The sequence below is a fragment of the Nuphar pumila genome, chromosome 9 (assembly GCF_984573655.1).
Source record: "Nuphar pumila chromosome 9, dmNupPumi1.hap1.1, whole genome shotgun sequence".
In the NCBI taxonomy this organism is placed as follows: Eukaryota; Viridiplantae; Streptophyta; class Magnoliopsida; order Nymphaeales; family Nymphaeaceae; genus Nuphar; species Nuphar pumila.
Genome location: NC_143257.1, coordinates 1,243,408 through 1,387,586, shown reverse-complemented (window position 1 = coordinate 1,387,586; position 144,179 = coordinate 1,243,408). Strand labels below are relative to the sequence as shown.

The following is a 144,179-nucleotide window of genomic DNA, read 5'->3' as shown; positions in this document are numbered from 1 at the left end:
TTCGGCAGTAGGTTATTTAATGTATGCTATGGTTTATATTCGATCAGATATTTCTCATGTTGTTGGAGTTGTTAGTCGATTTCTGTCAAATCCAGAGAAAGAGCACTGGGCAGCAGTAAAATGGATTCTAAGGTATCTTCAGAGCACTTCGAAGATGAGTCTGTATTTTGAAAATAGTGAACATATTCTCGATGGGTTCACAAATTCTGATGTGGCTGGTGATATCGATAGTAGAAAATCTACTTCTGGGTATTTGATTACTTTTGCAGGGGAAGCAGTTGCATGACAGTCAAAATTACAGAAATGTGTAGCTCTCTCTACCACATAAGCTGAGTTCATTGTCATTACAGAAGCATGTAAGGAATTATTGTGGTTGAAGAAATTCTTGCAAGAGTTGAGCTTAAAGCAAGAAAGGTATGTTATTCATTGTGATAGCCAGAGTGTAATTCATTTGAGCAAGAATTTCACATTTCATTCAAGATCAAAACATATTGATGTTCGATACCATTGGATTTGAGATGTCTTGAATGACAAATTGTTGCAACTTGAGAAAGTTCACATTGATGATAATACATCAGATGTGTTGACTAAGGCATTGCCCAAGGAAAAGTTTGAGAAGTGTCAGTCTCTAGCAGGGATGATCGAAGCCTCCACATAAGTTAGGAAGGGGGAGAATTGTTGGGTTTTCCTCCTTATGGGACCCATCTATCTTAAAAATGGATCGTCTAATAACTGATCATTTATGATATAATCATTAGATCGATACACATTCATTATCGCGGCAGAATTCCCAAGCACGATGCTTGATCTTCTCAAGGATGACTTCAGTACTCGCTGAATAGTGATTTGTAGAAGTCCTCTCAGCTGAATGACGATTCAGTTGTTCAGAGTTTTGAGGATCGGCGATTTGTGGCTTTGCTGGATAGCGTTTTGTAGCTTCGCTGAATAGCAATTTGTGATAAGGCGTTTTGGCGCACTGTGACTTGTGGATGACATTTAGTCTTCCGCATTAAATGTGGGTCTCGTTCTCTATTTATAGGGGATATAAGAGAGAGAAGATGTGCGAGCGAGAATATAGCAGGAGAGAGTGTGAGATACAATTTTAGGGCACCGAAAGAGTGTATTGTGAACAAAGGTAAGAAATTATGTTATACTTCTTTCAGGACAACTTCGTGAGGCTGGTTCTTTAGAGCATTTGTTTTTTGTTCTTCAGTGAGGTATATCCTCTTTGTTTATTTCGTTACACCTTCGTGTGTTTGTAAGGGCTTATGTTCTTTGACCACTTTGTAAACTCTTTTTGAAAATAGTAGAAGAAGGTGTTGACCTATTGGTCATCGTGGGCGTACCTCAGTTTGAGAGGGAACCACATAAATCTTTGTGTGCTTCTTTTGTTTTCGTTGTTGATAAATTTTCTCCCATTGTCATCGATATATTGTTTTCATTTGTTCATACTTGTGGGAAAGCCAGTTTTTTTCCAACAGGTTTAGCAGCTAAGGCCCCACCCCACTATGCCATACCCCAATTTGGGCTTGGCATTGTAATATTTAAAATGTACTTTTAGTGAAATGTTATTAAAATTATTAAAATAATACCCGTACATGTGAATGTTCATGTCATTTTGTCCAACTGTGTCTAGCCGTGTCACCATGGGCATGCAACCAAAATGGTTGTCCTTGTAATGGAAATGCAATAGAGGATCAAAAGTAGCATAAGAGGGTGTTTGATTCATGGCCAGGCCTGGACAAGGACACCAGTTTCTCTTCTAGACGGTTTGTCAAGGTTCAAATCCCATGGATGTCACCCCTCTGCATAAGCCAGTGTGTAGCATGTGCCCTGGAGCAGGAGTCCTTGCCTTGAAATTTTACACAGTCAGCACGATGACATAAATTAAGAAAACTTGAACCAGGTATGGCAGGCTGAGGCAGCACAACCAGGTCTTCACGCAGGTGCTGTTTCTTTGGGTTATAAATTAAGAAAAAAAACATAAAAAGCATTTAAAGATTCCAACTCTGCGTTTCAAGTTCATGCACACATGACAACTCAATTTCTTTTCTCACCATTTTCCTTTATATATATATATATATATATATATATATATATATATATATATACAGGACACAGACATGTGTATAAGCGCGCACGCACGCACACACATGCACACATTGCATCTAACGTGCATTTGTAATGAAGCACTGGCCAACTAGAAATGAAAAAGAAAGGAGCTTGCATGAATTGATAGGGTTTCACAATCACTTTTGCAGACAAATAATTTTGAAAGCATAATTGGGTTTGGCAATTAAGCCTAACATAAATAATAGATGTTCAGGTCATCTCAACTTGTACGAGCTTTTTAAGTATTAATGTGTTAGATATATGTTACATCACATAATATAGTGCAGAACAAATTATTGAAATAATTCATTTGCTGGCAATAGATGTACAGATATATCTGAGAACTGAACATATTAAGTCTCATTTCTCATTCTGCCCATAGTTTTGAAGTGTTTTATATGGTAGATATGAACAGTTAAATGTGTTTAGCATGCTCGATGTAGTGGGAAACCACCCTTGGATCATGTTTCTTGACGAAAAACATGTCTTTAAAAGCCAACAAAAACTAATACCTTCATAGCCATTGATTTTGGATCACTTGAAAAACCTGTATACGTAAGATTCTGATGATCCAAAAGCTGCTTCTCACTATATAAAACCTATAGATCACATCTAAGGTGTTAGATGTGAGAAAAAATGTCAAAAACCATGATTTTTGAGGGGGGCAGAACGAGAAGATGGGCCGAAAGATCACATCTAAGGTGTTGGACATGTATATAGGTTTTTCCAATGATCCAAAATCAATGGCTATGAGGGTAACAATTTTTTCAGCTCATAAAAATATGTTTTTTCATCAAAAACACATTATCCGAGAGTCTATTCCTACTAATTGGACCCTGCTAAATACATCTAACGGTTCAGATCTATTACAAAACATTTCAAAATATGGGGCCTAATGGGCCAGAACAAGACAATGGGGCCTAATATGTTAAGCTCTCTCTCTCTCTCTCTCTCTCTCTCTCTCTCTCTCTCTCTCTCTCTCTCTCTCTCTCTCTCTCTCTCTCTCTCGTCATGTAGCAAGAAATATATTTTAGATATACTTCACATGTATTTTTTTTGTAATCCTATTTCTTTCAGCTTTAAAACAATGCATTTTTTTCTATAAAGAAGCCAACTCAAACTTGGCTGTTTTAACTCAACCTGATTATGAGTTCGAACTCGACTTGTCTCTCCACAAGAAAGAGCCAAGCTTGAACACTTCTTGTTCAGCTCATTAACCAGCCCTAGCTCGTTGTCGACTCAGCTTGCAGGAAGGAGCAGTCAAGCTTTAACACATCAAGCTCATTCTGTTTGGCTCGTTTGCCAGCCCTAGTTAAATGTCACTTGCTTTTTTGTTTCTTGGTATCCAAATCTTGCTCTCTAGGACTCTAATTTTGGGGTCCCATTTGGACCAACACATACTGTTGTTGATATCCAAATGGATTTGATGCTTAAAGCACAATGGGTCTAATGCATGTTATGACCAAGAACTTGAACCAAGATGCATATTGTCCTTGTTATCCAAATGGATTCTAATGCTTTCGGGCATGTTTGGAAGCAAGAAGAACTTTTATAGGAAAAAACAATTGCCTATGAGAAGTTTTGATATGATCATTTTTCTAAATAAAAAAAAAATCAGTTGTTTGGGTAGCATGTGAAAAATAAAAAATAGAAAATCTTAAAAAAAATGAGAAAGAAGAGAGTGGTGGTGGAGCTTTTCCGGTGCGATTTTCTGGGAGGTGGGTGACGGTGAGATTATTGGTGGTGGTGGTGGAGCTTCTCCAACATGGTTTTTGAGAGGTGAGTGATGATGGGTGGTAGTGGTGGTGGTGAGATGGATTGTGAAAAATCATGGTGGTGAAGGTTTTTTTTTTAGAGGTGAATGATGGTAGTGGTGGTGATGACAGTGGTTGTGAAGCGTCTCCTGCACCATTTTTTGAGAGGTGTGTGATGGTGAGTAGTGGTGGTGGTGAGATGAATGGTGAAAAATCATCATAGAGAGGGTGGTTTACCGAGAGGTGGGTGGAAGTGGTGAGATGGATGGTGGTGGGTGGTGATAGTAGTGAAATGGAGAAAGAGCCCATAAAATTTGTTTTAAAACATTCTTGTAACCTTCGTGGAAGAATGTTTCCAATAAAAAACTGTACCTTTTAGAAAAACTTTGTTAGAGAGAAAATTTCTTTTATTTGGAAGGGTCAGAAAAACCATACAAATTTTTTATTTTGTATCATTTTTCCTACGTCTTTCTCACTTTCAAACGTGTCCTTAAAATGGGCAAGGGTTGCTAGGTCATCGTCCGGAAGCGACACGTCACACTGGCGCCCGAGTGTGGTGTCAAATAGGCAAGGGTTCCCTCACTTTGTTGGACGGGTGGGGGTAAAGAAGTTAGTCCAAGACCATAAAATTAGGTTAGCCTCTTGGAACATAGGGTCTTTAATTGGTAAGTTGGTAGAGTTAGTAGATGTTATGTATAGGAGAAAGATTGATATTTTATAAGAGACCAAATGGGTAGGTGAGAAAGCAAAAGTGATAGAACCTTGGGGATATAAGATTTGGTATACAGGAATAAATAAGAATAGGAATGAAGTAGGGATTGTTATGAGTCGTGAGTTTATAGATAATGTAGTTGAGGTCCGTAGGAAGGGTGATAGGATTTTACTTATTAAATTAGTATTAGGTACGTATATTATTAATATTATTAGTGTTTATGTACCTCAAGTAGGTTTAGATGATTCCATTAAGCATCAATTTTGGGAAGATTTAGATGGGGTAGAACAAGGGATATCTTATGAAGAAAAGCTTTTCATCGGTGGTGACCTTAATGAACATGTAGGCATTAGTAGAGATGGATTTGAGAGTACCCATGGAGGCTATGGTATAGGAGAAAGAAATGAAAGTGGAGAAAGGATTTTAGACTTTGGTTTGTCCTATGATATGATCTTAGCAAACACTTGCTTTAGGAAAAGGGAGTCTCACCTAGTAACATTTAAAAGTGGGGTTAATACGAGTCAGATAGATTTTTTTCTACTTAGAAAGAGAGATAGGGGTTGTTGCATCGATTGTAAGGTTATACCGGGAGAAAGTGTAGCTACACAACATAGAGTCTTAATTTTAGATCTTAGAATTAGACAATGCCACAAAAGGGATAGACATAGGATAGATCCTAGAATTAAGTGGTGGGCACTGAAAGGAGCTAAACTAGGAATGCTTGTAGACCATGTAGTTAAGGAAGTTGATTGGTGTCTCGAGGAGGATTCAGAATCAATGTGAAATAAGATAGCGGGTGGCATGAGAAAGGTGGCTAAGGAGGTATTGAGTGAGTCTAAAGGCGGTGCACTGCTAGGTAAGGATACATCATGGTGGAACAAGGATGTCAAATTAGCTATTAAGGTTAAAAGAGAGTGTTATAGAAATCTAAGTAAGAGTCATGATAATGAGAATTTGGAGAAGTATATAATAGCAAAAAAGGAAGCTAAAAAAGTAGTTCGAAACGCGAGGGCTAAGGTATATAAGGAAATTTATGACAAGTTGGATACCAAAGAGGGCGAGGAGGATATTTATAGGCTTGCAAAGATGAGAGATAGGAAATCGAGGGATTTGGGTATGGTTAGATGTATCAAAGATGAAACACAAAGGGTTTTAGTCAAAGATGAGGAGATTAAGGACAGATGGAAAGATTATTTTGATAAGCTATTTAGTGAAAGTCATGCTCAAGATCTTGGAGACTTCTCTATTCCTTTTCATGAGATGAATTGTGACTTCATGCACAAGATTTAAAAGAAAGAAATTGCAGAGGCTTTGAAGAAAATGAAATCAAGAAGGACAGTTGGCCCAGATGGTATACCTATCGAGGCTTGGAAATGCTTGGAAGAGAAAGGTTTAGAATGGTTGACAAATCTTTTTAACAAGATTTGGCGGACAAATAAGATGCCTAATGAGTAGAGGAAGAGTACTTTGGTGCCTCTATATAAAAATAAGGGTGATATACAAGATTGCACAAACTATCGTGGTATAAAACTCATGAGTCATACTATGAAACTTTGAGAGAGGGTGATTGAGTCTAGGTTGAGGAAGGCTGTCATGATATCGGAGAATCAATTTGGTTTTATGCCTAGAAGATCAACTATGGAAGCTATACATCTACTTAGACAACTTATCGAGAGAAATAGAGAGAGGAATAAAGATTTGCATATGGTTTTTATTGATTTGGAGAAGGCATACGATAGAGTACCTAGGGACGTTCTCTGGTGGACAATGATGAAGAAAGGTGTTTCTCTCAAGTACATATAGAATAATTAAAGATATGTTTGAAGGAGTAGTAACCAATGTTCGCACTTGTAAAGGGGTGACAACCAATTTTCCTATAACGGTTGGGTTACATCAAGGATCTGCTTTAAGTCATTTCCTATTTGCTATAGTGATGGATGAGCTTACGAGATCAATTCAGGAAAATGTGTCGTGGTGTATGTTGTTTGCTGATGATATTGTTTTGATTGATGAGTCTAGAGTTGGGGTTAATGATAAGTTAGAATTATGGAGACAGACATTGGAAGCAAGAGGTTTTAAGTTGAGTAAGAGTAAGACAGAATACATGGAATGTCAGTTTAGTAAGCAACAAAGTAGTGATGGGAGTGTAGTGAAGCTTGGTGAGCAAGAAATACTGGTGGATGATTGTTTCAAATATTTGGGATCTATCATTCAAAAGTATGGAGAAATTGATAGAGATGTAAATCATAGGATAAAGGTTGGGTGGATGAAATAGAAAAGTGCAACTGGAGTGTTGTGCGATCGTAGAATGCCATTGCGGTTGAAGGGAAAGTTTTATAGAACGACTATTAGGCTTGCTTTACTATATGGTATGAAATGTTGGGCTGCCAAGAGACATCATATTCAAAAAATGAGTGTAGCTGAGATGGATGTGTGGAAATACAATAAAAGATAAGATTCAAAACGAGGAGATATGTAAGAAGGTAGGCGTTGCACCCATTGAAAATAAGATGAGAGACAATCGTTTATGGTGGTTTGGACATATTCGGCGAAGGCCTAATGATGCTCCAGTTAGAAGGATGGAAAAATGGGGAAATATATTAGTTAGAAGAGGTTGAGGTAGGCCTAGGAAGACATGGATGGAGGTGATAGGAAATGATATGAATGCTTTAAACCTCACCGAGGACATGGCATTGGATAGAAATGATTGGAGTAGAAGGATTCATGTGGAAGACCCATAGTGATTTTCTTTTTTGGTTCATATTGTCGACCCCAATTGTTTTGGGATGAAGGCGTAGTTGTTGTTGTATCACTTTTCCTACGTCTTTCTCACTTTCAAACGTGTCCATAAACATGAGGGTCTAGTGCGTGTAGCTTCACCAAAAATTAAAGGGGTGTTTGAACTTTCTTGACACCTAAAAAACTTTTGGGTTTCCAACTAACATGTATATTGGCATCGACACTTTAGAGTTACCACGATGATTCATTGAAAATGAGATGGTTTGTTCACACTTTAAGGCTCTCGGATGTGAACTTGAAGTATCCTCGCATACAAAGAGTGAGATACATCACCAAGGACCCTTTTCATATAAGGTTGATTTTCGAATGATGAGAAATTGAACCTTTTTATAAATCCCTACAAAAAATTCAAGCATATTTTAAAGCATTTTTTGGCAAAAACTCTGTTTTAATTGTATTTGGTTTTCAAAACTATATTCTCCAAGTATTTTCAATAAAATTTGAGCTTTCAAACTTTCCAACTAAACAAAAGTTACTTTGATCCAACATTGGAATAAAAAGTTTTAAATGAAACAAGTTTTAGTATCGAGAAAATGGTTTTAGAAAGTAGGGCTCACTTCAAATCAATTTTTGACCAGAAAAATGATTGATTTTGACTAAACCAAAATAATTTCTAAATAAGAGGATGTCAACTTTTCAACGCACTAAACCATGTGTCAATACAACACATTTTCAGAGATATGATCAAAACATAATACTCGTGCAAAAAAGGGCACAACCGGCCAAGGTTGGCGACAATACACAATATTGCAGTTAGCACCTAACTAACAACAATACATTGTATTGCGGGCAAGGGCTGGCAATAATGCCCTCTAAGGGCATGATTTTATGCTTAGAAGGGATAAATACCCCTCATTCCTTTTTCACTTTTCATCTTCAATTCAAGCAAGGCTTCTAAGAGCACTCTTGAGCATTCAATTGCCTTCAAAATTGTCTTGTCATAATTATGGGTTTTTGAGATCTTGGGTGAGAAAAATTTTGTCGGTTCTCAGATCCTTCTCTCTTTTTCTTCGAAGTCCAGGGATCAACCTATGCATCTTTTGACATTTGAGGAGGGGGATCTTGAGGTAAAATATAAACTTTCTTTTGAAATTCAATTCTTATTGCATTTTTCTTGCTCTTTTGAGTTTTTTCTATCAAGATTTTGGTTTTCTTGGGTTTCTTTTCCCAAAAAATCTCTATTTTCTTGGAATTTCTCTTTTAAGAACCATTTTTTCACATGAAAAAACTCTTTTTTCCACTAGGCCATCACCATAAAGAGCTCAAGACAACTTTACCATGTCGAATCATCACGAAAAAAGGGCTAGGGTTTTCAAAAAACTCAAGTTTTTATCTCCCTCTCTTGTACTTTATTTTTCTTTTGTTTTGCATTTTTGTGGGAAATTTTAGTGTTTGTACACATCTTAATTAAAAAACACACTTGCTTGGACTAGGTTTTGCTTGAGTGAGTCTACCATCCAACTTTATCTCATATGTGCACTTAAGAAGATTCAAGAAAAGTTCAAAAAAGGATTTTCCAAGGTAAAGATTTCAACCTTGTTTGAATTATCACTTGTCATTTGAGAATGAACATATCAACCTCATACCAAACGAAGAATCCCATCACCACTTGAAAATAGATAAAAAATAAAATTTTAATCTTTCTAAAACATTTAAAAAGCCTTATTGGTAAAATTTCTCATCAATAATCTTTTGGCGACCATGATGGGACTCACTTACCTCCATTGTTGAGATCTTTGATAAGAAAGTCTTTTCTTGAGATTCTTGAATTCTATGCACCTTTTTCACGCATTCATATTGTTAGGGATCTATCTGACACGTAGATCTTAGGAATTAAAATTCTCACCCCTAGCACTCTCACAAATTGTGTGTAAAACAATGTTTGCTTCGATGTGTTGTCTCTCTTTTTATCCCCTCTCTCTCTCTAGGGCATAAAGCCCTTCTTGTTTTTGGTGTACAAAGATTTTTGAACTCCCTTGTATCTTTTTTAGATTTCAAGATCCCCCTATCACATACCAGGCTCCGTCTGCTTGCTCCGTTTGCTTGGTTATATCGGTAGGTGTCACAAATTTTCAGTATTCTTGATTGCACATACCAGAAGCCTTTTGCTTGGGTATATTACGAAATGCCTAGAAAAGAACGTTTTGAACCTTAGAACAATAAAAAGACCTATTGGAATAACCCATGACTAGTTAGCCCAAGTTTTTTTTAAATTGCTTGCAAAGTGGTATTGTGGTGATACATTAAAGTTTGGATCTACTTTGATATGTAGTCGGATAACAAATAATGGCTTATTAATATGCAGTTGTTGTGATTTACTCCTCGTATTCATTCTACTTTTCTTGATATTTACATGAAGAATCTGCTCCGAGGAACAAAGACCTAGTTGTGTTGACTCTGCCTGTCATACTTACGGTTGTTGTCCTCGTAAAACTCTGTAAGCTTACCCTTGCCCCCAGGGAGGTTTTCATTCTACTTTCTTGGAGGCTTTCCCTTATGCTACTTGAATGTTTTGTTTCACGTTTCACATGTTGCTTCTCACACCTATTTTTTTTAGCTGCGCTTGCTCAGCCTGCTATACGAAGGCTTACCCCTCAACCCTAGGGAATCACCAAACTTTGGCGTATGAAGGAAGGTGACACCCGTGAGATTTGAACCTAGACTTCCCATCAAACAGTCTAGGCCCCCTCCCACTATGCTAAACTCCTTGTGACTTCTCGCACCCATTTCTTATCCGTGCAAAATCTGGAAAGTTTTTTAAGGCAAAAATAGGTAGTACGAGACCCAATACTTAATGTGCACCTCCTGAACAACTAAATACATGGAGAGGTTGGGTCTGGAATGGCAAAAAATTGCAACACCTTCATCCTAGATCCGACCCATTTGCATTCCTATGTGTGTCTCAATCAAACTCAGCTGGCCCATTTTCCTTTTGATCCGACATGCTCAAACAGTCCAGAGAATCTAGCATGAGTCTGTCTGCCTAAGAATCAAAGTGATAGCATGTTTCTATTTGTTTTTTCCAGCCACAAACACAAAGAAAACATATTTTCTCAGCCACAAACATAAAGGGTGCATTTGAATTCCTCAAATCTCATATCTGTGTATCACATCTAGAGGTTCATTTCGAGAATGAAGGTAAACGAACACTAAATTTCAAATCTCAGAAATAGAGGATCTACTTTGATTATTTCAGCTAAATTTCCTGTATCTCTGGCTCGAAAATGAAAGAATAAAGCCAAGAATGCTATTAGGCCAAACATACATGTATCTTTGTATCTTTGTGTCTTTGTATCTTTGATCTGACATACGAATGTGAATCCCCAAGCAATCAAACACACCCAAACACATATCAAATGTCCATAGGACTCCAGTCATCTGGTAATAGTGTCTCATGAATCCATGAGAAGCCAAATGAAATCTCCTCGTGGTCGGGTCATCTAGTAAGGCAGAGCATTCACATGAGGTTTTCCTCGCTTCGATGAGGGTTCCTTGTCTTAAAAAAAAAGAATATCACCAAGTTGACAAAATGTCACAAGCTCATAACCCTTCCTTGTCAAACATCTCCAAGATGACAGGATGCTCGAAACCCATGTGTGTACCCCCTATCTCAAGGGTAAAGTCTGGTATACAATTTGTGAACAAGATGAACTTAAAGTTTTACTCCAATGAACTTGGTCCTAGTCTCGACCCAGATGTGGGTATGTTTTTGTTCATATAGGTCAAGCAAAAACACCTTCATCACTGACCACACATTGGTTGGCTATCGGTTGGTAAGAACATAGCAGATCTCCCTGCCCATCTGAGTACTCTCTGCTTCAACCTTACCGCAAGGATGCCACAGGTGGGTGTTTCCAACCTATGATGTCCTGTCAACTTGAGTATCCTTTTGGTCAATGAGATGCCCCAACGAACTCTATAAAGGAAACTATATATCTATACTATAATATAAGAACTAGAAATATGGGTATTTTCAATATTTTTTTTACAAATTCAAAATGGATGTGGCATGATGAATTTGTTAGAAATGAAATATTAGATTGTCTTTTTTTAATCTATTCAAAGAAAATATATGATTTTTTAATACTTAAACATTTATGAAAATTATGAGCCCTTGATTTTAAAACCTTAAAAAAATCTTGTTTATACATTATTCAAAAGGATTCCATATGATCGGATCAAAGAGAAAAAAAAAATTATGAAAATGCAATTCACATTAGTTCTCTCTCTTCATCTCTAAAACCCAAGTTTTTTCTTGATAATTAAAATGAATATTGGTGCATTCATGACTATAATTATGAATTCTTGATTTTTTTATATTCTTGATTTTTTGATTTTTTTTTATTTTTTTTATTTTTTTATTTTTTTATTTTTTTTATTTTCTTGATTTTAATTAATTATAAATTTTGTCTTAAGTTACGAAGAATATTTCAAGAATAATTGAAAAGGCTAAAATATTTGGACTAAAAAAAGAAAGTAAATTATTTATATATTTTTATATTATAAATTTTGGATTTGGATTTAATCTTATTGGAGTGGATCCATAGCGTCAGACGCTCTGAACAATATCATTATTGTTTCAATAAAATTTTGTGGTTGATCTGTAGTTCATCTATTAAATCAAAGTTGAACTTGATGTTCCTCATTTTGAGGGCATCAAAATTGACTATTTACAAGCCCAAATTGGTATTGATTTTAGCATTTTATTTGTAACGAAAGTTCATGCCTAATTATAAGTTTAAAATTAATATTTTTCAATATCGACTACATTTTCTTACCAATTCGTATGTGTATGATTAAATCTAAGATGGCCATGATGATTTATGTTTTGAGGGCTATCAAATCGACTATTTAAACGTTCAATTTTGATGAGTCTTTGGGTTTGTAGGCCTTCTGAAAGGTTACCTTGTCACTAGAGTCCAAGACAAGGTAAAAAGGTTCTACTTTTCTTTTATAACTTAAGTAATTTCAAAATTTATTTGAATTAAGTCTTATAATTTATTATCTTATTTTATTAATAAAATAAATTAATAAATATTAACTTCTTATATTAGAGATGAAACTCTTGTCTAAACTCATCTATAAATAGAGGCCCTCATGAGAATGATTAATAAGGTTAGTTTTCTCTTCTTTATTCCTCTCTTTCTCATACCCTTTAGGGCTTTTCTTCTTTTTTCTTGGGTTCAAAAAAAGCCTTCACGTGATTCCAAAGGGTGTCTAAGGACCTTCTATAGCTAGTATAAGGTGTGGATCGGTCAGATCATGCAAAAAAATGTTTTTGCGATAAAAGGTAGGTGATTTATGTTTTTCTTGCAAGAACAGAGTTCTTGGCATGAATTTTAATGACTTTTCATGAGTTTAGACCATGATCAGACCCTCCTAACCATGGGTTTAACTCATATCTAAAGATTCATAGAAAAAGAATGTTTTTCTCAAAAGAAAACCCTCTTCGAAATCAGGTTTTTCATAAAAAACTCATTCCTCATAAAAGAAAATGGTAAAATTTATAAATACTTGAATTATGCTATGATTTTCTTACAAGTATCAATTTTTATTAGTGGAATATGTTGTTGTAAATATTCTGTAAAATTTTTGTGAATTTTTATGGTCTAAATCTTGAGATATTGTGATTTTGGCAATATTGGGTTTTTAAGAAAAAAATTGATAAATTTAGAAAGAATGTGGATTTCGTGGTTAGATTCATGCAATATTTGGTATTTTTTTGATAGATTACAATTAGGTAGATATTTTGTGATTTTTGTAGATTTTTTTGAATTTCTATTTCATGTATATTACATGTTTTAGTTAATTTTATATGTATTTTGCTGAAATTATTCTTGAGAAAATAAAGCATATGCGAGATGGGCATATTTTTCTGCCCAAAAGGCTGAGGAAAAATATAATTTATCTTAGATAAAATATGTTAGATCGACTTGTATATTTTATTATGGTTTTTATTTTAAAATTATGCAAGAAAAATCACGGGTGTACGGATTTGGGTGGCTTGGTTTGATCGGACCCAAATGCATAGACCCAGAATTTCAGTTTTCTGACCTATAAAACGTCAATACCTCTCTCATATAGAGGAGTTTTGATGAACAGTTTGTTGCGTTAGAAAGCTAGCAAAATTTCTCATCTATTATGAAATTTTGGGCTATGTTCATTGGCTGAGCACGACCCTGTGACAGTCGGAACAAAATATAACATATTTGTAGTAAAATGTTCATAACTCTCTCATGCAAAAGAATTTTTACTAACGGTTTATGATTACGAAAAGCTGACAAAATTTTATACATATTGTAAAAATATCAACTTTATTCACCAAACATAAATTTTTTTATGAACTCTGTAACAGTCCAACATAGTTAAAGATTTTGCTAATTAAGACCGGTCTTTGGACCGAGGGTCGACATATGCATTGTTCGCATATTTTTTATGCAAATTTCTTTGTTTCGAGCATCCTTTGTTATGTGGATATGTATGCAGGTCTAAAGTTTCAAATATTTGGGATCTATCATTCAAAAAAATGGAGAAATTGATGGAGATGTAAATCATAGGATAAAGGTTGGGTGTATGAAATGGAAAAGTGCAACTGGAGTGTTGTGCGATCGTAGAATGCCATTGCGATTGAAGGAAAAGTTTTATAGGATGAGTATTAGGCTCGCTTTACTATATGGTATGGAATGTTGGGCTGCCAAGAGACATCATATTCAAAAAATGAGTGTAGCTAAGATGCGTATGCTGAGATGGATGTCTAGAAATAGAATAGAAGATAAGATTCAGAATGAGAAGATACGTAAGAAGGTAGGTGTTTCATCCATTGAAAATAAGATGAGAGAGAATCATTTACGATGGTTTGGACATATTCAACGAAGGCCTAATGATGCGCCAGTTAGAAGGATGGAGAAATGGGAAAATATATTAGTTAAAAGAGGTCGGGGTAGGCCTAGGAAGACATGGATGGAGGTGATAGGAAAGGATATGAATGCTTTGAACCTCACTGAGGACATGGCATTGAATAGAAATGATTGGAGGAGAAGGATTCATGTGGAAGACCCAGAATGGTTTTCTTTTTTGGTTCATATCGCCGACCCCATATGTTTTGGGATGAAGACGTAGTAGTAGTTGTTGTTGTTGTTGTATGCAGGTCTGATGTCATGCAGAAGTATGCCTAAGACAAGAATTGCTAATAAATGGTTAGGCATGATGCCTAATAAAGCCTACATATTAAGATTAAGGATCAAAGGGTCTAATGAATGCAAGTTTATTTTTACATTTCGAATATTGTGTTGGTTGCATGTATGCTCATGTTATGATGATGATGATGATGATGATGATATGGCTGTTTCAATGATGTGGATGCTTAAATTGAGGTTCTTTATTGCATTATCCATGTACATGCATATGTGCTAATTGAAACATGAAAATGAATAAGATTTTCATTTATGTATATGCTCAAGTTTATGTTATAAGTATGATTAAGTGAATATTTCAATGCTTTATAAGAATGCATCTATTGCCCCTAAAGTGACTCAAGTTTTGATATTACATGAAAATTATGTATGTAATCAAGTAATCATGTGACATTAAAACTCAAGATACTATAGTGGGGTAGGTGGTACAAAATTTTATGGGGCAAATATGTTTCGAGCACAGAAGGTTGCTCCTCTCATCCCATAATTTTATTAAAAAAAAACCTCTGCATTAGACTACAGTGTAGAGGGCAAGGTACTCATACGAAAAACTGGTGCATCAGGTTGGAAGGTATTATGAATATTTCTCATGTTAACGTCTCTCATCCTGTCACTATAAACGGGTCTAGCCAGGCTAAAGCCACTTCTCTACGTAAAATACTACCTGAGTCATGGTGTTGATCTGACAATCTAGGTCTGTATCGTATCAGCAGGGCTAAGTAGCGATAACTTAAGATATATATGCATTAGTCAAGCATCACATGCATCATTTAAGAAAAAAAATTAATTAAACATAAGAATTTATGCATGCATTGAAGGCTTTTAGCATATGATAAGTCATACATATTAACTGCTCATGTATTTTGACTTCTTGGAATATATGAATTGATACTCTCTTGTTTAAATTGGTTGATTGAATAAGTAAGACTAGTTGCGTAATTGTTTCAGTTAATTCTAAATGTTAAACTATAAAATTTTTACTGAATTTTTTGCTTTGTATTTCTGTCTTACAAGTTTAGCATATCTCACTTTACTGAGACATGTGTTGTCTGACCCTATTTGTTTTAATATTTTTCAGGTAATGAGAAATAACTTACGTGTGAAGGCGGAAGCTTGTGACGAGGATTGAGCCTACCTTTCTTTTGCATTTACAAGATTTATAAACTCTGACTTACTATTTGATTATTATGTCAATGGATAAAAGTAATTAATAATTTTAATGATCGTGACCCTTGATTCATTTTATGCATGACGAGATCTATTTCTTTTAAGTTCTCACAATCGTATAGCTATGCAGAAATACGAAAAGTAGTACACCAAATTTTAGACCCGATGAGTTTTTTCGCTGTTATATATTAAAATATTTAAAGGTATATAAAAAAATAATAAAATTTTATAATTTTCAGGTTATAAAATTAGAGTGTTACTCTCTCTCTCTCTCTCTCTCTCTCTCTCTCTCTCTCTCTCTCTATATATATATATATATATATATATATATATATATATATATATATATATATATATATATAGATAGATATAGATTTCCATTGCGAAGGCCAAGGAGCGTCGATTATTTTTGTTCTGCTTAGAATTTGGGGTATCAGAAAAAAGATACCATAATGGTTAGTATAAATGTTGTTAAAATCAGTTCAATAGGTGAATCAGTTTCTCAATATATTTTTTGATCCAAACCAACTCCCCAATGTATTTTCTGATCCAAAATTTGAATCCTTGCAATCCTAATTCTTAATTCCACTCTTATCCACTCAAACTGGAAAAAAAAATGGTTTATGCAGTGGAGAGAGAGAGAGGAAGTAGAGAGAAGAAAATTTTTCATTGTAAAGGTCAATAAAGAAGCGTCGGTTATTTTTGGTTTTTGAGATATTGGAAGAAAAACTTCGCCTGTGTATAACTGTTTAGTTATACATTGCCGGTCCCAAGCCCGAAAAAAGGAGGAGGGTTGCAGTAGGCCTGTGACAGCCAACATAAAAACTTAGTCATACCCTATGAAAATGAACCAATATGAGAATTTCGTTGGGGCGTTCCCTACTGAGCGTTGTACTCTCTAGGCCAGAAGGCAGTGATAAATGGGCAAGGGTTGCTAGGTCGTTGCCCAGAAGCGACGCGTCACACCGGCGCCCGGGTGTGGTGTCAAATAGGCAAGGGTTCCCTCACTTTGTTGGACGGGTGGGGGTAAAGAAGTTAGTCCAAGACCATAAAATTAGGTTAGCCACTTGGAACATAGGGTCTTTAACTGGTAAGTTGGTAGAGTTAGTAGATGTTATGTGTAGGAGAAAGATTGATATTTTATGTCTACAAGAGATCAAATGGGTAGGTGAGAAAGCAAAAGTGATAGAACCTTGGGGATATAAGATTTGGTATACAACAATAAATAGGAATAGGAACGGAGTAGGGATTGTTATGAGTCGTCAGTTTATAGATCATGTAGTTGAGGTCCGTAAGAAGGGTGATAGAATTTTACTTATTAAATTAGTATTAGGTACGGATATTATTAATATTATTAGTGTTTATGCACCTCAAGTAGGTTTAGATGATTCCATTAAGCATCAATTTTGGGAAGATTTAGATGGAGTAGTACAAGGGATATCTTATGGAGAAAAGCTTTTCATCGGCGGTGACCTTAATGGACATGTAGGCATTAGTAGAGATGGATTTGAGAGTATCCATGGAGGCTATGGTATAGGAGAAAGAAATGAAAGTGGAGAAAGGATTTTAGATTTTTGTTTGTCCTATGATATGATCTTAGCAAACACTTGGTTTAGGAAGAGGGAGTCTCACCTAGTAACATTTAAAAGTGGGGTTAATACGAGTCAGATAGATTTTTTCCTACTTAGAAAGAGAGATAGGGGTTGTTGCATCGATTGTAAGGTTATACTGGGAGAAAGTGTAGCTACACAACATAGAGTCTTAATTTTAGATCTTAGAATTAGACAATGCCACAAAAGGGATAGACATAGGATAGATCCTAGAATTAAGTGGTGGGCACTGAAAGGAGTTAAACGAGGAATGTTTATAGAGCAGGTAGTTAAGGAAGTTGATTGGTGTCTCGAGGAGGATTCAGAATCAATGTGGAATAAGATAGCGGGTGGCATGAGAAAAGTGGCTAAGGAGGTATTGGGTGAGTCTAAAGGCGGTGCACCACTAGCTAAGGATACATCATGGTGGAACGAGGATGTCAAATTAGCTATTAAGGTTAAAAGAGAGTGTTATAGAAATCTAAGTAAGAGTCGTGATAATGAGAATTTGGAGAAGTATATGAGAGCAAAGAAGGAAACTAAAAAAGTAGTTCGAAACGTGAGGGCTAAGGTATATAAGGAGGTTTATGACAAGTTGGATACCAAAGAAGGCGAGAAGGATATTTATAGGCTTGCAAAGATGAGAGATAGGAAATCGAGGGATTTGGGTATGGTTAGATGTATCAAAGATGAAACGCAAAGGGTTTTAGTCAAAGATGAGGAGATTAAGGAGAGATGGAAAGATTATTTTGATAAGCTATTTAGTGAAAGTCATGCTCAAGATCTTGGAGACTTCTCTATTCCTTTTCATGAGATGAATTGTGACTTCATGCGCAAGATTCAAAAGAAAGAAATTGCAGAGGCTTTGAAGAAAATGAAATCAAGAAGGGCAGTTGGCCCAGATGGTATACTTATCGAGGCTTGGAAATGCTTGGGAGAGAAAGGTTTAGAATGGTTGACAAATCTTTTTAACAAGATTTGGCGGACAAATAAGATGCCTAATGAGTAGAGGAAGAGTACTTTGGTGCCTCTATATAAAAATAAGGGTGATATACAAGATTGCACAAACTATCGTGGTATAAAACTCATGAGTCATACTATGAAACTTTGGGAGAGGGTGATTGAGTCTAGGTTGAGAAAGGTTGTCATGATATCGGAGAATCAATTTGGTTTTATGCCTGAAAGATCAACTATGGAAGCTATACATCTTCTTAGACAACTTATTGAAAGATATAGAGAGAGGAACAAAGATTTGCATATGGTTTTTTATGATTTAGAGAAGGCATACGATAGAGTACCTAGGGATGTTCTCTGGTGAACAATGATGAAGAAAGGTATTTCTCTTAAGTACATTAGTATAATTAAAGATATGTATGAAAGAGTAGTAACCAATGTCCGCACTTATGGAGGGGTGACAACCAATTTTCCGATAACGGTTGGGTTACATCAAGGATCTGCTTTAAGCCCTTTCCTATTTGCGATAGTGATGGATGAGCTTACGAGATCAATTCAAGAAAATGTACCGTGGTGTATGTTGTTTGCTGATGATATTGTTTTGATTGATGAGTCTAAAGCTGAGGTTAATGCTAAGTTAGAATTATGGAGACAGACATTGGAAGGTAGAGGTTTTAAGTTGAGTAAGAGTAAGACTGAATATATAGAATGTCGGTTTAGTAAGCAACGAAGTAGTGATGGGAGTGTAGTGAAGCTTGGTGAGCAAGAAATACCGGTGAATGATTATTTCAAATATTTGGGATCCATCATTCAAAAGTATGGAGAAATTGATGGAGATGTAAATCATAGGATAAAGGTTGGTTGGATGAAATGGAAAAGTGCAACTGGAGTGTTATGCGATCGTAGAATGCCATTGCGGTTGAAGGGAAAGTTTTATAGGACGACTATTAGACCCACATTACTATATGGTACGGAATGTTGGGCTGCCAAGAGACATCATATTCAAAAAATGAGTGTAGCTGAGATGCGGATGCTTAGATGGATGTGTGGAAATACAATAAAAGATAAGATTCGGAACGAGGAGATACGTAAAAAGGTAGGTGTTGCACCCATTGAAAATAAGATGCGAGAGAATCGTTTACGGTGGTTTGGACATATTCGGCGAAGGCATAATGATGCTCCAGTTAGAAAGTTGGAGAAATGGGAAAATATATTAGTTAAAAGAGGTCGGGGTAGGCCTAGGAAGACTTGGATGGAGATGATAGGAAAGGATATTAATGCTTTGAACCTCACTGAGGACATGGCATTGGATAGAAATGATTGGAGGAAAAGGATTCATGTGGAAGGCCCAAAATGAATTTCTTTTTTGGTTCATATCGCTGACCCCAATTGTTTTGGGATGAAGGCGTAGTTGTTGTTGTTGTTGAGATATTGGAAGAAAACCCGAAAGGGTTAGAACAAATGTTAAAATTAGTTCAGTAGGTGAATCAGACTTCTCAATGCATTTTTTGAACCAAACCAACTCCCCATTGTATCTTTTGATAAAAAGTTTGAACCTTTCATGTCCTAATCCTTTAATTCCACTCTTATCCATTTCTCTCAAATTCTCTTCAAGTTATCGGCATTAGTTCCTCTCAGGTATTAAAAAGAAAACTTTTTTCAAGCCCAAGGAGTTTGGTGTAGTGGGATGGGCCCAGTCTATGTTCAAATCCCATAGGTGTCACCTTCCTACTTAAGTCGAAGCTTGGCTACTCCCTAGGGTTTTTCGCTGACATGGACAGAGATTGTGGTAGGTTGAGCCTGCGTGGCTAGGGCTCTAAGCCTAGAGCAATTTCTCTGAGTAAAAAAAACAAAACTTTTTTTTATCTATTTAAGGAATAAGAGAAGGTTCCTTTGGTGTCTATGGTCCTGTTGTAAGATGAAAGGGGCCTTAATCCCCCTAAATCTATTATGAAAAAAATGAAAATTGGGGTCTCATGATCATTGTTTATATAATACTATTTTTTTTAATTCAATATTTTGGTGTTGCTAGCATGAAGAATCAGGCAACAAATAAAAATACCACAAGGGTAGGTTCCAATTTTTTTATATTTACACCAAGAAATTGACCCTTGATGAGAGACCTGACCGCACTGACTTTACCCACCATACTTACTATCGTTATCCTGACAACATAAAACTCAGCGGTCTTAAGCCTTTCCAAGGGAAGATTTTTGTTTGAGAAGACTCATCTTTAATATCTTGAATCATCACATAACTCGATCTCCACTCACCTTTTCAAAGTATATGACATGCGATGGTGTTTTTTTGTAATTTTTAAATAAAAAACTATTTCTTAAATATTCAAATATTATAAATACATATTTTTACTAAAATATTTTAAAATGTTAAAAACTATTAAAAATACTAAAATAATCTCTATACGCGTCAGAGTCATGTAAGCATGTCATAGTTTACTTGACTCGTGTCATCCATCACACACACTAAATGGTGTTCGTGTTATTAATTTCTTTGAGTTTTACAAATTATAGTATGCAATTTTTTGCAAGTTGGAATCGGCTCAAATTGTTAAATGCTCCTCCTGATCTTCATTCTTTTTTTTTAAAGGCAAGCTGAGGTTAAGCAGACCCCTACCAGTTATACAACTATACCATTGGATTTTGAACATGTAACTTCCCAACACAAGGTGACATGCATTTAGCTGCTCCTACCAGACAAGCAGAGCCCCCGTTGGTACCTGATCTTCAGTCTTCTATTTAATATCTTAAAGCCTATTTTAGACATGGGATCAAGTCATAGTGGGCTATGATGGTAGTACCATTGTAGCTCCTTTTGATGTCGCTAATCTCAAGATGACCAGCATTCAAACCTGAATGAGATGCTGATACATGAGCGAAGTGATAGAATTTTGGGTCCACAAGATTTATTTGGATCTCTTTTAGATTTTGGATATTTTTCTTTTACTTAAATCGCTTGTAATGAAAATGAGATCGAAATACTTTATCTATATTTTCAACTTAGTAGTTTATTAAAATTAACAAGTTTTTTAATTGATGTTTATCAAAATTAGTATGTTAGATCTACTTAGATTATGATTCTTTTCATATAAATAAGAAAGATTTATTATTATCAGAGACTTGAGTTGGTTTTCAGAAAGTGTTATTATCATTTTATTTCAGTTATTCATGTTTGAGTTAAATTTCTATATTTTTCTACCATTTTTTTTTTATTTCTTGCTGTTTTTATATTTGTTTTCTATTTTTTTAGATAATTCATAGTTGATTAGAAATTTCTCATAAATCGAGCTCCCGATTTATATCAAATGCCCTTCACTTGGATGAGACCTACTTTTTTCCCAATGTTGTTTGTGTTTTAGATTAATGACATATAGACGGTTTAAAATGAATTGCATATAATGAGCCTTATTCACTGTTTGATGTGTGTCTCGGACCGATCTTTCAGAATGGCGCATGTGCAGTGTAGAGCTCTATTGAGTAAAAAATGCATCGAGTATAGAAACATGTGGTATGCGTTCGCTTGATCGATGACGTGCAGTGGTAGCACGACATGCGCTAAGCATAGTTATTGTTGTTAGTGCATTGATGTATGGCGGCACATACGTGAAGCATTGTTTGGTTAAGCAGTGCCAGCGGATCAAAGAATGTTGCCTTTGGAGATTTGGTTAAGGACCTCTCGGTTTGCAAGAGTTTTCCATGCGTAGCGGTTGGACCCACAAAGGTACATGTAGGTTAAGGCGAATTCCCCCAAGAATCACCGTAGGTGATTTCAATCGAGTATGGTAACTCGGGGCTACGTGAGTGAATGCTTAGGCTCTGGTGAATGAGTCTGGGTGGTGCTCTTCACTGTGGTGTTCAATCATCAACTGGTCATTGGATTGTGGGTCACAAGGTCTTATTTCTTCAATGGCGAGGTTTTGCTATGTCATGCACATAAAGTCGCAATACACTTCATGACACGCAAAGCTAAGGCAAAGTTTGTGCCTCTTTCGGAAGTAATAGCTGGTATGAGATGGCTATGCACTAAGTGACATGGATTATATGGAATGCACATTTGGAAATGTGCTTGATCAACTTCTGCTAAGGGTTGTACGCAAGGCCAATGAAAATTATTCAGTACATAGAAATGTGTTGGTACGCGACCTTTTGTCGTTAGGTTGACCAGCTTGGTCTGCTTGGCATGTTGCGGGTTTGCGAAACATTCTATGCATGTGACAGAGCGATAGAAAGGCTTGTGACGGTAAGGAGGGATCATCGCGCCACACTGACTTATTTAAAAAAGTAAGCCCGTGACAATGTGTGTCAATCATTTTTAAGGATGAACGACATCCAATGCGTCTCCAAGGGTGTCACCACCATTTGTGCCCTTGATACCCTCTTCCTTTTTTATGTGGAGGCCGGATCATGTCATTGGCACCTCTGATGATGCACTTTGGATATCGTTAGTCTTAAAAATAAAATGGGCTCGTAAAGTGCTTGTTGAAACTCATAAAATAGGCTCGACAAGCTAAATATGAATAATAGCTACTCGGCTATGCTCTGCTCATATAAGCTCCTTAGATAGTAAGATATATATTTTAGATACAATTTACAAGTATTTTTTTGTAATCCTATTTCTTTCAGCTCTAAAACATGTATTTTTTCTATAAACAAGCCTGCTCAAACTTACCTTGTTGTAGTGGGACTCATTATGAGCTCAAACTCAGCTTGGCTTGCTACAAGAATGAGTCAAGCTTGAATTCAAGCTCAGCTCATTCAGCTTGTTTGCCAGCACTAATCAGAAAAAAAAGTAGACTATCCAAGCTTGATCATCACTTGTAGTGATTTGGATGCTATTCATTTTGAGACCAAGGGCATCCAAGGGAGTTCTGATGGTATTTACTGTCAGAGTTTGCTGTGAACCTGATCCTATCTCTTTTACATGATTTCTTCCATGGATTCAAGTGGCTGTTAGACGGGCAGTTGAGGTTAGATTTTCTTAGGCATTATTCTCTTTGCATAAGCTGAAGCCAGTGGCTCCTTGGGTTCGGTGGGTGCGCCTGGGTTTACACCCCTTCGGGTGAGTTTTCCGGATAAAAAAAAAAAAAAACAACTGGCATCAGCCTCTCACTTTCTATCAATTTATTTTGAATCCTGCAATGAGCAATGATTTTTTGACACATTAATTAATATATAAATTCATTACTGACTATAATGATGGGATCACAATATGGCGTTACCATACAATAAAGGGGAGTGATCAATTCATATTGAGTACAGCGATTGGTTATATTCAATTGTTATTGCACAACCTGCTTGGTCGACATGCACGTGGGCCCCACTTTCGTGTGCCTAACTTCGAAGGCAGTGAACAAGGACGTCTACGGGTACGGGTCAGAAGTTATACAACATCCGACCCATATCCAACATTTGACAAACACCAATTAGCCAGATTTTACGGAGACCCAATCCAATTACGGATTCTAATTTGGTTTAAGATTTCTTAATTGAAGCTGATATATATCCAATTCTGATGGATATCCAAATCTAGTTACATATGTATTTAATTGAATTTGTTATTACGTTTTCTCCATTGGAACCACAGTTTAAAGCCAATTCCAATCATAGTGACAAAAGTTTAAAAAAGGCAAAATATCGACAGTAAAAAACTTGGGAGATTTTGAAAATTTTCATAAATCTCGCATTTTTTGGCAAAATCTCAGCAATAAAAAATAAATTAAAAATATAAAAAATTTATTTTTATAAGAAAATATAAATAAAATACATTTAAAAATAAAAAATTCAGGGGTTTTCATGATAAATATCTGCTAAAAACATAAATATCGTGATATTTGTCATGGTTTAAAAATCTCACGAGAAATTGCCGTTTTTAACTTTCAAGCAATTTCTCGCGATATTATCACAAGATTTTTATAAATCTCACGATATTTGTCACAGAGATTTCAATTAAGCAATGTTTGATTAGTTGTATTTGGTATTGGCCACATCTGACCTGAATCCGAACCACTTATAAAGACAATGACTTAAAGGTTTTGGGGAAAAAATTTAGCGAAGCTTCTATCGGACTGGAGCTCTATGAACCAAGGTCCAACAAAGTAATCCTAGTGGGCTAAGAGAGTTAATTTAGACCGAGTTTGGTTGGGCTAGATGATTCAACAAAGTGGGGTTGACTTAAGCTAAGATAAAGCTCACAATACAATAAGATTTCCTTATTTCCGTTCTAGATGACTGAAATAGGAAGAGAGACTCTTGTTTATAGAGTTCCTAATGAATTTTAAACCTAAAAAAAATAGGATTTTGGATTAAGATATCCAGATTTAGCTGTTATGCATCAAGTTATTTATGATTTGATGAAAAAGTGAGGTGCCGGGCCATGATTGGTCGGGATTGTATAGCTTATCCTAAGGAGTTTGCTTAGGAAAGAAGAAAAATGGTTCTGATAGGATAATTTAGCTTATCCCAAGGTTTTAGAAGCCTAAACTAAAAAATTTATTATTTAAATAAATTGGTTTGACCCAAAACACATTTTTCTAGGCAAAAGAGAACTTAAATGGTAGGTTTAAAACAACTTTCACAAATTTCATCATATCTTCCAAAATATAGCTGATATTAATGTGATTTTTTTATTTGACAAAAAATATGTTTATCTACAAACTTTTGTTTTAATCTTAAGGCCTAAAAACATAATTTGATAGATAAATGCATTCTAAATGTGAGTCAATTGAAAATCAAGATTTGTCTTCGATAAAATTTACTGTTCTGGTTATAAATCCCACCTAGAGCATTCATTTTGACCAGAATTTATTTTATTTGGAAAATAAGACACTCAACGATATTTACATTTTTTGACCAAAAGGTCAAACATGTAATCTTATGAGTCAAAATCATGTTGCAAGTCAATTATGCTTTGTTTTGGATATAAAACAACCCAATTGAGAAATTCAATTCAAGATCCAATTTAGCCAAGATCGAAATGGGTCAGAGGTGTCTACAATGGCTCACTGGCTGTCTTATTCCTCCTCTTGATGCACGAAATGAGCACCGAAAAATCTAGGTTCAAGAGATCAATTTGGATCCAGTTTTATTTAGATTTAATAGACCTATATTAGATCCAATTTGTGATTTTTTTTTTCTAATGTTATGCTCATTATAGTGATTTTGGTTGGAGATGATGTGATTCTTCATAGACCCTTTTCTTTTTTTTCCACATTTCCTAATATTTTCTTGCTACTACTGTTATTTTCCTTTCATTAATTGAATTTCCAGTTTTATAGCATAATCAAAACGTAGTTTTGCAAATCCAGTGATGGATTTGCATCAAACTCTCTGGAACTGTTTTGCCATCCACCTCTTCCAGTCTTGAACAAAGGAGGTTCCCAACTAGGCAGAGATGCAATCGGGTTGGATCCAGAACAGCTAAACCCATCGGGGAGTCAGATCTGGTCCGATTCAAAAACTGCCAAAACCTCCATCCTAGATCCGACCCATTTGCATCCCTACTGCTAAGCCCAATCAAAGATCTGCCTATAATGCCTCATGCTCATTATTCTGGTCCTGCTTCATCAATGGAGTGCTCTTATATATTTGGCACGTTTGCAAGCCCAGTTAAATGGGAAAAGATCAGGTGGAATATGATTGCACAAAAATTTGTGCATTAAGCACCTGATCACCCCCATCATGGGCCTAGGGCCTAAAAGGTATGAGGTAAACGAGCCGAATGAACCAAACAAGCCTTGTTTGGGCTCGGTTCGCCAAACATCTTAGTGAGCTCAAACTTAGCTCATGTTGGTCACGAGTCCAGCTTGGCTCGCCTAATGTCGAACAGTGTCAGTTCAAACTCGCATCTTGAACAAGTCCTAACTGATAACTCTCCCTTGGTCCCTTTTATGCCAACCACTGTTCTAGTGTAAGGCCATGTGAAGTGTAGAATTACAAAAAGTGTCAATCATACAAAATTTTGAAATTCTAATTTTGCCACCAACCCAAATTGAAATATCACTGATAAGTTTTTCGTTCCCTCATAAACTTTTGTTTGTTTCAAAATTTCACATTTTTACATTACAAAAGCATAATATAAAGATTGCTCCTTGACACCATGCTGAACACATCTGTGTGGTTAGATTGAGTCGATATAACTTGCACATATGATTTCTAACTCATTAGTTTCGGGCATTGAGTAAATATTGAGTACTAATGAATGTACAAAACTAATGAGCTAGAAATCATAGGTGCTAGAAATCATAGGTGCAAGTTGTATCGACTCAATCTAACCACACAAATGTGTTCAACATGGTTTGCTTGCTAAGGTTCAAGCCTTGTATCATGTTTTTTTATTGTAAAAAATATGATCTCTTGAGAATAAAATTTTGATATATATAGGAAAATAGAAACCTACAAAATGAACATAATGCTAAATGAAACATGCTATTGGATTTTCATTTTTTTTTTGAAGTTTTAACCCCATAGATGTGCTCAACATGATTGATTTACTAAAAAATAATACTTGAATCATCCATTTTGGATGGAAAAAATGGTATTTAGGTCCTTAAAATTTTATAAAAATTATAGGCCGTTGTTTTTTGGAACCTTATCAAACCCATCCATGCACTGGAATCAAATGTTTTCAAGAAGTGGTTCCTATAAAAACAAACATATAAATTAGATCTATGCGGTCAAAATTTCAAAATAAAAAAGAAGAAAATCCAATAACATGTTCATTTTGCACCTTGCTCATTATATATATAGGCTACTAATGAAGTTACAAGCTAGAAATCATAGGTGCAGTTGTATCGGCTCAATCTAACCACAAAGATGTGTTCAATATGGTTTGTTTGCTAAGAGTCAAGTCTTGTATCATGTTTTTTTAATGTAAAAATGTTATCTTTTAAGAATAAAATTTTGATATATATATATATATATATATATATATATATATATATATATATATATATATATATATATGAAAATAGAAACATACAAAATGGGTACAATGCTAAATGAAATGTTATTAGATTTTCATTTTTTTCAAAATTCCAACCCCATAGATGGGTTCAACATGATTAATTTCCTAAAAAATAATACTTGAATCATCCATTTTGTATGAAAAAAATGGTATTTAAGGCCTCAAAATTTTATGAAAATTGTTGGTTGTTGATTTTTTGAAACCTTATAAAACCTATCCATGCATTGGAATCAAATGCTCCAAGAAATGGTTCCTATAAAAACAAACATATAAATTACATCTATGCAGTCAAAATTTTAAAAAAAATAATTTGAAAACCCATTAACATGTTTCATTTAGCACCTTGCCCATTTTTTTAGGTTTATATATATATATATATATATATATATATATATATATATATATATATATATATATATATATATATATATATATATTGGCTACTAATGAAGTTACAAGTTAGAAATCATAGGTGCAAGTTGTATCAGCTCAATCTAACCACACAGATGTATTCAACATGGTTTGTTTGCCAAAGATCAAACCTTGTATCATGTTTTTTTAATGTAAAAATATGATCTTTTGAGAATAAAATTTTGATATATATATAGGAAAATAGAAACATACAAAATGGGTACGGTGCTAAATAAAATATGTTATTAGATTTTCATTTTTTTCAAAATTCCAACCCCATAAATGGGTTCAACATGATTAATTTCCTAGAAAATAATACTTGAATCATCCATTTTGTATGAAAAAAATGGTATTTAAGGCCTCAAAATTTTATGAAAATTGTTGGTTGTTGATTTTTTGAAACCTTATAAAACCTATCCATGCATTGGAATCAAATGCTCCAAGAAGTGGTTCCTATAAAAACAAACATATAAATTACATCTATGCAGTCAAAATTTAAAAAAAAAATAATTTGAAAACCCATTAACATGTTTCATTTAGCACCTTGCCCATTTGTTTAGGTTTATATATATATATATATATATATTGGCTACTAATGAAGTTACAAGTCAGAAATCATAGGTGCAAGTTGTATCAGCTCAATCTAACCACACAGATGTATTCAACATGGTTTGTTTGCCAAAGATCAAGCCTTATATCATGTTTTTTTAATGTAAAAATATGATCTTTTGAGAATAAAAATTTGATATATATATATAGGAAAATAGAAACATACAAAATGGGTATGGTGCTAAATAAAATATGCTATTAGATTTTCATTTTTTTCAAAATTCCAACCCCATAGATGGGTTCAACATGATTAATTTCCTAGAAAATAATACTTGAATCATCCATTTTGTATGAAAAAAATGGTATTTAGGGCCTCAAAATTTTATGAAAATTGTTGGTTGTTGATTTTTTGAAACCTTATAAAACCTATCCATGCATTGGAATCAAATGCTCCAAGAAGTGGTTCCTATAAAAACAAGCATATAAATTACATCTATGCAGTCAAAATTTCAAAAGAAAATAATTTGAAAACCCATTAACATGTTTCATTTAGCACCTTGCCCATTTTTGTAGGTTTATATATATATATATATATATATATATATATATATATATATATATATATATATATATATATATATATATATATATATATATATATATATATATATATATATATATATTGACTACTAATGAAGTTACAAGTTAGAAATCATAGGTGCAAGTTGTATCAGCTCAATCTAACCACACAGATGTGTTCAACATGGTTTGTTTGCCAAAAATCAAGCCTTATATCATGTTTTTTTAATGTAAAAATATGATCTTTTGAGAATAAAATTTTGATATGTATAGAAAAATAGAAACCTACAAAATGAACATAATGCTAAATGAAACATGTTAATGTTATTAGATTTTCATTTTTTTTTTCGAAATTCTAACCCCATAGATGTGTTTAACATGATTGATTTACTGAAAATTGATACTTGAATTGTGAAATTTGGATGAAAAAATGATATTCAAAGCTTAAAAAATTTATGAAAATTGTAAGCCGTTGAGTTTTCAAACTTTATAAAACATATCCATGCCTTAATCAAATGCTCTAATAGGTCATTCCTGTAAAAAGAAACATATAAATCACATCTATGCAGTCATAATTTTAAAATAAAAAATAAAATCCAATAGCATGTTTCATTTACCACCCTGCCCATTTTGTAGGTATGTATATATTATTTGGTACTATTGAAGGCACAAAACTATTGAGCATAAATTGTCCTTCTATTTTTTAATTTTATTGTAAATTGAACCTTATGGATAGGTTCTAAAAGTTTTTTTTAGTAAAAAGGGGTTTTAAATCATGTGATTGTGATGTGTAAGCATTTTTTTAAGAGCTTAAAAAACCAACAAGTCCATAATGCACTAAAATTTCATGTCTTAAAAAATCAAAAATTTGAATGAAAATTGGATGGTCTGAGGTTCGATCCCTAGCAAACAAACCATGTTGAACACATTGTTATTTTTTTTTATTAAAAAAACCTATAAATTTTCAGAAAATGAATGAAAATGTTGTGAATATACAATGACTTGCAACCAGAGCTAACCTGATCCGAAGTAGGCCCATGAGCCAAACGTGTGGGTCATGGGTTTTGTATTAGACCTGATCCCGACCTGGTTAGTCAATGGGTCAGGCTTGATCAAGCCCGGTCAAATGCGTCCACTAAATGGGCTGGGCCAACCGGCCTCTCCCATTGTCCGCCCTAGTTAGGAGAAGATTCTTTTTACATATGGAAGATAGCTTCTTAGAAGTGTGAAACTCCTAACTTTCTTATAAATAAGAGAAGCTATGTGAAATCCACTTCCCAAATATGAAAAACTTTCTTTTAGTGGGAGCCTACTTCCCCCTCGCTTCTCAGATCGATTCCCCCTTGCTTTGTATATCGCTTTCCACTCGCTCTTTTCTCACTTAGTATGTTTTTCATATTAAAATTTGTTTTTTAATAAGCTTGCATGTTGATTCTATATCGTTTTTACTAGTTTTCATGTTTTTTTTATTTTGCTTTCTATTGCCTTTACTTTTTCATTTATCATGCGCTTCCTTGTTCGCTTCACAACCGTATCACGTTTCTCGGTTACTATAACACTCGGATCCTCGTTTCTGCTTCGCGTACATGGTTTCCACCTTTCCAAATGCATAAACTACCTCCCACTCCCAGATCCCAAACACAGAAGCGATGTTCTCATACACGCACTTTAGGCGAGTATCTAATCACCGTTCATCTTGAAGATGGACGGTGTCTAGATCCCAAATTTCACTTCTTGCATCTGATATAGTTTGTTTTGGGATTCATATTTGGATTCATTGCACAATATGAATGTTTGGGTTTCTATCCACATGATTTGGCCCATATCCGACCATTTGCACCCCTAACTGAATCACACTCCATGTAATAACCGCAAATTTTTCTATTAAATTTTTTAAAGTTTTATGCGTAATATAGGCTGATTTGGGCACAGATCCAAGTTTCGGATCCAGAACCCATACTTAAGTAATACCCTTATACATATAAACCTATTAAATATCCATATATACGTAAATAAGAAAATAAATAATATATATATATATATATCATTAGGTGAGGTTTGGACCCAACTATGGGTCCACATCTTTAAATAAGACCCGGATCCAACACATTGTTGGATCCCGAGTGCGGGTCGCGGTTCGGACCCGGCCCCGGCCCACACCCTGTAAAATGAAAACAGAAGGGGGTTAAAAAGAAGGCAACCCGATATGGGTTGCCTGATAGGCAAAAGAAAGGGGAAAACCCCTCCCCCGATATATCGGGTTGAACCCTAACACGTAAGGAGATGGTGAGGTGGGGGAGCACACCGCAGCCGCCGGGAAGGTAGGGTTCCCTTCCTTTTCGGGTGGCCACCCTCCTACAAAGGGGGACCCCCGAACCCCTCTTTCTCCCTCTCTCGCTATCCCACTCTCTCTCTCACTCTCTTCTATCTCTCTAACCTTCGAATCGCCCTCCAATCTCCGGCCTGCAGCTCGGAGCCTTGTCGGGAGAAGCCGACCTCTCTAGTGGTGGTGTTGTCCAGGCCAACCGACCTCCTCTCATGGTTGCCGCAACATCTTCGCCGGAAAATGGTAGGATGCTGTGATTTCTTTTTGTTGGCTATGGAATGTGATTGGGTATGCGCGTGGGAAACAAAAGAAAAAGAAAACGGGGTTATGATTTTCCATTAGAAGGTTCGGTATGTTTGTTTCAAAGGAGGGGGGGTCCTGATTTCTGCTAAGGGGATTTTCGAACCTTTGTTAAAAAGGCTTATATTACTAAAAACCCCAAATTCCTGATTTGGGGGTTTTAAGAATTTCGGATACGGGCAGATGCCTTGCGTTCGTAAAAAACCGAGAAGTCTCTGTTTTAATTCCCTGAGTCGTTGTCATCTATGCCCAACTAAATACTTGTTTCAAAAATCTCCATTTTTGGCTTGATTCTTTTCCTTTCAGTATATTACCTATGAGAATGGTACATTAGGTTGCGGTTTCATCTAATTGAATTCATGTTGTCATATGTGGAACCAACCCAACTCTGGGTGGCTGGATCCGATAAGTGAAAATCTATATTCATTTCTTTGAAAAAAAGAAGAAAAAAAAGAAACGAAAATAGAAATAAATAGGGTAGCCACGCCCTTAGCATGATAAGTTTGAATGTCCATTTTATTCTGTTAAATCGTTGCAAAGTTTTCGGTTATTTCTCTGCCTTATGTATCCTTAAATTTAGTTCAGCTAGCTACACCATATTGTCTTCTGCATCTATTGGTCTGTATTGTCGATTGTACATATTGCCTCTTTAGCCCTTTTTACTGATCTTAGTGATGAGCAACGCCATTGTCACTATAATCAGAAATAGTTGTAATGCATATCAATAATGTAAAAGAAATTACAGAGAAATGTTAATATTCCTGATGTCGGTTTCTGTGTTTATGTAACTGTTTCCTTGAAAGAGATTGACACGTAATTTTTTTGGTGTCAGACTTCACTGATCTACTCCATCGAACTTCTTTGTACTGGCTTCGCTGATTTATTCCTTTAAACTTCTTTTTCTTCAGTTTCTATTTGTCTCTAATATGGTTTAGTGTGTACACGACATCATATTTGTCCTTTATCTATTGCCAATCTATACTAGAATAAATAAGACTTATTGTTCACCATGTTCTCATAAGGATCAAGTATGATAAGTTGAATTAGTATGGACATGCTATCTTGACCCAGGGGGGGGCTCAAGTTCAGATCCCACCAAGTCTCTTCCCCTACCTTGCCCATCTTTCATTAAAAGAAAAAGTTTTCATGGACTTGTTCCACATCTGTTGGTGCATTTAATAGTTAGATGTTATCTCTCTCTCTCTCTCTCTCTCTCTATATATATATATATATATATATATATATATATATATATATATATATATATATATATATATATAGTGGGCCACTTGTGAATGTCACTAAGTTGATAGGACGTTACAAGTTTTAAACCCACAGGTGACGTACCACCCTTGTGTTGGGATGTCACAAGTCAAAACCTAATGTTACGTTGTGGCAACTTGCTATTGAAGAATAAATATATAATAATAATAATTGATGAATGATGATCTGATAACTGAACCTAAGGGTCGGGTTGTTGAGGACATATGAATGTCAAGCCAATGTGTTGAGGGTCATGCATAGACCATTGAAGTTATGAGGTGAATCCACATGAATGTGAAAATATAATAATTCGTGCTTGACTGATTTAAAAGCACCGGAGCACGTTGAGTGGGTTTGTGCAATATATACAAAAAAAATGGATGTATCTGTACCTTGGCAAAATGATTAATGTTGAAAATTTACTACTAGGATAGTAAGAGATAGTTTTGGGGAAATGCCCCTGTACTTTGAAAAAAATTAATTAAATGAAAAGTTTAACCCACTCAGTTCTTGCACTACAAGAAAATATGTTGTTACCGACGGACGTTAGCGACGGAATCTTTCCGTCGCTAGTTAGCGACGGATTGGCGAGCGACAAATATTCGTCGCTATTATTACTGAATCTTATGAAAGTAGCGACGGAAGATAGTCCGTCGCTAATTAGCGACGGATGTTGCGACAGACTGTTTCGTCGGTACGATCACACCATTTACCGACGACGTTAACGACGGAACCTAGTACGTCGCTAAATAGCGACGGATGTGGCGACAGAATATAATCCGTCGCTAGTTTCGCGAATTTGATTTTACGTTGGCTTAGCGACGGAATGAATCTGTCGCTAACTTTCGAATAACCCTAATCCCAGGCAGCTTTTCCTTTTCTTCTTTCGCTGCTCCTACCGTTCGCCGCTCTCGCCGTTCGCCGGTCTTGCTCCCGTCGTTCGCCGGTCCCACCGTTCGCCGCCCGGAGAAAGGTAACGCCCTCCCCCTCCCGTTTCCGGCAGGGGGTTAACCCCCTCCCGGTTCACGCAGGGGGTTAACCCCCTCCCATTTCCGGCAAAGGGTTAACCCCCTCCCGTTTCCGGCAGGGGGTTAACCCCCATTTTCACACAGAGGGTTAACCCCCTGCCGTTTCCGGCAGGGGGTTAACCCCCTGTCGTTTCCAGCAGGGGGTTACCCCCCTGTCGTTTCCAGCAGGGGGTTAACCCCCTCCGGGTTCATGCAGGGGGTTAACCCCCTGCCGAAAAACGCAAGGGATTAACACCCTGCGTCCCCTGCCGTTTCCGGCAGGGGGTTAACCCCCTTCTGTTTCCTGCAGGGGGTTAACCCCCTTCTGGAAAACGGAGGGGGTTAACCCCCGCGTTTTCCGGCAGAGGGTTAACCCCCGCGTTTTTCGGAAGGGGGTTAACCCCCTGCGTTTCTTGCAGAGGGCTAACCCCTTGCGTTTTTCGGCAGGGGACCCTTGCCCCCTGCCTTTCCGGTAGGGGGTCGACCCGGGCAGGGGGTCGACCCGGGCAGGGGGTCGACCCGGGCAGGGGGTCGACCCCGGCAGGGGGTCGACCCGGGCAGGGGGTCGACCCCGGCAGGGGGTCGACCCCTGCAGGGGGTTAACCACCTGCCATAACAGAAGGTCAGTTAACTCCCTACGTTCCGTAAGGGGGTTAACCCCCTATGTTCCGTAAGGGGGTCGACCCCTTGCCAGAACAGTTTTTTTTTTCGTGGTGACTTCATTTTAAAACAATGTTTTTTTGTGCAGATTTTTCAACGGAACTCGCTTGTGCCCCGCCACCCGTGGTAAGTAAGTGACAAAAACAATGCAAATCGGGTAAATACCCGTGGTGAGTAAGTGATGCAAGCGCATCACATGTTATTTTATTTATTGAATGTAACACTTTATTGTTCACACACTCACTTAGTTGTTGATATCTAGGACTGCTTTGTTGGAGTTCGAAGATCATGCTGAGCATGATTTTAATGTATATATATGGAAGTGTTCTTATTTTTGGAGTACGGAGTCCATGCTAGGCATGGTAGTAGTTAGTGGGATATTGGAGTGTGTTTGCTGCAGATACATGTTTGAGATTTGTTTGATATGAATTATTTCAATGTATTGCAATGTTTGATGTGATTGTATCCATGCTTACATGTAGTTACTTTCAATTTGATTATGTCTACCATGTGAATTTGTATACTGAAAGCATGCTTCAAATGAATGTATCGTGTCATAAATAGTTTGCACATGAAAATATTAAGTTATCAATGCATGCATCAAAATTCTTGTTATTGTTTGACATAGTATATTGCATGATAAATTTGATATTTTCTTCATCGTCGCATTCTGATTGTTTTTTTCTTAATTCGTTAGGATACTATTCGTAACATCATACGACAAAATGAATGCAAACCGTGAATGGATGTACCGTAGGATAGTGGACAATGAGTTATCGCATGAATATATGGATGGTGTTGACAATTTTATTGAATTTGCAACTGCAAGTGTCAGTACAGTAGATCCCACAGGTCAGATTAGGTGTCCCTGCAAGATTTGTAAGAATAATTGATTTTTAGAACCTCATGGCGTTAGACATCACCTATACAGGAAGGGTTTTGTGAGTGATTATCAGAACTGGATGTTTCATGGAGAAGAATTTAGAAACGATTTTGATGCACGGGTGAATGTGGTGCACGATAATCCATATGCGAATTTGATATTTGAGGCCGCAGGAATAGAACTGGGTTCTGCTATGAGTTCTAGTGATGTAAGAACTGCCATAGATGAAGAATCGCCAAACGATGCAGCTAGTAGATTTTATGATTTACTTAAAGATGCTGATGAGCCACTTTGGAACGGTTGTGAGAGTCACACTATCTTGTCTGCAGTTCTTCAACTAATGAATTTGAAGTCCGAGTATAATTTGAGTCAATCATGTTTTGACCGTTTGTGCATGATTGTGAAGAGTATGTTGCCTAAAGATGAGAAATTGCCACAAAATTTCTATCGTGCGAAAGTTATGGTCAACGCTCTAGGTATGGGTTACAAAAAGATTGATGTTTGTCCAAATCACTGCATGTTGTATTTCAAGGAGCAAGAAAATGACATATCATGCCCGTCATGTGGGCATCCTCGGTTCAAGCCAAAGACAAGAGGCAATGGTAGCACGAGATCAAAGGAAGTTTCATACAAGTCGCTCCGCTACTTTCCTATCACTCCTAGATTGCAGCGATTGTATATGTCTTCAAGGACAGCTAAACACATGAAATGACATGCAAATAAAGTTTGACACGATGAAAACAAGATCACGCATCCTGTTGACGCTGAAGCTTGGAAGCACTTTGATCGTACTCATCAGAACTTCGCAATGGAAGTGCGAAATGTTAGACTCGGTCTATGTACAGATGGATTTAATCCATTTGGGGGTAGATCAACTCCATACTCATGCTGGCCAGTATTTGTTACTCCATACAACCTTCCACCAAGCTTGTGTATGAAACGTCCAAATCTTTTCTTGTCTCTGTTGATCCCTGGTCCGACCTCACCTGGCCAAAATCTTGATGTATATCTAAGGCCATTGATTGATGAATTAAAAGTATTGTGGGATGACGGTGTTACCACGTATGATGCCCACAAAAAACAAAATTTCAACATGAAGGCTGTTGTTCTATGGACAATCAGTGACTTCCCTGCATATGGTATGTTATCGGGTTGGAGCACACATGGGAGGTTGGCTTGTCCGTACTGCATGGAGGATTCCAAAGCTTTTAGATTGAGGCATGAAAGGAAGCTTTGCTGGTTTGAGTGCCATCGTCGATTCCTACCCAGCGATCATCCGTTCCGACGTCAAAAGAATGCATTTAAAGCAGGCACAACTGAAACGGAAGGTCCATCCTCAAGATTGTCCGGCATAGAGATTCTAAGAAGATTGCGATACTTTCCAGATGTATTAACAGATGCCCGCAGTCCTACACCCTTCCGTGGATTTGGGAAGGATCATAATTGAACGAAAAAATCTATTTTTTGGGAACTACCGTATTGGCCGACCCTATTGATACGACATAATTTGGATGTGATGCATGTAGAGAAAAATGTGTTTGATAATGTGTTCAATACGGCAATGAATATTAAAGGAAAAACGAAGGATAATCCGAAGGCCCGTATGGATTTAAAATTAATATGTAAAAGACCAGAATTGGAACTCAAAGAGTATAATGGCAAAGTACTGAAACCACAGGCGAAGTACGTGCTCGGACCTGATCAAATAAAACATGTATGTCAATGGTTGAGACAACTGAGATTTCCAGATGGATATGTCTCTAACATTGCTTGGGCTGTGAAGATTGACGATGGACAGTTATATGGGTTGAAGAGCCATGATTGTCATATCTTTATGCAACGATTGATACCCCTAGCATTCCATGATATGTTAGACAAACCTATATGGGGGGTATTGTCTGAGTTGAGCGGATTTTTCAGAACATTGTGTGCATCGAAGGTCGTTGTATCAGATGTAAAGAATCTCGAGGACTCTGTCATCACCACTGTTTGTCTATTAGAAAAGATATTTCCGCCAACATTTTTCAATGTTATGGAACATTTGATCATACATCGGCCATATGAACTAATGGTTGGTGGCCCTGTGCAATATCGATGGATGTACCCATTTGAAAGGTATATGTTTTTTTATAGCACATCTCTTTAATGACAGATATTTAAAATTTGAAATGTATATTCTTGTCAGATGCATGTTCGACCTAAAAAAAAAGGTTCGTAATAAAGCAAGAGTAGAAGGCTCTATTTGTGAGGCGTACACTTTAGAAGATATTTCAAATTTCTCATCTATGTACTTCGAACCTCATATTCCAACACGTTACACATGCCCACCCCGTAACGATGATGGAGAACAAGTAACTGTAGCTGACAAACTGTCGATATTTCAACCACTTGGGCATGCATTTGGTAGTTGCCGATCAAGGCTATTGACAGATCGAGAGCAAGATGCAGCACACATCTATATTCTTTTTAATTGCTCAGCGATCGACCCATACATCGAGTAAGTATATGTATATGCAACTCAATTATAAATCATTTTATGTTCTATATGTGGATACATGGCTCGGTAATATAAGTATTTGTGGTTTGCAGACGATTTGATCTGGAGTTGCAAAGCGAAGTTTCACATCTCACTGATGCAGAAGTACAAAAAGAACGTGAAACTAAGTTTGTGAAGTGGTTGAAGCAGTTGGTAAATAAGCTAACATAAATTTTGTACTTATAAACAACACTAAGTTACTTAATTGATCGTGATCACAATAATTGTTTATGTCTGTGCGTAGGTTCGCCATGGTGATGTTAAAGATCAAGGAATATGTGATTTAGAAAATGGTCCGACCAAAGTTGTGCAATGCTACAACGGGTATATCGTAAATGGTTATCGATTCCATACAAAAGACTACGGTACAAACAAATCAACGATAAATAGTGACGTGTGTGTCAAGGGTAGCAGCTACGGTGAAAATGAACATGATTACTACGGTGTTATAGAGGAAATAATGGAGTTGACTTACTTAGGCATGAATAACAGGGTTACGATATTCAAGTGTCATTGGTTTGATCCAACTGCAACAAGACTCAACAAAGCTTCAGGCATTGTGGAGGTGAATCATAAATCCAGGTTTGGAACATATGAACCATTCAAATTAGCCTCGCAAGCTCAACAAGTTTATTATACTTCATATCCGAGTATAAAAAAGTCAGATAGAAATGAATGGTGGGCAGTTTGCAAGGTGAAATCCAAACTATACCCCGAGTATCATCAGTTACAGGAAGATGAGTTAGCTGAAGACAATGATTACTATCAATCAGATGATGTTTATGACTTCGCTTATGGTCACGATGTTGCGCATGATATGCATGTCATATCTCCATTGGTCGATGAAACATTCATAGAGGAATGTGATCCAAATGATGTACCAAGTGGATGGGCAAACAATGAAGAAGAAGAAGAAGAAAGTCAAACTAGTGACGAGGAAGAATTCTCAAGCTAGTGAGCAAAATCTTATACTACAAACCTCTATTTAAATGCATTGTAATACTTGATGTGAGTTGTATTGCAATACTTGGTGTGATATATTAAAAATTTTATTTGAATGTATATTAATACTTGATACGAATGATTCGAATGCATTGTAATACTTGATGTGAATGATTTCAATTATCTGAATGTATTATAATTTATGCAATTAACGAATGATTTGAATTAGTGCAATACTTGATGTGAATGATTTGAATTATTTGAATGCATTGCAATGCTTGATGTGAATGACTTGAATGCATTGTAATACTTGATGTGAATTATTTGAATGTATTGTATGACATATGTTATTTGTTAGAATATGGTTCGTGGAGGTTATAGTGGTCGTTCATCCAGTAGTAGTCAGGCTCAGCCTTCATCTTCACGGGCTCCTATGATAGGTATATCATATAACTAATTGGATGTTTGATTAGTTCAAATGCGCATTCTGAGAATTTCTAATGTATTTTTTTACAGATGATGTTGCGCCTGTACACGACCCACCTACACCAGTTGATCGCACAAGTCAACAGCCAACACAGGAAACATGGTCTTCTCAGGCTGGCACAAGAAGACTCATTCGAATAGTGTATATCGATAATCGACCGTAAGTATTTTGTTTTCAATTATTGCATATCTTTTAAATATTTTATATTGATATTTATTGTGTAACAATTCATGTGCAGCACGAGGTTTGAGCCACAAGAAGTAGTACGAGAGATTAGGAATTCACTTCTTCAACATCTACCAGGACCAGTTGCTCAATGAAAAAAGTACCCAAAGGAGGTGTTAGACAGATTGTGGTCCTCATTCATGGTATACATTTGTTCCTCATAGTTAATGTGTTTCATATTTAATTTATTTAAGCAATGTCTACTAACTTTCTGAAAATATTTGTAGGCTTCGAATCGCTTCGCAACTACGGTGGAAGAAAATTATGCAAGGAAGGTGTGGCAGAAGGTGACTGTCAATCGATTTGCAGACATGCTGCACACTATGAAGACTGCAGCAAAAAAAGCATCTGACGTAGTAGATGATCCATTACTGTGGAAGGGCCATGGTCCTATTACTATCAGGAGAGATTACTGGGATGAAATGTGCGATAAGTGGGCGGGAGATGCATTTAGAAATCGCTCTGCGAAGGCTGCACAAAATCGATCGAAGATGCCCGAAGCCCATCTACACACAGGTGGATCTAAGACATTTGGGAGCCACCTAAAGAAAATGGTAACTCATCAATATATAATATTAATTTTATAAGTATTGTTGCAAACTTGTGTACTAAATCTTTTGTCATTTAACTTCGCAGGAAGCAGAAAAAGGAGATAGTGTACCATATAAGAATGTGTTTGTAGAAACACATAAACGGAAGACCACGGGAGTCTTCGTATCAGAGAAGGCGAGAACGACAACGGTATGTATTAATTCTATTAATAATCATTGTAACATATATGCAAGTTATCATAATGTTATCATTAATTATTAATGAATACTTTAAACATTATTTTGTATGAGGCATATGAGCAACAGATGGTAGAGCGATATGGCGAAGACGCTACTCAGCATCCATCATTTGATCCTACAGCATGGGTGACTGCAGCAGGTGAACCCAAAAAAGGTCGCGTGTTCGGGTTTGGGAGTAATATGAACACTTCACCAGTTATTGGTTCTTCCAGTCACGGCTCACCGACTTCTTGCGCCGACATAAGCTCCAAGCAGCCGACTATTCTTTCCGGTGATGATGTACGCGAGATCATTAATGAATCACTGAATAACTACTTTCAATACACCGTCTCCCCCTTTCTCCGAAATGAGATCAAGGCCGCTGTTCAGGATAGGGGATCTTCGATTCCAGGTCCCTCTCAGGTATAATCACATATATAGTTTTTTTGACTGCCTTAAAACACATCTGAGCATGGTAGAATCACATATAGAGTTTTTCTAGATGCCTTAGAACACATATGAACATGCTATAATCACATATTCAATTTTTTTATTGGCTTAGCACACATATGACCATGATAGAATCACATATATATATATATATATATATATATATATAACTTTTTGTCTGCCTTAGAGCACATATGAGCATGATAGAATCACATATAAAGTTTTTTTGACTGCATTAAAACACATATGAGCATGCTCGAATCACATATTCAGTTTTTTGCCTGCCTAAGAACACATATGAGCATGTTATAATCACATATTCAGTTTTTTGACTGCCTTAGAGCACATATGAGCATACTATAATAACATATAGAGTTTTTTTATTGCATTAGAGCACATATGAGCATGCTATAATCACATATAAAGTTTTTTTGCCTGCCTAAGAACACATATGAGCATGATAGAATCACATATAAAGTTTTTTTTACTGCATTAGAACACATATGAGCATGCTATAATCACATATTCAGTTTTTTGACTGCCTAAGAACACATATGAGCATATTATAATCACATATTCAGTTTTTTGACTGCCTTAGCACACATATGAGCATGCTATAATAACATATAGAGTTTTTTTACTGTCTTAGAACACATATGAACATGCTATATATCATTTATGATAGAATCACATATAAAATTTTTTGCTTTGCCTGCCTTAGAGCACATATGAGCATGCTATATTCACATATTCAATTTTTTTACTGTCTTAGCACACATACGAGCATGATCGAATCACATATATAGTTTTTTGTCTGCCTTAAAGCACATCTGAGCATGGTAGAATCACATATAGAGTTTTTCTAGATGCCTTAGAACACATATGAACATGCTATAATCACATATTTAATTTTTTTACTGCCTTAGCACACATATGAGCATGATAGAATCACACACACACACACATATATATATATATATATATATATATATATATATATATATATATTTTTTTGTCTGCCTTAGAGCACATATGAGCATGATAGAATCACATATAAAGTTTTTTTGACTGCATTAAAACACATATGAGCATGCTCGAATCACATATTCAGTTTTTTGCCTGCCTAAGAACACATATGAGCATGTTATAATCACATATTCAGTTTTTTGACTGCCTTAGAGCACATATGAGCATACTATAATAACATATAGAGTTTTTTTATTGCATTAGAGCACATATGAGCATGCTATAATCACATATAAAGTTTTTTTGCCTGCCTAAGAATACATATGAGCATGATAGAATCACATATAAAGTTTTTTTACTGCATTAGAACACATATGAGCATGCTATAATCACATATTCAGTTTTTTGACTGCCTAAGAACACATATGAGCATATTATAATCACATATTCAGTTTTTTGACTGCCTTAGCACACATATGAGCATGCTATAATAACATATAGAGTTTTTTTACTGCCTTAGAACACATATGAACATGTTATATATCATTTATGATAGAATCACATATAAAAAATTTTGCTTTGCCTGTCTTAGAGCACATATGAGCATGCTATATTCACATATTCAATTTTTTTACTGCCTTAGCACACATACGAGCATGATTGAATCACATATATAGTTTTTTGCCTGCCTTAAAGCACATCTGAGCATGGTAGAATCACATATAGAGTTTTTCTAGATGCCTTAGAACACATATGAACATGCTATAATCACATATTCAATTTTTTGACTGCCTTAGAACACATATGAGCATGATAGAATCACACACACACACACACACATATATATATATATATATATATATATATATATATATATATATATATATATATATACTTTTTGTCTGCCTTAGAGCACATATGAGCATGATAGAATCACATATAGAGTTTTTTTATTGCCTTAGATCACATATAGTGTGTAATTTATTTCATTATATTTTGTTTATCAATACTGACTGTTCTTTTCTTGTGTAGGCTGCTAGCGATAATCAGCGTAGTGGAGCTGAAGGGACAGATAAAGACAATGAACAAGAAGACGCACAAAATCTTGCGATGATTAGAGGACTGTGTTGAAGAAGTTCTATTTTTTTTATTTTTCCTAATTGTAATTGTTGAATTGTAAATAATTAAACTTCTTAATTTTAAGGTGGAATGATTAATTGTTGTAGATTCTTGTTATATGAATTTTTTTGTGTGGTGTGTTTTTTATTTACAGGAAATATAAATTGTACAGGAAATAGAAATTGTACAGTTCTCGATATTTAATTTTCAAATAAATTTTTTTATTTTTTTTTTCGTGTTTGCGACGGAACCATCTGTCGCTATTCATATTAATCTAGCGACGGCAGTAAATCCGTCGCCAAGCCATGGTCGTCGTTTAGTACCGGCGGATTGGCGACAGAATATAGCGCTCGTTATTCCGTCGTAATTAGCGACGGACCTGGCGACAGAATTATTTCGTCGCCAGTTAGCGTCGAAATATTCGCGACATAAGCATAATGTCGCCTCGTTGTCGCTAATCCGTCGCTAACCATGTTAGCGACGGATTAGCGACGGAATGTGGTCGTCGCTAATCCACTGCTTTGTTGTAGTGTTGGGCTTACCTTGGAGAGGGTAGGTGGTACAAAACTCTGGGGTCATGTGTTTTGGTTTCGAGCGTAAAGCGACTCGTTGGTCCCAATACTCAGAGTTTGGGGACCCAGACTACCAATATGTCCTATGTGGTAGCTCCTTGTTCTTCTGCAGAAGTTAGGGATGCATCATGTTTTGGTTTTGGCCTTTGAGAGTTTCTCTCAGTCACTGACCGCTCCCTTGAGATTTCAGTCTCATTTAGAATGTTCGGGTTAATAAAATATCCTTGAATAATATACCCCCGAACGTTTTCTTCTGAGATGGTTGCCTTGGCCCGCTTGTACCCGTGTGATAAGAAAAGATAAACATCAATTAGAACAGTTAGGTATCACTGTGATAGAGTCATTAAAGTGACATTTGCATATTCTTTCAGCATGTTTATATTCGGTGTTTGTGATGAAACAACATCCTAAAATGTGCAGATATGAGATAATTGAATTCATATTGTGGGTGTTACATAGATGTTATGCATGTTACTATTAGTGTGGCTGCAGAATATGCTTTAATGGCTTAATACCTTACATGCTCAATTGTTGTGGTTGCATAAAATGCTTTACTTGCTTAACTATAATTGTTGCATAATCTACTTCCTTACTTAGATATGTGTTTTTTTTTCTGCTATTACATCGACTTCGTTATGTGCTTATGTATAGGCTGAAAATCACACACGACACCCACATCACATACTTGACACATGATCTACTTGCAAGAAAAATTACAGTTTTCCTACTTAGACGTGATAGTCTAATTTCTATAATTTTTATCATTTTCAGGCACAGATTAGTTCTATGAGCGAAGCGGGATGAGACACTGACCAAGACTTGATCTACTTGTTCACTGGCGGTCTTACTTTCTTTCGGATTGAAATTTTTATTTTGAGACTCATAATGTGAAAATCTGATGTTGAATTCTATTATTATTGAAAAAAATAAAATAAATGGTGTGGTTTGCTTTTACCTTCCTGTATTGTTCTGAAATGCTTAATCCTGGAAATATTAGTTGTTTCCGCTATATATATATATAATCCTAAAAAATCTGGGTTAAAATTTCGGGGCGTTACACTACAACTCTTATCCTTCAGCTCAACTAAGGCTCTTGGTACTATTATAAGAGCGTCAATTGTGTGGATATGGATCAGAGAGACCCGTGTCCAACCAGTACATGCCCTTGTCTATGATCCAGTGGCGGGGTCCAGGTCAGATATCTGACTGAATCCGAATTTGACTAAGTGGTAGAATTCAGATCCGATCAATAACCAGATCTGCGTAGAGTATCACACCTGAATCCAAATTTAAATCTCAGATAGATCCGAACCTAAATATGTGTAAATGTTGAACCCGAGTATTTAAGTTGGTTGGTTCCAGATCCAGATCCAGATACAGTTTTAGATTTTTCCATTCCAATCCAAACCCAACTAGGAATCAGATTATACAAAAAAATTGGCAAATCTTGGCAGCCAAAAAGCTCACGAAAAATAATTTTTTTGTAAATTTCTCATTTTGGCAATAAGAAATAAATTAAAACTATAAATTAAAATTATAAATTAAAATTATAAATAAAAACAATTAAAAATAAAAATTATGTTTTTTTTACGATAAATAGCCATTAAAAACATAAATATCACGTTTAGAATGCGATATTCATGTTTCTGACGAAAAAATGACAAGGAATTACCGTTTTTAACTTTCAGGTAATTTTTCGTGATGTTTTCACCATATTTTTATAAATCTCGCGAGATAATATGTAAAACATTTAAAAATATTTAATTGGACTGTACGTGTCCTCCCGTGGCAGAGGACACGACAATAAAATGGCTCGTCCCTGCGACACATTACTCTCTTGTATTTTAACCTTCCTTTTCCCGATCGGTCTCATTGGTCCGTCTACCGACGTCCCGAATCGGAACCCTAATGAGGTTCGCCGGACGGCTTCTTCTTTGCTGGCTGCTTCTGGTCGGTTCGTCGATCTTGATCGCCAGATCTTCGCCGGATGGCTTGTCGAAGAACAAATTTCGGGAGCGAGAGGCTTCCGACGACACGCGCAGCTACCCTAACATGTAATTCTCCGATCACTTTGTTCTTGTTCAATCCATTTGCGGATTGAGTTCAGGCCGACGTATCATTCTCGCATAATCCATTGGTTTAGGAAGGGGAAATTAGGTTTCTTTTCTCCCCCTCTGTGGCTCATTTACATATCATGCGCACAAAATATACGAAGGCGAATAGGCGCACTCGATTAAAGCTCTATTTTGCATCACATTGATGGCGAATCGGAAGTTCGAATCGGATTGATGCTGTTCTTGAGCATCCACTTGCAAAAATCCGTCAACTTGTTTTTGAGAACTATTGGTCGAGGTGAATATGATGTAATCATGTTTGGACATAGAGAGTTGACTGTTTATACTGTTGATTTCCTCTTGTGTGAAGTTCACCATCGGGCGAGTCTCATTGTTGATCAGTTTGGAGTTTCGAATTGCCTACTGGTATTCAATGTTATCGGTTGAATCACGACTGAGATGCCTCTTCACAATTCGGTTTTGAAGGGACGGATTGTGGATCAATGTGTGTGCGTGTGCTTATTTTGAGGAGCTTATAAGAAAATTGATATTCTTGTCTTTGTTGTTGTTGTTGTTTCTGTAAAGATGGGAATTCTAGTTTGCAACATAGGAATTGACTGCATCATTTTCTGTTACAGCGATGAGGATTCTTTATTGAGCTCTCAGTGTCCCAGCCATGTCGAATTAAGGTGGCAGACGGAGGTTAGCTCTAGCATATATGCCACCCCTTTGATCGCCGATATCAATAAGTAATCTCTCTCTCGATTAACTCTTCTCTACTTGAAGTAATTGGCTTCCGTGGTGCTACTAGATGGTATTGTCTATTAGTCGATAGGATCTGAAATTTGCACGAGTATATTCAAGTTTAGCAATGGTAAGTCTTTATAAAATTCTCTGAGTATCTGTTTTTTTCATGTTCCTTTGGCAATTTGTAATGCATTGTGCTATTTTATTGATGTACCTTGAAGCAGCATCAAATTTGGTTCCTATCTGTAGCTTATTGACATTGAGTCGGTCACAGTCGATGGGAAGGATATATACGAGAAACTGTGGAGTTACTCTTCCCTTTTAATATGCATTAGATTCTTCATGAAGATTTTTTCGTTGTTGTGCTATGCTTTTAGTGTCCTAATCCATCTTCTTGGTTGATGCTACCTGTTCCTGATTCTCAATAGCGTAATCTATGTAGTCAAAATCAGCGACTAGGTGCTGACTAGGCACCTCATTGCCCTAGGCATCAGGTCAGCACCTAGTTTAGGGAACTTAGGTTCCCTGGACTTCAAAGGTCTCGATTAGTCTGACTAGTCACCGCTCTTAGGCGTTGATTGGTCCTCGCTTAAGCTACCTAGGCACCGACTAGTCCCGACCAATGCCAAACTTCTCTTTTTTGTTACCATATATATATATATATATATATATATATATATATATATATATATATAAGGTTAATATTTGGTGCCTTTAAAGGCACTAAATCATATGGAAATATTGAGCTGAAAATCATACGTTTTAGTTTTTTCTTGTAAATTAAATCTTATGGATGTGATCTACAGTGTTTGTTTAGTGGGAAATGAGTTTTGAATTATATGATTGTGACACATAAGCAGGTTTTTTAAGGACTTAAAAAATGAAGACTCAAAGAATCATATTTTTGAATTGAAATAGCACGATCCAAGGCTTGATCCTTAACAAATGAACCTTCCTGAACACATCTATGTGGTTAGATTAAGTTGATAAAGCTTGAAACCTAAGATTTTTAGCTCAATAGTTTCATATAATTTGGTGCCTTCATAGACACCGAATATATCTATATATCTATATATATGTATTTTTTAGATGTATGTATATTTTCTCTTTTTTTTTTTTCAGATATATGTATATATGTATGTGTGTGTGCTTGTATATATTCTATTAAGTCTTATATGAACATATTTTATTATAAATTCAGCATTTTCTTAATCTTCTTTTTTGGGGTCTCCAACTAGGCTGACTAGTGCCCCAAAGGAGTTTGGCATAGTGGGATGGGCGTAGGCCACTAGAGGCGGTCTAGGTTCAAATCTCATGGGCATCACCCATTGTGCAAGCTGAAGCATGCACCTCTTACATGAAAGTGTGGTTTTATGTATTATGCAATTTTTGTGGATGATTTTACGAGACATACTTGAATTTATTTTCTCAAACACAAGTCTGAAGTTTTGTCACATTTTCAAATATTTCACAAATTGGTCAAGAACCAATTTAAGAATGATATTTTCATCTTTCACACTATATTAGGAGAAGAGTTTTTATTAAAAGAATTTAAAGACTACCTAGATTTATATGGTATTACGCACCAAAAATCTTGTCCTTATACCCCTCAACAAAATGGTTTGGCTGAAAAGAAGCATAAGCATATTATCGAGACAACAAGAACCTTGCTTATCACAAATCCAGTTCCTAAAGGTTTTTGGGTTGAAGCTACATTAACGATCTTTTTTCTTATTAACCAAATACCATCTTCTTATTTGAAAAACGTATCTCTTATTGAAAAACCTTTTTAAAAAAATCCAGATTACTCTAGATTAAGAATCTTTGGATGCAAATGTTTTGTTTTCACCAATAAAAATGACAAACTCTCTTCCCGTGCTATTCCTTGTATCTTTTTAAGATGTACAAATAATAAAAAAAGATATAGATGCTTTGATTTTAAAAATAAAGGACTATATGCTTCAAGGAATGTATCCTATTTGAAAAAAAAGTTTTTTTTTTTGAAATTGAGAAAACTAAGGAAATAAATGTATATTCTTTTCTGTTGGATTTAATTCCCAAAATTAATTATTGTGATATTGAGCAAGAATAGGATGTAAGAGAAGAACATTCTCATGACATAAGAACAATCTCATAGAGATTGTATCTGATATTCCAGAGGTAATTTTGAACATCCATGTGCTCTTGAAAAGTATATCAATGGTGAAAACTATGTCGAAACATAAACTAGGTCATCTAGAGTATCTAAACCCTCTAGGAAATTTGTGTTGCATAAGTCTTTTTCACCTAAGTACATTCCTATATAGAACCCTCAAATTATGCCGAAGCAAAAACACATTTTGAATGGGTAAAAGCCATGAGGGTAGAATTGGGTGCCTTAGAAAAGGCAAATACTTGGACTGTTCAAGATATTCCCCTAGGAAATAAACCCATAGGTTATCGACTATGTCACATAGGTGCACGGTTGCTCCATGAAAACTTCTTCTTTCAGATTTCCATGTAAGAAGGCATTTTTTAAATCTAACTAGCTCAATTGCCATCCATAATCTACAACTAAAGATATAACAATCCGTATTGTTCTCATCATCCATCAGGTTTATACTTAATCTTATAAACCCATTTGCACCCAACAACATTTTTCTTCTCAGGTCTAAGAACAATTTTTTAGGTTTGACATTCATGAAGAGCTTCCATCTCCTCATTCATAACTTCTATTCATTTATGCGATTTAATGGCTTGATAAAAGTTGACGGGTTCATCATGCTTCTCTACTTGTGACATGAACAACTGAAAATCCATGGGAAAGTTATCATAGCTGACCCATCTTTGAATAGGATGACGTATCATTTCCGATCTTCTTAATGGAGGCTGGCTCATATTATGCTCGTCATTGTCCCTGACCTGATCTCTTGCTCTTCTAACATAAACTTGACCAAAAAATCTCTGAAATTCTCTAGGCATTTCGTTTTCTGAGGAACGTGAAGGTTCAGGATTTTGTCTATTTGAGTTCAATTCTTCACAAAATGGCTGACAAAACCTCTTTTCACTTTCAAACAATTCTACACTCATCCAGGGATCATAAACTTCAATATTTCGAGATGAGTTCTACTCTTGAGATGATGACGTGCTCTCAAAATTTTGTTAATCAAAAACAACATTTCTAAAAATCTTGATACGCTTGGTTACTGAATCATAACATTTGTATTCCTTATAATCATTCGCATATCCAACAAATCTGCACTTTACTACTTTATTCTGAAATTTATTCTTTGGTGACTTATCAATATGAACATATCAAAGACTACCAAAAGTGTGCAAGTCATTATATTCAGGTTGTTTTTCAAGAAGAGTAAAATATGGAGACTTGTCTTCTAAAATTTCCATGGGCAGGCAGTTAATCACATGTACTGCAGTATGAAAATCTTTTGTCCAGAGATTAATAGAAATATTACTATCATGAAGCATGCTCAATAGCACTCTCAATGATATAACGGTGTTTTTGTTCAGTCACTCCATTTTGCCGAGTAGTATGTGGACAAAACCCCGCCTACTTATTCCATTATTTTGAAGAAAATCATTTGAAGAGTATTCACCTCCACCATCACATTGGAAATGCACAACATTAGAAGAGAAGCGATTTTTAACAAGAGCACAAAAATCTTGAAATAATTTAAAAATTTCAGACTTGTGTTTCATGAAGTATATCTAGGCGAAACGAGAATAACTGTCTATGAATAAAACATAATATTGACTTCCAGATGAAGAACATACATGAGCTGGTCCCCATACATCAGAGTACACAATTTTAAAAACTTTTGAGGCTCTTTCGTTAACAAGATTAAAAAGAAGAACATGACTCTTACATAACTGACAACTTGAACATTTTTTAGCATATAAAACAGGATGTAGATAGGACTCTGGAATCAAATGGAAAGTGAGTGAGAAGTGTTAGAGAAAACACATAAAAAACATGAAATGATGCATGAGAGAACATAAAATATGGACGAAGTGTATGAAAAGTGTAATAAGCGTGGAAGAATCGAAAATTCCCATCAAGTTTTGGAAGCAAGGAGAATGATGCTTCCAAAGCAAGTTTTCGGGAAGCGAGCTTCTCACTTATATAAGAAGGTTCCAGTAACTGTAAGCTGAATTGGTTTCGAACTAAGGTCAAGTGAAGGTGTTGGTGGTGGCAAAAATACAATAGGACTCTGGTGATCCAACTCACTAAGGGTTTTTAGAGACTCTTGAGTTCACATTCTCGTCAAACACAACATGGTGTGAGGTATATATTTTGCCTGACTTTTCATGCAAACAATATTAACCACAATGTTGAACATACCCCAAAAATATGCATCTATCAATATGATATTCCAGCTTATGTTTCTGGTAAGCTCAAGGCATGGAAAGCCAGCACAACCGAACACTTTTAAAAACTCATAATCAAGATCAATCTTGAATAGCACTTGCAACGGAGACTAATTTTTTGAGAACTTTGCTAGGGAGCCAATTTATCAAATAAATAGCTGTAGAAAAGGCAAAACTCCAATATTGAAAAGGAACACTAGCTTGAGCCATTAATGACTAGCCTGTTTCAACAATATGCCTATGATGACACTCAACCACACCATTTTGCTCGTGTGTGAGGACATCTGATACGATGACCAATACCACACTCAGTCAGAAATTTTGCAACAAGCTGATATTCTCCTCCCTAATCTGAATGAAAATACTTAATTTTTCTACCAGCAATGTTCTCAACAAGCACCTTAATTTGTTTTAAAAACTTGCAACGCATCAGACTTTTGTCTAATCATATAAATCCAAATATATATAAAATAAGCATCCACAAAAACAGTATAATGTCTGAAACCATTGACACTTGTGACAGGAGCGGGACCCCCTACATCAGAATAAATGACCTCAAGAGGGGCAGAAACAAGATGACTAGACTTACTGAAAGGCGAATTATGACTTTTTCCTTGTTGAAACACAATGCAGACACTACGACTATAAAAAACTTTTTCTTAACTTAACCCAAACTTATTTAAAATAAACTGCATGGTTTTCAAGGGTGGATGCTCAAACCGTCTATGTCACCGATCAACTGGAACTTTTTCACTCAAATTATCTTCTTTGGACACCGATCCTAGCTGGACCTTGCATAAGCTGTTCTCACTTATTCCTTATAGTAGTATCTTCCCTGTGATTCGATCCTTTACCAAACAATATATGGTTGAAACTCAAAAACCACATCATTATCCTTTGAAAACCTCAGAATAGATAATAAGTTACGAGTAATCTTAGACATGCAGGATATGATTCATAGGCAAATTATTAGAAAAATTAGAGGACCCACTGTGCTTAATATCCAAACCTGACCCATCATCAATTTTCACCGAGGCGGGACCTTGGTGATCTGAATGGATAGCAAGGTTGTTGAGATCACTGGTAACATGATGTGTGGCTTCTGCATCAGGATACCAGTTGTCGTCCCCATACGAGCTTGCAGCTGAACCAGAAGTTGCATGATATGCTTGTGGTGAGTTTGAGCGGGCAGACAAGAGATTCGTGTACTGATAACATGTGTGTTGAATGACCAACCTCACAAATCTAGCAAACAACCTTGGGAGTTAACTTATCTTGCTGCTGAAAACGATTCCCTTGGTTGTTTGACCATCCTCCATGATTCCTGTACCGAGGCTAATATGAGCCTCTATTTCCTCTACTACCATTGTTATTAGGACGACCTTGATAATTCGCTTGCTGCTTGCTAGCAATACTAGCCGACAGAGCAAACTTTTCATTCATCTGATCATTATCTTCTTTCAGAAACCGAGCTTCCTGAATGAGCAACAGGCCGTGAAGCTCACTCAAAGAGGTCGGATCAGACCGAGACTTTGAAAGGTAAGTACTCATTAGGAAGACCTTTGAGTAGCTGCATCACAATGTCTTCCTCAAGAACATGTTTTCCTGTTATGGCGAGCTGATTGGCGGTATTCTTTGCTTGCTGAATATACTCATCAATTGGTCTGGGACCTTTCTTAAGATCTTGGAACTGAGACTTCAGCTACATCACTCTATAACGAGAGTAAGCAGCACAAGGCAACTTTAAAGTCTTCCAAACATCAAAAGAAGATGTTAAACCAACAATCTGGGTATGAATTAGTTTTGTGAGTGAGAATAAAATCCAACTTAGCAGGAATTGATCACGCCTTAGCCAGTCAACATAATTTGGATCAAGTTCAGCTGAATCTCCCTTGAACTTAGGAGGAGTGGGCTTGGTACCATTGACAAACCCGACCAAATCATGCAGGATCAGGATAGGAGTGAATTGAGACTCCCACATGTAATTTTCAGCAGTCAATTTAATTGACAAGAAGTGCTGAAGACTGTTTAGATTTTGAAGTAATGCCAATGAGGAAGCCATACTCGAGGATGTTGCTGAGCTCGTTGATGAAGACGTCTGTGAAGATCCACTCATGATAACAACAAGCTGTAGGCTCTGATACCATGTAAAATCAAGCAATCAAGAGAAAAACACCAAGATTTTAACGTGGTTCGGTATGATATGTATCTATGTCCACGACCTCAACCCCACTCAAGCTATATTTTTATTGATGATAAAACCAGAGGTGTGTGTGTGTGTGTGTATATATATATATATATAAGATCTCAGGTTACACGTGGACGTGAGACTTTGCACCTCTTATTGGCCTTATCTTTGTAAACTCATTCTTCAAGTGTGACTCTATCTTTTGTGATTAATCTTCTAGAATTCTTCTCTCTTTGAACTCCTTCTGTCGCCTTCACCTTGTTAGTCTTGGAGTCTTCTTCTAATGCTCTAGACTCATCACAAGACTGGACATCTCTTGATGTTCCAAGTTTCCAACACACCCAACCTTATCTCAACCCACATATGTTTATAATCGACATACAAGAAGACAAGATAACAAATCTCACTCTCTTATGAGAATGCTCAATAGATGGTTTTAAAAGGTTCCCTTATTGAATTATAGTGAAAGCCAATTATATGTGCCATAAACCTTTCCATAAAGCTCTATTGGGAGAGCATTGAAGCAACCTATGGAAAACCCTGTGAAAGTTTAGCTTTTCCAAGTATTTATGCATATGAATTTTTTTCCTTAAGAAAGAAGATTAAGATGGCACTTTTAGCTTGGCGTATTGAGGATTTCTGGTAAAACAGTCTTTCTTTTGTCCAAGTTCCTTTCTTGCATCCATCATCTAATGGCTTCAGAACCTTCATCCATGACTTTTGACCCCACTCAAATCCTTCATTGTGGCTTCCACACACGCTTGATCAACCTTAGCTTCGGTATGATGCATCCAATTGCATCTTCCTCATCAATGTGATACTCTTTGTGTATATCCTCTGCTTTGGGTGCTTTAGCCTAATATATTTGGTCTTAAATTTTGCTGCCATCGCAATGTGGCTGCTCTTACAAAATGAACAGTTGGAGAAAGCGAGAGAGAGAGAGACCTCTTCTATTAGAATCCTGTATACAATGGGTTTTTGAGTTGTTTTACAATAATAATATCTCTGTCAGATATCGGCAATATTTTCAAAATATCGTGATATTATCGCTATATTTTCAGCAAACGATATTATAGGTAAAATATCACAATATTTTAGAAGTATCGCCAATTTGATTATATTGCGATATTATCATGATATTCTCGTGATGTGATGATATCACAATATTATCAATTATTGTTACTGTTTTTATTTATTTTCGGCATTATCTTGTATTATTTTAAGCTCCGTGATTTTCCCGAGATTTATCACCAAACCTATAATATCACAAGAAATAGCCTCGCCTAGATATAGCCGACATTGATATTTGTGACTATGAATGATATACATTTTACCAAATTATACTGAAGTAAAATTTATACAACTGCCACTAACAACAAGAATGATATCAACCATATTATCAGCTGCATGAGGCATATGAGATACCTGAGCTGAATGTGCAAAATGCCCCTTCTGCTTATGTTCATAACTGTTGTCTCACCCTAGAATGACTATCCTTACCAGTAAAAACTTAGGTTTTCTTTCTCAATCTACACATGTAGAAACTACTTTACAAATGCCAAGAGTTTGCAATTGATAACCAGTATATTTAGGTTTTCTTGGCGAGTTATGATGAGTTGTTTCAGATGACTTCTGTTAAAATATGTAATCTCATATAATATTTCATATGTAATCTCATAGACATGTAATGTTTTATCTCCTTTCTAGTTAGGATTTTTCGTTTAATTAATTCTAGTTAAAATACAACTAGAATTAGCCAAACCAGTCCATCATTGGACTGATTTGGCCTTTACCTTTTTGACTAGTCAAAAAGGTACCTTTTTGACCAAGTCAAAAAGGTAAATCCAAAAAGAGCTGTTGGACTCCCCAACAGCTCTATTAGAGCCGTTGGAGAGTCCAACAACTCTCTTAAGGCTTCTCTCTACCTCTCTATAAATATGGGGCTATTCCCCTTGTAAATACTCTTGTTTTGGGTTTTTATCCCAAATCAATAAAATTGTTTATTTTTCATTTTTTATACCCGTTTCGGGTAGTGTGTATTCTTAAGTTCTCTTTGTGAACCTTTGTGGTTCTTATGGTGTATTTGTGAGAACTTGTTGAGAGACATTTGTTGTAGTGTAATTTTCACTTTCTTACATGGTATCAGAGCAAGGTTGGTGGACGTGTACTGGGAAGCGTGCCATGCAACTACTCTTCAAGAAAGTGAAGTCCCTTTGAAGGAGTGCTCGTGTGTAGTCTTGAAGGGCGTGAAAGGCTACTTATTTTTGATCTTTGTGGTTAAAATATTCCTCTTCCCACTTGCTTTTCTTCCCCTCTCATTCCCAAGCTTGTAAAATGGATGACAATGATAATGTCACCATTAAGTCCATAAAACTCAACGATTCAAACTATGTAATATGGGCTTCAATCATGAAGCATCATATTTGGGGAAAGGGTCTATGGGGCTTAGTTGATGGAATCGATAAGGAACCTAAACTAACACTCACTAAAGAAGAAGGTGGAAGAGAAGTACCTCTTTCGGAGGTGAAAAAAACTAAAGCCATCTCCACATATGAAAATGAATGGAAAGAATGGAGAATGGGTCACGCCAAGATCATGTCTTGGCTAATTTCTAGTATAGACATAAAGAAGTGTTCAAGTCTCGCAAAATTTGAACTTGCTAATGATGCATGGAAATATCTTAAGAGAATGTATTCTCTTAAAGATATTGCTCATATATGTAACTTACAAGAAAATGTTCGGAATATGGTTTAAGGGGAGAGAAGTATTAGAGAATACTACAATAGCTTATCCGAACTATGGGAAGAGTTGGCTCTTTTTGAACCATAGTGGCATTGTCCACAAGACATTGAGCTTTGCCAAAATCAAGTAAATGCGGAGCATTTTTTTCAATTTATAAATGGGTTGAGACCCGAATTTGAATCAACCAAGTCCGCTCTTCTACATCGGGGAAATGTTCACTCTATTGAAGATACTATTGAAGAGCTAAGTATGAAAGAAAATAGACTCAAGAAACGAGTCGACAAAAGTGATGATGATACAGTATTAGCTGTATCTAGACCAGGTAATCACATTCGCACATACAAACCTCCACATATTGGGAGAATAAACAATGAAAGGCAAGGAGGCGATTTTGAAAGGAGAAAAGTTATTTGTTATTACTGTCATGAACCCGAACATGTTAAAACTTACTGTCCAAAGTTGAAAAAATCATATGAGAAGAAGGTAGCTGTTGTTGAATCAAAAGAATCAAATGAGACATCCATTGAAAACATGTCCCTGTCTCAGCTGGTGGAGGCTCTACAACCTCTTCTTAAAGGAACTTCTCCCTCACCTGGAGCTGCGATCTCTTCTGTTGGCACCTCCGATCCAGGTAAACCCCTATGGCTTCTTGACTTTGGTACTTTTCACATGACACCAAATTTAAAATTATTGTTGCATTGTTATGACTCAAGTGGATCGAGTGTTTTTACTGCGGATGAAACATCCCTTGAAATAAAAGGAATAGGAAATTTCGAAAATAACTCTCAAAACTCAAAAGGATTTTGTGTTCCAAAAATTAGATATATCCCCAAACTTAATCTAAATCTCTTATCTGTTTCTCAATTAACTGATCATGGGTGTAATGTTTCCTTCTCTTCTCATGATTGTCAAGTACAGGATCACCAGTTAGGGAAGCTGATTGCGGAAGGCCATAGAAAATGAGGCTTATATTACATGGACTTTTTGGAATTACCCAAGAAAACATTATGCTGCAATGTTCAAAAAGTAGGCTTGGATCTTTTACACCAAAGATTTGGTCACCCTTGTATATCCAAGCTTCAGTACTTTCCAAACATGGAAAAATTTTGTAATTTTGAAACTTTCACTTGTGAAAAATGTATTCTTGGAAAAATGAAACGACTAGCATTTCAAGAAAGAACTTTTGTCTCCACTCGACCACTTGAATTAATTCACTCTGATGTTTGGGGTCCTGCACCAGTTACGTCAAAAGGTGGGTTTTTGTACCATGTAATTTTCGTGGATGACTTTACACGATATACCTGGATTTACTTTCTCAAACACAAATTTGAAGTGTTCTCTTTTTTTTCAAATATTTCATAATATGGTCAAAAATCAATTTAAGAATGATATTTCAATATTTCACACTGATTCAGGGGGAGAATTTTTATCAACTGAATTTAAAGAATATTTGAACTCACATGGATTTTCACACAGAAAATCTTGTCCCTATACCCCTCAACAAAATGGGTTAGCTGAGAGAAAACACAGACACATTATAGAAACAACTAGAACACTATTTATCACACATCAAGTTCCTAAAGTTTTTTGGGCCGAAGCTATTTTGACTGTTGTGTATCTTATTAATAGGATGCCCTCATCCTCAATAAACAATATTTCTCCTACTGAAAAGCTTTATAAACAAAAACCTGATTATTCTAGACTGAGGGTGTTTGGGTGCAAGTGCTTTGTTTTTACAGATAAGAATGATAAATTCTCTCCCCGTGCTATACCCTGTACTTTTTTAGGATATGCAAATAATAAAAAAGGATACAAATGTTTTGACCCTAAAAACAACAAGTTATACGTTTCAAGGAATGTATCCTTTCTAGAAAATGAAAGTTTTTTTGAAAACAAAAAATTCTACTGAAATAGATGAGTATTCCTTCTTGTTGGATCTAGTTCCAAAGGATAGTGAAAGAGAAATTGATCTAGATGATCAGATGGATGTGATTGATTCTGATCCTCATAGAAATAGTCAAGATTGTATTCAATATTCTAGACGAGGAAATTTAGAAAGACAGTGTGCCCTAGATAAATACTTAAGGGAACATGAATCTGCCTCTTCATCTAGAAAATCCACTAGGATCTCGAGGGTTCCTGCAAAGTTTGTGTCATATCAGTCTTTTTCACCAAAACAACAAGCCTTTATTGCTCTAATTCATTCCTATGAAGAACCTCCCAGTTATGATATAGCCAAGGATCAACCAGAATGGGTCAAGGCTATGAAAGTCGAATTAGAAGCCTTAAAAAAAGCAAATACTTGAACCATTCAAGACCATCCTCCAAACAACAAGAAACCTATTGGTTGTCGCTGGGTGTACAAGGTGAAAACCAAGAGTGATGACACTCTTGAAAGATTCAAGGCCCGGTTGGTGGCAAAAGGCTATTCCTAAGAATATGGAATAGACTATGAAGAAACCTTTGCCCCAATAGCTAGAATAACCACTGTTAGAATCCTAATAGCTCTTGCATCAATAAAGGGATGGCATATCTTTCAAATGGATGTTAAAAATGCTTTTCTAAATGGAACTTTAGCTGAAGAAGTATGCATGGACCCACCACCAGGAATAAATATACCTAAAAGAAAAACTCTTCGCCTAAACAAGGCTTTATATGGTCTCAAGCAAGCTTCAAAAGCTTGGTATGATAAGTTTAATAAGGTTATGCTTGATTTTGGTTTTCGATTTTGTCTTACTGACACAACTTTGTTTGTTAAGAATTCTGATGCAGGTATTATCATCCTTCTACTCTATGTTGACGACATGATCATCACTGGAAGTGATAAACATGGAGTTTATGATATTAAAAAATTTCTTAAAACACATTTTGAAATGAGTGATTAGGGTTTTTTGAAATATTTTTTTGCTATAGAAGTTGCCTACTCACCTAGAGGTTACTTGCTAACTCAATCTAAGTTTGCATTAGATATTGTTGCCAGGTCAGGTATTTCAGATGAAAGATATGTTGATACTCCTGAGATTGTGAATGTCAAAATGAAGATTGATGATGGAGAGTCACTCGAGAATCCGACTCCGTATAGGCAACTTGTTGGGGCTCTATCGTATCTATCTATCACAAGGCCTGACATTACACATGCGGTCCATACAGCCAGTCAATTTCAACATGCTCCAACTTCTGTTCATATGGGAGCAGTTTTGCGTATTATTAGATATATCAAAAATTCTATTTCTCAAGGATTGTTTTTATCTGCTTCCTTTAACTTAGAATTGCTTGCTTATACTGATGCAGATTGGGGTGGTGATCCAAATGACCGCCACTCAACTACAGGTTTTTGTGTCTTCTTGGGAGAATCCTTGGTGTCTTGGCGATGTAAGAAGCAACAAAAGGTCTCTCTCTCATCAACTGAAGTTGAATATAGGGCAATGGCTGCAACTACTATGGAATTAGTCTGGCTTCGACGTCTACTTTCCGATATGGGAGTTGAAAGTCCAAAAGCATCAAATCTGTGTTGTGACAACAAGAGCTCTATCTATATTGCAAGCAATCGGACATTTCATGAACGCACCAAACATATAGAAATTGATTGCCATTATGTTCGAGAGGAATTTTTGCGTGGCACCATCAATCTTCCCTATGTTGCTTTAGAATATCAGCTGGCCGATTTCTTCACCAAGCCTCTCGCTGCTCCTAGGTTTCACTTTCTCTTAGTCAAACTTTCGGTTATCCAACCGTAAGTTTGAGGGGGAGTGTTAAAATATGTAATCTCATATAATATTTCATATGTAATCTCATAGACATGTAATGTTTTATCTCCTTTCTGGTTAGGATTTTTCGTTTAATTAATTCTAGTTAAAATACAACTAGAATTAGCCAAACCAGTCCATCATTGGACTGATTTGGCCTTTACCTTTTTGACTAGTCAAAAAGGTACCTTTTTGACTAGTCAAAAAGGTACCTTTTTGACCAAGTCAAAAAGGTAAATCCAAAAAGAGCTGTTGGACTCCCCGTTGGAGAGTCCAACAGCTCTCTTAAGGCTTCTCTCTACCTCTCTATAAATATGGGGCTATTCCCCTTGTAAATACTCACTCTTGTTTTGGGTTTTTATCCCAAATCAATAAAATTGTTTATTTTTCATTTTTTATACCCGTTTCGGGTAGTGTGTATTCTTAAGTTCTCTTTGTGAACCTTTGTGGTTGTTATGGTGTATTTGTGAGAACTTGTTGAGAGACATTTGTTGTAGTGTATTTTTCACTTTCTTACAGACTTCATGCTTATTGACTTATGGCTTTACTGTTTTGATATCAATTCTGACTGTTGTAATATTCTTATGTCCATTTTTTGACATTCAGAATGACATATTAGGAAGGTAATACTTGTGGCTTTGGACTAATATATATTTGTTTCCTATGCATTTCAGTGATGGTAAACTAGAAGTTGTGGTGTCTTCTTTTGTCCACTACCTGGAGGTGCTGGAAGGCTCAGATGGAGATAAAGTTTCAGGTTGAATTTAGAAATTTTCACTTACTTTCTATCTGCTGCAGAAGTTGGACACACACACACACACACTGTGCATGCTTGAGTGCCTGTGTGTATGTGTGCACACGCATGCATATGTGCTCTCATTCCTATATGCTTAAAAGTTTAAACTTTAAACTTATTTGTTATTTAAATAATCCTGTAAAATGATGTATAAAAAACTGGTGGATAACAGTAAAGATGGAGAGGGCCAGAGGGGGCGAGATCTGATGTGGCTTGGTTTGGTTTAAAACCTGATGTGTAGGGCTGAAAATGTTTTGGGCTTGGTCAGGTCTCCAATCTGAATCTGAGCACATTTCTAGTGATTTTGAGCAACAATAATGCATAATGCAATTGAAAAAAAAAACTTAATTGTCTTTATCCATAGTCCCTTGAAATATCATTTCCAACATTTTATATCTTAGAAACTAGAGCTCCTTACTCTGTTTCACTTTATTGCTTGTGATTTTTCAGTAACAAGATTCCTTCTTTTTTTCTTTTCAATTTCTCCCTCAGGGTTTCCTGCCTTCCACCAATCATATGTCCATTCCAGTCCTCTTCTGTTTGATATTGACAAGGATGGTGTGAGAGAGATAGCATTAGCTACATACAATGGTGAAGTGCTTTTCTTCAGGTAGCTGTCCTCATTCAAAATTGTAAGTTTGAACGGTCTTAGTGATGAAACCTGAAGAGTTAATGATCTAAATGTATTCATCTTGTTTTGTAGGGTCTCAGGTTACCTTATGAGTGAGAAATTGGTCATACCACGAAGAAAAGTGCACAAAGATTGGTATGTGGGTTTAGATGCGGAACTAATTGATCGTTCTCATCCAGATGTTCATGATGACTCTTTTGTGAAAGAAGCTACTGATATGAAATTATTGGCTTGTAAGTAATTGTTCAAATGGACCAGAACCTTTTCTTGTGTGAGGTGGTTTTGCATTCTTTATTATGGCAGAGAATGTGTTGCCATATTCTGATTAATGGACAAACATGTAGTTGCTAGCAAAAAATGATGTTGCATTTTGTTCTGTAGTATAGATACTTGAGAGTGTGAAATAGTGGACAACGTTGGTTGAGCTGCAAAAACCTTTGAAGGAAAACCTGTTACGAGTCCAAAAATAGTTTCTTGCATGTATTTATTCTCTCCCTTTCTTTTCCAATTGTGTTGCGTTATTTTGTTATTATGCTATTACCTTGATGGTAATCTTAAGAAAACTTTAGTAGGCTGTTTGAGTAAGAGTTGAACTGAAGCAACATGTACGTCATTATTTTTATGAAGCCTTGTGTATGAAATTAGAGACTCCTGGGAAGCTTGTGATTGGATATGAATGATGAATCTATTACTGAAGGAACATGTATATGATATGTTCTTATGAAGTCTTTCATGTGAAATTAGAGACTGCTGTGAAGCTTGTAATTGTATGTGAAAGATGGATCTATTCCACTGTTAAATTGCTTTCAGTAGTGATTTTCAAAAGGCAAGTGCTTGTGCAAACAACTGCATTTGCTTTAATTTTCTGCAAATTTAATGCCATGTTAAGGTGCTTGCAAGTGTGCGTCTGCTTTTTTGGTTCTTCTAGCATAAACGTTCATAAACTTTCTGGTATTTTATTCACTTAAAACTTCCTTGCAGCAAATAAAAGCTCACCTGGATCAAATACATCTTTTTCTACACCAACAGAAGGACGACACACCCTGATCAATGAAGGCAAGGAGAATGGCACTCAACCTGAAAACCTTGAGTTGCCAAAAATTGATAATAATAGTACAAATGCTGGTTCTCAAAATAGTAGTAAGGCAGATGGTGAAACACGATCTCTGAGGCATCTTCTTGAAGATGCTGATTCAAAGGGATCTGAGGTTCATGGCACTAACTCCAGTGTTAATGATGATGATATTGGAACAAAAAAATTCAACGTAGAAAACAATGAAAATCTGGAAGAAGATGCTGATTCCTCTTTTGATTTATTCCGGGAAGGTGATGGGGAGCTGCCTGATGAGTATAATTATGATTATGATGATTATGCTGATGATTCAATGTGGGGTACAGAGGAGTGGACGGAGGAGAAACATGAAAAGCTTGAAAACTTTGTGGAGATTGATTCTCACATCTTGTGCACTCCGGTTAGTGTGCCCAAGTCATTTGGATAGAGAAGCCTCTTCTTTTAGTGCATTTGTGGAGGTTGATTATATTTTATCTGTAGGTTAATTCTGTTTCTCTTTCAGGTAATAGCTGACATTGATGGTGATGGTGTATCTGAAATGGTTATTGCCGTGTCATACTTCTTTGATCATGAGTAAGTTCCTTTCTTGCTCGACTAATTAGGAAAAATTACAAATTCATTCATTTTCTGTACACTGATTTTTGCAGAATTGCAGTACTGCAGTTGATATTGTTATGTAGACAAATAAGCCAATATTGTTGATTTTGTTTGCTTTAAACCACCAATTTCATAGCTTACATTATGGGGAGAAAAATTCAACAAACTCCTGCATTTACATGAAAATTTAAAATGTTTCTTGCACTCTTATAGTTAGCATATATTTGCTTCTTATGTCATGGTATCTACCCAACACTCTTATAAGCTCCATACTTTTCTCATTGAAATGTTTTATCTGGCAAGTTGGCAGGTACTACAGCAGCCAGGAACATTTGTCAGATTTAGGCAACCTAGATATTGGCAAATATATAGCGTCTTCGGTTGTTGTTTTCAATCTTGATACCAAGGAAGTAAAGTGGACTGCAGAACTGGATTTAAGTACAGATACTGGGAACTACCGTGCCTATATATATTCTTCTCCTTCTGTTGTTGACTTGGATGGTGACGGAAACATGGACATTCTTGTTGGAACCTCATTTGGTTACTTTTATGTGCTTGACCATAAGGGTAAATTTCAGAGCTTGTGTGCTTTTGCTTTTTCATTTCACTGGTGTTTTTCCATTTTAGTCAAGTTAGGGCTGCCCTAATTGTATTTCAACCCGAGATCCCTTGGTTTAAGATGGTGTGACTCTAACTCATCTATGATTGAATTGTGCTTAAGTTAAAGACCTACTTTTTGCTCTAGCTTGTTAATTTTAATTTGAAGACTCTTACTGCTTTGTTAACATTTCGGGCATCAGGACATGCTTTTGCCAGATGTGGGTGATCTAGTGTTCTCATTTTTGTCTATGTTGTTTTTTCATTTTTCCCTAATTGATGAAGCAATAGTTAGCAAATCCTGTTTACAGTTGATACAAATCATAAGAACCATAATTGCTTGCCTCCTGTGAGTGTTTCTGGTGAAACATTTTTGTTATCGATTCTTGTCTCTTTCTCTCTTTCCTGGTTTTCCTCATTTAGTTAGTGCTAGCTTGATCTACCATGTTGACTTTGGTGGACTTTCCAGAATAGGTAAGATAATTCTGTTACCTTGGGCCGATGCAAGAGGGAGGAAATGGTGCCTCTTACTAACCTCGTGATTTGTCTGGTTGAAGACACTGAATTTTTTCAAGGAATCATGACAGCGGATCCTTTTAATGTAATGATGAATGTAATCTTTTACAACTGGCCAAAAGCAGATATTAATTGTATTGGTCCAGCAAGAATCCGGTATCCATTGGGCTAATGTGGCACTAATCTAATCTCTTATTGCTTTCTCCTTTTAGGCAGGTGACACCTACTGACCTAGACAAGTAAAAACAGTGGACATGTTCATTGTGATTTGAACATAATGCAGCAATTTTTTCACCAGATATGAACATTTAGTGACAGGCATAATCTGCAAATTGTAGCTATATAGCTTGTGCGTTGAAAAGTGTAACAAAATTACATAGTGTCTCGTTTTGAAAAATTTTCCTTTTTGGCTTTTGATTGGAAGCTTCTCTGGGACATTAATTAGATTTTGAACTTAAGTGTTCAATATTGCTTTGGAAATCATGTTGGTTTAAATGAAATGGGTTCAGAAGCATTTGCTGGTTTATTCTATGTATCCTGAAGTGTGGTTGACCCATTGGGTTCACAAGGATGGTGTTGTTGGTACATGAAGAATTGCTTTCTTGTTACTTATTGGTTTTGTCAACTATGTACTGTTCTTTAGTTAAATCATATTCATATGAGAACTCAAGAACATGTTTTTCAGGTAATGTCAGAGAGAAGTTTCCTCTTCAGATGGCTGAGATTCAAGGAGCAGTGATAGCAGCTGATATAAATGAGGACGGTAAACCTGAACTTGTAACAACTGATAGTCATGGAAATGTTGCTGCTTGGTCAGCAAAAGGTGATGAAATATGGGAAGTTCATTTGAAAAGTCTCATTCCACAAGTAAGAACTCTTGCTTTCTCATTATGTTTTTTTAGAAATTTGTATCCTTTAGGAAGAAAATACCATCAGGTTCTACTTGCAGTCCTCAATAGTAATAAGGCTGCATAATTTTGATGATTAGATGTATATTTCTTTTGAAAGCAACTTTTCCCAAGTTGTGAGATAAGTATTAATAGGTCACTGAGACATAGCACACAATTAAAACAACTAGCTGCTTTTCTTCTAAAATAAATTAGAACAACTTACTGGATATGTTTATCAAAATATGCAATTTTAAGTTGTGAGGGAAAGGATGTTTCATGACAAAAATTGAGCTTACCTTCTCTTTTCATTGTTCACATTTGTCTACATTGGTGTATCTGCAATTACTTGCATTAGTGACAGCCAAGATTTTTGAGGCAGTTGTGCTTCCTTTGAAGTTGCATTCATGTAAATTCATACCAAACTTTTGACTCTGGCATTCTTAATCCCACTTGGGTCTATTGGGTTTAGGTTTGTCAGGTTTTAAAATTTAAACCTTGTGGAGCTAAAAATGATCAATAGTAATGTATTCTTAACAACTTGTGGTTATATTTAAATTGGATCCTTGAGTCTTCTAGGTCCAACCTGATTCTTCGATAGACTTGAGAAGACAAAGCTATGGTGTATTAGAATGCCTTGCAAATTTAAACTGGTCTTGAATATTCTTAGATTTCATAAACAAAGGGTGCATTAGGGTTTAAAGCAGGGTTATTGGAAGCTTCATAGATGGGTGGGAAGCACACTTCCTAGAACCTCTCTTCAGAAGCACGATACTCCTCGCTTCCAAAACTTGATGGGAATCTCAGTTCTCTCACGCTTTTCCTATTCTTCTCACGCGTTTCTTTCTTGCTTCTCTATATGCTTTCTATGTGCTTCTCTCACACTTCTTTTTATATTTTTCATGTGCTTCCTTTTACGCTTCTCACTCACTTCCCATGTACTTTCTCTAAATTGGTAGCCATCATTTTTAGATTTTGAGAAGAATTTAATTCTTACACTACAAAATCCAGTGTGATCAGTATTGTATGATATGATATATCGTATTATCGGGACGGAATCTAATACGACATAAGAGTCATATCGTATCAGTATGATAATTATACCATACAGGGTGTATTGTACTGTATCTTACAACACACCCCATATTATATGAGTCCACCCCCCTCTTTTTTTTTTAACTTTTTTGGCTCTAGAAAAGTCATGATCGAGACTTTATGGCGGTCACTTTTTAGCCCCCAAGGGCTATTTTGACCCCATTTTTTCATGTTCTCCCTCTACAACCCCCTTTTTCTAAGCCTACCCACTGTATTTTGAGATAAAATCTATCCTAAAAATTGGGGTTTTTGCTAGATCCGGACTCAAAGTGTGGTTTGCCTAAAATCCCACCCAATACTTTTTTGGCTTCTAACCCTCAAAACCAAGTCATAGTGGTATAATTTACCCTAAATCCGCCCATTTTTATCATACATGCATTTTTTTGCCCCCTAACCCTCAAATACCAATCCTAGAGGCTTTGATTCAACGCATTTAAAGCATGGCTGCATCAAGAGACCTGGCATGGGATCATTACACACTGGTTTATGAAAGAAATAGTATGTTGAACCCGTGCAACTATTGTAAGAGGCAGATTCATGGAGGCATTTCTAGAAGGAAGTATCATTTAGCTAGTACAAGGCATAATACGACGTGCACTTGTAAGAGAATCTGCCATATGTGAAATGGCAGATGCATGAGCTATTGAAGGAATCTTAGATGAAAAGGCAGAAAAAATAATAGGAGATGACAAAAATTGGGGGTTACAATGTCCCTGCTCTGAGAAGAACTAGAAGTGCCACCTGAGGCGTATCAGGAAGCGACTAACAATGTGACTGGTCCCACTGAGGAAGAGTTGAAGATTTTAAGGCGGCACCAAAAGGGCAAGGAGCTGGAGGTGGGAACATGCAAGAGTGGTACTGGATGTGAACCAACACGTAGTGGCCTTGACAGTAGTAGTAGTAGGGGAAGAAGGGAAGGAGATAGAGGATTTATGAGTCTTGGATGTGAGATTGATATTTATTTCTCACCTAAGATGACCCCTGGAGCCTAATCAGTTATATGTTAGCAGAATCCTCAAGATTGTGTTGTGACAACAAATGTGCAGTTTACATCGCTGACAATCATATTTTTCATGAGAGAACCAAACACATCAAAATAGATTGTCATTACGTCAGAAAAGAATTCTTGAAGAAGAACATTAATTTGACATATGTATCATCTGAGTATCAATTGGCATACTTTTTCATCAAAGCACTTATGTCACTCAGGTTTCATTTCCTCCTTGGCAAACTCTCGGTTGTGGCACCGTGTGTTGGAGGGGGGAGTGTTAAGATATATATATTGTAATAGGCAAATACCCATTAGGGGTATTTTTGTCTTTTCACAGTCATGTAATAGGTTGTGCCCATTAGGAGCACAACAGCCTTTTTTTTATCATTATTTTTAGAATAGGTTTTTATTATTTTGTTTGAGGGTATAAAGGATATTCAGCCCATCGAGTCGTTGGGGCCTACCCAATGACTCTATTTGTAGCTTTTGGAGAGTATCCCAATGGCCTTATGGGCCTCAATATGTGTATAAATAGGGGAGCTCTCCCCCCTGTAAATGCAATGCTTTTTCAAGCATTTTGTAATACAATTTCCTATATTTTTATGTGTTCTCTTGGCCCTTGTGTGGGTGATGTGCATGTACTTATGTGATTAACCCATAAGCGGTCTTTTGTGATTTGATTGTGGTCTTGTAAGCCCATAAGAGGCACTCCATTGTTCTTGTTCTTATTTTATTACAATTACGACATTGAAAAAATCATGAAATTTAAGAATAAGCATTTTTATTTTAGTTCCATTCTATTAGTATTTGTTTTCCATTTGATCCCATATCACTTCATTTTTTGTTCCTATTTCGCTTGTAAATTGGTTCCTCGCTTCCCGCTTATGAATTTTAAAATACCTTGCTTCCCGCTTCCGCTTCCTAGTCTGGTAACATTAATTGAGAATACATAACAATCCTCGTTAATGAGGTTTTCTAGAAATTTGGGGTGCTAAAAGTTCTGTAGCAATTAAAGGAACCAGAATCCCTACTAAGGCCGAATCCTCATTATCATGCAATATACATAAAATTAGAAGCACAGGTAGTCTTGACAAAAGAATATTATGCTAAAAATGTTTTTCTCTCTCTCAAAATCCATGATATTACAAAGGACATGTGAATATTTTTAAAATTTGGTTTGCCATTACTGTTATTAAAAAAACAAATTGATACTCATACACCGCTATTTGGCTAGTGCTTCAATTACCTTTCATTGTCATTAACTTTAGATAAAATATTTGATATTGTCGAAAACATGCACCTCCACAATTTTCTCTGCTGCTTTTTTTGCCAAAGTTTGTTACCCTTCCCAAATGGTATGAGTTTTACATATTCTCACTCTTTTTAACCATGGTAACTTTAATTAAAATTGACTTTCCCTTTCTCTCTCTTTTCTCTTTCTGCATCTCTCACTCAATTCATGGGTAAAAAATGAACACTTTGATCCTTTATGTTAATTTTTTTTACAGTTTTTTCTTCAAATTTAATTGGTATAGAAAGGTATTAATTTGCTTTATTAATCTTTCGGTAGTTTTTTTTAACTGTAGAGTGAATACATCTGTATTATAATTTCAGATATTTATCTGTCCATTCTTTACTAGATTCTGGACATGGATGGGCAGATGTAAAATGATAACTAGGATTCTTCCAAAGGCTAAAACTGTCCATGTTTTGGATATTTGATGGAACCCTTCCAGATCATGCAAATCATGTGGATCTGGTGCTTTCATTGGCAATACCAAACACCTTGAGAAAGGATTCTGATATCATGAACAAATACTTCATAGAATATCTGACTTCATGATAAAACTTGCCAACTACAAGGCTCTTAAATTACACATTTGGTATATGCCTGTGAGAGACATTATATAGAAGTATTATAGCAAACGTTTACTAAAAAAACTGTAGGTGTATTAAAATGAAACAATTGTAGGTGATGAATTTCAGTATTCTTAGAATTTTATCAAAATTTTTGACACCCTACCTCCTAATTTTTCAGGGATAAAATGTTTGCAAGTGACAATTTTGAACTCCATCCATTTAAGGGGGGGAGATAGTCAAAATGGTGTTAGGTTAGATGCCTTCATAAGTAACCAACCACTTTCTACTTATTTATTTGGTTGGGTTATCAAAATTGTGATTGTGAGGATCTCTAATCAATATGCTGTCAAAAGGTGAAAACTGTTCATTGTCTGGCATAGGTGTCTTTGCAACATTTTGTATGCTGTTTGGAAGGAGAGTAATTGACAAATATTCATGGTCAGTTTCTAGGATTACCTTTTCATTCATGTTTTCTTGAGCATAAGTCTTCAGATTTGGCTTCCATCAAATGTCTGATGTGGGTTTCTTTTGGATCAGCTCTTGTTTAGTGGGTATGGAACCCTCCATTTTTTTTTCAATGTTGATGTTTGCTCATGGAGCTAGCTGTCCTTCCATTCTATCACAAATTTCTTCTTTCTCACATTCTATGGGTGAGACCTTGTTTTCTCCTTCTATTTCTTTATATTAAAAAGTTCTCTTTCTCTCCCCAAAAGAAAAGAAAACAACAAAAAAAGAAGAAAATATGGCATTTTGTAATTGACACAGGGACATCTGCTTTATAGTGGATAATTCCATTTGCTTCTTACCATATTCTTTCTGTTTATGCTCATGATTGGTGAAGCTCACTTTGTTGGGATGAAAAATTAAAAGAAATGAATTCCAGGCAGTTGACTTATGTATCATGATTACACAAATTCTGCACCATCATGATAACATTTGACCTAAATGTGGTAAATTTTTCTTAATGAAATTTGCTGCTGCATTTGTTGAGAACATGACCATTGAGTGGACCTGGCCAAATGGTACCCATTCTGTAGTGGGTTTTAACTGTAAGCCTGCAATATATTATCTATTTCTTTCGGGAATAATGTGAGTTACTGCAGGGACCAACAGTTGGCGATGTTGATGGAGATGGGAGAACAGAGATTGTGGTTCCAACAGTATCAGGAAATATCTATGTTCTTAATGGAAAAGATGGATCTCAAGTCCGTCCATTTCCGTATCGTACTCATGGGAGAGTTATGAGTAAAGTTCTTTTACTTGATCTCAGTAAGCATGGAGAAAAGCAAAAGGGGCTGACTCTTGTAACAACTTCATTTGATGGCTATCTGTACCTTATTGATGGCTCTACTGCATGTGCAGATGTTGTTGACATTGGCGAGACATCGTATGTAGTGCCATTTTGATTTTATAGTAGAGATTAAGGGTTTGGTTGCTTAATTGAAAATAGCTGTGTTTATGTAATTAATTTCAGCTAATGGTTCTTGTATCCATGACAGATACACCATGGTTCTGGCGGAGAATGTTGATGGTGGAGATGACCTTGACCTTGTTGTTACAACAATGAATGGCAATGTTTTCTGCTTTTCAACTCCATCACCCCACCATCCGTTGAAGGTATAACATAAAAATAAAACTTGTGATACTAAGGGTTGCTTGTTGTGTGTCATTTTTTTGTGCTTCTAACCACAGGGTGGTGGTTATGGATATATTAGCTGTGATATTTTTTCTCCTCCCAATAACATTCCAAATTCAGCAATTTTCCAAATGATCTCTGGTGAACACTTGCAGTGCGTGCAAATGTGCTTGCTTAATTAGCCCAACTATATTACTATTGTTGAATTAGATCATTTTATTCTGATTAAGCCACCCAAAACTTTGAAATGTTTTGGTTGTTGCAACTGGATAAATTGGATTAGCTACTGGATTTTTGGACCTCCCAATTCTACTGTGCTTTCACTGAAGTAGGTGAAAATACAAATATTAAGCATAGAACACTTATAAGTCCAACAATGGACAAGAAACAAAGAAAGTAAATAAGCATTTTAAGTGCATACACGTAAATCCACAAAGGGATAATGCCAAAAGGCAAAAAACATGAATATTATTGAGAGAGAACCCTAAGAAAATAGGCACATACAAATACCAAGTGATAACACTCGAAAGTCCACTAATGGACAAGAAATCATGAGTACATAAAGTGCAAATACACAAACCCACTAAGGGAAAATTACAAGCATATAAAGTGCAAATACATAAACCCACAATGGAGTAATGCCAAAAGGCAAAAGAAATAACTTTATTAAGAGAATGTGTAAGAAAAACTACTAAGAATGAGGGGGAAGACCCCTTTATATACAAAATGAAAAGGCATGAGAGAGGGGGCCATTGGGGCTCTCACTAATAGACGCTGGGGAGCCCCAACGTCTATCTAAGTGGGGCCCCCAATGGTTCCAAAAGAAAACAAATAAAAAAGAAAAAATAAGAAAATAGAAAAACCTAAATAAGTTGCATGCAACTTATATTATACTGTGAAAAGACCAAAATACCCCTATTGGGTATTTTGGAGTGTGTGTGTATATATATACTCTGCTTACCATTTAATCAATCACATCTCAAAAAATAGAGGACGGATTGCATCTTATGACATCATATGTCCATCCTAGCCATCCAACTGAATGCATCTGGATGGGTAGGATCATATGTATAAAGGGGTGAGAATGTTGATGGTCAGGATGCATTCAGTTGCACGGCTAAGATTGATATATGATGCGCAGCATAATATGCCATACAATACAATCCTTCTTTCAAAAACAAGATCATTCATATGTTTTCCATTTTCTTGCCAACTTTCACATAGTGAAGAAGCATGAGAGAACAGATCAGGTGCCCTTCTTCTTTTTGCCATCTCAGTCCCCTTAGAGATTGATGGCCGTTTTGGATCAAATGATATTAAAATTCACTATTGATGGTCATTTTGTGTTTTTGCACTGGATTTCAAATCTAGTAAAATTCTTTTGAATAGAAGATTTGGCATCCGACCCAACCATTGGTCCACCAGAATGGGTGGTAGATATTGAAAATCACCATTGACCATGAATTCCGTCCTCTCCCAAAGTTTTAGAGTATGACTCATGAGTTTTATACCACGATTTACACAGCATTAATCCTTAATTTATTTTGGATATTAGAAAATATTGGCAGGGTTTTAATTTATAGGGTGATAAAGGGCACAGGCAGGCATTGGTACATGAAGCAAGGTCAGTTGGCTGTATCATAGATTTAGCGTCCATTTATGCATGGTTTGAAGTGACAAATGTGAAAAAGAATGCTTTATTAGAAAAATAGATTTACTAACATCAAAATTGTGATATTAGTAAAGTAAGATATAATCTTGCTTTTTGCAAAAGAAGAAAGTTATGACCAGAGTAATGAATTATAGTGTGGATGAACGTATATGATCTAGGGGGATGAAAAATATGAAGGTCATGCAAGATAAACTATGGGATGATAAACTGCCCCAAGCACCTGTTAGCAACATGTTGAGGCTCACTCAGCAGGTATAAAAGGGGGGGAAGCTCTTACCGTATCTGAAGAGCTATGTCAAAGGGGATAATCCAATTTACCACTGTATCGTGTATCCTGATATAGTATTCCTAATGGAAACTGAGAAAAATGGCACATCCTTTTGTCCTTTCATATTCCAATTTACCTTCATGTCATGTACCCTTATATAGGATTCCTAATGGGAAATTGAAGAAAATGGCTTGTCCTCTGTGTTTTTTAGGTGTGTCAATGTGACATAACTGGAGGTAACGATCAAAAGTTTGTTTTATTTGGTGAAAATGCTTTTGAGAGTTGAATGTGTTTCTCATGGAAATCTTCTGCATATGTGAATTTTTTGATATTTATGAGAGGCCACTGTTTATGATTATATGCATCGATATATGTACTCAACTGTGTATAGTATAAGAGCCCTTAAGGTTGTTGGTGCAAAGTGGCAACTAGATTTGGTTTATAACAAGTTTGTTGACTGCACTATTAATCATCTTATAACCAACTAAAATTCTACTTTGACATAGCTCTTCAGATGCAGAAGATTTGGTGTATAGGCCACTTTAGTTTGCTTGAGAACTTTGGCATTGGTTCCTGCATGATGAGCGGTGAAATTTTCACAGTTAACAATTAGGACCATAGTTACCGGAAGTGTCTTCTTAAGGAGGGAAGAACTATGCTTCCCCTGAAGGGAAGTGTGGGAAAACTTGCTTCCCATTTGTGGGAAGCACACTTCCTACAGTATACTGGAGTGCTGTGCGATCGTAGAATGCCATTGCGGTTGAAGGGAAAGTTTTATAGGACGACTATTAGACCCGCTTTACTATATGGTACGGAATGTTGGGCTGCCAAGAGACATCATATTCAAAAAATGAGTGTAGCTGAGATGCGGATGCTTAGATGGATGTGTGAAAATACAATAAAAGATAAGATTCGGAACGAAGAGATACGTAAGAAGGTAGGTGTTGCACCCATTGAAAATAAGATGCGAGAGAATCGTTTACGGTGGTTTGGACATATTCGGCGAAGGCCTAATGATGCTCCAGTTAGAAGGTTGGAGAAATGGGAAAATATATTAGTTAAAAGAGGTCGGGGTAGGCCTAGGAAGACTTGGATGGAGATGATAGGAAAGGATATGAATGCTTTGAACCTCACCGAGGACATGGCGTTGGATAGAAATGATTGGAGGAAAATGATTCATGTGGAAGACCCAAAATGAATTTCTTTTTTGGTTCATATCGCTGACTCCAATTGTTTTGGGATGAAGGCGTAGTTGTTGTTGTTGTTTGTTGTTGTTGTACACTTCCTACAGTATAGGAAACAAGGTTCCCACCCACTCCTCAAATCATCTCCCTCTCGCTTCTCCTATGCTTCTCATTCGCTTCCCCCTAGTTTGCCTCTTGTTATTTGTGTTTTTCATGTTTAGATTTGTTATTTTTTGTTTCTCACTGTTAAGATATATATATATAGCTGTGTAAACCGAAATACCCATCAGGGGTATTTTGGTCTTTTATTGAATAGGCGTCAGCCCATTAGGGGCTGATATCTTCATTTCTTTTACTTTTTGTTCTTTTTGTCTTTTACTTTTGTACTTTTGACTTCATTTCTTTTGTCTTTTACTTTTTATTCTTTTTGTCTTTTACTTTTGTACTTTTTACTTTTATCTGTCATGATTGGGACAGCTCCATATGGCTGTTGGAGCTGCCCCAACAGCCACATGGGGCTGCCCCCTTTGGCCCCTCATTGTATTATAAATAGGCCTCTTTAGCCTTGTATTTTCCTATCTCTTTCAAGAGAGACTCTATGCAATAAACAAGTTATTTGACCCTTGTGTGGGTGGTGCAATTATTTAATCAAGTATTCTACTTGATTAAGGTGTGTTCTTGCATGTTTATTGGGTTGAATCCATTTCATTTCATGATAGCAGAGTCTTGGTGGTCTAAAAGCAATTTTTAAGAGAAAAGATCATGATAATATCAAGAAGAGGATCGTGAGCTTGATGAATACAACGAATCATGGATTATTGCATCGGGAAGCGCACCATATCTCAAACAAGTCTTGTATTACATTCTCTTTCTCTCTCTTCTTCTCTTTACTCTCTATTTCTCTATCTCTTCTCTTTAACATTATAAAGACATGGAGAATGAGGGGGAAGTAAGTCTTCATTCCCGTACGCCTAAATGATACAAACTATGTGATGTGGGCATTTATAGTAAAGCACAAAATATGGGGAAAAGGACTATGGGGTTTGGTGGGCGGTACCAAAAAAGAGCCTAAACTCATTCTTACAAAAATTGAGAATGAGAAGGAAGTGACTCTTCAAGGAGAGAAAATGGCTAAAACCATTTCCGATTATGAAAAAAGATGGAAAGAGTGGAGGATGGACCATTCCAAGATAATTGAATGGCTCATCAATGGTGTTGACATCAACAAGTGTTCTAGTTTGGCGAAATTTGATTTTGCTGGTGATAAGTGAAAATATTTTAAAGACATGTATAGTCTTAAAGATATTGCACACATATGTAATGTTCAAAACAAGGTAAGAACCATGACTCAAGGAGAGATGCACATTAGAGAATACTACAATGCACTCTCACTTCTTTGGGATGAATTGGCTCTTCTTGGCTCATCAATGGTGTGGACATCAACAAGTGTTCTAGTTTGGCGAAATTTGATTTTGCTGGTGATACGTGAAAATATTTTAAAGACATGTATAGTCTTAAAGATATTGCACACATATGTAATGTTCAAAACAAGGTAAGAACCATGACTCAAGGAGAGATGCACATTAGAGAATACTACAATGCACTCTCACTTCTTTGGGATGAATTGGCTCTTCTTGAGCCAAAATAACATTGCCCACAAGATGTAGAACTCCGTGAAAACCAAATTAAAACGGAGCACTTCTACCAATTTATTAATGGGCTTAGAACCGAGTTTGAAGGAACCAAATCAGTTCTCCTTCATAGAGGAGGTATACTATCCATAGTAGAAACCCTTGAAAATTTGACTATGGAAGAAAATAGATTGAAGAAGCCTTCCGCTTCAAAAGATGCATAATCTGTGTTTGTCATGTCAAAGCCCGATAATCATACTAGAAGCTACAAACCTCCTCATTTTGTAAAAAATGAGAATAGAAGAAACCCCAACAATTATGAATACAAAAAAGGTAGAAAAATAATTTGCTATCATTGTTATGAACCGGGGACACATCAAGCCTTTTTGTTCCAAAAGAAAGAAGGATGATCATAAAGAAGACAAAAGAGTTGCTTCGATTGGAATGATTGATGTTGATGACTCCAAATGCATTGGCTCACTCTCTTTGGCTCAACTAATGGAGGCGCTACAACCCATGCTTAAAGCTCAAGCTCTCTCTTTTTCGGGAGCAGTCATATTTACAAGTGATAACCATGGTAAGACCTCTTGGATCCTTGACTTCGATGCTTCTTTTAATATGACCTCAAATGAGTCCATATTGTCCGAATGTAATTTTAACCCAAATGACTCTTATGTTTCAACTACCGATGAAACATCTTTGAAAATCAAAAGTTTTGGGATTTTTCAAAAACCTCTAATCTTTCACATACCAAATATTAGAGTAGTATCAAAATTAAATTTAAATTTTTTATCGGTTTCTCAAATTACGGACCATGGTTGCAAAGTATTATTTTCATCTAATGACTATCTAATACCGGATCTTCATTCCGAGAAGTCGATTGGGCGAGGTCATAGAAGAGAAGATCTCTATGTCATGGATAATCTAGAGTTACCAAAACAACCTTTTTTGTAATTTTGTGAAAAAGAAAGATATAAAAATTTGGCACAAAAGATCAGGACATCCTACTGTGACCAAATTACACTTGTTTCCATTTCTTTCAAATTATAAAGAAAGAGATTTTGTATGAAGATTGCATTCTTGGCAAAATGAAGTCTTTGCCTTTTGGACCAAGACATTTTATAACTAAGAACTCATTTGAGTTAATACATTCGGATGTATGGCGACCAACTCCAGTTGTATCCAAAGGAGTATCCTACTATTTTGTGTTTGTAGATGACTATAGTAGACACTCTTGGATATTTTTTCTAAAACAAAAATCGTAAGTATTTGAGTGTCCCAATCATGACAAAAAAAGTAAAAAGTATTCTACTTGATTATTTAAGAAGTGAAAAAGTATTCTACTTGTTTTAGAAGAGATTGTGGAAGCATCTGAGAAGTGAAAAAGGAAACATATAAGAAGCAACGGAGGACAAAAGAAGAAACAAGTGAGAAGCAAGGGGAAGTGAGTGAAATGAAATGGATTCAACCCAATAAACATGCAAGAACTGGAGTATCGCGATTATTTAATCAAGTATTCTACTTGATTAAGATGTGTTCTTGCATGTTTATTGGGTTGAATCCATTTCATTTCACTCACTTCCCCCTTGCTTCTCACTTGTTTCTTCTTTTGTCCTCCGTTGCTTCTTATATGTTTCCTTTTTCACTTCTCAGATGCTTCCACAATCTCTTCTAAAACAAATCCTGCTTCATTCTTTATACTACTTTTTCACATTCATTACTCCAGTTCCGCGCCACACATTGCTTCCTGTATTCATTTTGTATCTTGGTTACTATGGTTAGCGGGTTTGTATGGTTGACAATACCAATGTATGCTGATTAATGCTATTTTACAACAACAACAACAACAACTATGCCTTCATCCCAAAACAATTGGGGTCGGCGATATGAACAAACAAAGAAAATCATTATGGGTCTTCCACATGAATCCTTCTCCTCCAATCATTTCTATCCAATGATTAATGCTATTTTCATAATTTAAATATAAAATTGTATTCTTTTCTATATTTTGCAAACTTGTCTAGTTAGTTTTACATGTTTGAGAATGGAAAGATAAAAAATCTATTTGTTATTTCTTTATGTATTTTTTACTTGTATTTTTAAATAGATTTTCCAAAATTTTATAGGATAGAATATAATATTCCAAAAAAATCTTTCTTGAGGTATTGTCGAAGCCTATACTGGTAACTACATATATATGTGTGCACATATATCAACACACATGGATATGGATGTGGGAGTGGGACACGATGCTTATTTTCTTGGTACGATTTGATAATTTTCAATAATTAGGGCACAGTGACCCAGCTGTATACGCATAGATGTATATATGTGTGTATAAAACAATAATTCTAAATTGCTATAATTAGGAACATCAAATAATGAAGATGAAATAAGTAAATTAAGATCTTAACAGAAAATAGATAAAGTTAATAACACAATGTTGACAGTGTGAAACTAGTTTGACTGTTCCCATGAAGTGTTGTATCATGTCCATGAAGTGTCTGAGTGTCGTATCATGTTGATAAGGGATACATATGCTAAGTGTTCATGTGACACACACACACACACACACACACACACACACACACATATATATATATATATATATATATATATATATATATATATATATATATATAGGGGTAATATTTGCTACACTTGTGGGTAAGGAACCCTCTAGTAAAAAGGTGTAATATTTTTTTTTCAGTTTTTTCACACATCTTTCCCTCCAGATGTGATCTACATATTTAGTAGAAACTGACCTTTGGATCATGTTTTTCTGATGTATATGTCAGATTTTATGAAGGTTGAAAAATCAACGGCCTACAATGTATGAAATTTTCAAACCTTCAAAAACACAATTTTACAACAAAAGACTATGATTCAAGGGTTGATTCCTTCTATTTTGACCATGCTGAACACATCCATGATGTCAGATTTGGTAAAAACACCCTCCCCTTTGAGTTCCAACAAGGGGCTTCCTTACCCACGAGGGTAGCGAATGTTTGGTTTCCATAATCTCCGTTTCTTCTTTCAGCAACCTCACTGGAATATCTGCATGCACTATTCCATGCGTAAAACTAATTTGATGTGCCCATGAAGTGTTGTGTTGTGTCCATGAAGTATTCGAGTGCCTGTGTTGTGCCAATACAGGATACATATGCTAAGTGAAGTGTCTGTGTGACAGACAGACACATGTATATATACACGGGTGTGTGTGTGTGGTTTTGGTTTCTATAATTTGGATTTCTTCTTTCACCAACCTCACTGGAATGTCTGCATACATTATTCCATGTGTGCATATGCACGTGCACTTGTGCATGAGGTGTGTGTGTGTGTGTCTCCATCCCTTATCAGTAGCTAGCAAAGAGCTGAACAGCAACTTAGATGAATTGTATCTCTATTCGGATCTCCACCAAGTCCCAGTGACTTTTGAGTTGTGGTACATGATTCTATGCTTGGTTGACACTGTTTACTTTTAGACTTGGACATCCACCAATCAAGGGAGGAACAATGTTGCAGCAAGATATAACCGTGAAGGAATTTACATTAGACCATCGTCAAGGACTTTCCGAGATGAGGAAGGCAGCAACTTCTGGGTTGAGTTGGAGATAGTAGACCAATCTGGATACCCATCAAGCCCTCATGGACCTTACAATGTCACAGTAAGCAACTTTCGTTTCAACAATGTTTTTATTTATTTTTTAAATAGGGCAACTTGTTCAATTTGGTTGATTTGAGTCCATCTGTTGGAAAATGCAGACAACTTTGTTGGTTCCTGGGAATTACCAAGGGCCTAGAAGGATAACCCAGAGTCAGGTTTTTGATAAGCCTGGTAAACAACGGATCAAACTTCAAACTGTGCCTGTTCGGACAACGGGGACAGTGTTAGTTGAGATGGTTGATAAGAATGGGTTATACTTCTCAGATGAGTTCTCTCTCACTTTCCATATGCATTACTACAAACTACTGAAGTGGCTCATTGTTCTCCCAATGCTCGGGATGTTTGGTGTGCTGGTCATTCTCCGTCCGCAAGAAGGCACACCACTGCCATCCTTCTCTAGGAACACAGACCTCTGAGCACTTCACATTGAGTTAATTATTGTAGCTTCTCATTTACCACAAGAAAATGGCTATCTTCACTAATGCATTGGGCACTTGGGAGTCCCATTTTACTTGTTGAAGCTCAGAGTTTGGTGCATCAATCCTTCTTTTCTGTTCCTTTTGCTAACTAAAATTTTTTAGGCTGGATAGGCATTCTGACTTTGTGATTTTTTGTTAGACCTGGTACAATAAGCATAGAACCTGCCTTTGTAAACAGATTGATTATTGTCTTCCCCGTGAGAGAGGTGTTCACGGTTATGACAGAAATGATATGGAATTGGGTGGACGCTTCCAGAGCACAGTTACCTTTTCATTTTCTTTATCCCTTGTAGCCATCATCCGACTTCACACACACACACACACCCTCTTCCCCCCAAAACGGACTTGACAAGGAGTCCATTCTCACGAACTATGGACACTTGTTGCTTTGCTCTGCTGTGCATCTTCATGCTGCAAGAGAAAATCGGTTCGTTAGCTGAATTTGTATCAGGAAGAAAATGAAAATTGAAAATGGTTGATCTGACCGTCGCTATATAGATAGGCAGGATGGGGAATGCCCATCTAAGATTGTGTGAGGTTTTCTTTTTCCTGTGATCTTTTCTGAGATGCATTACGGGCATCCTGTGATTGACCTTGGCTTAATTCAAAAGGTGTTGAACTGATCCATGCGTTGCCTGAGTGAATAGTAAAAACAGGTCAGTGTTCCATCTTTGCACTCTTAATTTTCTCTAATGAGTTGACTTTTCTTGTCCTTATTTTTTGTCAGTTTAGGACTTCAAACCCATTCATTTCATCCTACTCTAGTTGACTGGGCCCGATCCAAACCTGATCTCAGCCCACCTTTTATCAGCTCTATTTGAATTACATAAGATCCAATTTTCAGGCAATTGTCTCAAGTTGAGCCGATTCTTTGCTTCCACTTTCATCCTGAACACCAACGGTGGTGGTGGTGTGTGTGTGTGGGGGGGGGGGGGGGAGGGGGGGGGCACCTTGTGTTGGGACGTTGCAGGTTCAAAACCCAATGGTATAGTTATATAATTGGTAGGTAGGGGTCTGCCTCACCCCAGTTTTTTTTTTTTGGGGGGGGGGGATTTATAATCTAAAGAAACAGCATCTGGCACAAAGACCTGGTCATGCTGGCTCAGCCTGCCATGCCTACGGTCATCGTGTAGGCAGCGTAAAACACTAAAGCTAGGACCCCTGCCCCTGAGGCCTCTGCTACATGTTGGCTTTCGCTGAGGAGTGACCCTCATGGGAATCGAACCTTGACTGCCCGTCTAGCAGCCAAGGCCCCACCCCGCTACGTCAACCCCGGTTGGGGGCCACCTAACCCCAGCGTTTTTCATCAACTACATCAACTATTTTCCATAAGAAAGGGTGGTTTCATTTTCATATATATTTATTTTAATTTTCTATTTTTTAATGCATTTATTTTTTACAGATACTCAGTTTCTTTTCTCTTAAAGAATGAAAAATATGAAATTTTCAATTTCTCATGAGAATTTGGCTGTTGCTTTAAGCGTTTGTCGCTTGTTGCAGGTCACTTGAGAGCTGCACGCCCTGGGAGATCAAGAAAGTGGAATGCTGTGATTTCATTAAAAACTAGGAAATTCAGAATAAAGTTAATAGCATAGTTTTTTTTTTTACAGTAAAAGTTAATTGCATAATTACAAAAGCTCATTCGTATGGGTTAGGGTAGGGGGTATGGGTGGTGCGATGTGTCTTTCACACGAAATGCACCTCAGCATTCATATGAAAAGTGCTTGGTCCCTACTCTTGGGCTGAAACAAACGCCAGCTTGAATAAGGGCACTGGCACATGAAAATTATATCGACTCGTGAGAAAAGTAATACATAGGTAGGGGTCTGCCTAACCAATGTTGTCAGTATCTGTATCGGCCCTGTATCGTTTGGCCAACGATTCTGGTGAATTGTCCGATACCGATACTCAAGTGAAAAGTTCTGAATTGGCCAAAAAATAATTTAAAAATAATAATTGTAAGTCTTTTTTACATTTATTAAAAAATAGTCTATTCAGGGGTGAAGCGTATCGTATCGATTTCCTGCTGATAAGCACCAATACTGACAACATTGTGCCTAACGACATCTTGCCTTTCCAAAAAAAAAGTATACTGACAGCAGATGTGTGGGTGAAGGTCGTCAAAGTGGAGCAATGCATGCAAACAAGATCTTCCTCTCTCAACCTAAGATAAGCCACGTACTCCTTATTTTCTCTCAGTCACTTCTGTCAATGCCCAAAAGAAACCCAAACCCTAGAAAGCCACACCACTGGCTCTTAATTTTTCTCAACACCCAAAAGGCCAAAAGAGAACACCCACTCTTCTCAGTCACTACTTTCCAATAAAGTTCTCTCATTTTTATTCTTATTTTTTCTTAATGCTTAAGAAAACCCACATTTCCATCTCATCTCATATGGGTTATGACAAAAGACAAAGGAGAAGAGTCAAAATAACTCTTGGAGCCAGTTCCAAAAAGGGACTCCTTCAAGCCTCATTGAACAAATATACCTCCTATGGCCTAACTGAGTTAACATGAGTTAATTTTTTTTTTAAGATTAACAACAATATAATTCATTTTGAATCTATTCAGTATTTACATACAATCAAAAGCTCAACAAGGGTACGTTTGGTTCGATCAAATATAAAACTTTCCATAGTGAATCTCATCTGAACAATACTTCAAAATCAACCAAATATAAAAAAAATTGAAACAAAACCTTAAAAACAAGTTTCATAAAAAGTGAGTCGGTACATAATCCAAAAATAAGATTTAAAAAGTGAAATTCATTTATGTGAGATTAACTTTTTCATGAAATTACGACCCTTTCATGCTTCAAGTCTGGCCAATTAGATTCTTCCTAGTTAAGACCCGCTTAACTGGAGTCCCATCCAGTTGAGAATGCACTGATAAGTTTTCTTTTCACTTTTTGTTACTTCTTACTCACTTTATCTTTATATTTTATATTTTTTATATTAAAAAAATATTTTTTTATAACAAACTTGCATGTTGTTTTATATTGTTGTGTATTCATGTTCATATCATTTCTTATTTGCTTTTACCCACGCTTAGTCTATTTGCCTGACCACAAACGGCGGCTAGCCCCCAAGGATTAATATAAAAGCAAAAAGTAGGCAGGAGCCATTTTGTAAATCACCAATAAGTCTGAGACTAATTTGTTAAAAATCCTTTAAAAGATTGGGTAGAATGCAGAACCAGTTTTAGTTGATATTTCATGTGAGGTAGTAGAACCTTTTCTGAAATTCTTGATACAGACCCAACTTTACATCACAATGGTCAAATAGAGACCATGAGTGAAGCTTCATTAAAAACTGTACAAAGCAATGTCTTTAGTAGGGGTGGCAAAATCTGACACGACCCGCCAACCCCACCTGCCAACCGGCTTCTTAGGCAGGTTCGGGTTTGGCTTAAACGGGTTTGTGTCGTAAACGGGTCGATCTGCCTAACCCATTTATTAAACGGGTTGGGTTTGTGTTAGGGGTATGCCAACCCACCAACCCGGCGGGTTAGGCGGGTGGGTCAACCCGTTTACCCGAACCCGCCCGCCAACCCGCCCGCTAACACGAACCTGACCTGCCAACCCGCTCGCTAACATGAACCTGACCCGCCAACCAGCCCGCTAACCCACCAACCCGTTTACCCCACCCGACCCGTTTATTAAACGGGTTAACCGTGTCATGTCGGGTTACCAGTTTAATAAATGGGTTGGGTTCATGTTTGCCACAGCCGACCCGTTTAATAAACGGATCAGGTTCGTGCTGAGGTATGCTGACCCCTAGTCTTTAGTATCGGTATCGGCCTTGTATCGTTTAGCCAACGATTCTTAATGATAGCCAGCGAATCATTCTGAATCAATCAAAAAAATAATTAAAAAATATTATGTATTAATCAGTTCATGACACATGTTAAAGTCATTAAAATAATATTAAAAAACATAAGTATTTTTTATATTTATTAAAAAATGGCTGATTCAACGGTGAAACGTATTGATTTTCTCTCTCTCTCTCTCTTTCTATATATATATATATATATATATATATATATATATATATATATATATATATATATATATATATATATATATATATATATATAATGTATGGGCTGATATGCACCGATACTGACAACATTGATATAAAGTGTAAGAACTTAAAAAAGTTATTTATTTTTCCTTTAGAAAGAGAAATGAGGTAGCTGACCTGGTGGGCACAATTAGGGACGACAGTAGGGCCAGGGACAAGGTCTCTACCATTGCCCCGTCTTAAAATTTTGCCTTTCATCTCTGCCTTGATTTTGATTTTAACCTCCATCCCGGGCTCATTCTTGGTTTCATATCTTTAGTCCAAACAGGATGAGGCAGGGCGGGACTCCATTTTTCTGGATTTCTGTCGTTAGAGCAATGAGAAGAATGAGAGAAGAGAAATGGGAGCTCGCACAGCTTGTTAGAAGGAGGAGATATTCGATAAAGGGTTTTATGTTAAGGTTAGAAATATATATATAAGATTTATAATATGTATAAATATATAATAGTGATTTTCTTAACGTAGATTAGGGACGGAGTGGGGGCAGTGCAAGACTGGGCGGCGGCAAGAGTAAGTACATCCCCGCCTACATTCTCACATGACTTTTGATTTTAACCTCCATCCCCAATCCAAAAAGGTTGAGGCGGACAGGCTTGTAGGAAAAGTTTAGTATGTAAGAGGAATTTCATAAAATATGGTACCTATGATGGAATATCACGTAAATAGTGGGATCATAACAAGAAAACATCCAAAGATATTTCACAACTCAACGTTTAAACTGAAATTGATGCTACAAAGATACTTGTTTAAAAAAAATACGTGGACGCAGTGGTTTTAATTAAAATCACTAAAAATTCCTTTGTGTTATTTTAATATATAGAATATATTTATGTTACTATATTATTGAAAAATATTAAAAACTTCCTCTCAAAAAAAATATTAAAAACTAAGAAATATATTGAGACATTATTCGTACGTATCAGGGCTAGCATGCCCAAAGAGCATCACATCACACATGACATGTCATTGTTACAGATTAAATTTGTCAAATAGAAACTTAAAGTTAATTAAATGGTTAAGGTTCTTTTTTTTCATATATATAATCGGAAAAAAACCCACCAGCTTGCAACCTCATGTGTAAAAATTCCAAGCCTTGCACGCCCCAAAGGGGTTTGGCGCAGTGGGATTGGTTCTAGGCGGCTAGGCAGGCGATCTAAGTTCAAATCTTATGGGTGTCATCTCTTGCGCAAGCCGAAACGTGGTGACTTCTTGGGAGCAAAGGGTAAGCTCACAGAGTTTGCGGTGGTTTCTCTGTAGAACCTTTAGCTTGAAAATGCATGGTTTGCCACTTTGTTTACTCAAACTTATGTTTAAGTGCTTAACTTATGGTAAAATTATGTTTAACCGCCTATATTATAAAAGTTTTGGAATATGAGTTTATTTTTTGAATAAATTGAAATAAGTAATTTTGACAAAAACTTTCTATCACATCACTCTAGCTTTTCTGAAACTGACTCTTAAAAATGGCTCTTTAACTTTTTTTAACCAACTTAAAGTCACTTTTTTGTAATTCCTATGAAGGACAAATAAGTAATTTTCGGCCAAAAAAGGTTAAATAAATAATGTTTTATATTTACATGGAGAAACCGCTCCCAAGATCATAGACCTAATAGCATAAAAATCTATGATCTTACCTCTTGTCCCTAGGAGTCATCACATTTTGGCTTGTGCAAGGGATGACACCCATGGGATTTGAACCTAGACTGCCTGCCTCATGGCCTAGGCCCCATCCCACTGTGCCAAACCCCTTTGGGGCAAGTGACATAAACTGTTATTAGAGCAATATGGAAAACATATCCAAAACTTTGGAAACTGAAGCCGTGAAACATAAATCTCCCTTTTGTACCAACGGGCGCCGCTTGTCTGGTAGGAGCAGCTAGTGCACATCACCCTGTATTGGGACGTTGCAGGTTCAAAACCCGATGGTATAGTTGTATACTGGTAGGGGTCTGGCCAACTCCAGCTTGACTTTAAAAAAAAATATAAATTTTCCTTTTGGTTGTTATCCAATAAAGGCAGTTTAGTAATTTTGTTATACAAACTGGCAGTTAACCTTAGTTTCACTATTACTTAACACTCATCAGTTTCAATGGTGAATTTTATAAAAGAAGCTGAATAAGATGGGGAATCAAGAAAAGGAGGTGGCTACTAACCTTTATTTAATATAATTAAGAAATCTATTTAATCATTTACTTAAATGTCTTATAAAAAAAAGAATAGAATGGAACCCTTTTAAGATATTAGGCAAAAAGGTTGGACTCTAAACTAAAAGGACTAATCAATGTTTTTGAAAGAGTATATAAACTATGATGAAAGGGTTTAGGATGCAAACATCCAATGAAAATTTTAAAATAAAAAATCATAATTGTAGGATACATAGTGAGTAGAGTGTCAACGGGTCGGGTTTACCCAGATCCGACTCGTACCAAACCCTATAGGGCCAAGGTACGGTGATAAATAAGAAGACCTGATTAAGACCTGGGTCCAGATCCGAAGGTCTGATTAATACATGGATTCGGGTATACTTTGTAAAATTTTATACCAGACCCGAGTTTTGATTAAGACCCACAAATTTTTAATGTAAAAATAATAATAAAATATGATTTTACCGAGTATGGATTGGGTCTGGTTCATGTAGTTCTTATCTTGTCTGGGTATGGTTTCTCTTATGGTGGGTCCGATTAGACCCAAGCCCATACCCAAAAATAGGGGCCAGGTTTGGTTTCACCTGGGTTCGAACCCGGAAATTAGGAGAAGGTAGCTAACTACATCCGTGCTTATCTGCCTAAACTGTGATATTTCCCTTCTTATTGCTCTTATTACAAAATAAATAGAATTACCCCACCCGTTGACACCCCTAACAGTGAGTGCTTATGAGTAGGGCTGGTAAACAAACTGAGCAGCTGGTGGCTCAGCCCGGTTTGGCTCACCTGATGCTGGTTCATGATCAACAAGTTGGCTTGATGAAATGAGCCACGAACTGCTAGTGTAGTGTAACCGAGCTGAGCATGAACAATTTGTGTTCGTGTCTCGGCTCGACTCATTTAGGCTCGTTTAGATGAGCTTATATAAGTTGTGTGATGCATGTTATAAAAAACAGATGAAAGCTCAATCGGATTAGTTGGGTATGTAGGCAACTAAGAGGTTAGGGTTTCCATTTTCACTAAAGACCCTATAAAAATAATAGCTTTTTTTATTTAACTAGCCAGCTTGTGACTTGGCTTGTTTGGCTTGGGCTCAAGTTCAGGTGTGCACGAGCCCAGATGAGCAGTGGCTTGCCGTAAAGGAGCAGAAACTTATACCAGTCCTAGCTATGAGCTAGAAAGACCCAAGTCAATTCCAAGCAATATTTAAGTATCATTTAAAATGGTTTTTATATGGGTTAAAGTTTGCCACCCTCATTAAAAAATTCTTAGATTTTTAAATTTTTTATTATTTTTTACTTTCGACCCTCTAGATATGGTCCATATGTTTCGGTTAGTAGAAATTGGTACTTAAATCATGTTAATAAAAAAATTGACGTGTTAAAACTACTAAAATAATATTAAAAGAATGATTTTAAGCATTTTTTACATTTATTAAAAAGTAGTTGATTCAGGTTTCGAATCGGCGCTTTGCATCGACACTGACAACACTGATGGGAAATTCTTAAGAGAGAGAGAGAGAGAGAGAGAGAGAGAGAGAGAGAGAGAGAGAGAGAGAGAGAGAGAGAGAGACGAAAGAAGATCAACATTACTACTCATGAAGAACAACAAAATGTTGAACCCATGAACCAAACAATATAGAAAACAAAACTAAAATATAAAGAAATAAAAAGCTAAAGAAAGAAACTACAGACAAATAGCAACAGACAACAAAGCCAGGCTCAACCAGGATCCGCTGGATTAGAAGAAACCACCGATGAGTGAACGTTGTTCAGAGGGAAGGAGAGGTCTCTAAGATGCATACATAGAATCGCATATACATCAACCAATATTTTATGGATAAGATTATTAAGGATGACCAGAATTTGACGGAAAGTAGCATCATTGCGTGCCATCCAAACAAACCACCAAGTAGTAAGCAACCACGTCTTTCAGACCAGTCTCCACCGCTTGCATCGCCTAATTCCAATAGGGCCCAGGAGCATATCAAGCACAAAAGACTCATCTTTGACAATTACGTTCGAAAATGTCCACGTCCTATTAAATAGGGTCACAAAGATTGGGCAGGGCAAGAATAAATGAGAAGTAGTTTCTTTAGCAGCTTGATAAAGCACACACAATCTAGGTAACTGAAAGCCCAACTTCTTTAAATAACTGTGAGTCTGAACCCTATCATGCAAAATTAACCAAGCCAAGACCCAAGATCTTGGGAAAGGACCCTTAGTCCATAACACACACTCAGGTAACCAATCAGCCCTCGGAAGGAGCAACGATCTATACACTTTGTGGGTGTGAAACACACCATTTGGCGCAATCGCCCATTGCAACCACTGATCGTAATTTCTCGCATCCCCAATTTGATATCTGAAGAACGATAAGGCTCTCAACCACATGCTTCGCAAGTGCGAGATCGCCAACCTTTGGGTTCCATGACAAAAAAAGAGATAAATCTGGAGCACCATATTTAGCATGAAGCAAATGAGCACATGGAGAACCTGGTTGATGGGCCATCCAACATTGCTTAGCCACAAGAGCAATACTTCTTTGTCTTGGAGCAAAAACTCCTAAGTCCGCCATATGCCTAGGTAACACCACCGTTTGCCAACCAACCAAATGGCGCTTACTCTGAAGTTGACACCCAGACCAAAGAAAATCCGCCATTAAACGACAAATATGCTCCTCCACACTCACAGGCATCACAAACATTGACATGAAGAATTCATGAATAGAAGAAAGAACATGTCTGATTAAAGTCAGACGGCCAGCGATGGAGAGATAAGACGTCTGTCATGAAAAAAACTTGTTTTTCACTTTTTGAATAGTTGGAGCCCAAGCAGCGGTAGAGAGGCGTTTCACTTGTAACGGCAGGCCCAAATACATCATCGACCAACTTAGAAATTGCGCAATTAAAGTGTCGAACACCTAGTGCACTGGATCGCGCCTCTATGATATTGCTTGCCATGGTCACCCTTAGGGATGGTAGTGGACCAGGGCGGGGACAAGGTCTCCACCCTCGCCCCGTTTCAAAATTTGAACCTTCATCCCCGCCTCCATCTCTGCACGGGGATGGATTTTAACCTCCACCCCCACCTCCGACCCCGGTCCAAACAGGGTGAGGCTGGGCGGAGCCCCATTTCCCCTCGGTCTATAGTCATTTCTTAAAGGATTGAGGATGGGGCGTGGTAGGGAAAGGCGGGGATTGAGATGGGGCGTGAAACATAAATCTCCCTTTTGTACCAACGAGCGCCGCTTGTCTGGTAGGAGCAGCTAGTGCACATCACCCTGTATTGGGACGTTGCAGGTTCAAAACCCGATGGTATAGTTGTATACTGGTAGGGGTCTGGCCAACTCCAGCTTGACTTTCAAAAAAAATATAAATTTTCCTTTTGGTTGTTATCCAATAAAGGCAGTTTAGTAATTTTGTTATACAAACTGGCAGTTAACCTTAGTTTCACTATTACTTAACACTCATCAGTTTCAATGGTGAATTTTATAAAAGAAGCTGAATAAGATGGGGAATCAAGAAAAGGAGGTGGCTACTAACCTTTATTTAATATAATTAAGAAATCTATTTAATCATTTACTTAAATGTCTTATAAAAAAAAGAATAGAATGGAACCCTTTTAAGATATTAGGCAAAAAGGTTGGACTCTAAACTAAAAGGACTAATCAATGTTTTTGAAAGAGTATATAAACTATGATGAAAGGGTTTAGGATGCAAACATCCAATGAAAATTTTAAAATAAAAAATCATAATTGTAGGATACATAGTGAGTAGAGTGTCAACGGGTCGGGTTTACCCAGATCCGACTCGTACCAAACCCTATAGGGCCAAGGTACGGTGATAAATAAGAAGACCTGATTAAGACCTGGGTCCAGATCCGAAGGTCTGATTAATACATGGATTCGGGTATACTTTGTAAAATTTTATACCAGACCCAAGTTTTGATTAAGACCCACAAATTTTTAATGTAAAAATAATAATAAAATATGATTTTACCGAGTATGGATTGGGTCTGGTTCATGTAGTTCTTATCTTGTCTGGGTATGGTTTCTCTTATGGTGGGTCCGATTAGACCCAAGCCCATACCCAAAAATAGGGGCCAGGTTTGGTTTCACCTGGGTTCGAACCCGGAAATTAGGAGAAGGTAGCTAACTACATCCGTGCTTATCTGCCTAAACTGTGATATTCCCCTTCTTATTGCTCTTATTACAAAATAAATAGAATTACCCCACCCGTTGACACCCCTAACAGTGAGTGCTTATGAGTAGGGCTGGTAAACAAACTGAGCAGCTGGTGGCTCAGCCCGGTTTGGCTCACCTGATGCTGGTTCATGATCAACAAGTTGGCTTGATGAAATGAGCCACGAACTGCTCGTGTAGTGTAACCGAGCTGAGCATGAACAATGGGTGTTCGTGTCTCGGCTCGACTCATTTAGGCTCGTTTAGATGAGCTTATATAAGTTGTGTGATGCATGTTATAAAAAACAGATGAAAGCTCAATCGGATTAGTTGGGTATGTAGGCAACTAAGAGGTTAGGGTTTCCATTTTCACTAAAGACCCTATAAAAATAATAGCTTTTTTTATTTAACTAGCCAGCTTGTGACGTGGCTTGTTTGGCTTGGGCTCAAGTTCAGGTGTGCACGAGCCCAGATGAGCAGTGGCTTGCCGTAAAGGAGCAGAAACTTATACCAGTCCTAGCTATGAGCTAGAAAGACCCAAGTCAATTCCAAGCAATATTTAAGTATCATTTAAAATGGTTTTTATATGGGTTAAAGTTTGCCACCCTCATTAAAAAATTCTTAGATTTTTAAATTTTTTATTATTTTTTACTTTCGACCCTCTAGATATGGTCCATATGTTTCGGTTAGTAGAAATTGGTACTTAAATCTTGTTAATAAAAAAATTGACGTGTTAAAACTACTAAAATAATATTAAAAGAATGATTTTAAGCATTTTTTACATTTATTAAAAAGTAGTTGATTCAGGTTTCAAATCGATGCTTTGCACCGACACTGACAACACTGATGGGAAATTCTTAAGAGAGAGAGAGAGACGAAAGAAGATCAACATTACTACTCATGAAGAACAACAAAATGTTGAACCCATGAACCAAACAATATAGAAAACAAAACTAAAATATAGAGAAATAAAAAGCTAAAGAAAGAAACTACAGACAAATAGCAACAGACAACAAAGCCAGGCTCAACCAGGATCCGCTGGATTAGAAGAAACCACCGATGAGTGAACGTTGTTCAGAGGGAAGGAGAGGTCTCTAAGATGCATACATAGAATCGCATATACATCAACCAGTATTTTATGGATAAGATTATTAAGGATGACCAGAATTTGACGGAAAGTAGCATCATTGCGTGCCATCCAAACAAACCACCAAGTAGTAAGCAACCACGTCTTTCAGACCAGTCTCCACCGCTTGCATCGCCTAATTCCAATAGGGCCCAGGAGCATATCAAGCACAAAAGACTCATCTTTGACAATTACGTTCGAAAATGTCCACGTCCTATTAAATAGGGTCACAAAGATTGGGCAGGGCCAGAATAAATGAGAAGTAGTTTCTTTAGCAGCTTGATAAAGCACACACAATCTAGGTAACTGAAAGCCCAACTTCTTTAAATAACTGTGAGTCTGAACCCTATCATGCAAAATTAACCAAGCCAAGACCCAAGATCTTGGGAAAGGGCCCTTAGTCCATAACACACACTCAGGTAACCAATCAGCCCTCGGAAGGAGCAACGATCTATACACTTTGTGGGTGTGGAACACACCATTTGGCGCAATCGCCCATTGCAACCACTGATCGTAATTTCTCGCATCCCCAATTTGATCTCTAAAGAACGATAAGGCTCTCAACCACATGCTTCACAAGTGCGAGATCGCCAACCTTTGGGTTCCATGACAAAAAAGAGATAAATCTGGAGCACCATATTTAGCATGAAGCAAATGAGCACATGGAGAACCTGGTTGATGGGCCATCCAGCATTGCTTAGCCACAAGAGCAATACTTCTTTGTCTTGGAGCAAAAACTCCTAAGTCCGCCATACGCCTAGGTAACACCACCGTTTGCCAACCAACCAAATGGCGCTTACTCTGAAGTTGACACCCAGACCAAAGAAAATCCGCCATTAAACGACAAATATGCTCCTCCACACTCACAGGCATCACAAACATTGACATGAAGAATTCATGAATAGAAGAAAGAACATGTCTGATTAAAGTCAGACGGCCAGCGATGGAGAGATAAGACGTCTGTCATGAAAAAAACTTGTTTTTCACTTTTTGAATAGTTGGAGCCCAAGCAGCGGTAGAGAGGCGTTTCACTTGTAACGGCAGGCCCAAATACATCATCGACCAACTTAGAAATTGCGCAATTAAAGTGTCGAACACCTAGTGCACTGGATCGCGCCTCTATGATATTGCTTGCCATGGTCACCCTTAGGGATGGTAGTGGACCAGGGCGGGGACAAGGTCTCCACCCTTGCCCCGTTTCAAAATTTGAACCTTCATCCCCGCCTCCATCCCTGCACGGGGATGGATTTTAACCTCCACCCCCACCTCCATCCCCGTTTTATGTCCTCCATCCCCGGTCCAAACAGGGTGAGGCTGGGCGGAGCCCCATTTCCCCTCGGTCTATAGTCATTCCTTAAAGGATTGAGGACGGGGCGTGGTAGGGAAAGGCGGGGATTGAGATGGGGACGGAGCGGGGCGGGCGAAAGCGTAAGTCCATCCCCGCCTCCATCCCCGTTTATGCCCTTCATCCCCGGTCCAAACGGGGTGGGGCCCGTTGTCCCCCGGTCCACTGCCATCCCTAGTCACCCTTACCTTTGGTTGGTTAATTACTTGCATTGATATGATTTATAATCGATCTAAAATACAAATGACAATGCATTGAGACTCAATACATAATACACCCTTGCATAAGCCTCTGTGCAAAGGATAACTTGGATGAATATTTGCTTAGAATTATTTTCCCTTCATTACATCATGTAATAAAATCGTTCCTGAAGGCAGACATCTCAAACTTGAACAAGAACACATTTTTCTTTACTACATCAAATTCGAACCCCCAGCTTCTGCATGTATGCACCACCAACCAGAATGATTACACCAATGTCACCCGGACACTCCAGTTTCAGCATCCCCTTACATACTAATCATATTTGAAAACTTCATCAAAATGCTTAATCCCCAAGTGAATATTTGATTGAAGCTCATGGCTTTTACATCGGATCTCAGGGTACCATATATCAGAAAATGGGGTTTAGAATCACCTGGCATGATGTATTTAATGTACAGATTTGGAACTTAGAAGACTCTTTCTGCTGTTGCAAAGAGGTTCCAGAATATGGTTGCTGCAAAATAGATGGCAGCAGTTACTGTCATGAATGCTTGGAAGGATCCCAGCCACTTCACGAAATAACCTGTCCCGATCGTGCTAACGATGGCCGCTAAGGTCCCTGCTGAATTTGTGATCCCTGAGGTAAAGAGCAGAACAGTGCATAAGAAGCTGAACACATAAATTTGGTGTTCGGAGACGAGAAAAGAAAACAAAAAATGAGACTTCAAGCTCTGAACAGATCAGGTGATTTTGACAAAACACATACTTTTGGTGCTTTGAAATCACCGCCGTCCATGCCTTGAATCACCACCATTCATTGCACAAACAGCGGGACCCCATCAAAACGGTACTGATACCTGTTTGCACAATGAATGGTGGTGATTGAAAGGATTGGAGATCCCAGGAGCAGTTAAGTGCCCGAGTATGTGACACAACCAATCACATGATCCAGCATTCCATATTGGATCTACCTTCGGGGCTCCATGCTTGCTTACACAAATGGAAGAAGGGCTCGGGGATTTGGAAGGGGTGAGAATCACAAATTGGAAGAGGCCAGCAATGGATGCAGCAAGGTTAATAAGGAGCGGTTTGTTTGCACCCACAAGGGTTCTGCCTTCCTGGCTAGGGGCGACCGTGCTTTACTACTTGACATGGGAGTACCACGGTTCGAAACCGTACCCATCAGCAGGTGTCCCTTAGCCTAAGTTTGAAGCTGGTTGGACTCACCAGTTGGCAAGGGAAGCCCAAGGCCGGAGGGCCACCGGAGAGTACACTGAACTTCGGCAAGGGATGCCTCCAGTGGGTTTCAAACCATGGTCATTGGTTGTGCCATGGTTAGGCAAGGGGTTTATAAGCATAACTAGGCATACTTAATCAATCAATATCTGCTTTCATATCCCACTAGATCAATGGGTTAGGCAGGCACCCACCAGTTATTATTCAACGAACCTCTGGGGTTTGAACCTGCAACGTCACACTACAAGGAAACGTGCACTGACCGCTCCTACCAACCACCGAGCCCTGTTGGTCCCACTAGATCAATCATTTTCAACCCCTTTATTATTTTTTAGAAATCTCTAAACTACCTGTGTCCTACTCATCTTTTTTCTTTTTCTTTTTCTTTTTCTTTTTTAAAATGAGAGCTGGGGTTAGGCAAACCCCTACCAGTTATACAACTATACCATTGGGTTTTGAACCTGCAACGTCCCAACACAAGGTGACGTGCACTAGCTGCTCCTACCAGACAACCAGAGCCCCATTTGGCCCGCCTGTCTTATCTTCTGCAGAGGTGCAAATGGCTTGTTTAAGTTGGACCACTTATCTGAATCCAATACATTATTCTCAGAAATGGATCTTATTCTAATATCCAAAAACGTGTATTCTAATCAATTTAGACTTATACTATCTGATTTTTTTAGATCCAGATTCAAATTCACATTGGTGTTTGTTTTCCATCGATACGCATTCAATCCCACCCGCTTGCGCTTTTACATGTAAAGCCTGGCCTCGAACCATTTTTTACTGGATCCAGTATTGCCATATAAGATTTCAACTAGATTTAACTCTACTACATTAGGCCTAATTCAGATCCGGATTCAGCTCGCCTAAAATATTGATTCAGGTTCGGATTTACAATGACCCAGCCTGTATCCAACCCAATTGCACCCCTAATTTTCAGCCATAAAAAAGAACAAGAAGCCAACTTACCATGTAAGAAGCCAGCGTATTGGGGAGCAATGTCCTGGACAACACAAGAAAACAAGCATGTTAGAGCCTCATTGTGCTTTTTCAAAATAACGGCCACTGAAAATATCGCAATAATTTCATGATATTTTCAAAATATCAGCAATATTTGTGGCTATGTGATTGTGGTTATCTGCCAATGTTAGGGCAAAAGTTGAGAAGCGTACTTGCATATTAAGCATGAAACCAGCTTGACTGAAAGAGCTAAGGCTGAGGCCTATTGTCAGCCATATTGCTGCTGCAGTGGGCGTCTTGGCGTAATTCAAGCATAGCAGAGACACACCCGGCCCGATGAAACCGATCGACTGTCGATGATCATGCAAGATTATGTTAGCAGGCGCATGCGTATGTGTGTGTGCATGTATGTGTATATGTGCATGAACTTTTTTTTTTTTTACTCGAAGAAACCGCTCTAGGATCAGAGACCCAGTCGCGCTGCGTCTGCCTGTCATACTTACTGTCGCTGTCCTAGTAGGGTAAAACTTAGTGGGCTTGCTCCTCACCCCCAATGCATGCACATATTTGAATCTCATGTATGTGCACTTATGCACATATGTGTATATGTGAACGTTTGCACATGCATGAACTTCTTTGCCGAGTCCATTTTCTAGGCTTGGTACAACTCAGGCACAAGATTGCACATCGGCTTGCCCAAGTTGGTTGGGCTCGACTTGGTTCGGTCCTCAGTCAATGTGTTATAGACTAAATTCAACTTGAGCCCAGGATCCGACCCATTTGCATCCCTAGTTTCACATGTACCTCTAATTAATCCTCCGATCTCAAAATGCTCAAATCTCAGATCCAAGTTTGAGATTTGAACATTCAACAACTTAATATGCATCAAAATTGTAAATGCACATCATGTGAAGGGCAGTTACCTGCATTATTTTCCGGACCAGGGTGACCGAGTAACGAGACTCAAGAGTGTCAGAGATCCACCCAGCAATGTAACCAGAAAGAGCCATCATCCCCCAAGGGACTGCACTGAACCAAGCCGCTTGCTTTAGGTTGATATCAAACACCTGGATGAAAGAGAGGAAAAGAAAGATGTTGAGCCAACATGATAGACGATGTCCTATTTCCTATCAAAACTAGGGCTGTCAATGGGTCGGGTCAGGGTCGACCCGGACTTAACCATATAATTAATGACCGGGTTCGGGTTTTGTCAGGTCACAAAAATGGAATCTCAAACCCAGACCCGAATAATTTCAGAAAATTATTTTTACTGAAAATACATATAAAATACTAGGGTTGGGTCGGGGGTACCCGACCTGCATGTTGCATGTTGCTTGGGTCGGATTTGGGTTGACCCGATTATTATTTCAGTCAGTACTTTTTATGCGCATTAATTCTTGTTCGGGTCGGGTAACCGGTACAAACCTGGCCCATTGACAGCCCTAATCAAAACCGTCCATCTCTTATGAGAGTCCAAGATCTAAACATCTTCACAAATATTGTGTTATTTTGAAATGATGGTGAATTTCATCACAATATTTTCAAATGCTGCCATTAGAAAACAAAAACAGAAAACAGGCAAAATGTGTTCTATCATGTTATCTGATTAAAAACATGATATTTTAAAAAATATTGCATTTTTTTGTATAATTTCATCCTTTGAAATTATCATGATATTTGCAAAGTATTCTCAGTATTGTGACTACGGTTCTAAGTTTGTTTTTAGGTCAGATACCAAGGAAAGGTTAACAAAAGAGACTTTTTTTTTATAGGAAGGAAATATGATAAAGATAGAAACATGCTGAAAACACTTGTTAATTATAATAAGCAAGGAGAATAACATTAATTTATTGTTTCAGTGGCAAAACTGTGACGGTGAAAGTGTCATACAATAAGAATTTGTAAGAAAAAAAAAAGACAAATAAGGGGGCGTTTGTTTCATGCCCTTTTCATATGGAAGAGGCTCTATTTCATCCGAGAAAGTGTGAAACAAACAAGTTCATGAGAAATATATGGTGGGACCCATATAAAAAAAAGACAAAAAAAAGTTTTATGTGGAAATGGATTCATAGAGAAAGTACTTTCCCTCCAAAGTGGCCCTTTCAAAGGAAAGAGGGTCCCTTAACCACATTGGATATGCCCATCCACTTAATCTTCAATATTACAAAATTCCTCATCATACCTTCCTTTGGGAAAGTGACTGATAGGTGGACACCGTTTCGGGTACTTCATTTAAAAATAGAATACTGTTATTCATATTTCGTATCCCCTCATATTAAAAATTTTATATTCAACATACCTAGCATTCTAGCTACCCTTCAACCTTTGGCTTCTACCTTAGGTGGTCATGACTAGGGGGTGTCAAGGGGTCGAGTTTGATCCGACTTGTACCAGATCCTATGGGGGTTAGGGTTTGGTGATAAATAAGAAGACCCAATTGGAATCTGGGTCAAACCCAAAGGGTCTGATTAATACATGAAGCCGGGTATGGTTTGTGAAATTTTGTACCAGATCGGGGCCTGACTCGAGTTTCGATTAAGATCCGTAATTTTTCAATATAAATATAAAAAAACAATATTATTTTACCGGGTAATCCTTATAGGATTTAAGTATAGTTTCTCTTATGGTGGGTCCAATTAGACCCGGGTCCGAACCTGGTACCATCATCTCAAATTTGGTTTGAGTCTGATTCCACCTGGGTCCCAACCAAACCTGAGCCGTTGACACCCCTAATCATGTCTTGTTAGTTTATTCATGCCCGCAGCCACACCAGTTTGTCCTGGAACATGGTTAATTTGCAAAAAAAGCTACCAAATTCATTGGTTTTTGAAAAAAAGTGACCCAACTTTTTTGTTATTACAGTTTACCACTGGTGTTTTCGTCTTTGTTTTGAAATCTCGCTTAGAACTAAAAATCAATATGGATTTACATTACATATGATGTAAAATAAGTTAATTTATTAACAAAACACAAAAACTGATCGCATTCTTTAGGTGGGTGTTTGAAATGTATTAAGCAGAGGGGATGGCTAATGCAATAATGAAAAAGATTGTCAGCTCTTTGTGAATAAATATTAAGTTGGGTGGCTTTCAGTAATTTACTCCAATTTTCTCAGGCATATACAAACGAAGAAATGCAATATGCACTAACATAGACATATATAGGAGATCATAGTCTCACAAATCTCGCTATATTTTTCGAAAAAAATAGTTTTTCTCCATAAAATCTTAGGAAAATGCCAACATATACAAAATTATGATATATATGGGGGGTAAATATTAGCTACTAAGGTAAGGAACTAATGACTAGAAATGAGTATTTTCTTTGAAAATTTTCAGTTTTTTGTACACCAAATGTTATGGATGTGAGCTACATAGTTTGTTTAGTAGGAAACTTGTTCGTCGATCATGACAAGTAATTAGATTTTTAAAGGGCTTCAAAAATCAATGGCCCACAATGTGACAAATTTTCATAACTCAAAAAATCACATTTTTATGTGAGAAAAAGCATGATCTAAGGCTTGATCCTTACCAACAAACCATGTTGAAGACATACAACTTGAACCTATGATTTCTAGTTCATTAGTTTTGTACCTTCATTAGTAGCCAATATATATATATATATATATATATATAGAGAGAGAGAGAGAGAGAGAAAATATAAATACTAGTAACTTACCATCTTGAAGTACACAGGCATCCACGACAAGAGCACAAAGTAACCCTGCATTCAACAACAAAATATTTTGTCATTTCTCCCTTTTTTTTGTAAATCTAAGAATAATTTATATTCATCATTGTTCTTTAACAACAAATATGCTTGGTTTTAGACTTCTCCTCCAGTGTAAGCCCTTGGGGGAGAGGGTCCTAGACTTGTAGTTTTATGCCTTTGGGACAATGACCGTAGGTATGGCAAGCTGAGCCAGTGCGACTAAGTCTTTGATCCTAAATGTTGTCTCTTTGAGTAATAAATAAAAAAAAATGCCTAGTTTTAATTAGGGGTCAACATCGGGCCAGGCGGGTCCGACATGTGCAACCTAAACCTGTCGAAAGCCCAGCTGAGGTTATTGTCAGGCTTGGGTTGGGCTCGATTACTAGGGTCATGCTGGCACAACTTTAATTGGGCTGGGGCTGCAAAAAACAGACCAAGTCCAGCCCATTTCAGGGCAGGTACCCGAAAGCCATCGGCCTGATGTCCACCCCTAGTTTTGATTAGGGTGTCAACGGGCCTGGTTTACCCAGACCCAGCCCGAACCAAATTCTATAGGGTCCAGGTATGGTGATAAATAAGAAGACCTGATTAAGACCTGGGTTCAGACCTGAAGGTCTGATTAATACATGGATCCAGGTATAGGTTGTGAATTTTTATATTAGACCCGGACCCAACCCGAGTTTTGATTAAGACCCGCAAATTTTCAATGTAAAAATGATAAAAAAAAAATTGGTTTTACCAGGTATGAACCGAATTTGGTTCATGTAGTTCTTATCGGGTTTGGGTATGATTTTTATTAAACCCAGGTCGAGACCCAATACCATACCCAAAATTTTGGTCCAAGTCTGGCTCCACCTGGGTTCGAACCAAACCCGACCCCTTGACACCCCTAGTTTCGATGCCTTGGACCAATAAAGGGAGGCTACATACAACATAATGCCTAACACAGAGGTCACAATATTGTATTCATCACCTCAAATTAGGGGTGCAAACAGGTCAGATTAGGGCTGGATCCTGGCAGCTTCAAATCCGAATCTAAAATGCAAACAATAGATCAGAATCCAGACCAGGATCTGAATCAGATCTGAGGAGATCAGATTGATTTTGAATCCAAAATACACGGTGATACTGGATCTAGAAAAAATAGAACAAACAAGCTATTTACGTGTAAAAAAATGCATTTGAGTCGTATTTTGAATCGGATCTAACTCTAGATCCGACTTAAAATGCTGATCCAAATCTGTAAGTGATAGGATTGAACAGATCAGAATCCGATCCAAAACTACATTCAGATTTTAATTAAAGGATCCATATCCGAAAAAACATGTCAGACCCACATCGGATATCTGACAATATCTGATCCGTTTGCAGTCCTACCTCAAATGCTTCCAATGAGGGGGTACGAAGAAATGCAAAGTTTGAGAAGTCAGATTTGAGTTCACGAACTTGGTCAGGTTTCAAGCAATGCCCTCTAGTAGTAGAGTCCTCCTGTCTCTTTTCTAATATATCCAGCTTCCAACAAAACTACTTAGCACTATGTAGGAGTGCAAATGGAACGGATTAGGTCAGATCTCCTACCCAAATCGAAGACATTAATCTAAGATTTGGATCTTAAACTAACTTTCAGATCGGAATAAAAAATACATGTTTGAACTTTTGCAGATCTGAATCATTATTTTCTGTCAGGTCAAAATTTAGATCTGGGTCAAATCCAATCCATTTGCGCTTTAAAAAAAACAAACAAACCTTTCAAAAAATGCCAAATTCATTCAAACGGGGGGCTCCGCTTGTCTGGCAGGAGCAGCTAGTGCACGTCACCTTGCGGTGGGACGTTGCACGTTCAAATCCCAATGGTGTAGTTATATAACTGATTGTGGTAGGGGTCTGCCTAACCCCAGCTTGCCTTTCAAAAAAAATGCTAAACTCACCCAGTGATTAGTAATGTTGGCAAAAATGATAGCCCATGTTGGTAACTTGGAAAACAGAAGCCGAAGGTCCGGCAGCTCCTTGGTCTTGGTCATAGATGTGTTTTTCCCGGCGACGATCTGCTCGAGCTCTAGCGGATTGATCAGCCGGCTATCGCGAGGGTCGCTGGTGACTCCGGGGACCCAGACGGACAGCCACAGGTAGCCAAGGGCTCCAAACAGAGCAAATGGTCCAGTGATTCCCAGCATTGCCATAAGTGGTGGAGTTGCTAGCAAGCCTATAAGGTTACCCAGGTGAAAGCCTCCCATTGAAACACCAACTGCACTAGCACGTTCATTCGATGGAAACCACCTACAAGAAACACCATTGATATTGTTAAGACATTCGCGTACTGTTTAATAATATGTCATAGGGACACGGACACGGACACGGACACTGACACGGATATTCAATACGAGTTCCAAAATGTGAGTTCGCCAACGGGCACAAATAGGGACGTAAACGGTTTTGATTTGGATCCGATGTAGCCAATACCATATTCGATATAGGATGTTGGTTAAAGGGATTCGGATTCAGATGGTGGAAAGCTCATGCCAGATCCGATTTTTTACACTTAAACGGATTAGGACATTCGTCAATTTCAGATATTTCTCAGATTTGGTAACAAAAAATCAAAACCATATCTGTATCCAATTATATTTGAATATGGTTTTGGCTTACCCAATGCAACTAAAAAGAATAGAATTCATTGGATATCAGATAAAATCCTATTCATTGACATCCTTAGGCAGAGATTTTTTCCTTTTTTTTATGACAAAGAACCTTCTCAGAGATACGGGTTACTTAATAGACCTGCCCCACTAAGAAGTAAATCCCAGGTAGTCCCCCGGCCCTCATGCCTTATGGGTAGGGGTGTCAACAGGTGGGGTTTACCGGAACCAAACCCTATAGGGTCCAGGTATGGTGATAAATAAGAAGACCTGATTATGACCTGGGTTCGGACCCGAAAGTCTGATTAATACATGGACCCAGGTATAGTCTGTGAAATTTTATACCCGACCGGAGTTTCTATTAAGACCCACAAATTTTCAATGAAAAATGCTAAAAAATATGGTTTTACCGGGTCTGGTTCATGTAGTTTTTATTGGATCCTGGTATGGTTTTTTATGTCCAAACCCAATACCTTACCCGAAAATTGGGTCCATGTCTGGTTTCACCTGGTTCCAAACCAAACCCGACCCATTGACACCCCTACTTATTGGGACTGCCTTGTGAAAGCAGTGGGGTTCATTGATTGAAACATTGTATCACTGAATCGGTTTCGGGATCCGATTATCTCATATCTCATAGCATGGGTCATTGGTCCAATCACACGGTGGCATTTTGAGTGGAGCTCGCATTCAGCTGCTGTGGGGTCCATACAATGCTGCCATGTTATTGGTCACAAAGACCCAAACTGTGAGAGCTGAGATTAGTGGATCGGGTCGCTTTCATAAATGCGACCAATAATGGACGCCACCAAATACAAAGCGCAAACATTAGAGTCCAGATCGGGTGCAATCACATCGCACAAAATTTGTTCATTAAGAACCTGATTGCCCTCCATCAGGCCTTGGACCCCACAAATGACAGGCCTTGTCCCCAAGATGGAGGGTCATCAGGTGCTTAATGGACAATTATATGTGCAATCATACTGCACACGATCTTTTTACCAAACATTAGGGAGTTAAACAGGTCAGACTCGGGTCAGATCTAGGCATTACCGAATCTGACATAATCAGGTCTGACCTAATTGAATTCGGAGTCGGATGAAATCAGATTCGGATTCGAGTTTGAATCTGTGGGACAGTGGTACACTATCTCTTAGGGCATATTTGATTGCCAAGGATCTAAGAATCGACGGTTCTGGCATGGACCCATGCTAGATCCCTGGTTTTGCAAATAAAGGATCTCAAAGGCTCCTAAATACACAGATCTCTAACCTGAAAAGAGGGTGGTCAGGCCAGAGATCCACATATTACAGACCCTAGGATCTCAGATCCGTGTATAGGTTATTAGAATAAGTTGCAAGGGTTGACTATTTAGATTAGCTAGGCTTGCAGGCAGGATCAACCAGCCATCACCACCACCACCAGACCCAGACGTGGTTAGGTGATCGGGCCAAGCACTCAAGACCACATAAAACTAGGGGTGTCAATGCATTGGGTTTGGTTTGGACCCAAGTGAAACCAGACTTGGTCCCAATTTTCAGGTATGGTATCGAGTCTGGACCTGGGTCTAATCGGACCTATCTTAAGAGAAACCATACTTAGACCCGATAAGAACTACATGAACCAGACCCGGGCCCTACACGGTAAAACAATATTTTTTATCGTTTTTACATTAAAATTTGTGGGTCTTAATCAGAACTCGGGTCGAGCCCGGGTTGAGCCCGGGTCTGATATAAAATTTCACAAACTATACCCGGATCCATGTATTAATCAGACCTTCAGGTCCGGACCCAAGTCTTAATCGGATCTTCTTAGTTATCACCATACCCGGAACCTATAGGGTTTGGTATGGGTCGGGTTTGGGTAAACCTGACCCGTTGACACCCCTACATAAAACACCAAAAATTGCTAGCTTGTGTAAAATTAGCAAGTTTTCGTGTAAAACACATAAACATAAAAATTGGTACGCAAGCAGCGATTTTCTGTGAAAAACACAAAACACAAAAAATTACTACACTTGCAGCTAGGGGTGTCAACGGGCCTGGTTTACCTGGACCCGACCCAAACCAAACCCTATAAGGTCCAGGTATAGTGATAAATAAGAAGACCCGGGTCCGGACCAGAAGGTCTGATTAATACATGGACTCGGGTATAGTTTGTGAAATTTTATACCTGACCCAGACCCGACCCAAGTTTTGATTAAGACCCATAATTTTTTAATGCAAAAATGATAAAAAATATGGTTTTACCAGGTTTGGTTCATGTAGTTCTTATCGGGTCCGGGTATGGTTTTTCTTATAGTGAACCTGATTAGACCCAGATCCAGACATGATGCTATACCCAAAAATCTGGTTCAGGTCTGGTTCTACCTGGGTCCGAACCAAACCCGACCCGCTGACACGCCTACTTGCAGCGATGCCCCCGATCACTTTACAAAGTACTCGGGTCCGATCACTGAATCTGATATGTTGCCTGTAAGGTCTGTGAGACCAAATTAACAAATTGCAAGTGATCAGTACTCACCCTGATAGCAGCTTATTCATGCAAGGTATTGCCACACCTTCCGCCAGCCCGAAAAGGACGCGAACCGCAAGAAGCATGGCGGTTGAGTGGTTGGCAGCCCATGGTGTGAGGAATGAAGCCAGTGACCAAACTGCTGCACCTACAGCCATCACTCTCGTTCCTCCATACAGATCTGCCATTGCCCCTCCAGCAATGGATGAAAAAAAGTATCCCCACAGAAAGGAAGACTGCACAGGGTTCAATCTCCAATTAGTAAAATTGGTGCATTCAAGTGGTTTGATACACTAAGCTCCAAAGGGGTTTGGCATAGTGGCATGTGGCCTTGGCCGTTAGACAGGTGGTCTAGGTTTAAATCTCATGAGTGTCACCTCAAGTCGAAGTGATGTCACTTCCTAGGGCAAGGTGTAAGCCCACGGAGTTTTACGCTGTCAGGACAATGATCGTAAGTACAGCAGGCAGAGCCAGCACGGCTAAGTCTCTGTATAAATATATAAAAAAAATGATTTGATACACTAACAACTAGAGGTGTCAACGGATTGGGTTTGGTTCGGACCCAGGTAGAACCAGACTTAGACTCAGTTTTCGGGAATGGTATTGGGTCTGAACCTAGGTTTAATCAGATGCGCTATAAGAAAAAACAAACCCAGACCCGATAAGAGCTGCATGAACCAGACCCAGACCATACCCGGTAAAACCATATTTTTTAACATTTTTACATTGAAAACTTGTAGGTCTTAATTGGATCTTGGGTCGGGTCGGGTCTGGGTTGGGTATAAAATTTCATAAACTGTACCCAGGTACATGTATTAATCGGAACTTCTGGTCCAGACCCAGGTCTTAATCGGGTCTTATTGTTTATCACCATACCCGGACCCTATAGGGTTTGGTTTGGTTATGGTCTGGGTAAACTCCTACTGACATGACCTTCTTCCAGGTTTATGGGTATGCGCCTGTGTTTCAAAGGATCCAACTACCATATGAAAACATCTGGCCATCAAGATACAAATTGCATGGCTAACTAGTTAGCATTTTTCATACAAAACATCTGGACAACCATATTTCGGGTCAATTATGAACGGGTCTCAGATGTTGGCTCGACATGTAGGGCTTAATAAGTAGGCTTGGCTATAATTAATTAATTATATAATAAGTATTTGCATCATATGCAGCATCGCTGTATGGTGGGAATACAGCGACATGCTTGACAGCCACCCATCTTGGCATTTCTGGAGATGGGTGTGTGTGGTAACCATCTCAAGAAATGTTGAGATGGATGGTCTTCAGCAGCTGAGCTGCATGCTAAGCATGCAACTCAACTGCATAAAAAATGGACCGTCGTTGCCTGAAAAAATGACCACATACATTAATGCAAAAAATCTCTCTTTTTCTTCAGCAGCAGAGCTGCGTGGTAAGCATGCAACTCAACTGCACTGCATAAAAAATGAACCATCATTGCCTAATAAAAATGACCACATACATTAATGTAAAAATAGGTCTTTTATTTTTTAGATCCAAGGAGTTTGGCATAGTGGGATGGGGCCCAGATCAGTCTAAGTTCAAATCCCATGGGTGTCACCCCCTGTGTAAGCCTAAGTTTAAAGACTCTCTGGGGTCAAGAGGGGTAAGCCCTCAGAGTTTTACGTAGACATGGACAGAGGCCGTAGTATGGAAAGCTGAGCCAGAGGGGCTAGGTCTCTACACCTGGGGCGGTTTCTCCGAGTATGTCACCGGTCGGTTTTGATTCGGACTCGAGTGGAATCAGACTCAAACCATATTTGAGATGATGATATCGAGTCTGGAACTGGATCTAATCAGACACACCATAAGAGAAACCGTACCCGGATCCTATAAGAACTACATGAACCAAACCCGGACCATACTCAGTAAAATAACATTTTTTATCATTTTTACGGGTTTGGTATAAAATTTCACAACCCATACTCAGCTACATGTATTAATCGGACCCTTCTGGTCTGACCCGGATTCTAATTGGGTCTTCTTATTTATCACATCCTATATGGTTTGCTAGGGGTCAGGTCTGAGTCAAACCCAACCCGTTGACATCCCCCTAATCATAATGGTGACCAGTAGGGTTTGATCTGGTGCCTTCATTTCAGCACCCTCGCAACCACCTCGCTGGCCACCGGAGCGGTGGTGTGGACTACTTGGCTACTTAGGTTGTTAGAAATCACCTGAACGATGCCTAAGAAGGAGCTGCTCCACCCGTATTGCCCTGCAAGGGGAACAACAGCAACAGACATGACTATCCTGTTGGCGTTGCAGAGCATCATGACAAAGGCCAGGAGGGAGACCACCTTCACCCTCAGAGGAATGGCTTCCCCTTGCAGGCTCTGATCTCCCTCCAGACTCTGCGCCTGCACCACCACCCTTCCCCTCCTCGCCTTGATCTCCTCCTCCTCCTTGGAGAAGCCCACATTTCCGTCCGCGGCATCGCCGGACTTCTCGATCCCGATCTTTCGATCGCCGCCGATCGAGCACGCGATTCGAATTCGAGGCGCATTCTGCCAGCTTCTTCTGCTGCGAAGAGCCGTGTTCGGTCGCAGGAATGCATATGAATAAGGAGAAGCTGAGAGTGACGGAGAAACTGGCACGTCCGTCAATCGAAGCGGTATTGCAGCCATTAATGGCGATCTTTCAAAGCTCAGAATCTTTTGAATAATAGTGATAGTTTTCAAGCTCAGACTCTTGAGCTAGTGATGCATAAGAGCAAGATTTCTCCTTCTCCTCTTTTTCCTCCTCCTCCTGATAGGTAATTCTCCTTTTGTAGAAGGAGGAGAAGAAGAAGAGAGAGAAAGATTTAGAGCAGAAGGAAGAAATCAAAAGGTTAATGACTTCAATGATCTATTTTATACAGTGAAGTGAAGATTGTCAGGTAGAAGCATTAGTGACAAAATGTTAAAAACGGCAAAATATCGGCAATAAAAAACTTAGGAGATTTAGAAAGTTTTCATACATCTCACGTTTTTTTGGCAAAATCTCTGGAATAAAAAATATAAAAAATAATTTTATAAAAAATATAAATAAAACACATTTAAAATTAAAAAACTTGGGGGTTTTCAGGATAAATATCTGCTAAAAATGTAAATATCACGATATTTGTCACGGTTTAAAAATCTCGCAAAAAATTACCGTTTTAAACTTTCAGGCAATTTCAAGTGATATTATCGTAAGATTTTTATAAATCTCGCGATATTTGTGACAGAGGGTAGCAGACGTGATTGTTCACAAAATTTTATTCATCTACCGTTCTTAGCTTGAGATTCCCATCTGACATTCCCTACTGAGTAGAGAAAGGTTTGGTAGCCTCTACCACAGCTGAGCAAATCCAGTGATCGGGAAAAGAAATTACTGGATTTTGACATCCATGGCTACCAAAAGAGAGGAAGTAGACACACCTACCGGTTTTCAAATGCATTCCCTTTTATTTTTTGGAGAAAATTTGAATACCTAACTAGGGGTGTCAACGGGTCAGGTTTGGTTCGGACTCAGGTAGCTAGAACTAGACTTGGACCCGGTTTTTGGGTATGGTATTGGGTTCAGACACGGCTCTAATCAGGTCCAGCATAAGTAAAATCATACTCAGACCCGATAAAAACTACATGAACCAGACCCGGATCATACACGGTAAAACCATATTTTTTTATCATTTTCACATTGAAAAAATGTGTCTTAATCAGAACCGGGTCGGGTCTGGGTCAGGTATAAATTTTTATAAACTATACCCGAGTACATGTATTAATCAGATATTCGGATCCGGACCTGGGTCTTAATCGTGTCTTATTATTTATCACCATACCCAGACCCTATAGGGTTTGGTTCGAGTGCGGGTAAACCAGGCACGTTGACACCCCTACACCTAACCAATGTTGTCAATATCGTATCAGGCCTTGAATTGCTTTGAAAACAATTTCGGTGATCGGCCGATTTGGATTCAGAGATTGATACGTCCAACTTTCAACCAGAAAATGATCACAAAATATTTAAAAATATTTTTAACCATTTTTTGAAATTTTTAGAAAATAATTCGAATAAATCTTGTGCCGTATCGATTTCTGGCCAATACGATATGAATCGGCCGATTCAGGCTGCTTCGCACCGATACTGACAACATTGCACCAAACTTTTGAAAGGAGATCCAGTGCTCCGATTGAGTTCATTGCAAGGTACTGGGTCCAATCAACGGATGAGATGCATCCATTCTTGGCATCCACATTGTGGAATATGGGCCACTTTGTAGCGAATCTGCTCTCCAAACTTCTAGGTATGACAAGATGTACCCAGCATTTGAGAATCTTCAAAAGTCAGCAAAGTTTAGTTATGTACATCAAAGATAAACTAATTTATAATTAACTGCAGTCACTACTAGGGGTGTCAATGGATCGGGTTTGACCCAGATCTGACCCATACCAAACACTATAAGGTCAGGATTTATTTATTTTTTTGAAAGGCAAGCTGGGGTTAGGCAGACCCCTACCAGCTATACAACTACATTGGGTTTTTAACCTGCAACATCCCAGCACAAGGTGACGTGCACTAGCTGTTCCTACCAGACAAGCGGAGACTCAGTTGGTGCTATAGGATCAGGGTTTGGTGACAAAAAAAGAAGGCCGGACCTAAAGGGTCTGATTTGTATATGAAGCTGGGTATGGCTTGTGAAATTTTACACTAGACCCGGATCCGACCCAAGTTTAGGTTAAGACCTGTGATTTTTCAATGTAAAAAGATACAAATATTATTTTACAGGATATGGACCAGGTCTGGTTTATGCAATTCTTATAGGGTCCAGGTATTGTTTTCCTTGACAGACCGGGTAGGACGCGGTACTCGCATCTTTAGTTGGATCCAAGTTTGAACCCCTGGGTCCAAACCAGATCTGACCCATTGACACCCCTAGTCACTACTTACACATCTTAGAGTACACTATCCTTTTACCCTCCAGCAATTAGAATATACTATTGGTCTTACATGATAAGTTGGATTTGCAAGGCTTATCCATTAGGTGGGTTTGATTAGATATCTTCCTGATTGTTGATTTTATCGTTTTTAAGTCCTAGTTAAAATGTATGAATCTTCATATCACTATCATAATTGGTTCAACTTGAAAAGAGAGTTTGAAGTTTGCAGAAGAGAAAAAAAAATGTACCAACATATTTCTAGAGGTCATATTTGAGATTACGCCATCAATTTAATGCCCAAACAGTCAATTGCTTTTTTTTATTAACCATAACAAAATTTAGGTGTGTCTTTGAATTGTGTTGAAAACTTAGATGCCAATTTGGAAAATCACCAAAAAAAATAAAGAAAGAAAAACTACTGGGAGCATATTTTCTGGTATAAATGGATGATAACTATGTCACATAGGTGCGGGTACAGATACGGGTGCAGCGATGCTGTACTTTAAAAAAACTTAGGTGCAGAACCGTGTATATATATATATATATATATTTTAACAGTTAACACTAATGAAATAAAAAGCCAACACTAGGTGCAGCACTTTAGTATTTTTTTTATTTTGGGTCCAAAATGGACAGTTATGACACCGGGTGCCATACCCGCACTCGAGTTGAGTCGCGTCGATGCGGGCACTGCACCCTGTTGGCCGAATTCCTGTGACATAAGATGTTAAGCATCCTACATATTGAACATTTGCTTCTAAGTTATAACTCCAATCTCTTAAGAAAATTATGATTTATTAAGATTATGTCTCATTCCTTGCGAGTTTCTCTCTCCATTGGCTCTTGGCCTATCATCTCCCCCTTCTATTTTACAGGATTTTTTGTAGTTTTTTGTGAGATGATGGTGATTCATATGCATTGGATCAGATGGGAAAAACTCTGTGGCCTGCAGCCCGATTTTGGAAGGAAGAGTTGGCCTGCGAAAAATTAGGAGGCATCAATAAAATGAATCTAGCATTTCTTTTCTTTTTTAATGATGAGGAACCCTCACCGAAAAGAGAGAAAACCCTGGATAAGGTCCCACGACCACCCAGCCTTATGTGGCTCGACTCTAAAAGCTTTTTTTTTCGACATAGAAAGCTGGGGTTAGGCGGATCCCTACAAGTTATACAACTATACCATTGGGATTCGAACTAGCAACATCCCAGCACAAGGTGACCTGCCCTAACTGCTCCTGCCAGACAAGCAGAGACCCCGTTGGTGCTCACCTCTAAAAGCTAGAGACACACCTGTGAGCCATGGGGTTTTATCCCACAACCACCCAGCCTTAAGTGGCTCACTTCTAAAAGCTAGGGAGACACCGGTGCGCCAGTGGGGTTTGATCCGGCTCTTAAAATTCAGCACCTTCACAACCCTCACTGGACCGATTATTGATGAGGAGCAGTGGTGGTTTTTAAGGAAATTTGAATAGCAATTGTTACCCAAGTGCAGGCAACAGGTGTTTCATGTAGTGGTTTGGAGGTTGTGGGTTTTCAGGAACCAACTACGTCAAGGTCGGAAGCAATGTTGTCAGTATCAGTATCGGTCTGAATCGTTTGGCCAACTATTCAGGTGAATAGGCAGATACCGATTCTCAAGTGAATTGTTCTTAATCGACTAAAAATAATTAAAAAATATTTCATGTTGATTAGAACGTGACGTGTTCAAACCATTAAAATAATATTAAAAACTAATTTCACACACTTTTTACATTTATTAAAAAATAACCGATTCAGGTCAGTATCGTATACAGGCTGATACAAACAACATTGGTCAGGAGGAGTTCGTGCCAAGTTCATCAAGCATTCACTTTGGATGCTTAGTTGAGAAAATTTCCTAAAGTTGCAATGGACCCAAGAAGAGCCAGAATACATTTAGGCATGGCAATGGACCGGGGCAGGGGATGAGGTCTCCACCCTCACGCCATCTCAAAATCCTACCCTCCATTCCTGCACGGGTTTTAATTTTAACTTTGATCCCTGTAATCCTCCATCCCTGGTCCAAACAGGGTGAGGCAGGATGGGGCCCCATTTCCCCTTGGTCCACTGTCATCTCTAAAGAAGGATTGGGGATGGGGCAGTGCGAGGCGGGGATCAATGATGGGGACGGAGCGGGGTGGGAGAAAGCGTAAGTCCATCCCCGTCTCCTTCCCTGCCCCCGCACGGGTTTTGATATTAACCTCCATCCCCAGTCGAATCCCGGTAAATACATTTGCATTTGGGTGCGTTTTGGCATTATCCCACATCTGTGGCCCCCCAGCAGGAATCAAGGAAAGGAAATCGATATTCAAATTGTTTCCTTATGTTCCAAGAAGACAGCCAAATTAGCCTTATTAGTGCAGAACAAGGCTCCGCTTGTCAGGTAGGAGCAGCTCGTGCACATCACCTTGCGTTGGGACGTTGCAGGTTCAAAACCCAATGGTATAGCTGTATAACTGGTAGGGGTCTGCCTAACCCAGCTTACCTTTCAACAAAAAAAAAAGGTTGGCGACTTTATAGTGGATGGAGGTCTTAATATCAATTCAGAGTTGTCGATGCCAGAGTTTCAAGCAGCACAATATCCCGTTTCAATGAGGATGTTGGAGATCTCTAGCACTGTAAAATTTAGGAATTTTTATAATGCATGTCACATATTGTTATATGTATGTATTATGCACAAGGGGAGAAAACATGAAGACCACGAGAATAAAGAAAAAACAGATCCGCAAATAGACTCTCTGTGTTAAATTTTCAATCAAATTTATTCAATATTTCACCCATCATTAGAATCTCTGATTCCCATATATTTCAAGCTCTTGAAAAACATTGATATTTCTTTTAATCCCTAAATTAACAAATAACCTTTTTCATTTCCAGAAAGCTTCCATGATTCAGTTTAACCAGCTAAATCAAAATGTTCATTTGTGACATTATCTTTGAGGTCACTTACAGTTACATATGCCAAGAGCATTTTATTTTATCAAAAGCATACAGTCTATGAAGCTAGAATCAGCAATTCTGGCAATCAAACAGATAAGCGACGAAGTTGGTTTTACCCTCAACCGTATTAAATCAATGTGTTACAAAAACCCTGCAGGCAGAAGACTCAACAGTGGATCGTGCTCCTTTCCTGGTTACACCGTGTTCAGAAACTTTGAAGCATCAGTCCACAGTCAGATCATTTGATTATGAGATGTGCTAGTAAATGTATTACAAGTTGTAGCTACACTTAGGTGATGAAGGATTTCTGGATCTGGGCCATTGGCTACCTGGCTTGTAGCTCATTAATGCAGAATGGTTACATACTTGATGGTGGAGCAGGTTGCTAATTTTGCTTATTGAGGAGGTTGCAAGACTTTTCATGTTCTCTTTCAGTGGTTTTAATTAGCAACACGACTGGAACCAGATTAAGAGGCAGTATGGAACCAAACAGGCAGGAAGTTCATGGAGCAAAGGCACCTCAGTAATGGTGGATCACTCACCCTTTGGCGGACAGTATGGTTACAGAGAATTTGCAAGACCTGTCAAGGTTTGGCCTACCTCATGAATCGTGTGTAAGAGAGAGAGAGATTCGTTTTTTCTCCTTAGAGAACTTTTTCTTTCATTTCTTTTTGGCATATAGTCAATTATTAGCAATACCGTAATCTAATTCAGTCTTTGATTACCTTTATATAAAGCATTTACACAAGGAAATAAAGAACACATGCACTGTAAAGCATTAAACAGCATTACATGGTGATTTGGTAAATTATTATGGCAACCTAGAGAGGAAATAGATAACAAGCAGTTCAATTCAAGCTCAACTAAAACTTTTAACATGTTCACTAACCTGCTCTGACAAGTATACAAGAACCCTGTACTCAGTGGTTGACAGTGAGCTAAAAGCCAAGATGTCAATGGCCAAATTTAGAAATACCATCAGACCTAAACTAATAGAATTCAGTCTATAGGAAGAGACTTTTACCAACAATTCACTCTTGATCAAATTCTCAACATGGCATCAAGTTTCCACCACTTAACTAACACAAAACATAACCCCCAATAGTGTAGACCATGTATGGAATTACAGATATGACATTCCTCAGGTGCACAGACACCAATCTGCAAGAAAAATCATCAGGTCCCAAAAGTTTCAGCAAAATTAACTAACATCAACCTTGCTATCCATGTTTCTGTGTCAATGCTTATAGAGACTAATCTCATTTCCCCAACTAAAAAATAACATTTTCCATAAGTATGGACTATGGAGCAAACCTCTGAGCTCTCATCACAGAACTCATGTTTTACAAGGTATTGCATTCAAATGTGTGATCCAAGATTTTGAGCAACACAAAGGAAACATCTTCAGGAGATCTATAGCCAACAAAATTAGACTATTTTTTATAACCTTTCAGGGGGCAAGACAAGGATTCAAATGCGATGATGTCCTTTCTAATGACCCTATTTGCATTATAAACCCTAAGTTTGTGATCTTCCTAAGGAGCTAATCTTCCCAAAGCTCTGAATGACCAACAAAACAATGTATTCATCATTAAAAGTTGGCGTGTGGGGACAACCATCTTCTCAATTCGCTCGCATATAACTTCCTGGTAAAATTAAATAACTAAGACCACACAGCTCATCCAGAACTAAGGATCACTAAAGCAAGCCCCATAATCGCAATAAAAGCAAAGATCTACCACCAACTATCCAGTTTCATCAGTAGTGACCAAATTTAATGCCATCATGAAGCCCTTATCATATGAAGATTCCGAACCCAGCAACAATCAGGTGAGAGACTGAGGCACTACGAGCTATGATCCTTGATAAATACCAGTAAATACCTGCTAATGAGGCTCACAGCATAATTTACCAAGGTTGCCAGACTAGGTAGCGGAAGCAGGAAATGATACTGGAAGCAGAATCGTGAAGCGAGATATTTTAAAGTTTGTAGGAAGCTAGAGGTATCAATTTGAATGTGAAACAAGAATAAACAAGAAAGGAATATGAGAACTGAATAGGAATCCAACAAGCAAATAAAAACTAAAATACAATTGATTAATCTTATATTTAATGATTTTCAGTAAAAGAATTAATTTTTTGTTAAAATCTTAATGATGGTGGTTACCCGTTTAGAGAAAGCATATGGGAAGTGGGTGGAAGCCTGAGAGAAGCACATGAAAAGAGATGTGAGGAAAGCATATAGGAAGCATGAACAATGCATGTGGGGAAGCATACAAGAAGCGCGAGGTAATCCAGATTCCGATGAGGTTTCAGAAGCGAGTATTCCACTTCCAAAGCTAGTTTCTGGGAAGAGCGCTTCCCATGTACCTAAGAAGCTTTCGCATAATCGAACATGCATTTTCATGAGAAATTTCAATCACAACAAATAAAGGAAAAGAAATGGAAGGAAATGACTGCAGAACACAATAACAGTAAAAAGGTAAAGATCATTAACCAAACAGTTTGGCATTCGTGCACCAATACAACCAAATCCGTACGCGGGTTTTACAATTCTGATCCTTTTAGAATTCATCAATATCAGCCGAGTGGAAAACAAAACTTTCTTTAGCAAAGAAACCAAACAGATACAGGCATAATTGCCAAACAGTGTCATATGAACTATGTACATCGCAGAAACACCATGATCTTTGCCAGATAGAGAATTTACCTCCATCTCCACGTCAAAAACACAGATCAGTAACTGCCACGCTCCGCGGCCTTCTCCTCCTCATACTTGATCCCTTCCTCCTGAGCGATCCCACCAACGGCGCCTGCGACTGCCCCAATCGCCAGCCCCACTCCCAACCCCGACTTCCCTCCGTTCCCTCTTCGAGCCCCGCTTCCGTGGTACAAAGAGGAAGAGGGCGACGAATCGAATGGGGCGGAAGGGCTGGAATCGTACCCAGCACGATTGTAATAGTGGGTCGCCACAGGCGGGAGCGGCCGCAGGGACGAAGAAGGGGGCAGAGATTTGGGTTGGGAGAAGCGATTAGAGTAGAAATTAGGGCTCGAAGAAGCGAGATCGGTGCACTGATACAATGAGTATTTGTCGGAACCCTTCAATTGGGAGAGGGAAGGGGGGGAGTAGCCGGATGACTGCCGTAGGGCCGGGGGCGGCGAGTTTCCAGCGCAATTTGGCTGCCCCTGGACGGCGATCTTGAGCTTGAGCTTGAGCTTGCCCTGTGGTCGGCCAAAGGGGCGGCGGAGCTTGAGGGTTAGGAGGCGAGGGGAGTCAAAGAGGGCGTCGGAGAGGGGGAGGCGGGCTGAGCCGACGACGAGGGGATCGGAGGAGAAGGGTGGTGGTCTTTGTAGGAATGGAGGACGTTGAGGGTGATGGAGGATATGGAGAGCGGGCGGGAGAGGGAGAACCGATGGTTCCAGACGGGGTTGGTGCCTCCGAAGGTGTTGACGGCGGTGGGGAGGCAGCAGGAGAGGTCGATCTAGGCGACGACGTAGGGCCTGAGGTGGCCACTCCGCCAGTTGATGTTCTTGAGGTGCTTGGCGGAGACAATCGTCAGGTCGATGTCCAGGAGGAGCTTAGTCGTCGGCGGCGATGCCATCTCGGCCAGAAAGAGAGAGAACATTCATCATTCAACATTACCAAAATACATCCAACAGAATATTGGATGAGAGAGGAACATAAGAGTAAGCAACCACAGTCTAAACGGTGACTGTTCACAGTTCAGAGTACAAGCAGATCCAACCCTCGTCTCTACTCTATGTAATTGAAGAGCCCCTAAAAAGATGTTGTTTCTTTCAGTCCAGATCGCCCACCATGCTGAAAACAACCATACCCACCACAATAATCTCCATTTTTTTGTGTCGTAAAATCATGGGACCAAGCAAGAGGTCACGAATAACGAAACTCAGACAAGTTTGAACAGACGGTGTACCCCAAGTTTGAAAAAATAGGTCTAGAACGATCGGGCAAAACCAAAATAGGTGGGCCGTGTCCTCTACTGCCTTCTCGCAAAGAACACACATGCTGGGAAATTGAAACCACCGTTTCCTGACATTTATCTGGGTTTGAACATGATCCAAAGCCACTAGCCACGCCAAAGCTTTTGCCCTTGGAGCAGGCTCCTTACCCCACATACAATCAGTGGGAAACCAGTCCATCCCGGATGGCAACAAGGAATGATAAACTTACTTAATGAAGAACTTATCAACGCTCGCCATGGCCCAGTGAAGCCACGGGCGGCCATGGACAGGCCTAAGATCCCTGCCACTGAAGGAGCGAAGTGTCTTCCGCCACTCCAGCCAGAGAGAAGAATGGCACACTAAACTGGGCGTCGAAAGAAGGGAGTCAGGTAGACTACCATATTTTTGCCTAACAAACGTAGCCCAAGGAAATGGAGATGTGGAAGCGACCCAAGCCCACTTCAAGACTAAAACGATGCTCCTCTTTCTTAGAGCCAGAATCTTCAAGCTGTCTCGCTGTCTCGGGAGAACGATCTGTTGAAAAGAAACAAGCGGGTACTTTTTATGAGACGCATTCCCAGACCAAAGAATGTGCGAAAACAAACGGTTAATCATATGTTCTACTGTCGTTGGTATAATGGACATGCTCTTACGAAAATCTGGTAATCTGGCCAAAACATGGCGAATTAGCGTCAATCGTCCCACAAAAGATAAATATCGAGCCTGACTGCAATCTTCTTTGCACTCACTCTATAGTAGACATCCAAGACGAAATTCCCAACGGCTGCAGTGAGTGCAACGATAGACCCAAGAAATTGACACGAAGGTCGGATATCGGGCAGTTGAAGATCCTTGCAGCAGTCGATTGGAGAAGAGGGTCAGCATTGAGTAAGACCAGAGCGTACTTACTCTCGTTCAGGCGAAGGCCTGAAATTGTAGCGAAGACTTTAATAATGAAGCACAACCTGGATATTTGATTAACATTCGCATGACCAAATATTATATTATCATCTGCATATTGAATTGTGTGACCAACAAAACTAGGAATGCCCAAGGAATCCAAGAAGCCTGTTTGTTCCGCCCTTTTCATGAGAATAGGTAAACCATCTGCCGCGATATTAAAAAGGATAGAGGCTAGGAGACAACCCCGTCGCACACCTCTAGCCAACTTGAATTCTTCTCCTCTCAGTCCGTTGATGCAAACCAATGACACGAATTTCGTGACCAACTCCTTAACCCATGTTATAAATCGGCTGCCAAACCCCGTATTTGTTAGACATTCAATTAGAAAATCCCATGCCAAACTATCATAATCCTTGTGAAAATCCAATTTTAGCAAGAAGTACGGTGCTCCAGTCGACTGTAAAGAGTGAAGAAGTTCAGTTGCACAAATAAAAGACCCTTGCAAACTTCGACCTGGAATAAAAGCCCCCTGGTTCAGAAAGACAAGTTGATCAATGACAGCGCGCAACCGATTAGCCAACACCTTAGATAAAATGAGATATAGAGCACCCATCACCAAAATCGGCCTGAAGTTGGATATGTCTGACGCCCCTTGCCACTTAACGCCCATTGCCACTTAAGAATCAAAGAGATGACTGCCACATGGTATGGTTTATGCAGCCTTGAATTATGATAGAATTCATCGAACAAGTGGAGCAGGTCAGTTTTAACAATTGACCAAAAAGCTTTGAAAAAGTCTACGTGGAAACCATCAAGGCATGGGGGCTTCCATCCCGAGAGGGCCTGCAACACACCTCTCAGAAGCAAGATCGTGTTGGCGGCCCAATAGTCGAAGAGGGAAACTGGATGAACGTACAGAACCCGAAGAATTCTCAATGCAAGTGGACCCACACTCCTTCTCGAGAACAGTCGTACTCATTAACTCGTCAGGGCGAATGTGGCAGCTTGTCGGCTGAGGACGCTTCCCAATGGCCGCTCCGAGATACGAGCAATAAAACTTCAGTGAACGACCGGCCTCACAGGATGAACAGACAGCATCGGATATATAAAACGGTACCCAGAGCGATCCTATCTTTACCAGCGAAAACGGAGAGGTGCCTGCATCCAAGGTACACACCTGCGCCACATCACAGAAAGATACACCAAGTCGACGAGGAGCAGGTACCCGGTGTCTGGCCTGTGGTGAAGGTTCCAGCATACGAGACTCACAGGAGAGGCAAACAATACGCTAAATTCTCGAACGATCTGAGCCACACCTATGACAGAAAACTCTTGAACGGAAGTTGCGATTGAAATAGACAGTATACCACCAATCCCCCGGCTTCGCCTGGCCCACATCGGCCTGTCGCCTAAGGTTACAGAAAGAAGGTTGACACGCCGGCCTAACCAGATTTCACCCCTCTAATACATTCTTGTTAGAGCACGGCCGGAAAAAATGAGCACTGAGCGACCCCCGAATCCCATTGTCTTTGAGAACTTCCCTGCGAAGAGACTTGACAAACCACCGGACGTCACCTAAATCAAGCGCTCGTCGACGCAAGCCACGGACCAGGAACCCAAATAAGGATGTGAAGAATCACTGAGACAACCTGAACGGGACCCTAACCGGAGCCCCCCACTTCCGGAGTGACACCGCGAAGGCCCAAGCATTAATCTCATCCGCCAACTCCAGGAGAGCCTCTTTGTTGTGAGAAATCGACCGACCTTCTAGGGAATGAGAGAGAGAGAGAGAGATTGCACGTTAAAGCAACGTCACCTTTTCTGCTCGGATTTAGTGCTCCTCAGCCCTCGACCACAAATATCGTCGATATTTTGAAAAGCCCATACAATCCTCACGATACCAAACCGGCAAGCCCGAGATATTTTTTTAAATATCTCTAATTGGAAATATGACGTTAATTTCTAATATATTTTATACTTTTATTGGCAATTTTTATAGTTTTAGATGTATCGATATTTTCTCTAAAAATTCAGGGTTTTTTAAATACGTCCAGATTTTCACTAGAACCACGTTCGTCGCATTTAGTGAAGTACAAAATGGATTTCAAAGAATTTGTGAAATCCTTTTGTTTGATTTAAAGGAAAATGGATTTCAAAGAAGTTGTGAAATCCTTTTGTTTGGAAACATAAACAACTCCGTAAAGAGTTCAGGCTTCCAACTACTACTCCTTATTCCTCACTTTGTTAGGGAACCCGTAGTATGGTATTTAAATATTAAAAAGGTAGAGAAAAGATATATTATATTTAATTATATAATTGTTATTTAAATTTTTTTGACAAATTAATATTTAAATTATTGTCTTGTGTGGAAAATAATTTTACATATAATATGGATTACAATTGGATTGAATCTCATGCACAAAAAAATTAGGTATACTTTTAAAGCCATTAAGTTTTACATCATGCATTGAGTTTTAATAAAAGTAAACTAACTCAAAATGCAAACTAAAAGCATAAGTACAATTAAAAAATAAAATAAAAGATTGATTATCAATTCAATCAACTATCTAATTTGTTAAGTTGACCTAAGTATTAACCTCAAACTTCCTAATAATAATGGCCAAAAAAACTCATATATAATGAATTGGATTACATCTGAATCTAACTATATATCTGATTTCAAACAGTGGTTTTAATCCAAAACACTTTTGAATATGTAAATCTAAATCGATAGCAGAAACAAAGCTTACGTTTAGACCAAAGATTTGAACAAATTCAATTGATTTTTACCCTATTATTAAGAACCCAAAGAATTTAGATGAGTGAATATGAGTTTATTCAGTGAGATTTGACAAAAAAATTAGATATTCAACCTAAATATGGATTTTATATAATGATTATAGGTTTAGATATTACTCCAAATCCAAACAAGATGCTTCAATTTATGGAGTCAAAATTGTTTCTGATCCAAATCCAATGTTTGACCATTGTTTGGGATTTGTTTTACCTAATTACAAATGAATATCAAACGACTAACATGAAAGAGAGAAGAGAATGTTTTTTGGTAACTACCCACCGGCGGTGAATGCCTTTTGGTAACTACTAATTGGAATCCGTTCAAAGTAAGGGTTATAAATACCTCCTCTATGAAAAGAGAGGAAAGAGGGTAAAAGTGAGGATGTGTAACCTCCTAATCCCAACCTAAATTCACTAGTCTCCACGTTCCTTCTCCCAAGCATCCTTAAAAAAATTTGTAGTTCAACTCAAATAATTGTCTCTAACGCCTGATACTCTCCTCCCAAACACAGCGTAATTTGTAATTTACTCTCACTCCTGAAAACAGACTATCGCTATGCATTTTAGAAACTTCGAGCCTATGGAAGTTCGCTGCTCCCATTAAATTCTTTGTGCTGAATCATGGATTATTCCTGATTCGGCTGAACTCCATGGAGGAGACGACTCGGATCCTTCACGGCAGGTCGTGGAAGGGCGGGACACTCTTTAGTTGTGCATCAGTGGACCCTTAGCATGGATCTAAAACTCCAAGCTTCTAATCGTGTGCCTCTTTGGAATTGCTTGTCGAGTTTTTGTCTAAAACAAAAGATGTTTCCAAGAGAATCTCAGTGTTCTGATAGGGACAATTTCTTGAAGTATGTTATTTATCTACGAATAGAGAATCAAGTTCAATCCGGCTCTGCCATTCCCTCCTGCTTTGGGTTGTTCTGTGCAAGGTGTGGCACTAGTCGATTCCTTGTTTGTTTTCAAGATTGGCTCATCAAAGAAAAGGTGAGTGAAACTGGAATGTACCGAACCAGTCAAACCGGTTTGCACCGCTTGAACGTGACTCATTTGTGATCGATTCGGCAGAACTTGAACCATCGAAGTATCCAATGAATTTAAGCTAGGTGCAAGACAACTCAGTGGAGGTTGCAACCCATCCCGTGGAACAACATATCTGAGATGCTCAGATGGTTGAACCATTCCCCCACTCCGATAGAGAATACATTTTAGGTAAAACCAAGGAAAACCGGCCAATAGTCTCACCGACCGGCAGCCATCCCAGCCACTCCGGGGGTTATGCAGAAGCAAGGTAACTGCTCACCACCACGATCGATTCAAGTGGTGGCCAACGTAGCACCCTGATTGAAGAGTGTGGACCAGTCAGGGTTAAACAGCGTCTAGGTTGGAGTTCAAGGCCCACCAAAGTCGACCTCCCCTCCCACATCAGATGGAACATCGACTCTCCCAGTTAATCAGGGGACTGCAGCAGAGTTTACATGTGCTACCAAGGAACCAATAATGTTTGTCAGTATCGGTATCGGCCTGAATCGTTGGGTTGTTGATTCAGTTGTATCGACTGATACCGATATTCAGCTGTATCAGCCGATACGGATACTGTATCAGCTCAAAAATAATAAAAAGCTATTTCATGTCAATCATAATGTGACACATGTTAAAACCATTAAAACAATTTAAAATAATATTAAAAAATAAATTTTTTTGTATTTTTTACATTTATTAAAAATGAGCTGAATCTGTCTTGAATGTATCAAAATTTTGTCGATATGATATGTATCTGCAGATACAGGCCAATACGCACCGATATTGATTAACATTGCAACAAACGCTACAAACTTGCCCCCGACGGCCCTGTTTCCTCGACCGTGTCAGTTTCCAATAAACCGGCCAAAGTTGGTCAGCGATACAAACCCTAATTATGACAAAATACAAGAATACCCCTATAAAGAATGAAATGTACATGTTCAAAGTAAGAGGGGTAGCACACAAAATAGTCGTACATATATTACATCAATCTTAACAAGAACCACCACTTGAGCTCACCAGTAATCTCTGCAAGAGCACTGGCCATCCATGAAATGATGAAACCTACTGGCATCTCGAACGATGATTTCTCTCCTGACGATCTTGGAAATGCATTTGATAGCAAGATGGCAATCATGGCAAACACGGAGGTTCTTCATAACCCTGATTGGAGAATCAACTGGCACATTCAGAAGCCCAAACACAATTGCAAGCTTCTCACTGTGGTGTGCCAGGCAGAATTCCTTCTCTTCAATGTCCATATCATGCAAAACTGAACTTGTATCAGGCACATACCCAGATGCCTTCATCTCAACCATTAAATTCTTCATATATTCATCAATCTCCCTCCATTGAGGATTCATTCTATCCCCCATACAAAACCAATAAACTTGGTTCTTCATTTCCAGCCAGCTTATTCCAGGCTCTTTCTTCACATTTGATTCCCTCATGGCATTCCTAACTTTGGTAACATCCTCCCATCTATTTTCAGCTGCATGAATGTTTGAAAGCAAAACATATGGAGCAGAATCTTGAGGATCCAGCTGAAGAACAGCATCTGCAACTCGTTTTCCGACCTCTGTATTCCTATGAATCTTACATGCAGATAATAAAGTCTTCCAAATGACTGTATCAGCTTTTACAGGCATCGATCGAATCAATGTCTCAGACTCATCCAAATCACCCGATCGGCCAAGAAGATCAACCATACAAGTGTAGTGTTCCAATTTTGGCACCAACCCATACTTCTCCTTCATCAATTTGAAGTACTCTTGTGCTTCCACCTTCATTCCACTGTGGCTACAGGCATAGAGGAGATTAAGGAAAGTTACGGTATTCGGCTCCATCCCTTCCTTCTCCATCTTGTTAAACAGCTCAATTGCATCTATTCCACGTCCATGGAATCCAAATGCAGCAATCATCGAGCTCCACAAAACCACATCAGCATCCACAAACCCATAAAATGATTTGATCGAATCGTCCAAACACCCACATTTTGAATACATGCTGACTAGTGAACTTCTCACCGATACAGCCAAATCTGCACCAACCTTGATCACGTGGGCGTGAACCTGTTGTCCTTGACCAAGCGTTGCAAGCTCAGAGCAAGAACTGATAACGCTCACGAAGGTGACACGATCAGGTTTGAACCCTTTACTCCTCATCCAATTGTAGTGTTCCAACGCTTTCTCAGCATACCCACTCTGTGCCCGTCCTGCTATGATCGTGTTGCAGGAAACAACGTTTTGCACAGGCATCTCTCCAACAACCAACTCTCCCCCACAAACATATCCACATTTGATGTACATATTGGCGAGCGAGCTCCCAACGCAAACATCCCATTGAAATCCAGTTTTAATCACAACAACATGAATTTGCTCCCCTTGCCTCAGCTCTAGCAGTTCAGCGCACCCTTTAAGAACGCTTCCAAGAGTGAATTGATCAGGCATGATACCCATCTTCAGCATCGTCACAAAAAGCCACAACCCTTCTTCGTGATGCTCATACTGCACCAGTCCGGTGACCATCACGTTCCAAGATGCCAAATTTCTCTCAGGCATTTCGTTGAATACTTCTTGTGCAAGATCTAAGTTGTCATTCTGCACGTACGCACCTAACATTATATTGAAAGACATGATATTTGGACGAGGCATAACATCGAACAATTGTCGCGCCTGTTGTATTCCACCGCATTTAGAGTACATATTGAGAAGATGGTTGCTGAGAAATCGATCAGAGGAGAGGCCCCTCGTGATTATGAGGGAGTGCAATTGCATTCCCTCCGAGAGGGACTGATTGGGCACGCACCCTTGAAGGAGGTGAGAAACCAACCTCGGGTCTGTCCAGAGCTCAATGAATTCTTCTCTACTCGTGATGGATTTTGGGGGGGTTCGAGTGGAGAGGGAGCGACCAAGGAGGGTGTTAGGATTCTTGCATTTGAAGAGAAGGCTCCGCACCATCAGAGGAAGTTTACCGGCCACTGCCATATAAGAGAAACACAGAGAGAGGTTGTTGGAATTATGTGGCCAAAGTACAAAAGTATATAAAAATTGAAAGGATGTGACTGTTGAGGAAAATCAAAAGACACAAGTGAATGGCTGTCTTCTAAGTCTGTGCTTGATTAACGTTTGATTTACAGTTTGCACAGTCAGGTCTGCACCAAATCGTCATTCTGCACAATTATCAAACACGGGAATTAGTGAAGAGGTAAGTTAATTAACCTCTTTTAGGCATTGAATCGTCCACTGCAGCATTCCCTTTACTGCCTCCCTTAGGCATTTTGCATGACATATAGTATGCAGGTTTTATTGAACACGGTGTATCTCATCTTTGAGGCTTGTTTTAGAACCCTCATAAGCAAACAAGTGCAGAAAGGACTCTGCACACCAAACCTTCGATAAGAATAAAGGAGAGGGGATATACCTATAGGAAAGAAGCCCCGTTTTCTGACTTTGATAATCAAAAAACCCCGCCGGCTGTTTAAGAGAGAGAGAAAGAGATAGAGAACGCACAATATGGAAAAGAGGAAAGAGCATCATGGTGGTTGGTGTCGTCGGTCACCACAATTTCATTGCTCAAATCCCTCTCGGTTTTGGTACCAGCAAGCAAAATCTACACTGTAATTCTGCTCTGCACATAAGAGGAAGGGAGTGAGCAAACAAAAGGAAAAGAAAAAAAGCATCAATAAGCAAAGACAGGAACAAAGGGCGGATGTAAGAGAGAGATTTTTCCTTTAACATAAAGATTAGGCTTTTCCGGCAAGAATCTGACAAGAGACAGCCCGAATTTGTAGCCTATACTCGTCATGATATTACCCTATTTGAAGTTGCGTCGGTGTTGCCATAAGACCGTCGGTTTTCGGCGGTGTGATAAGTGGTCCCACCAATGACTCAGTAAAATCACCGGAGAGCCGCCGACCAAGATCCACCATTGTCGGGTAGCCAAGCCGGAGAAGGAAAAAGGAAGAAGAAGGGTCAAGAGGAGAGAGACCCTTTTTCGTTCTTTTCGTTTAAAACTTCAAAGGGGTCATTTTTGTGACAATTTCAGTAATAAACTATGATAATTACATCTCAGTGATTAATATTCTGATTATTTCATAATAAAGGCTTTGTCATTAGAAAGAGGGGTTTTCTTTTTCTGAAAATTCCAGAAAGATATCAAAAATAGCAGAACACCTATCTTATTTATTAAAATAGCAGAACAGGTTTCAGCTTACCTGATTTACAGAACAATCCAATAGCCCTTTCTGAAAAATACAGAAAAGAGGTCGGATTGTTCTCCAAGCTTCAAAAAGGAGAATTCTTATTTACTGAATAACATGATTAATCTTTACAATTGCATGCTAGTACTTGCTATTGTGATGAATCTCATGTTTAAACTTGTTTATTATTATTTGTTACATATTCTTTTATATTTACATGGAGAATGCACCCGGATCATATACCTAGCCGCGCTGGCTTTGTCTGTTGTACTTATGGTCATTGTTCTAACAACCTAAAATTCTGTGGAATTACTCCTTGTCCCCAAGTTTGCGTGAGATTACAGCCATGGGATTTGAAGCTAGACCGCCTGCCTAGCAGCCTAAGCCCCATCTCACTACGGCAAAACCCTTTGGGCTATTTGACATCATCAAGTGTGATGGAATAGAAAAATAAAACTCTCAAAGGGCATATCAAATTGATTTTGATTAAATGAATTGGGTTTTGTCTTAAGACATAATACATGCTTTTGATACGTGATATTTTACTTTGCATATATTAATAAATAGATATACCTGAGAAAAGATGGAGCTGAATTTAGTTTAGCTTTGAAATAAAGATAGTCGTCTATAAATAATGATAAACAATCATCACAAATCATGATTCCTATGTAGCTTTTTTTAAAGGCTTTGTACGTAAGTATTGTGGTCAATGAGTGATTATTAAATTAATATGATGATTGATTTTATGCAATGAGGCATGTTTAAAATTTTAAAAGATGTTTATTTCGTTTAATGTTTTAATTGATACACAATGGATCCATGGATTTTTAAAACTTTAATTTCTTACCTATATATAAGTGAAGATGTGTTTTACTGACTTGAAAAGGACAAAAGCACTATTTGCAAAAAATGAAAAAGTCATGAAAAAGTCATAAGAGACCCGACTAATTTATACATATTATCTGATGAAATTCACCATGATGAGACTGAAAATATAATTCATGAGATGTTATGTTGAGAAATTCTTGGTAAATTTAAGGGAGGGAGGGAGGGAGGGAGTGATGGAGTGAGGGGTAGTGTGCTCTTTAAAAAGAGAAGAAAGTGAAGTATTTTGGAATTTAGACATTTCAAAGTAGTAGAACAACAAGTTGGACATTAAAAAAAAAAAGGAACCGTGAGAGAGAGGTGTGTAATATTAAAGTAACTGGATAGGTACACCCATCCCAATGTCTCAAACAGATATTGGTGGACCCATGGGTTTGGGTTGGGTCCAAAATATAGACTCAGTGAAAACGGGTCATGTCTTCGGTATTGTAAATGAAGACCCGAACTCAATCTGATTATGTAGCCAAAACCAAATGGTTTGCCGTAAGTTAAAACCGATCTGACCTGAACCTGACCCCATTATGTATCTGTACCTGCTTAGTACCCAACCCAACAATATAGCTTAACCGACTTGTAGCTGAACCCGCTTCATACTCAATCCATCTGATAGTTTGTACTATATATTCAATTAAACATTTAAAGATATTGATAAATTTACAATTAATATGCATTGCATTTTTTTATCTAAACTTTAATTCATTTTTTAATACTTCCTATTGCCCTTTTTGTCAACTTATCAGATTGAAGTTAATCCCATAATAATACTGGAAAACTCATTCAATTTGATACATTTTGAATATGATATATTATTGGTTTTTTATTTCAACTTAAAATGTTTGTTAATACCCAAACCCCAAGAAAATGGGTCTATTAAAGACTCAACCCAGTTATACCCAAACCCATTAGCCCATATGGGTCCACTGTTTCTAGTTATACCTGAACCCAAAACCAAACTTGAATTAGATTGGATCGGGTTTGGATCTTTTAGACTTGATTTAAAATCAGATCTGATAAAAAACGACCTGAACCTACACCCCTATTTAATTCAATGTAATTTAATTTAAAAAATTACATGTTTTCAATATACTTAACACATTCTATTTTTGAAAAAAAATCAACCAATGCCAAATAAATCCACATTTCCATTCTTTGGACACATAACAAACCTGTCATTTAGAGAAAACTTATAAAGACCTAAATTTGTAGCCTCAACTGCCCTTGCTTATGCTTTTAAAAGATTTAGGTTAGTTAATAAGCTTTTGATTTTTTTTTACTCAAAGAAACCGGACCAGGAACAGAGAGCTAGCTGTGCTGGCTCAGTCTACTATACTAATAAGCTTTTGATTTGTTAGCATACAATTTTAATAAATAGCTGATTTCATTAGCCCATATGGGTCCACTGTTTCTACTTATACCTGAACCCAAACCCAAACTTGAATTAGACTGGGTCAGGTTTGGATATTTTAGACCTGATTCAAAATCGGATCTGATAAAAAGCGACCTGAACCTACACCCCTATTTAATTCAATGTAATTTAATTTAAAAAATTACATGGTTTCAATGTAAGTAATACATTCTATTTTTGAAAAAAAATCAACCAATGCCAAACAAATTTATCTTTCAACACATAACAAACCTGTCATTTAGAGAAAACTTATAAAAAGACAAATTTGTAGCCTCAACGGACCTTGCTCATGCTTTTATAAGATTTAGGTTAGTTAATAAGCTTTTGATTTTTTTTCACTCGAAGAAACTGCCCCAGGAGCAGAGACCTTGCGGCGCTGGCTCGGCCTACCATACTAATAAGCTTTTGATTTGTTAGCATACAATTTTAATAAATATCTGATTTCATTAATTTACATATTTTGTTATTTGCAAATAATTATAAGTCTATAATACCAATCTTATGAAGACCTCAACTGAAACCCAAACGACAATACCTAAACCTGTTAATTCATATGGGTCTACTTTATTCAGACATACCCAGACCTGAACCCAACCTGAATCAAAATGGGTCTATTAAAAACTCGAACAGAATATACCTAACCTATGTCACGCGGGCGCGGGGGCGGGCAACCCGACCCTGGGTGCGTTGACCTTCCGGCAAGGAGCAGAGGAGGAGGGAAGAGCGCGACAGGGGGCCATCGGCTCCTTGCCGGCCTTCCGGCGCACCACGGGAGAGAGGGAGGGAACGACAGGGGACTGCCGACCCTCCGGCGACACAGAGAGAGAGGGCCAGGGGCGGCATGAGCCACCGACCTCCTGCCGACACCCTGATCGGAAACAGAGGAGAGAGGGAGTGCACGACAGAGGTTATCGGCCTTCTGCCGGTTCTCCGGCGACCCAACCGAAAAGGAAAATCGCAAGGAGAGGCTTTTTACCTGCGAGGTCACGGCGACGACGGCGGCAACGACGATCGGGAGGAAGGAGAGGGGATGGCGCTGAGCTCGCAGACGCACGCAGGGGCTGGTGGTGTTCAGGAGTATACCGGTTCTCCGGCGAGTCGAGGGAGACGAGGCAGAGGGAGAGCGATTGAGAGAGAGATGAGGAGGGCGATCGGGAGGGGAGATTATTTGAAGGCTCGGGGGACGCCCGATTCAGGAAAAACCCCCTTCTCAGAAGAAGGGGAGGTTGCGGCGGTATGAAATATGCGAGGGTACCTCGCATTCGCATGCTAATAACCCTAATGGGTTACCAGTCCGACCGGATTCAGATCCGACCCGGGTCCCGAAAGGATTTTTTACGTGGGATTTTACAACAGAAGCTGAGGTAAAGGATTTTTTACGTGGGATTTTACAACAGATGCTGAGGTTTCTGGATTTGTCCGATTGTTCGTGTTTCTCAACTTTCCCTGAAAATACAAGCATCCTAGGCTGCTTGCCAACAGCAAGAGTCAGGCAGGGCTTTAGATGGGCTTGAGTCTAGTTCTGGCCAGACCGGGTGGGCTCAATGTCTACTCCTAGATCCTGTCCAATCTTGAATACAAACGCTACGTTTCATAGATACTTCAACTCAGGGGCGTAGCTAGGATTCATGTGCTGCAGTCAGGGCTGGGCTAAGACTGGGCTTTTAAAAAAAAAACAAAAAAAATTAACTGTTTCGGGAGGCAGGACGGGGCTACAGACCAGTCCTGCCCCCCCTAGCTACGCCCTTGCTTCAACTTACACTTGTGTCATGTTCTCATCTGTGTCATTTGCTTTCAAAATATTTTTGCTGAATAAATTTCTCCAACTCTCCAACCGTTGATGCTTGAGTTTTTTATATATAAATAATATCATATATATATATATATATATATTATTTATTTTTGTCGCACCCCGCATCCAAGGTTTTTGAAAGTGCCGCACCCGCACCCGCACCCGCACCCATGTGACTTAGGTTGGGATGTTGCAACTTAGAATCCCAATGGTATAGTTGTATAACTGGCAGGGGTCTGCCTAACCCCAGCTTTTCCGGTCAAAAAAAAAAGATAAAATTTTCCAAAACTGAGAAGTCAATCGATGGAAGCCGGAAAGTTTAACACCAAACTAGAAGGAACAGGTAATTTTTCTGCATTAAAGGCACCCTACTCACCTCCTGATGCGTCGAGGATCCTGCCTGAAAGCTGGAGGGACAGAAATAATGGGAGCTGGACCAACAGCAGAGGGCCCTGGACGCCCCTTCCTACCTCGTGGACCACCATTTCCTTCGTAAGGACCTGGACCACTTTGATCTCGCAACATCCGCATAGCAACATCGGGTGGGGCAGGAACAAACGGACCAAGGGGTCTGCAAAAGTGTCCCATACATATTACATTAGATTGGCATGACAAACAAACTTTGGATACTCCTCACAAACAGAATTGCAAAAGTAGAAACAGCAAGCATACCCAGCACCCGGTACTGGCATTAAGATAGATGGTGGGGGCGGCATATCAGAATTAAAGGGCGGTGCACCACGCATCCCAGGGCTTCCGTAAGCATCATACCGTGGAGAATCAGGATTTCCCCCTTCTGGTCCACCAGACCGATAATCACGAGATGGCGAGTTCTCAGCTCTGTCATACCTTTCTCTTCCACTAACCCTATCAGCCCTGTCATGTTCCTTCCTACTGCCACGATCATCTCTTGGACGGGCCATCCCATCTGAACCAGGCTTCCGTCTTTGTGGCTTGTCTTTCTGCAAAAGCAGGGACATACAGGCAAAACAAAATCATAACTTGCAAAGGAGAGCTGAAAGTGTTTATTGCAATTGAAGGATTAGATACATACTTTTTTGTCGAAGCGAAAGCCTAAGTTGATCGTCTAGGCCGGTTTTGCTCAACGGATGCGTGCTCTTACTTGGAGATAATGACAGATCCACGATCCATCTTTTTCTTCTTACTCTTTCTTTTCACTGTGTTCAGATCTCTCTATTGAGAACTATCACTTAAATACACAATGCACATTTTTGTTGTTCTCTCAAGTACCAGCTTATACAATCCTCTCACTGGAGCACACAAAGGCCCAGCCTTCTTTCTTTCTTTATGTGTCAGCCTTCTTTCTTTCTTTCTTTATGTGTCTAACACGCTCAATTTTTTTTTCTCTCTTTACGCACATCAAGATTAAACCCTAGAAGTGGGGATAATGAGCGGTTTTCAAACCGCCCCCTTCTCAAATGATAGGTCGGATCCAAATCTCACCCATCATAGGCAGACCCGTTACCCAACCCAACATTTTTTCACTCGCACATAATAGAAAGAGATCTTAGAAGAAGGAACATCAAACATGCTCATATGGTGAATAACATCGTGTATTCATACTGGCAAATGGATCGTGTGACCCATGAGCTTAGGGAGCGGAGGCATATTATGTACCGGTTAGTGTAACTTAATAGCCTAAACACAAAGCATACCTGCACAAGCTAGGTATGAAGCTCACTGTGTCCTAGATCAAATACATTTTTCGCATTCTACCATACTGAATCCATCTACATATATATATAGTGTCAAGCTATGTCAGACAAGGCACTCTATTATGTTACATCTTTAATCATAAACCCAAACATCCCTAGGATGTGGTAAAATAAGCTAGCTTTTAACATGTGCAAAGATGAGAGATAGAAAATCGAGGAATCTGGGTATGGTTAGATGTATCAAAGATGAAACACAAAGGGTTATAGTCAAAGATAAGGAGATTAAGGAGAGATGGAAAGATTATTTTGATAAGCTATTTAATGGAAGTCATGCTCAGGATCTTGGAGACTTCTTCATTCCTTGAATGAGATGAATCATGACTTCATGCACAATATTCAAAAAAAAGAAATTGCAGACGCTTTGAAGAAAATGAAATCAAGAAGGGCAGTTGGCTCAGATGGTATACCTATCGAGGCTTGGAAATGCTTGGGAGAGAAAGGTTTAGAATGGTTGACAATTTTTTTTAACAAGAATTGACGGACAAATAAGATGCCTAATGAGTGGAGGAAGGATGAAGGCCTAATGATGCTCCAGTTAGAAGGATGAAGAAATGGAAAAATATATTAGTTAAAAGAGGTCGGAGTAAGCCTAGGAAGACATGGATGGAGATGATAGGAAAGGATATGAATGCTTTGAACCACACCGAGGACATGGCATTGGATAGAAATGATTGGAGGAGAAGGATTCATGTGGAAGACTCAAAATGATTTTCTTTTTTGGTTCATATCGTCGACCCCAATTGTTTTGGGATGAAGGCGTTGTTGTTGTTGTTATATAATCTGAAAATGTCAAATGATCTTCCTTTCCAACAATTATTCTTTGAATCAAGATAAGTTGCTTTCTCAGACATGTTCTTTTAGACTGAATCAGACATGGCCTTAAGCAACATGCTAAAGTAGCAACACTCATCTTTTTCCTTAAAATAAGGTTAAAAGTCAATAAGGACACCAATATATATATATATATATATATATATATATATATATATATATATATATATATATATATATATAATTATCAGGGACTCACACAATTAAAAAGCAGGGATCATTCTTTATTTTCTTTTATGGTTGACTTATAGGTATGGTGCGACATACGTGGTATGACTTACATATTATGGCAAGACTATCTCACTCCAGTGAGTGTATGCATACACCATTGATTCTCTGTCGTACAGATCTATACTAGTTCAGTTCCTCCCCGAGAAAGTAACTTGAGTCCTTCAGGATGCACATTCCCATGCAATGTTTATCCAAGTCCTTAGATCTGGTCAACCAGGTTACCCTTGACATTTAAATAGCAAGGTTGGTATCTCCATATAGTTAAATATACATGAGACCTCATCCTAACCCAGTTAGGGTGATGTATCCCATATACGTATATATGGCAAATATCATAACTTATTGTACTCTCACTCTTTTGAGTTATTATCACATGATATTCCCAAAATTTGACATGCTTGTTAATTCAACAACCCTGAATTTTGTTACATCTCATCTCAGCTCGCCCACAAGCAACGTCTGAGGCGATAAATCTGTGTGAGAAGATTTATTTTAAATCTTGTAGCATACTCATATAGATGTACAACATGCTATACAGTAATCATAGAAAGAAATATGAATAACATTAATATATCAAATCTTACAAATACCCATAAACTTTATATGTTTAATGTAAGAATCTCTATTAATTGGCTTAGTAAAGGGATCTGCCACCATATCTTGGGTATTAATATATGCCAAGGCAACCTTGCCTTTAGACACAATGTCGCACATATACTTGCATCTTGTGTCTATATATTTGGTTATATTATGAAACTTGAGATCTTTAGCAAACGCAATTGCCGCTTGATTATCACAGAATAAAGTCACTGGCAGTTTTGCCTCAGAAGTGAGTTTCAAATGTTTGATGAATCTTTTTAACCAAACACATTCTTGCGCTGCGAACGAGTCTCCAACAAATTCAGCTTCCATTGTGGACAAGGCTACACGCGTCTGCTTTTTGCTACACCAAGATATAGCACCATTGTTCATCAAGAATACATAGTCAGACGTAGACTTACGCTCATCAGGGTCCCTGCCCCAATCTGCATTCGTATAGCCTACCACACGCATGTTACCACCATGGTAGCAAAGAATTGAATTCAATGTGCCTTTAAGATATCCCATAATCCTCTTGACAGACTTTCAATGGGCTTGTCCTGGATTAGCTTGATATCTACTCACCAACCCTACTGCATAACATATGTCAGGTCGGGTGCACATCATAAGGTACATAAGGCTGCCTACTACACTGGAGTAAGGTACTTTGGACATAGCTTCTATTTCTTTAGATTCTTTTGGACGCATCTTAGGACTTAAATCATTCCCTTTTGCAATAGAAGTATTTATGGGTTTACAATCTTGCATATGAAATTGTTATAAGACCTTCTTTATATATGACTCTTGTGAAAGAGAAAGAAGCCTTTTTGAATGATCTCTTTTAATCTCTATGCCCAGCATAAAGCATGTTTTACCCATACCTTTCATTTCAAAACGAATAGACAATCATTCTTTAATGGTTTTTAGAAACTCTAAATCATTACTAGCCAATAAAATATCATCCACATATAGAGTTAGAATCACAAATTTTGGACCTTGACGCTTAAGATAAACACAGTGGTCCTCATCAATCATAGCGAAGTAATTGTTCATGATAGTCTCATGAAACCTTAAATACCACTGTCTAGATGACTGCTTTAATCCATAAATGGATCGTTTGAGCTTGCATACTTTGCTCTCAAAGCCAACAGTAACAAACCCCTTGGGTTGTTCCATATATATTTCTTCATCCAATTTTCCATTTAGAAATGCAGTCTTAATGTCCATCTGATGCAATTCTAAATCTATATGTGACACTATGGCTAACAAAAGGCGAATAGAGGTCAATTTGACCACATGAGATAATGTCTCTTCATAGTCTAACCTTTTTATCTGTGTGTATCCTTTAGCAACCAAACAAGCTTTGTATCGCTCAATAGATCCATCGACATTCCTCTTAATATTGAGAACCCATTTGCTCCTAATAGGTTTTCTTCTTTTTGAAAGATTAACAAGATCCCAGACCTCGTTGGATGCCATGGATTTTATTTTCTCTTCCATTGCCTTGTGACATTCATCCTTTTTAGAACAAGATAGAGCATCTCTAACACACTTAGGTATCTCATCATCTTGGGGCATGACCATAAAGGCTTTTCCTTCGATTTGAAATCTCTGGCGAGAAATTTTCTTCCTTGAACTCTTTCGAGTTGTTCGATCTTCATCAAAATCGATATTCACTTGAGTGTTACTCCCACTATCCAATAGTGGTCTATACACATTCTCCTGTGTCTCTAAATTATGATGATCAATCTCTTTAGATTGATCTAAATCATCCAATTCATAGAAGTGGAAGTGACGCTCTATCTCTCCTCTTTTAGGAAAGTCACTTTCAATAAATGTGGCATCTCTAGAATCTATCTCAGAAATACTCACATTTGTATTCTCTCATAAGAACACATATCCTTTTGAATATTCACAGTATCTTATAAAGATACACTTCTTTTCCCTATGACCCAATTTTCCATGTTGATGAGAAAGATTATGAACATATGCAGGAGACCCCCAGGGTCTGAGATAAGCCAAATCTGGCTTTCTGCCTTTTCATAATTCGTAGGGAGTTAAAGAAATAGATTTAGATGGTACACGATTTATTACATGAACCACAGTCAACAAACAATCACCCCAAAAAGAAATAGGTAAATTTGTCTCTGCCATCAAGGACCTGACCATCTCTAAGAGGGTCTTATTCCTCCTTTTTGCAACACCATTTTGTTGCGGAGTTCGAGAAGTAGTTAATTGTCTATCTATCCCTTTATCATCATACAATTCCTTGAATTGTTCGGATAGATATTCACGTCCATGATCTGTTTTCAAAGCCTTGATCCTACGATCAAATTGATTCTCTACCATGTTCATAAAGGATCCAAAGCAATCCAATGCTTCAGATTTATGTGTAATTAAATACATATGGCTAAATCGTGTATAATCATCAATTAAAGTGATGAAATAAGAGGCTTCATGCCTCGTTGCCACAATCATTGGTCTACATATATCATAATGAATTAATTGAAGAGGATAGGTTGCTCTAATTGCCTTTCCAAAAGGCAATCGTGTTGCTTTTTCAGCAAGGCAATGCTCATATATAGGCATTTCAATCTTTGCATGGGATCCTAAAAGACCCTCTCGTGCGAGCCTATCCATTCTCTTTTGCCCTATATATCCTAGTCGAGCATGCCATACATATACATCTACATCCATATTACTAGCAGTTGAAACAAGAGAAAAACATTCATCACTAACATTCAAACTTATAAGTTTTGTGTCCAACACATAAAAACCATTCATCAAGAAACCAGAAGCAGCTAAAGTTTGTCCACAAATGATGTCAACATTGGCATCTCTAAACATAAGTTTATAGTTTAACATAGACAAAGCAACAAATGAAATCAAATTTTGTCGAATCTCTGGAACATGAAGAACAACATATAATAATAAAGATCGTCCTCCTCGAAAATCCAATTTGCAAGTCCCGATCCCTTTGACTTTTGCTCTAGTGTTGTTCCCCAGGAACAACCACTTCGAACCAGATGGCATCTTTTTATATTTGACGAAGTTTGTCCAGTCTTTGGTCGCATGGTCGGTGGCTCCTAAGTCTATAATCCACATAGGATTAGATTCAATAATTAGTGCACAACTACAAACATTTGCACATAAAACAGGAGTTATAAGATAATGTACCTTCTCTTGCTCATGACATTCACAGGCATAATGACCCAAATTGTCACACTTAAAACATTTTGTATTTGCCTTATTCTTCTTGCTATCACGCTTCCTAGAGCGCTGATAAGGCTTCTTTTCTTGCTCTTTATCTTATCCCTTCTTGTCACCCTTCTTGAACCTCCTTGGTCCATAAAATTTCTTCTTAAAAGATTTTGGCCTTTTAGAGCTTTCTGCCATATATGCCCTCATGCTAGATGATTGAGTCGCTTCTAGGCGATCATTTTCTAGCTCTACATGACGGGCAATATCATTGAAAGTCTTAATACTTTCAATATGAGTCATATTTATTTTCATATGCTCTCAACTATGTCGCACAGACCGAATCACAACCTGGACATGCTGCTCATCTTTAAGGGTATTTCATGCACTATTAAGCTCTCTTATCATATTTGCCATCTCCCTAAGATGTTGGCTCATATTGTGCTAAGGGGACTTCTTGTAAGAATCGAACATGATGGTCAGCCTTCTTAGCTTTATGGTTGATGTTCCCTTAAACTTATCTTTAAGGGTCATCCACATCTGTTGAGCTGTCTTATAATGCTCAAATTGGTACATTATGTCATCCTGCATAGAACATAACATGATGACACACACAACGATGTTCATGCGCTTCCATTTCTCATAGGACTCCGTGTCTCAACGAGATTGTGCCCTATTACCAATTTCAGGTCGATCCATAGTATGGTTGAGAGCCTCCAAGGCCTCAGCCTCCTCCAGTGTAAACTGAATCTTTCTATGCCATATATCATAGTTATCACCATTCAGTTTATTAATCTGTGCTAAATCCATTATGGATTTACTTGGTGTAGTCATGTCATTATAAAATAAGAGTAAAAAAAATACGCAAATATGTTATTCATGCATGTTATGTACTAATCACAAGCACATCTATATCCAATCATAATCACATGATTAGATAAGATATAATTTCTCTCAGAGCTTGGAATCGAAAGCTTACTACATTCACAATCATCTCCCACTTTCCCTAAGACAATTATATTTATCTAAACTGTAGTATGATTGTATAAATAAGATATTAACACGTGGAGTAAGTACTTCCAAAGTACTTCAAACTCCTCATATAATCAATATGATTATATCACATTCATCCAAATTAAAAAATAAAATAGAATATTATAATTAAACAGATCCGAGTATCCCCGGCCTAGTAGTGGCTTAACCAAGGGAGTTATCGGCTCCAGCCGCTAGCCATTGGCCTCGACCCACATGGACCCTGGCATTGTGAGGGTTCGGCCCCTAAAAAAATTTTGTGGCCCTGTCGCAATGCCCTAGCTTGTGCCTGGGGGGGCAGGCCAACGACCTGTGATGCAGGGCCAGGGGCTAGGCCTGCGGCCTGTGCTGCAAAGCTGGGGCTTGGTCTGCGGCCTGTGTCGCAGAACCGGGTCTTGGCCTGCAGCCTATGCCACAGGATCTGGCATGAGGTCGGGCCTGCTCCGCAGCAGCCCAGGTCTGCAACCCTGCCACATCTAACCATAAAGCTAACCAAAGGTCAGGTCTGCAGCCCTGCCACATCTAACAGGGGTCCAAGGTCGGGTCTATGGCTCAGCCCAAAGACCTGCGACACTAGGGATTTTGGACAGAACTTATAGCGGCCCCACAGCGTGCGTCCACCATGAACATACAATGGTCCCGGCCACGTGCACACAGGGATATATCCGCAAGCAAAAATGGCATAAATAAAAATTGGCTCTGATACCATTGAAGGATTCGATACATACCTTTTCGTCGAAGCGAAAGTGTAAGATGATCGTCTATGCTCGTTTTGCTCAACGGATGCGCGCCCTCACTTGGAGAGAATGGCAGATCCACGATCCAAGTGCTCACTAAGTTGATTAACCACAAAGACACATTGTCTTCTTCTTCATACTCTTTCTTTTCACTGTGTACAGATCTCTCTATTGAGATCTCTCACTTAAATACACAATGCACAGTTTTGTTGAGATTTCTCTCAAGTACCAACGTACACAATCCTCCCACTGAAGCACACAAAGGCCAAGCCTTCTTTCTTTTTGTGTCTCACACGCTCAATTTTTTTTCTCTCTTCACGCACATCCGGATTAAACCCTAGAAGTGGGGATAATAGGCGGTTTTCAAACCGCCCCCTTCTCAAACGGTGGGCCAGGTCCGGATCTCGCCCATCATGGGCAGACCTGGTACCCAATCCAACAACAATAAATTGAATGAAATCCACAAGCAAAATATCCAAAGAACAAAAATGGAGAGTAGAAGCACAAGTTGAAAAAATTTACATGTTAAATTTCCTAGGCCAGAACAAAACAAATTAACATCAGTAGATGAACTATTTTTTACAAAAGCATCTCTCTCTCTCTCTCTCTCTCTCTCTCTCTCTCTCTCTCTCTATATATATATATATATATATATATATACATATAAGGGAATGAAAACCTACCCACTAATAAACATTTTTTTGAAATTCTGACCTTACAGATGTGATCTATGTGCTTGTTTTTATAAGATTGAGTTCTTGAAGCATTTGATTAAGATGCGTAGATAGGTTTTTATAAGGTTTCAAAAAATCAATGGCCTACCATTTTCATAAATTTTTGAGGCTCCAAATACCATTTTTTTCATCCAAAATGCATGATCAAAGTGTCAATTTTTAGTAAATCAATCATGTTGAACACATCTGTAAGATAAGATTTTCGAAAAAAAACACTGAAAATCCGATAAAATGTTTCTTAGTGGATAGGTTTTCTAGTGGGCAGGTTTTCATTTCTCATATATATATATATATATATATATATATATATATATATATATATATATATATATATATATATTGCCACGCCGGCCTAACCAGATTTCACCCCTCTAATACATCCTTGTTAGAGCACGACCGAAAAAAAGGAGCATTGAGCGACCCCCGAATCTCATTGTTTTCAAGAGCTTCCCTGCGAAGAGACATGACAAACCACCGGACGTCACCAAAATCAAGCGTTCGTCGACGCAAGCCGCGGACCAGAAACCCAACTAAGGATGCAAAGAATCCCTCAGACAACCTGAACGGGACCCTAACTGGAGCCTCCCACTTCCGGAGCAACACCGCAAAGGCCCAAGCATTAATCCCATCCCCCAACTCTAGGAGAGCCTCTTTGTTGTGAGAAACTAACCGACATGCTAGGGAATGAGAGAGAGAAAGAGAGAGAGAGAGAGAGAGAGCACGTTAAGCTCGTTAAGCAATGTCACCTTTTCTGCTCGGATTTAGTGCTCCTCAGCTTTCGGCCACAAATATCACCGATATTTTGAAAAGCCCATACAAGCCTCACGATACCAAACCGGCAAGCCTGGGATATTTTTTTAATATCTCTACTTGGAAATATGACGTTAATTTCTAATATATTTTATACTTTTATTGGCAATTTTTATAGTTTTAGTTGTATCGATATTTTCTCTAAAAATTCAGGTTTTTCTAAAATACATCCAGATTTTGACTAGAACTACGTTCGTCGCATTTAGTGAAGTACAAAATGGATTTCAAAGAATTTGTGAAATCCTTTTGTTTGATTTAAAGGAAAATGGATTTCAAAGAAGTTATGAAATCCTTTTGTTTGGAAACATAAACAACTCTGTAAAGAGTTCAGACTTCCAACTACTCCTTATTCCTCACTTTGTTAGGGAACCCATAGTATGGTATTTAAATATTAAAAAGGTAGAGAAAAGATATATTATATTTAATTATATAATTGTTATTTAAATTTTTTTGACACATTAATATTTAAATTATTGTCTTGTGTGGAAAATAATTTTACATATAATATGGATTACAATTGGATTGAATCTCATGCACAAAAAAATTAGGTATACTTTTAAAGCTATTAAGTTTTACCTTATGCATTGAGTTTTAATAAAAGTAAACTAACTCAAAATGCAATCTAAAAGCATAAGTACCATTAAAAAATAAAATAAAAGATTGATTATCAATTCAATCAACTATCTAATTTGTTAAGTTGACCTAAGTATTAACCTCAAACTTCCTAATAATAATGGCCAAAAAAACTCATATATAATTAAATGGATTACATCTGAATCTAACTATATATCTGATTTCAAACAGTGGTTTTAATCCAAAACACTTTTGAATATGTAAATCTAAATCGATATCAGAAACAAGGCTTAAGTTTAGACCAAAGATTTGAACAAATTCAATTGATTTTTAGCCTATTATTAACAACCCAAAGAATTTAGATGAGTGAATATGAGTTTATTAAGTGAGATTTGACAAAAAAAAAGAGTATATATTCAACCTAAATATGGATTTTATATAATGATTCTAGGTTTAGATATGACTCCAAATCCAAACAAGATGCTTCAATTTATGGAGTCAAAATTGTTTCTTATCCAAATCTAATGTCTGACCATTGTTTGGGATTTGTTTTACCTAATTGCAAATGAATATCAAACGACTAACATAAAAGAGAGAAGTGAATGTTTTTTAGTAACTACCCACCGGCGGTGAATGCCTTTTGGTAACTACTCACCGGAATCCCTTCAAAGTAACGATTATAAATACCTCCTTTATGAAAGGAGATGAAAGAGGGTAAAAGTGAGGATGTGTAACCTCCTAATCCCAACCTAAATTCACTATTCTCCAAATTCCTTCTCCCAAGCATCCTTAAAAAATTTGTAGTTTAACTCAAATAATTGTCTCTAACGCCTGATACTCTCCTCCCAAACACAACGTAATTTGTAATTTACTCTCACTCCTGAAAACACAGACTATCGCTATGCATTTTAGAAACTTCGAGCCTATGGAAGTTCGCTTCTCCCATTATATTCTCTGTGTTGAAACATGGATTGTTCCTGATTCAGCTGAACTCCATGGAGGAGACAACTCGGATCCTTCATGGCAGGCCGTGGAAGCACGGGACACTCTTTAGTTGTGCATCAGTGGACCCTTAGCATGGATCTAAAACTCCAAGCTTCTAATCATGTGCCTCTTTGGACTTGCTTGTCGAGTTTCTGTCTAATGTTGAACAAAAGATGTTTCCATGGGAATCTCAGTGTTCTTATAGGGACAATTTCTTGAAATATGTTATTTATCTACGAATAGAGAATCAAGTTTTGTCCAAGACTTACTACTTCCCAAACAAATCCTCCCGTACGTCAGATTTCCATCTCATACGACTTTGCCATTCCCTCCTGCTTTGGGATGTTTTATGCAAGGTGTGGCTCTAGTTTGTTCCTTGTTTGTTTTCAAGATTGGCTCATCAAAGAAAAGGTGAGTGAAACTAGAATGTACCGAACCAGTCAAACCGGTTTGCATCGCTTGAACGTAACTCATTTGTGATCAATTCGGCAGAACTTGAACCATCGAAGTATCCAGCCATCACGTGGAACAACATATCTGTGATGCTCAAATGGTTGAACCATTCCCCCACTTCTTTAGAGAATAAATTATAGGTGAAACCAAGGAAAATCGGCCAATAGTCTCATCGGTCGGCAACCATCCCAGCCACTCTGGGGGGTTATGCAGAAGCAGGGTAACTGCTCCCCCACAACAATCGATTCCAGTGGTGGCCCACGTAGCACCCTGATTGAAGAGTGTGGACCAGTCAAGGTTAAACATCGTCCAGGTCAGTCAGGGTTAAACAACGTCCACGTTGGAGTTCAGGGCCCACCAAAGTCAACCTCCCCTCCCATGTCAGATGGAACATCGACTCTCTCAGTTACACGGGGGACTGCAACAGAGTTTACATATGCTACCAAGGAACCAATAATGTGTTGTCAGTATCGGTATCGGCCTGAATCATTGGGCTGTCGATTCAGTTGTATCGACTCATACCGATATTCAGCTATATCGACCGATACAAATACAGTATCAGCTAAAAAAAACTATTTCATATCAATCATAATGTGACACATGTTAAAACCATTAAAACAATTTAAAAATAATATTAAAAAATATTTTTTATATTTTTTATATTTATTAAAAATGAGTTGAATCTCTCTTGAATGTATCGAAATTTTGTTGATATGATATGTATCTGCAGATACAGACCAATACGCACCGATACTGATAAACATTGCAACAAACGCTACAAACCTGCCTCCTGACGGCCTTGTTTCCTCGATCATGTCCCTTTCCAATGAACCGACCAAAGCTCGTCCGCGATACGAAGCCTAATTATGACAAAATACAAGAATACCCCTATAAAGAATGAAATGCACATGTTTAAAGTAAGAGGGTAGCACACAAAATAGTCCTACATATATTACATTAATCTTAACAAGAACCACCACTTAAGCTCACCAGTAATCTCTGCAAGAGCAATGGCCATCCATGAAATAATGAAACCTACTGGCATCTCGAACGATGATTTCCCTCCTGACGATCTTGGAAATGCATTTGATAGCAAGATGGTAATCATGGCAAACACAGAGGTTCTTCATAACCCTGATTGGAGAATCAACTGGCACATTCAGAAGCCCAAACACAATTGCAAGCTTCTCATTGTGGTGTGCCAGACAGAATTCCTTCTCTTTAATGTCCATATCATGCAAAACTGAACTTGTATCAGGCACATACCCAGATGCCTTCATCTCAACCATTAAATTCTTCATATATTCATCAATCTCCCTCCATTGAGGATTCGTTCTATCCCCCATACAAAACTGATAAACTTGGTTCTTAATTTCCAGCCAGCTTATTCAAGGCTCTTTCTTCACATTTGATTCCCTCATGGCATTCCTAACTTTGGTAACATCCTCCCATCTCTTTTCAGCTGCATGGATGTTTGAAAGCAAAACATATGGAGCAGAATCTTGAGGATCCAGCTAAAGAACAACCTCTGCAACCCGCTTTTTGACCTCTGCATTCCTATGAATCTTACAAGCAGATAAGAAAGTCTTCTAAATGACTGTATCAACTTTTACCGACATCGATCGAATCAATGTCTCAGACTCATCCAAATCACCCGACTGACCAAGAAGATCAACTGTACAAGTTTAGTGTTCCAATTTTCGCACCAACCCATACCACTCCTTCATCAATTTGAACTACTCCTGCGCTTCCACCTTCAGTCCATTGTGGCTACAAGCATTGAGGACATTCAGAAAAGTTATGGCATTCGGCTCCATCCCTTCCTTCTCCATCTTGTTAAACAACTCAATTGCATCTATTCCACATCCATGGAATCCAAATGCAGCAATCATCGAGCTCCACAGAACCACATTAGCATCCACAAACCGATAAAACGATTTGATTGAATCGTCCAAACACCCACATTTTAATTACATGCTGACTAGTGAACTTCTCATCGATACAGCTGAATCTGCACCAACCTTGATCACGTGAGCGTGAACCGGGCATCCTTGCCCACGCGTTGCAAGCTCAAAACAAGAAGTGATAACGCTCACGAAGGTGACACGGTCAGGTTTGAACCATTTACCCCTCATCCAATTGTTGTCTTCCAACACTTTCTCGGCATACCCAATCTGTGCCTGTCCTGCTATGACCGTGTTGCAGATAACAACGTTCTGCACAGGCATCTCTTCAATAACCAACTCTCCCCCATAAACATATCCGCATTTGATGTACATATTGGCGAGCAATCTCCCAACGCAAACATCCCATTGAAATATGGATTTAATCAAAACAACATGAATCTGCTCCCTCTGCCTCAACTCTAGCAGTTTAGCGCACCCTTTAAGAATGCTTCCAAGAGTGAACTGATGAGGCATGATACCCATCTTCAACATCGTCACAAAAAGCCATAACGCTTCTTCGTGATGCTCATACTTCACCAGCCCGGTGACCATCATGATCCAAGATGCCAAATTTCTCTCAGGCATTTCGTTGAATACTTCTTGTGCAAGATCCAAGTTGTCATTTTGCACGTACGCACCTAACATTATATTGAAAGACATGATATTTGGACAAGGCATAACATCGAACAATTGTCGTGTCTGTTGTATTCCATCGCATTTGGAGTATATATTGAGAAGATGGTTGCTGAGAAATCGATCGGAGGAGAGGCCTCTCGTGATTACGAGGGAGTGCAATTACATTCCCCTCGAGAGGGACTGATTGGGTACGCACCCTTGAAGGAGGTGAGAAACCAACCACGGGTCTGCCCAAAGCTAGATGAATTCTTCTCTACTCTTGATGGATTTTGGGGGGCGGGGGGGGGGGGGGGGGGTGTTCGAGTGGAGAGGGAGCGACCAAGGAGGGTGTTAGGATTCTTGCATTTGGAGAGAAGGCTCCGCACCATCAAAGGAAGTTTACCGGCCACTGCCAAATAAGAGAAACACAGAGAGAGGTTGTTGGAATTATGTGGCCATAAGTACAAAAGTATATAAAAGTTGAAAGGACATGACTGTTGAGGAAAATCAACGTAACAGTCAAAAGACACAGGTGAATGGCTGTGTCTTCTAAGTCTGTGCTTGATTAACGTTCGATTTGCAGTTTGCACAGTTGTGTCTGCACCAAATCCTCATTTTGCACAATTATCAAACAGAGAAATTAGCGAAGAGCTAAGTTAATTAACCTTTTTTAGGCATTATGCCAAACAGGACCGTCCACTGTAGCTTTCTTTTTACTGCCTCCTTTACGCATTTTGAATAACATATAGTATGCAGGTTTTCCTGAACACGGTGTATCTCATCTTTGAGGCTTGTTTTAGAACCCTCATAAGCAAACATGTAGTGTGCAGAAAGGACTCTGCACACCAAACCTTCGATAAGAGTAAAGGAGAGGGGATATACCTATTGGAAAGAAGCTCAATTTTCTGACTTTGATAATCAGAAAACCGCGCTGGCTGTTTAAGAGAGAGAGAAAGAGATAGAGAACGCACAATATGGAAAGAGAGAAAAGAGCATCGTGGTGGTTGGTGTCGTCAGTCCCCACAATTTCATTGCTCAAATCTCTCTCGGTTTTGGTACCAGCAAGCAAAATCTACATTGTAAATTCCGCTCTGCCCATAAGAGAAAGAGAGTGAGCAAACAAAAGGAAAAGAAAAAAAAAAGCATCTATAAGCAAAGACTCCTGGGCGGATGTAAGAGAGAGATTTTTCCTTTCACATAAAGATTAGGCTTTTCCAGCAAGAATCCGACTAAAGACATCTTGAATCAGCAGCCTATACTCGTCGTGATATTACCCTATTTGAAGTTGCGGCAGTGTTGCCATAAGACTGCCAATTTTTGTCAGTGTGATAAGTGGTTCCACCGATGACTCAGTAAAATCACCGGAGAGCCGCCGGCCGAGATCCACCATTGTCAGGTAGCCAAGCCGGAGAAGGAAAAAGGAAGAAGAAGGGTCGAGAGGAGAGAGACCCTTTTTCGTTCTTTTCATTTAATACTTCAAAGGGGTCCTTTTTGTGACAATTTCAGTAATAAACTATGATAATTACATCTCAGTGATTCATATTCTGATTATTTCATAAAAGGGCTTTATCATTAGAAAGGGGGGTTTTATTTTTTTGAAAATTCGAGAAAGATATCAGAAATAGTAGAACAGGTGTCTTATTTATTAAAATAGCAGAATAGGTTCCAGCTTACCTGATTTACAGAGCAATCCAATAGCCCTTTCTGAAAAATACAGAAAAGTGGTCGGATTGTTCTCAAAGCCTAAAAAAGAAGAATTATTATTTACTGAATAACATGTTTAATCTTTACAATTGCATGCTACTACTTTCTATTGTGATGAATCTCATGTTTAAACTGGTTTATTATTATTTGTTACATATTTTTTTATATTTATATGGAGAATGCACCCGGATCATAGACCTAGCCGCGCTGGCTTTGTCTGCCGTACTTATGGTCAATGTTCTAACAACCTAAAATTCTGTGGATTTACTTTTTGTTCCCAAGTTTGGGTGAGATGA

At 38.1% G+C, this 144,179-nt stretch overlaps 3 protein-coding genes and 1 pseudogene across 4 annotated transcripts; 1 reads left to right on the top strand and 3 right to left on the bottom strand.

Annotated features, from left to right (window-relative positions):
• Positions 1–45,143: 45,143 nt before the first annotated feature.
• LOC149828157 (protein DEFECTIVE IN EXINE FORMATION 1-like) lies at positions 45,144–78,980 on the top strand. The gene is made up of 13 exons (XM_090017417.1): positions 45,144–45,358; positions 45,997–46,107; positions 59,821–59,903; positions 60,435–60,552; positions 60,646–60,806; positions 61,555–62,045; positions 62,148–62,218; positions 62,553–62,809; positions 64,041–64,222; positions 69,292–69,575; positions 69,688–69,805; positions 78,065–78,247; positions 78,345–78,980. Exons 1-13 carry the CDS (start codon positions 45,213–45,215, stop codon positions 78,660–78,662), a joined length of 2,523 nt encoding a protein of 840 aa, XP_089873543.1. The 5' UTR covers positions 45,144–45,212; the 3' UTR covers positions 78,663–78,980.
• Positions 78,981–94,881: 15,901 nt separating this feature from the next.
• LOC149828156 (putative anion transporter 2, chloroplastic) lies at positions 94,882–103,055 on the bottom strand. Its single transcript, XM_090018120.1, has 3 exons — positions 102,877–103,055; positions 99,646–99,994; positions 94,882–95,073 (listed from the first exon to the last, which is right to left on the bottom strand). The coding sequence occupies exons 1-3, from the start codon at positions 103,053–103,055 to the stop codon at positions 94,882–94,884; spliced, it is 720 nt and encodes a 239-aa protein (XP_089874246.1).
• A 17,279-nt stretch (positions 103,056–120,334) lies between these two features.
• On the bottom strand, positions 120,335–127,132 carry LOC149828155 (pentatricopeptide repeat-containing protein At2g41080-like). Of its 2 annotated transcripts, none has more exons than XM_090017415.1 (2): positions 126,905–127,132; positions 120,335–123,067 (listed from the first exon to the last, which is right to left on the bottom strand). In XM_090017415.1, exon 2 carries the CDS (start codon positions 122,422–122,424, stop codon positions 120,454–120,456), a length of 1,971 nt encoding a protein of 656 aa, XP_089873541.1. In that variant the 5' UTR covers positions 122,425–123,067; positions 126,905–127,132; the 3' UTR covers positions 120,335–120,453. The 2 variants fall into 2 exon arrangements, with proteins under 2 accessions (XP_089873541.1, XP_089873542.1); XM_090017416.1 differs by lacking the exon at positions 126,905–127,132 and having other exon boundaries at positions 120,335–122,609; positions 122,861–123,810.
• Positions 127,133–141,588: 14,456 nt separating this feature from the next.
• On the bottom strand, positions 141,589–142,149 carry LOC149828154 (pentatricopeptide repeat-containing protein At2g41080 pseudogene; annotated as a pseudogene).
• Between the last annotated feature and the right edge of the window lie 2,030 nt (positions 142,150–144,179).

Excerpts from the sequence above, each read along its gene's own strand:
- LOC149828157 (XM_090017417.1), top strand. The coding sequence starts at position 45,213 with ATGAGGTTCGCCGGACGGCTTCTTCTTTGCTGGCTGCTTCTGGTCGGT. Across the intron at positions 62,046-62,147 it reads CTCACATCTTGTGCACTCCG|GTAATAGCTGACATTGATGG; the intron begins GTTAGTGTGCCC and ends TTTCTCTTTCAG. Across the intron at positions 62,219-62,552 it reads TCATACTTCTTTGATCATGA|GTACTACAGCAGCCAGGAAC; the intron begins GTAAGTTCCTTT and ends GCAAGTTGGCAG.
- LOC149828155 (XM_090017415.1), bottom strand. The coding sequence starts at position 122,424 with ATGGCAGTGGCCGGTAAACTTCCTCTGATGGTGCGGAGCCTTCTCTTC.
- LOC149828156 (XM_090018120.1), bottom strand. The coding sequence starts at position 103,055 with ATGGCAGATCTGTATGGAGGAACGAGAGTGATGGCTGTAGGTGCAGCA. Across the intron at positions 99,995-102,876 it reads ATGAATAAGCTGCTATCAGG|GTGGTTTCCATCGAATGAAC; the intron begins GTGAGTACTGAT and ends TGTTTCTTGTAG. Across the intron at positions 95,074-99,645 it reads CCAACATTACTAATCACTGG|GTGTTTGATATCAACCTAAA; the intron begins GTGAGTTTAGCA and ends TCTTTCATCCAG.